The 144,179-nt window shown below is 36.7% G+C and overlaps 9 protein-coding genes, 2 long non-coding RNA genes and 3 pseudogenes across 11 annotated transcripts; 7 read left to right on the plus strand and 7 right to left on the minus strand.

The window, feature by feature from the left end:
* Nucleotides 1-4,753: 4,753 nt before the first annotated feature.
* On the minus strand, nt 4,754-7,116 carry LOC146723798 (uncharacterized). Its single transcript, XM_085481026.1, has 6 exons — nt 6,348-7,116; nt 6,212-6,274; nt 5,985-6,123; nt 5,731-5,905; nt 4,992-5,170; nt 4,754-4,861 (listed from the first exon to the last, which is right to left on the minus strand). The coding sequence occupies exons 1-6, from the start codon at nt 7,040-7,042 to the stop codon at nt 4,754-4,756; spliced, it is 1,359 nt and encodes a 452-aa protein (XP_085337152.1). The 5' UTR covers nt 7,043-7,116.
* A 27,278-nt stretch (nt 7,117-34,394) lies between these two features.
* On the plus strand, nt 34,395-34,916 carry LOC146723799 (uncharacterized). The gene has a single exon (XM_085481027.1). It carries the CDS (start codon nt 34,395-34,397, stop codon nt 34,914-34,916), a length of 522 nt encoding a protein of 173 aa, XP_085337153.1.
* Nucleotides 34,917-40,267: 5,351 nt separating this feature from the next.
* LOC114930298 (uncharacterized) lies at nt 40,268-45,803 on the plus strand. The gene is made up of 4 exons (XM_029302050.1): nt 40,268-40,436; nt 44,679-44,817; nt 44,944-45,274; nt 45,342-45,803. The coding sequence occupies exons 1-4, from the start codon at nt 40,268-40,270 to the stop codon at nt 45,801-45,803; spliced, it is 1,101 nt and encodes a 366-aa protein (XP_029157883.1).
* Nucleotides 45,804-54,932: 9,129 nt separating this feature from the next.
* Nucleotides 54,933-55,454, minus strand: LOC146723800 (protein CFDP2-like). Its single transcript, XM_085481029.1, has one exon. It carries the CDS (start codon nt 55,452-55,454, stop codon nt 54,933-54,935), a length of 522 nt encoding a protein of 173 aa, XP_085337155.1.
* A 425-nt stretch (nt 55,455-55,879) lies between these two features.
* Nucleotides 55,880-56,529, minus strand: LOC146723801 (uncharacterized). The gene is made up of 2 exons (XM_085481030.1): nt 55,999-56,529; nt 55,880-55,894 (listed from the first exon to the last, which is right to left on the minus strand). Exons 1-2 carry the CDS (start codon nt 56,527-56,529, stop codon nt 55,880-55,882), a joined length of 546 nt encoding a protein of 181 aa, XP_085337156.1.
* A 3,455-nt stretch (nt 56,530-59,984) lies between these two features.
* LOC146723802 (uncharacterized) lies at nt 59,985-60,652 on the minus strand. The gene is made up of 2 exons (XR_014924347.1): nt 60,323-60,652; nt 59,985-60,177 (listed from the first exon to the last, which is right to left on the minus strand). It is a non-coding gene; the product is annotated as an uncharacterized LOC146723802 (long non-coding RNA).
* An 8,192-nt stretch (nt 60,653-68,844) lies between these two features.
* Nucleotides 68,845-69,838, plus strand: LOC146723803 (uncharacterized). The gene is made up of 2 exons (XR_014924348.1): nt 68,845-69,121; nt 69,316-69,838. It is a non-coding gene; the product is annotated as an uncharacterized LOC146723803 (long non-coding RNA).
* Nucleotides 69,839-70,052: 214 nt separating this feature from the next.
* Nucleotides 70,053-70,526, plus strand: LOC146723804 (uncharacterized). Its single transcript, XM_085481031.1, has one exon. The coding sequence runs from the start codon at nt 70,053-70,055 to the stop codon at nt 70,524-70,526; it is 474 nt and encodes a 157-aa protein (XP_085337157.1).
* A 635-nt stretch (nt 70,527-71,161) lies between these two features.
* LOC146723805 (uncharacterized) lies at nt 71,162-72,511 on the plus strand (annotated as a pseudogene).
* Nucleotides 72,512-80,983: 8,472 nt separating this feature from the next.
* On the minus strand, nt 80,984-81,433 carry LOC146723806 (uncharacterized protein F54H12.2-like). The gene has a single exon (XM_085481032.1). It carries the CDS (start codon nt 81,431-81,433, stop codon nt 80,984-80,986), a length of 450 nt encoding a protein of 149 aa, XP_085337158.1.
* A 6,310-nt stretch (nt 81,434-87,743) lies between these two features.
* LOC146723807 (uncharacterized) lies at nt 87,744-88,448 on the minus strand. The gene has a single exon (XM_085481033.1). The coding sequence runs from the start codon at nt 88,446-88,448 to the stop codon at nt 87,744-87,746; it is 705 nt and encodes a 234-aa protein (XP_085337159.1).
* A 1,294-nt stretch (nt 88,449-89,742) lies between these two features.
* LOC114939119 (uncharacterized) lies at nt 89,743-96,460 on the plus strand (annotated as a pseudogene).
* A 41,042-nt stretch (nt 96,461-137,502) lies between these two features.
* Nucleotides 137,503-138,050, minus strand: LOC146723808 (uncharacterized). Its single transcript, XM_085481034.1, has 2 exons — nt 137,630-138,050; nt 137,503-137,555 (listed from the first exon to the last, which is right to left on the minus strand). Exons 1-2 carry the CDS (start codon nt 138,048-138,050, stop codon nt 137,503-137,505), a joined length of 474 nt encoding a protein of 157 aa, XP_085337160.1.
* Nucleotides 138,051-138,407: 357 nt separating this feature from the next.
* LOC146723809 (uncharacterized) lies at nt 138,408-139,490 on the plus strand (annotated as a pseudogene).
* The last annotated feature ends 4,689 nt before the right edge of the window (nt 139,491-144,179 follow it).

Below are 144,179 nucleotides of genomic sequence, written 5' to 3' on the forward strand. Positions count from 1 at the left end.
TTATTATAAAAAAACCATAAAAATAACAAAACGCTCGTGTATAATTTAAAATTAATAAACCTGAAAAATAGGCCAGATAACGAGCAAAAAATTTTTTTAGATGTAGAAATAATTGAACTTCATCATACTTTTATAATACAAATAAATAAGTTTCAATTATTTCTACATTTAAAAAAATTTTTTGCTCGTTATCTGGCCTATTTTTCAGGTTTATTAATTTTTCCTATTATTATTTTGTTTTTGGGGAAAAGGCCTCATCCCCGCCTTTTCCTGTGAGGCACAACCAAAAAATTTGCCCCTCCATATCTTAAGCCTTGTGTCCACGATCCGAGAATTTGGTCCGAGTTCTCGGACCGAGAAGTTTGTAACCAATCAATTTACAGCTTTTACAGAAAAGCGGCTATTTTATTGGCTACAAACTTCTCGGACCGAATTCTCGGATCGTGGACACAAGGCTTTACCTGAAACAGAAAACAAATAAATTAGAGGTGAGAACGGCCCCTCCCCGCCGATCCCTGTGAAGCACGTCCCAAATTTGATACTGCTTCTCCAAAGTACTTAAAAAAATATTATGTTGACCATACATTACTTTCTGTTAAGTACTTCAGTACTTCCATATCGTCTACGCGTTCTGTGTCCTCTTGGATCTTATCGTCGTCCACGTAATTTTCCATTTCAGCATCTTCATGGATTTCTTCAGCGATGTTATCCTCATCCCTGGTGAAAAATAAAAATTGTCAGAATTCTCATAAAGATTGCGTAAAATCAGAATATCTGAAAATATCGGAAATATTTTCACAATAAGCAACGTTCTGCTCTGTCTTTGAATGTATTTCATTTATTATTTATAGCGATACAAAAAAATCCAAAAGCGTCATTTTATCTTTAATTTCCATTGAATAATAATGTATATTAACGTAAATCGCATTATTTGATTCTATTTTTTTATCTATATAGCAAAAAATAAAGATATAATATAATATTAACATTAATTTATATCTCTATATAAATATTATGAAATGCATTCAAAGATAGGACAAAATATAACCCCCATAGCAAAAACACCAGTAATATCATAGTGATATGTTCTAGATGTCATTAACGATATGCGAATGTCCGCTTTATCACAATAAGTGTAATGTCACAATGATATCATTGTGACACAAGCGGACATTCGCATATCGTTAATGACATCTAGAACATATCACTATGATATCACTGGTGTTTTTGCTATGGGGGTTATATTTTGTCCTATCTTTGAATGCATTTCATAATATTTATATAGAGATATAAATTAATGTTAATATTATATTATATCTTTATTTTTTGCTATATAGATATAAAAATAGAATGAAATAATGCGATTTACGTTAATACATCATTATTCAATGGAAATTAAAGATAAAATGACGCTTTTGGATTTTTTTGTATCGCTATAAATAATAAATGAAATACATTCAAAGACAGAGCAGAACGTTGCTTATTGTGAAAATATTTCCGATATTTTCAGATATCATTGTGACATTACACTTGTAACACAAGCGGACATTCGCATATCGTTAATGACATCCAGAATATATCACTATGATATCACTGGTGTTTTTGCTATGGGGGAAATATTACAAAATGTAATAAAAAAATAGGGTAAAATGTAAAAACATCATACATTTCAGAAATATTCATTAATCTATATATATATATATATATCTATATATATATATATAGATTAATGAATATTTCTGAAATGTATGATGTTTTTACATTTTACCCTATTTTTTAATTACATTTTGTAATATTTCCCCCATAGCAAAAACACCAGTGATATCATTATTAATTAATAATAAATTCTGAAAAATTATTACAAAAAATTTAGATTTTTAAAACATTTTTGAGGAAATTATAAAAAAAAATTTAAGGAATATTTAACATTTATATGTATACATGTAAAAAATTTTTATAAAATTTATAATATGCAAAATAATTCAATACTATTGTCAGAATATTTATGGATAATTTTAAAGTGTTCTATTTAATATATATATATATATATATATATAAATATTAAATTAATATTATATATATATATATATATTAAATAGAACACTTTAAAATTATCCATAAATATTCTGACAATAGTATTGAATTATTTTGCATATTATAAATTTTATAAAAATTTTTTACATGTATACATATAAATGTTAAATATTCCTTAAATTTTTTTTTTATAATTTCCTCAAAAACGTTTTAAAAATCTAAATTTTTCTCCCGACTGCTGCCAACCGTAGGTTGGCGAAAAGAGAGGGAGTATGCGTTTCATCGAGCCCGGATCGGTCGTGACCTTAATTCTCGATAACTACTGCATAGTTTTATATCAACTTTGAAACATAAGTTTCTTATTAATCAAGGAAGGTTTAAAGCGTATTATTATCGTTATTTATTCTATTAATAAAAAGTGAAAAATGAGTATTATTTCGTCAATACGGTCTCTCATTGGCTGCTGTGTGAACCTAAGAGGAAAAATGATTCACCAATGAGATTCGTTGTAGTATCCGGATAGGGAATGTTGGTGATATTGGTATATACATCTCGAAGTAATAATGACGGGACTGATAGGATAGGTTAGCTGTCACCTGTTGCGTGTTATTGTCAACAACAATATTAAGTGAAGTGTATTATTATGGATATATCTCAAGAAGATATAAATAAAGGAGTAAGTTTCTTCTTTTATATTTATTGTTTTTTTCTTTATTTAGGATATTGTTTGTAATAATTTTTCAGAATTTATTATTAATTAATTACTAGCTTTTCGGACCGCGCTTCGCGCGGTTCTCATATAGTCTATATTAAATCCGTTTTAACACAAAAAATTAATTCTTTTTTTGTATTACCGCGAACTACTTCCACATTTGTTGTTCGACTTTCACGGAAATTTATACCAAAATAAATGTTTAAATTTTTTTGTGGATGACTACTATGTTATCTATTTCTTTCTCCCAGATATTTTATTTTCTTTTTTTAAGACACGCTTTCTCTTTCTCTCACTCTAAAACACACGCGCTCCCTCTCTCTCTCTTTAAGACACATGCTCTCTCTCTCCTTATCTCTCTCCCTCCCTCTTTCTTTAAGACACACGCTCTCTCTCTCTCTCTCTCTCTCTCTCTCTCTCTCTCTCTCTCTCTCTCTCTCTCTCTCTCTCTCTCTCTCTCTCTCTCTCTCTCTCTCTCTCTCTCTCTCTGTATATGTGTGTGGGGTTTTTTAAGTTTACGCTTCCACCCACGCATCCATCCACACAATCGCATATTTATGAACGGATTTTTTTTAAAAATTGGTACCAAAATGTTGCAAATTTTTGGCGACGATGTGGTTTTTTCAAGTGTTACACCTCCACCCACGCATCCACCCACACGCATGCGCATTTATGGACCAATTTTCACGAAATTAGTACCAAAATGTTGCAAATTTTTCTGAGAAAGCTGCTGTGTGGTTTTTTTAAGTTTTATCCCACCCACGTATGCACCCACGCATTCACACATTTATTCACATACTTTTTTGAAATTTGTAGTTAAATTTTGTTGGAGATGGCTACTATGATTTTAACAAATTTTTATCATCCTATTCATCTACCCACGCACCCATGCACCCATTTGCATACGCATTTATTGACTTGGTCACACCAAGAAGTAATTTTTAAAAAATTTGTGTACGTATTTGTGATTATGTGTGCAATTCGTGTAAATAAACCTTTAATTTGTATGCAATTTTTACGAAATTAGTACCAAAATGTTGCAAATTTTTGCAATCACAAACATGTACACAAATTTTTTTAAAATTACTTATTGGTGTGACCAAGTCAATAAATGCGTATGCACATGGGTGCATGGGTGCGTGGGTGGATAAATAGGATAATAAAAATTTATTAAAATCATAGTAGCCATCCCCAACAAAATTTGAGTACAAATTTCGAAAAAGTCTGTGAATAAATGTGTGAATGCGTGGGTGAATGCATGGGTGGGATAAAACTTTAAAAAACCACACAGCAGCTTTCTCAAAAAAATTTGCAACATTTTTGTACCAATTTCGTAAAAATTGGTCCATAAATGTGCACGCGCGTGGGTGAATGCGTGGGTGGAGGTGTAACAATTGAAAAAACCACATCGTCGTCATCTTCAAAAAATTTGCAACATTTTGGTACCAATTTAAAAAAAATCGGTTCATAAATATACGATTGCGTGGGTGGGTGCGTGGGTGGAGGCGTAAACTTAAAAAAATAAAACACCAGTTTTCTCAGAAAAATTTGCAACATTTTGGTACTAATTTCGTGAAAATTGGTCCATAAATGCGCATGCGCGTGGGTGGATGCGTGGGTGGAGGTGTTACACTTGAAAAAACCGTATCGTCGCTATCTCCAAAAATTTTGCAACATTTTGATACCATGTGTTCAGAAATATTGCAAAAAAAGATTTTTTTCGCAAAAACATACCCTCCTCTGAGGAAAAAAAATAAAAATAAAAAAATTAAAAAAAAAACCCCACAGCAGCCACCCCCGAAAAATTTGCAACATTTTGGTACCAATTTCGAGAAAATCGGTCCACAAATGCGGAAGTAGTTCGCGTACAGACAGACAGACAGACAGACGGTGCTTATATATATAGATGAATTGTAAAATTCTTAAATTAATGAAATTTTGAAAATATAAATATTTTTACCAGAGAGCGTCCTCCGTATCTTCAATCTCCTCAGTTTCCTCCGTGTGTTAAGTCTCTGTTAGTTCATCGTTGCCACCAAGTGAATCGTTCTCTAAGTTTTCGTCATCATCGATCTCCTGCTCAGTCTCCACGATATCTTCAAATTCTGTAGTTTTCTGTAATCATAAAGTTTATTCTTTTTAGAACTAGTTGCACTGGTTCAAAGTTTATCTTTTTTTCTTTACATTGGAAGAATTATCAACTAAAAAAAATAAAAAAGTAAAAGTAAAAATAAGAAACACAGACCTCATCTTCGTTGTCTATTCGGCGGCGTCGATTTGGTGGGACGTCCTCCTCATTTTCTTGGCGTCGTTTCTTATTGTAACGCCATTTTCTGGTTTTAAGACTTTTTAAAGCCTTTTCCAGGGCGTCATAAAATTCGACGTTGTTGGGATTAATAAAATATTTGTTTGAGTTCATGGCATCTGAAAAAATATAGACAAAAAACACTTTAGTTTTGTATTCAATGACCCCCTCCCCCGCGTATTAATAAAAATTAACTTGATAAATACTTCAATTTTTTGGAGCAAATTCTTAAAGTTATACATATGATTATTACAATCATATATCTTTCAGAATTTGCTTTAAAAAATTGAAGTATAAGGTCATGATCATTTTTATTTTTACGACCCATAATAATTACATTTACGTCATCTTTAATCAAATTTAATAACATCCTAGTTGTTTTAATGCGTCATCTACAATAGGATTTTAAGATTTAAAATTTAAGAAATTAACCAATTGCAATTGACTTTAGAGAAGAATAATGAATATTAGTCAATTTTTTAAATCTTAAATTTCTTTCTTAAAGTCCCATTGTAGACGACATATAAGGTTGGTCAATGACAGCTGTTTTATTTTTTAGAAGAATGACTGTGATTAGCCTACTTCAAAACGGAAGTTACTAAATTCAATTAAGTTTGACGTGTAAACGTAATTAATGTAGGACACATGCACATCATACACTGACAGTATTTTTACAAACCTTGACATGCCTGAGCGAAGCGACTGTCCCGCAATTTACAGCCCCCTCGTTGTCCACTTTTTCCATTTAGAGTGAGGTGTGATGAAACCTCCTCGTCTTCTGGAAATACGCTGCGAAAATATTCCGCGGCGCAATCTATTGGATTGGCTCGTCCAAGATAAATGAAGTATCCCACCTAATACAAAATTTTTGATAAAGTGAAAAATTACTATTTATATTTGTGTTAGAAAATATATTTCAAAATATATCCTTACCAAATCATTATAAATTTCTTCGTCAACTTCTTCGAAGGCCAAGAAATCATCCACAGTTTTAAATGAGACCTCCTGTGGCTTTGTTGGTCTCTTTATTGTAGATTCTTTTAATAATCTTTTTATAGTTTTTGCATTTTCACTGTAAAAAAATAAAATTATGTAATTAATGTATTTATAAGTATTCAGTTTTGCTTGCTATTCTTTAATAAAATCATTAATATACTTACTCGGTTTTATTTTCTATAGAAATTTGTCGTTCTTCCATTCGACGTAGTTGATCCATAATGATTCTAAAATGAAATTTAATGCCTTTATTCGTGCACATAAATGACTATTTTTATTGTAATTATTTTTAAAACTTACTTTAGAAACTGCATTATTTCCTTTTCTTTTATCAATTCTTCTCTATGTGTGGACAGGCGATGGCTGCGTACATCATGAACAAATGATCCTGATTGTGTTTGTTTCCTGTTTATTTGTTGTGATAGTGGTTTGAATGATGATTGGATGTTTTGCGTGAATGATTGTATAGATGCTGATGAAGACGAGCGTGACAATGTTTGTTTACTGTTTGTTTGTTGTGATAGTGGTTTGAATGATGGCTCGACTTTTTGCGTGAATGATTGTATAGATGCTGATGAAGACGAGCGTGATAATGTTTGTTTGCGTTGTACTGGTGTAATGTCTTGTGCGGATAATTGAGTGGTTACTGAAGGTGAATGTGATACAATGGATCTATGTTGTAATGGTGCTGATGGAGGAGGCATGTGTTTATTTGAGTGTTGTGATGAGAATGATGGTGATGGAACATGCAAGGATGATGATACTGGAGATTGTGAATGATACTTGGATGATGCTGAGGCTGCTTGTTTTTGTGTATTTTTGTGAAGTGTAGTTATGTTAGGTTTGTGTATGTGTTTTGTGCGGTATTTTTCGATGTCCTTGTTTAATAATTGCAATGCAGACGCTGTCTTCCCTTCGGTGTTCATACCTTTTCCTCTTCCTCGTCCTCGCTCTTGACTCATCTTTAAAAAAACTCTCCGCACATGTTCTTCCATAATTAATGCATTACGTTACATTCATTGATCGTAAATTTAAACCCGCATATAAACTTGAATCGACAAGAAAAATCGTAAAACTATGTTCTGTTTTTGTTTGTACGTTGTAGTAAGAGTTTTTTTTGGTTTAAAAAGGCCTGAAAAACCCCCTCTGAATTAAATATATTTCTAATTTCCAATGATTTTCCAACCTAGTATGTAGAAAAGCAATACCCAACTAGAATAGGACTTAAGCCGGAAAACTTTTTTGATTCATTCAAATCTATTATAATAAAAATTTGATAAAAAAATCGAAAGACCATGATATGACAATGACAAAAAAAAATCATAAAAACTTCAAAAATTCAAAACCTTTTTTAAACCCTAAATAAAATTAGCGAAAAAGCTCTAACAAGCAAATCTTTAATTTTTTTAAAATTATTTTATTTCCCCATCCTTTACTGATAGACGAAATTTTCCTGGGGTTTTTTAAATCTGAAAAAAGGGGACTATTTTTAAAGGGGGGAAAATTAAAAAAGGGGGGCCCCCCCCAAGGGCTACCCGGAAAAAAATGACTTTTTTTTTGATCATTCACAATTTTTTTTGGATTTTTAAATTTTTATTTCGCCCCCCTTTTCAACTTTTCAAAAGTTGGGGTTTTTTTCGGCCCGCTTTTCGGAAAAAAATAAAAATTTTTTTTGATGGAAAAAAAAAAATTTTTTTAAAGAACCAAAAAAACTAACGTTTTTTTTACGGGTTTTTTAAAAAGGCCCCAAAAAAGTAAATTTTTTAAAAAATTTTTGGGCCATAAAAAACTTTTGCTCTATTTACAAAAAATTTTTAAAAATGGTTTAAACAAAAAAAAAAACGGTCCCCTTTTTAAAGGGAAAAAAAAACCCCAAAAAAAGGAAATTTTGGGGGAAAAATTAAAAAAAAAAAAAGTTTGTATTTTTGTAGGATTTTTAAGGCCGGAATAAATAACGGGGGGGGAAATTTTGAAAAGGGGAAAGAATTTTTTCCCGGGCCCCCTTAAAAACCCCCCATATTTTTTTTTAATTTTTTTTTTTGTGAAAATTTCCCCTTTGGGGGTGGAAATTTGCAAAATTTTTTTTAACGTCGGCCCCCAAAATTTTAAGTTTTCTGCAAAAGTTTTAAAGTTGGGGTTTTTTTTTCCCCGCGAAAAACTAATTTTAAAAAATTTGGGGGGAAAAAACCCCCCCCCCAAAAACCCCCCCTGTTTTAACCCCCCCCCAAACCCCTTTTTAAAATTCCCCTTCCCCCCCCCCCCAAAAAAAAGCAAAAAAAGGGCCCCTTTTGGAACCCCCCCAAAAAATTTGTTTAAAAAAAAGTTCTCCCCAATGTTATTTCGGGGGTTTTTGTCCGGGGGGGGGCCCCCCGTGAATTTTTACGATAACTACCAAAATTTTTGACGAATTTAATTTCCCCCCCCTCCAAAATTTTAACACGGAAAAAGACACCGTGACCTTTAGGGGCCAAAAAAAAAACTTTGCGCAGGGAATTTTTGGGGGTGAAAAAACTTAATTTAAATTTTTTAGTTGATTCGGAAAACAATTTCCCCTACATTTTTTAAAACCCTTTTTTAAATTCTTTTTCCCAAAAAATTTTTAAATTTTAAATTTTTTTCCCCTATTTTTGGGGTTTTTTTTTACCCGCCAAAAACCTACCAAATTTTTAAGGGTTTTTTTTTTTGGGGAAAATTTTTTTAAATTTAAATTTTTTTCCCCCCAATTTTTAATTTTTTCCCCCCCCCTCTTTTAAGTCGCACCAAAAGTACAAAAACTACATTAAAGGTCAATAGAAACAGAAAAAGGAGAAGTTTTCTCAAAAATGGGAAAAAAATTTCCCGCCCCAAAAACCCCCCAAAGAAAGAAAAATTTACCTCCTTCCCAAAGTTTAAAAAAAGATTTTTTGATCCTGGGGGTTTTTTTTAAAAAAATTCTACCCAAACTTTTTTGGGAATGTGGGGGGAAAAAGGGGATTTTTTCGAACTACCTGTAAAACCCCCATTTCTTTTTCCCTGAACCCAAAATTTCAAGTAAAAAAAACTTCAGCAAAACTTCTTTAAAAAAATTTTCCCCCATATTTTTAGGCTAAAAATAAACTAATGATTTTTACTATCGAAGTAAAATTTTGGGGGGGATCTGAAGAAATTTTTTCCTAAAAAAAAAAAAATCATCAAGATGCTTTGAAAAAAAGGCCCCAAAAATTTCCCCCTTTCCCGGGGGGGGGCTAGGGGCCCCAAAAATTTGGGGGTTTCAAAAAAAATTGAATCACTTAGACTGGCAAGCTTTTAAAAATTTTCCGTAGAAAAATTTTTTTTTTCGCCCTCCTTTCTAATTTTTCTAAACGACGACGATTTTTTAAGATAATAAAAAGAAAAAACTTCGACTGCGCCTTTTTGTAAACAAACCATTTAAATAAAATATAAAAAAAAAAAAAAAAAAAGGGGAAAAAAAAGAAAAAAAAAAATGAAAAAAAAAGAAAAAAAAAATTTAAAAAAGAAAAAAAAAAAAAATTTTTTAAAACTTAAAAAATTTAAAAAAAAAATGTAACCCCTTTTTAAAAAAAAAATAATTTTAAAATAAAAAAATTACCCCCCCTCGGGCCCTTATTTAAATTGGGGGGTAATATCTCAGCCAGCCCCCTAAAAACCTTTAATTTAAAAAAAAAAAAAAATAGTGTAGGATTGTATAAAATGATTGGGAAAAAAAACAATTTAAGAAAAAAAAAAACCCAAATTTTTGGGTTGGGGGTAAAAGTTTTTTTTGGGGGCCCCCGGCTTGGGTAGGGGAAAAATTTAAAAAATTTTTCCCCAAAAATTAAAAAAAATATTAAAATAATAGAGAGGGTTTTAAAAGGGCCCCCCCGGGAAAGGGGGAAAAAAGGTTGTTAATCGTGGGGAAGGGGAAAAAAGGGGAAAAAAGAAGTGAAAGATGGGGGGGAAAAAGGGGAAAAAAAGAGGGAAAAAAAAAGGGGGGGGGTTTTTTTTGGGGAAAAAGGGGGGAAAGAAGGATAAATGGAGGAGGGGGAAGGGGGAAAAAGTTATCAGGGAAAAAAATTTAAATTTAAGGGGTTTTTGGAACAAGGGTGAGGATCCCGGGAGGGGAAAAAAAAGAAAAACCCGTTTTGGGGGGGGAAAAATTAGGAGGAGGGGGGGATTTTGGGAAAAAAAAAGGAAAAAAGGGAAGGAAAAAAAAAAGGGAAGGAAAAAAGCTTTCCCAAATTTTTTTTGGAGGGGGGATAAGGGAACGAACGAAGATAGATAAAACGTTTTTCCGCGACGGATTAACAAGGGCAAAAATAGGCTTTCCTGGGCGGAAATTGGGGGGGGCGGCAAATTTCGAAGCAGAAAATTTTGAAAAAATAAAAAAAAAAAAAGAAAGAAAAAAAAGGGGGTTTAAAAAAAACCACTAAAAACCCCCCTGGTCACTTGGGGCCCCGGGAAAAAATTTTAAAAATATTTGTTTTACCAGCTAAGCGGGGAAGAAAATTTTTGTATTTGTACAAAATTTTTTTTTTTTTTTTTGGGGGGGCAAAAGACGCTGCCTGGGGCGGCAAAATTTTTAATTGTCGCAGGTATTAAAAAGTTTTGTTTTTTGCAATGTTTGGCTCGGGCCGGGGGAACGCTAAACCCCGACATTTTGGGGGATTTAAAAAGTCCCCTGCGGAAATAGTGGGTGAGTGGGGGGGAACGGGGGAATGGGGAAAAGGATGCGAGATAAGGGAGTGGAAAAAGTAACGAAGAAAGTGTAAAAAACAAAAGGTAGGTGATAGAGGCGGGGAATAAAAAGGGGGAAGGGGGGGGAAAAAGGAAAAAAAGGGACGGAAAAAAAACCCGGGGAAGGAAAAAAGAAAGGAAAGGGGGGGAAAAAAAAGGGTTTTCAAAAAAGGGGGGCCTAAAAGAAAAAAAGAAAAAGAAAAAAAAAAAAAATAATTTTAAAAAAAGGGGGGGAGTAGGACGGGGGTGGGGGAGGTGCGGGGTGAAGGAAAAAAAGTTTGATGGGGAAAGGGAGAAAAAAGGGGGGAAAGGGTAGTTTGGGGGGAAAAAAAGCGATAGTGGACTGGGCTAAAGAGAAGAAAAAAAGGGAAAAGGAGAAAAGAAGGGGAGAAAAATTCGGAAGGGGGAAAAGGAAAAGAGGGAAAGGGAAGGGGAGGAACGGGAGGGCAAGGAAAAAGAGAAAGGGGAAAAAAAATTTTAAGGCAGTTCTTTGGTAAATTTTTGAAAAAAAAAAAATTTTTTTTTTATATTTTTTTAAAAAAATTTTTATTTTTTTTTATGTTTTCTTTTTTTTTTAAAAAAATTAAAAATATTTTTTTTGAAATTTTTTGTTAATAGAAAATAAAAATTTCCCAAGTCTTAGGGAAAGGGGGGAAAAATCCGGAAAACTGGACCCCCAAAAAACCGTTAAGAAAAAAAATTCTTTTTTTTAAAAAAAATTTAAATTATATATTTTTTTTTTATAAAAAAGGGGGAAAGTAAAAAATGGGGTACCTTTTGGTGTTTGCGGTCTTTCGTTTTTGGGGATCCGCAACATTGATTTCTTCGCTTTTGCAATTCCTCTTCAGATAGGGTTTAAAGCCTTGTAATACTAAAAATTATATATAACAATTAATACTTTTTTATCAAGAAATATATTTTATTTATTGTAATATTAATGGTGTAATATTAATATAATATTACTTTTTCGCATTGCCAGCAATCCCAGCCATTCAGTTTTGCTCTATCAGCTTTGGCAACGGATATTAATCCGCTTTGGAATCTTTTCTTTTCTCTTTTGCAATCTGTAAATAATATTTTCATTAAATACATATATATATATATATATATATATATATATATTGTAACGTCCGTGTTATACTACGATCCCTGAATTTGTCTTCGAACATCGAGTCATCGAGTCTTCTATGAGAATCTACGAACGTCGCCTTGTCAAGGCGTCGTCAAGGGTTGTTGATCAACAGCTGTCGTCTTCTGAGTTCGAATTCCGCAACTGTCACGAGCGGATTCGGCTTTCGTTCGATAATTTCCCATTTTCCCTTTATTGTATTTCTTCTATTTAATATCTTTTAATAAAAGTCTTTCGTTCCTCTAAATACGAGTACGATTTCTTTCACGGTTCGCAAGTGAACGACGTTGCGTGTCGCGGCTGATATCAATATATCGCGAAATCGGATCCGCGGACATAACAATAAATATATATTATATATATATATATATATATATACAGGGTGATTCATTTTAATCTATCACCCCAAATATTTCCGTTTTTATGCATTTTACGAAGAAATGTTTTAGACAAAAGTTATATGGTTTTGAGGGGGACATAAGAAGGTACCATTGGTTTAACTTTGGATAGTCATTTGAAGATCACGTGAAGGTAACCTTCAATTTCTTAAATGGAACCTATTATTTTTTATTACATATTCTTGTAGTTTACCTCGAGAGCTTTCCAAAACACTACAATAAATATTTTTTCATTAAGTATTTTTCGAGTTATTAAGGCTGCAAATTTGCAGTATTTTGACATAAAATACAAAATATCTTGGGAAATATTCATTTTTCGATTATCATACCTTAATACTTTTATGCACAGAATAATGAGACGAATCAATTGGTGTAAAGAAAACACAGTTGTTTTAAAGAAAAATTATGTAACTGCTTATTGCAATTTTCATATTTTTTTTAAAAGTAACTATGTGTTTTCTTTACACCAACTGATTTGTCTCATTATTCTGTGCATAAAAGTATTAAGGTATGATAATCGAAAAATGAATATTTCCCAAGATATTTATAATACAAAATTGACATTTTATGTCAAAATACTGCAAATTGCAGCCTTAATAACTCGAAAAATACTTAATGAAAAAATATTTTGTTGTAGTGTTTTGGAAAGCTCTCGAGGTAAGCTACAAGAATATGTAATGAAAAATAGTAGGTTCTATTTAAGAAATTGAAGGTTACCTTCACGTGATCTTCATATGATTATCCAAAGTTAAATCAATGGTACCATCTTATGTCCCCCTCGAAACCATACAACTTTTGTCTGAAACATTTCTTCATAAAATTTCATAGAAACGGAAATATTTTGGGTGATAGATTAAAATGAATCACCCTGTATTATATATATATATATAATATAGGGGCATTCATCACCAACCTTTTTTTACACTCTCCCCTTTTTTTTAACCCCCTTCACTTTTCACTGGGCCTTTTTCCCTTTTTAAAATTTTTTTACTTTTTTAAAACTTTAAATTTTATTTTAAAAAAAAATTTTTTTTAAAAAAAAAAATTTTTCCCCTAAAAAACACATTCTTTTATTTTTGTTTCCAAAATAATTTTTTTTGTTTTTTCGCTTTAATTTTTAATGAATAAAAATTATTTTTTTAAAATCGGGGGAAATTTTTTTTAAAAGCTACTTTTTTTTGGGGCCCCCGGGGGGGATATTAAAGCCCGACGCATTTTAAAGGGGGGGGTGGGGAAAAGTGCCAAATGTCGCGTATTTGAAATTTGCAAAAAATTTTTCATGTTGGAAAATTGTTTTAAAATTGATTTTTAAAAGATTCTTCCCCGGATCTTTAAAAAATAGAGGCGGGGTTGCCCCCTTAGGGAAAAACCCAAATATTTTTTTGGGTTCCCGGGAAAAAAAGGGGGAAAAAGCCCAAACGATAGATCACCAGTTGCCCCCGGGATAAAAATTGATTCGTTTTTGGGAGCGGATCAAATCGGGTTGGGGTCAGAAAAAATTTTTTTATTTTTCCTTCCAAATGGAATGGTGGTGCCCATGTTACAATTTACTCAAAATTTTCTTTTTTTAAAAATAAACCCATTTTGGCATAAAAAACCCCAAAATTTTGGTTTTTTCTTCTTTGAAAATGAGTTCGGTTTTTTTCGAAATTATTTTAAAATATTTTTGTCATTCTCATCGGGGGAAAAACCCCTTTGAAAAAAATATCTAAGTATTGAAAAGCCCCCTGAAAAAAAAAGATAAATATAATTTTTTTAAAAAAATATTTTAAAAAATCGCTTTTGGTTTCCAAAGGGAAAAAAAATTTAGGGGAAAAAATTAGGGGAAATTTAATTAATGAAAAAAGCCTTTGGAATTACCCTTGGGAAAAATTTGTTTTTTCGGAGGATTTTTTGCAATGTTTTTTTTCAAAAGTTTTTGGGTTCAACCTAACAAAAATTTAAAAAAGCTTTAAACCGTAGTGGGGAGTTCCTCTTTTAAACTTGGGGAATTAGGGCCCATAAAATTGCTGATCGGGACGGGGGTTTTTCAAGTCGGGGGAAAAATTTTCCCAAAAATAAAATAAAAAATTTTCGGGGTTTTTGCGGTTTGTAAAAGAATCGAAACTTTTGGGTTTTCCCCTCTCGAGATCGTTAAAAAACCCCCGGCTAAGAGAATAAATTTAGAAACTTTTTGCGAAAAAAAAAAAACCAAAAAAAAAAATTAAAGATACTCAATTTTTTTTTTCCCAAAAAGTTTTTGGGGATAAGGAAAAGATGTTTTTCCCTTGTTCAGTCCAAAACATTTTTGGCTTCACAGGGAAAAAAAAAAACCCGCTTTAAAACCCGAGGGTTTACGAGGGGGTTTTTTCTAACAATGCCTCTTTTTTTTTGAAAAATTTAAAAATTTAAATTTTTTTTTTGTCAAACGGGCGCTGAATATGGGGTTTTTACCTAAAAAAGGTTTTTTTTGAAGCCGTGGATACAAATTTTTAAAAAAATTTTCCCCCCAAATGGCCCCAAAAAAATATTTTCGGTTCAAAAATTTTTAAATTTTTTAACCCCCCGGGTTTTTTAAAGGGGAGAATTCCCAAAAAAAATTTTGTTCGGGTATTCAAGGGGCCAAATTTTGGGGCCGATTTTTTTTGTCATTTTTAAATTTCCCAATGACTTTAAAAAAAAAAAAATTGTTTTATAAGTTCCGGTCTTATGAATTTCGGAAAAAAATTCCCAAAAAATTTCGCTTTTTTTCAATTTTTTTCCCCCAATTTCCCGTTCGGGGACCCAAATTTTTAACCGAAATTTCCCCCGGACTCCCCCCTTTTTCCCCCCTTTTTTCCCCTTCCCCGGGAAAAAAAACCCTGGTGTTAAAAAATCAATCGTTTTCGGGAAGGGGGTTTTCCCCAAATTTTTTGATCCCCCGAAGACTTACTCCCCAAAACTTAAATGTGGGCCCAAGGGAAAAATTTAAAATCTTTTTGGGGGCAAAGGGAAATTTTAAAACCCTTTAAAACAGCTCCGGGGACCCCCCCTAATATGGTTAAAAAACCAAAAAGGAAAAAAAAAAAAAAAGGGAGCTGTTTGGTGATTTTCTTTCCCCCAAAATTTAGTGACTACCCCCCGGGTTTTTTTCCCCTTTTCCTTTTCAAGATTTTTTTTTTTTCTTTTTGGAAAATATCTTTTTAAATCGACTTTTTTAACGTATATCAAGCCCCGTCGCTAAAGAAGATATTCACAAAAAAGCGTCCCACTCCCTTTTGGGGTTTTTAAATTTTGTCGAATCCCTTTGGGGTTCAAAAACGCAGCCCAAATTTTTCAACGGCCCGGGGGAAATTTTATTTAATGTTTGAGTTTTGTTTTTGTTCTTGATAAAATTTTTATTGCTTCAAAAGATGAAAGAACATATTGCCATTACGCATTTTTTTTGATCTCTTCAACAAGGGGAATGCAATCAAGTCGTAAATGCTTTTCGGTAAAAGCGAGATTTTTTTTCTGGTTTACTTAGTTTTAACCAAAGGGGTTAACCTACATCCAAAAAAGTAAATCAATATTGATTTCCTAAAACCAAAACCTTTATGAATTAAAGCAGTTCTTTGGAATTATCAATTTTTTTGTCGCTTTCAAGGACTGCAAAACATCAAGTCTGTTAAAGAATTTTTAAAGGCCCCTGCAAAGGGATAGAAGAATTATTTCTGGACTAAAAAAGCGGGGAAATTTGCTTTCGAGTATGAAAGAAAACTTTTACAAGTACTACCCTTCTATCCGCCCTCATGCTCCCTTTTTTTAATTGTGGCTTTGACTTTTTGGTGTTTGGTGATCACTTAACGTCTATTGACGACGAATAAACCATACTTTTTTCAAAGAAACTAGACAAAACAAAGAAATTTTGACTTTTGTAGAGAAATTCTTAGCATTTTTTTGGCTATTAAAATTTTAGGGATTTGTTGAAGGAAGACAATGATTATAGAAAATGATCATAAACCCTTTATTTTTGCTTTCCGTCAGAAATTGGGTAAAGCTTCCCCAAAACAGATCAACAATTGGACTTTTTTGCTAATTTTTAAAAATTTCCTAATTTCTGGAAAATGAATTCATTGGATGCTCTGTCAAGAAATTGAACTATTTCAAAGCCTATTTTATTTCTTTAGAAAACTTTCTAATTATCAGAAAAAAGTAAAAAAACTTAAAATTTTTCTTTTTTCAAAATTTTTCCCTTTGTGGAAAAACTTATTTTTTCAGGGTCAACCTACCCATTATTGTATTGTCTTCGGAAATTAAATTTGTCCCTAGTTCCCCAAACTCTTACGCAAGGAATTTTTTTATGTTTTTCATGGACCCTCCCCCCGGGAGATTGACACAAACAATACTACTGAAAAATTTATTTGGGCCTTTTTGAAAAAGTGTGAAGGAAGGACTCGAACTTTTTCTTCCATTCAAAGTGCGAAGATTTCAAACACCCAAAAAATTTTCCAATTAAAATTGCAATTCCGATAAAGCTTTCAGATGGCTTTGACATGTGGGGCCACTTCCTATTTTTCAAAAATTACCGTTTTTGTCTTACTATGATTGATCGTTTTCCAGAGGGTGAAGCTGTTCCCATTTCGAGATTTTGCTGAAAATTTTCTACAACATTTTTTTTCACTTGGGTAGCACGTTTGGTTCTCCATCAGCTTACAAAGATCAAGGTCCTCGTTTGAAGCAGCTTTATTCAAAACTTTAAAAATAATTGGTGCCAAAGGGTTGAAAATTCTGCTTTCATCCTGCTTTAAATGGAATTTGGGGAAAAAGGCATAGGACTTGAAAAAGCGATTTTTCCACAACAACAACTGGGTAGAATCTTTACTTATTCTTTGGGTTACGTTTTGTTTTAAGAAGATTTAAAAATTCAAATGCAAACTTTTTTAGGATCCACTCTTCGTATCGGAGAAATTTTTTTGAAGAAGATTTTCCTGGACGAAATCTTTCTTGAAAAACAGGATTCATATGAGGGAAAATCGATCATTCACAAGTCATATTGCAAAAGTCACCTTTGTTACAAAAAATCTTTTTTTATTTTACTAGTTTTGGGTTCGAGAAGGAAAAAATGTTGGGTCACTACAAACCCCTTTTCGGCCCTTTTTCCCATTGGAAATATCCCCCTGATATTTTTTTGGTTAAAGTTTTTGGAAGGTTGTCAAAAATTTCGACCCCGAACGCTCAAGCCAGCCTTCATTCCCAGAATTTAGATTTTATGAAATTTTTTACCAGATCTTCAGCTCCCGTTCCTCTATTTCAAATCTGTTTTTTGTATTTCAACTCCCTTTCCGCCTATTTTAAACCCCGTTCCGCTACTTCGCTCCTGTTTCTACTTCAGCTCCGTTTCTTACTCAATCCTTTTCTTCTTTACTTTTTGGGAAAAACTTTTCGCACCCCCACCAAAAAAGAAAAAATCCATTTTCCAACGAATATCGATGGGGGGGGGAGTACTGTGCATTCATCATCCACACCTTTCATTTTAATTACATTTTTTTTTCACCTTACCTTTTCACTGCCTTTTCACTTTTTACATTTTTTAAATTTGTAATAACTTCAATTCATTTAAATCATAAGTTTTTTAAGAAAAATCAATATTTTATAAAAACAATTTTCTTTATTTGTTCAATTAATTCTTTTTGTTCTTTCGCTTTATACTTTCAAAGAAATAAACATTTTCTTTTTTAAAGATCTGGGGGAAATTTATTTTTAAGTCGCTACATAATTTTAAAAATTATAATATATAATACGGGGATTCATTTATTTTTTTACCCAAATATTCCATTGTAAAAATTTTTTTTAAAAAATTTTAAATATAAATAAAATTTACAAAAGGAAATTAAATAAAATATTAAAACGTACTTAGCCGTGTGCTATTTTCCCCGGTGGTTTTTTTCTCACATCAACCAAATCAATTTTTTTTTAGCTAGCAGGCAAGCAAAAGTTTCAAAAAACATTTTTTTCATTTTATCTTTTTTTTCAGAGTATTTGTTTTTAATTTCTAAGCAATGATTTTCATCTTCCATTTTAAAAATTAAAATGAATTAAAATATTATAATTTTTAATATTTTACTTAAATACGTAATTATTTTTAATTTTAATTTATTTATATTTTAAATAGAAATACGAAATCCCCCAAAAATGCCAAAATTTAAAATGCTTTTTAACCCCTTAATCCGTATTGGTGGGCGATAGCGGTTTTTTAATTTCTAAAAGTTTTATATTCATCCATATTTGCAAGAACAATATTTTTAAGTAAAATTATTTTCAATTTATTTTTTCTGTTTTTTGAAAGACAAAAAAGGTGTATGAATTTAAAAAAATTTTTTAAACACTTTCACTAATTAATAAGATGATCAAAAAAAATTTGACCCACCGTACGGTGTTATAGGTGCCAAAAATAAAATACGGAGTAAGGGTTAATAAAATTTTTTCATGAATATTTTTTAAAAAAAAATAAATTTTTGTCGGGAAAATTTTTATTTGGAATATATATATTATATATATATGTTTAATATTGTGGTCATTATAAAAAAAGATTTTAAAAAAAAACAAAAAAAAATTTTAAGAAAAAAAACAATTTTGAAAATGAAGTTTTTCTGGAAATTTTTTAAAAGAAGTTTTTAAGAAATAGAAAAAAAACCCTTTTTAAAAATTTTAAAATTTTTAAAAAAGGGGGGTCAAAAAAACGTAAGGTTTTAAAAAAAAAAACCCTTTTTTCAAATTTTTTTTTTTAAAATCCATAAAGGATAGATAAAAAAAAGTTTTTCATTAAAAATTTTTTTAAATTTTTAAAAAAAAATTTTTTTTTTGTTTTTAAAAATTTTTTTTTTATTAAAAAAGGTCGTAAATAGGGTCTGCTTTTTTTTATCGGTTTTTTTGCACCTGGGATCCCTTTAAAAATCATTTTAAATTTAAAAAACCCCAAATTTTTTTTTAAATTAAAAAAAGTAGGTTTTTTGGTTTTGGTACAGGGTTTTTTTAAAATTAAAAATTTTTTTTTTTTAAAATTTTTTTTACGATAAAAAAAAGGTTTTTTTTTTTTTAAAAAAAATTTTAAAAATTTTTTTTAAAAAAGCCCCCATTTTTGAAAAATGAAAAACTTTTAAAAATTTTTTACCTTTTTTCTGAAAAAAAAATTTTTATATTTTTTAAAAAAATTTTTTAAATTTTTTTAAAAATTTTTAAACTTTTAAGGGCCCCCCCGTGCAAGGGATAGAAAAAGAGCTCTTAAAAAAAATTTTTTTTTAAAAAAAAAAAGTATTTAAAATAAAAAAAAAAATTTTTTTAAAGTTTAAAAAAAATAAATTTAATTCAAAAAAAATTTATTTTAATACCCCCCTTTTTGGGGCATCCCCAAAAAAATTTGCAAAAAAAAGCTACTTTTTTTTGCCATCACGCGTTTATCCCCCTTAAAAACTACGGACCCCCGGAAAAAAAAGTAATTTTTTAAACAGGATTTCAAGAAATAAAAAAAAAAATAAAAAAATTTTTTTAGGACTTTTTTTAAGTACACGAAAAAAAAATTTTGGGTTTAAATTTTGGGGTTTATTTTTTGCAAAAAAATTTTTAAAATTTAATTTTTTTAAAATTTTTAAAAAATAACAAAGAATTAAAAAAACCCTTTTAAAATTTTTTGGAAAGGTTAATAAAAAAAAAAAAATTAAGTCGATCCAAGGGTACATACCGAAAATTTTCGACACTAGTGAAAAAAATTAGTTTTTTTTAAAATTTTTAAAAAAGATTTAAAAAATTTTTTTCCCTTTTTTTTTTTCATGCTTTTTAAACCCCCCGTATTAAAAAAAATACCAAAATTTTCAAGTTTTGTTTTTTTTTTTTTTGTAACCCCATGTTTTTTAAAATTTTTTATTTTTTCAAATCATTAAAAATTAATCCCTTTTTAAAAAAGTTTTTGAAAAAAATTTTTTTCTATTTTTAGAAATTTTTACCGTTAAAATAAGAAACGTACACTCAAAAATAGTTTTGATAAGACGATGGGGAAAAAAAAAAATTTAAAAAAAATTTCCAAAAATAAAAAAAAATTTTTTTTAAAAAAAGGGCATTTTTTTAATTTTATAGACCCCAAAAAAAATAAAAAAAAAATTTATTTTAAAAATTTTAAGGGTTTACAAAACGAATTTAAAACTTTACTTTTAAAAATTTTTTAAAATATAAAAGGGAAAATGTTTATTTTTTTTTTTTTAAAAAAATTGAGGATTTTTTAAAAAATGAAAGGGGGTTTTTAAAATTTTGGCTCCATTTTTTTTTTTTCAACAAGTTGGCGGCCTTTCTGTGCAGACCTTTAATTTTTTTGCGCCGACCCCCCCCTTCAAATTTTAAAAAAATTTGGGCCAAATGCAACAATTTTCCATTCTTTTATATTTTTTAAAATCACTCAATTTTTTTCTTATGCCAAAAAAAAAAAGCGCCCAAAAAATTTCACAAGAAATTAAAAAAAAAAGATTAATAAAAAGTATAAAAAATTTAAAAAAAAAATGGACTCTTTTTTGAAGATTTTTTTAAACCCTCATTAAAAAAAAAAAAAATTTTTAAAATTTTAAATTTTAAACGATTAAATTCCTCAGTATTTTATTTTTAAAAAAATAAAGTAAAAAAAAATTTGAATTTAGCAACGAGTTTTGGGGGGCCTTTTTTGGGGGAGGCTTTAGTTTGCGCCGAGTTTGTTGCTAAGTTCAAAAAACGGGGGTAAAAGGAAAAATTCCCTCTCTATATTTTTTAAAAATACTCAATTTTTGTCAAAAACCCAAAAAACCGACAAAAATATTGCGACAAAAAAAAATATAAAATTTAAAAAATATATAGGAAAAATTTAAAATAAAAAAAAACCCCGGGTCTTTTCTTCGAATAATTTTTTTAAAAATTAAAAAAAAAAGAAATTTTCAATTTTTAAATTTTTCACGTGATATTTCACTGCAGTATTTTTAAAAAAAAAAATATTAAAACGGATTGAATTTTAAAACGGGTTTTGGGGGGCCTTTTTGGCAGGCCTTTAGAGTCGGCCGCGTCCGTTGCTAAGTTACGAAAATCGAGCCAAATGCCAACAATTCCATCTTCTATATTATTAACAAATTATTTAATTATTGTATAATACAAAAGAACGCGACAATATATTGCGATAAGAAATATAACATATAATATTAATAAAATATATAGAAACTTGAAAATAAAATACCGCGAATCTCTTTCTCTCGAATGATTTCTAATCATCATAAAATAAAAAGAAATTATCAATTTAATTGTTACATGCTGTTAGGTACCTCACTGCGGAATATTTGATACAATCAAAATAATGAATGTAGGAAAGTATGGAATTCCTCGAGATAACTTCGCAAATATCGAGGCACAAATACCACGTCCGTATGGGCTCACGTTACGCAGAGAAAGAGCGAAAAAAACAAATCGCCGCGCTAGGAGGATCTCGTTAAGTCCTGCACAATCATGGGGCGACTTAAGGGCGCCAGCGTTTGTTAAACAACAGAAGATCCCAGTCCAAAAAATAGCCAATTGGCAATGTGGATTGGTAGCATATATTGTCCAACCGTGGTTGCGTTGGTTGCGCGCGGTAAAAATGGAGCTTTGATACAATTCAGACACTCCTATAATATTATATTTAAAAAAAAAAATTATATTTCTAAATAATATTCAAATAGGGAAATAATTTTTAAGCTGTCAAAATAATATAAAAAAAATTTAAAAAATAAAATTAATTAATGAAAGGCTCGTATAAATTAAAAAAAATTTAAAAAAGGAAAATTTGTAGGCCAACTAAACGGCAATTAAATAAGATCTAAAAAATTTATTAATAATTAATAATTAAATTTATTCCGTTAGAGAAACAAAACAGCATAAACGTTTCCGACTGTACTACAGTCTTTTTCAATACATAAAAATCAAATATTATAATACAAAGTTATAAATATTTAAAAAAAAAAGTTAGTTAAATATTAAAATACAAAGTTAGTTAAATATTAAAATACAAAGTTTTAAAAGATTTCCCCTGTGACCAATTTAGACTTCGCAACACACACTGAAATGTCGAGAAGAAGAAACTTGTTAAAACGATAATGTAAGTTGAAAGATTTTTTTCCATTTTCTCTGATATAATTTAATTCGAGTAAGATATCCACAGCATGATTAAAGTCGCAAAACTTGAACTCTCAGACCAATCGTTTTACTCATCCATTGGTCATCAGCGAAGAATCGTTTAACATTGCTATTTTAATATTTAACTAACTTTGTATTTTAATATTTAACTTTTTGTATTTCTCATATTTGATTTTTATGTATTGAAAAAGACTGTAGTCAGTCGAAACGTTTACGCTGTATATGTTTTCTCTAACGGAATGAGAATTTAATTATTTAATTATTAATAAATCTTTAGATTTATTTAATTGCTTGTTTAGTTGGCCTACAATATTTACCTTTTTTTAAATTTTATAAAAATACTATTTGTATACGCCATATTGGTAAGGTACGGTTCGTACGAACTGTATGTGCGATATGTACCGATAATACGCACTAATACGTAGTACAGGTACAATGATGATACGCTGTACTACAATATCACGTATTGGTTTTGTACTGTTACCATACGGTTACTCGTATGCTGCCATCTCGTGGCAGTACAGTAATAGTACAGTAGCGGTATTTTGTGCAGGAATCGCACGCTTGGTTATCTGGGAACCCAGATAACCAAGCGTGCGATTCCTGCACAAAATACCGTACTGTACTATTACTGTACTGCCACGATGATGGCAGCATACGGAGTAACCGTATGGTAACAGTACAAAACCAATACGTGATATTGTAGTACAGCGTATCATCATTGTACCTGTACTACGTATTAGTGCGTATTATCGGTACATATCGCACAATACAGTTCGTACGAACCGTACCTTACCAATACGGCGTATACAAAATATCAAGTGTATTTCATCGCTCTCGATCCTTTCAAAGTTTTATATTATTTTATATATATTATAAAAGTATATTTTGATATAGGAAATGATTAATGCTGCGTTTAAAAAATGGACGACTTTTTGGCAGTTATAATATATATAATGCTATCATAGCGTGAATTAATGCGATGGAACGATTATGTATCACCGGTCTTTAGGTTAGTTATTTATTTCGTAAAAATATTAATTTTTCTATATACATATATATTTTATTGTATAATTATTAAAATTATAAGGCTAGAGAGTTTATTGCTGTGAGAGCTAATATAGCAAATTTGCCAAGATGAGGAATTATCTCAAATCGAGATTTATAAGTTCCTCTTTCTTCCTAACAAACCCCCTAAATTTTCCTAAAATTAATATAGACGAGAAAAATATATCGGTCCGAAAAAGTCGGCTGAATCGGGAATCGAACCCGAGATCTTCCGCTCGGAAGCTTTTATATAATTAAAACGTGCAATTGTTTTTACTCATCGCTGTAAGCTCACAAACTTCTGGCGTTCTCGAATGACCACCTCGCGACCGTGTCACAGAACGAAATCCCATTGTGCTTTCGTTTGCGATTTTCAATATCTTGCAATTTTTTTTCGTCATTATTGAAAAATGTTGTGACGTATGTGTGTGCAGTGATCCGATTTTACGAATCTATAGTTTTAACGAAATTGTAGTTTCGATAAAATCACGAGATTCGTAGAAATTCGCGGAGATAGTGTGCTTTGTCGGCGTTTTCTGTTTGCGGCCGGCGATTTGTTTTCGATTCTTTCAGGTATTTTTTGTGGATCAAAATGGATAACAATAATGTGAAGAAAATGACGATATTCGACAGATGTGCATACAAAGACTGTAATAATATTAAATCAGATAACTGTAAATTGTTTCGTTTTCCACGGAAGACTGATGAAAGATTTGACATTTGAATAAACTGTGGTAAGTAAAAATACAAACTTTTTCTCTTCTTCTTTTACGTTTTATTGGCCTTTGCTGACCTGAAATTAAAAGTCTTATCTTGTCGATTATTGATCTTCAATTAATAAAATTCTTGAAAATATATAAAATATTTGACGACAACGAAAAAAAACTTAATTTTGTGAAATATAAAGAAACAATTGTCTTAAAAATTTCAAGTAACTTTATTTAATAAAATTTAATTACAATTTTTTAAAATATATTATCAAGTAGAGGTCGTGGTTGATTCTTCACCGATCTCTTTTTTGTGATAAATTTGTATTAAAATTAAGTTGATCTGTGTTCGAGATTTTCTCTCTCTCGTCTAATGCGTAGTATGTAATATTTTTTTACTCTTGTAATTTAGAGAAATTTTTATATTTGTTATAAAACTTAAAGAAAGATGCATGTTTGATCAATGCTACTAGCGCAGCGGGATAGCACAAAAATAATAATTAAGAGATCCCTTAGATTCAAAATTTGAGCTGTTATATTTTTTTTGTTTTTTAATTTCAAGCTTGCCACTGCACTATGCAACCAAAATTTTGTAGAACATACATTTGGAAAAATTAGAGGACGCGGAGGATTCAACTGTAATCCAACTGCCAGAACGGTACGGTTAACGTTGCGGCACATTTTATCTAGTGGATATATTTATGGAAGCGACAGAGGAAATGTAACTTGTCAAGAAACGTTTTCATTAACGAAAGGTACATCGGAAGTTCGCGATGAAATAGAAAAGAACAGTATTTCATTACAAGAAGAATTTACTTATTTAACTGAAATGGATGACGACTATGATAATCTTATTGCAACAGCCTTTGAAGAAATTACAAAATAATCAGAACAAAATTATTCTGACAATTTAAAAATAACAACAAAGACCAACAAGGAAGATGTAAATTTAGAAACAAAGGCATATTAAGTAAATGTAATTTCATATTTTGCAGGATATATTGCTCGCTACGGTTACAAGAATACAAAGTGCGACAGCTGCTGTGAAAAAAATTTGAAAACACCGATGGAAAAATCAAACGATAATGAAATCTATATTCAGCTACACGAATATGAATATCAAGATAAAGATGATCCTGAAGTACAATGGCTATCAAGGCCAACGGATTCATTTTTGAATATTATTACTCTACAACTTGAAGCAATAAATTTATATTACAAGACGTATTAGCACTTAAAAAACGTGAAAAAAAGCTCCTTGAGATTTGTATAAAACACGTCCAGCATGCTAATGAAGATTGGTTTAACGAGAACAACAAGTGTTCTCAACAAACAAGTGTTATCCACATAGAATTGAAATGTTAGACTTTATGTTAAGAGTCAAGATATATGCAATTACAAAAAAAATAACAATGGAGGAAGAAAAGAAATAAATATAGCATCTAAAAGATCAAAAGAAATAAAGACAAAATGTCAAAAACGAAAGAACATAAAACATAAAATTGCCATATTACATGTATAAAACGATCGCGGCTCTTCGAGTGGTACGATCTGATTTATTTTACATTTACTCGCGGCATTTAATGCGGAACGAGTAAAAAATATGTAAAAATCCGCGGCCTTATGGCGGATCGAATAAGGGAGACAATTAACTCGGAATTTTTTTTAATTTAAACAAATTTTTTACTTTTTTATATATTTTATATATGAGCAAATATTATGTTTATATTTTAAAGAATTCCAAATTATGTGTCAATTGGCCTCTACGTAACGTCTCCTGGAAATGCTCTATGAGTAGCTAACTATTGACACACACGCACACACGTACGCACACACACATTATTATATTTTAGTTATTATTCTTTTTATTTTATTGTACTTATTATTATTCTATTTTAATAGATATTGTAAAATGTTAGTTTTACAAATATATAAAAATGTGATTTTAGAAAATAAGTGATTTGTTTTATATTTATGGGTGACATGACAGATTTGGTCTAGCGGTCGCATCGTGCGGACGTTTTCCGAGACCGGAGCTTCTTTGCATTACGAATGCACTATTTGTTATATTTCATTGGTTTCGTGTATTGGATCCTCATATTAAAGTTCATTTCCCTATTACGCGAGTGTCTTTATTTCGCGCGCGAGTGAGAGTGACTGTGTGTGAGTGACTGACAATGAGCGAGAGGCGTCCCGAGGACGTAACAATATTATAGAATTTATAAAAACATTTTTGTTAATTATAGCATTTTAGAGATTTAAGGCACAATTTACACACAGTTATTGATTCTCTCAATGTATATCTTTCCTTTTTCTATTATATATTGATAAAATTATTTATTAATAAAATAATTTATACATATTCTATATATCTATGTAGGATTAAATAAAAGAGTTCATACAGGAAAAGGAAAAACATCGGTTTGAATGTCAGCGCGCTACTCGAAAGTTATTAGAAATTCAGCAAGCTATACAATGCGCAACAGGGGAATTCGAAATACAAGAAAGAGCAACAAAGAAAGCAATTTCCAATGCTACTGCAACATGTTCAAGAATATATACAACAAGGTTGGAATTATAAAATAACAATGTAATATTTAAAAAATTTAAATTATTTGTTTTATTTATGCAATTTTTCTATGTATTTATACTGATATACATTGTTCCGATTTTACCTTTTATAAATCGATAAATCAAATTAAAGCTACACAAAATGATTTGCGAGACAAAATTCGCGAAGCAGAGCATCAATATGGCTTTATGGATGATTTGCGACAACAATTAGAAGAAAAGGAGCAAAAGTATGGGCAAAACATCGAATCTGTGTCTCGTTTGAAACATAGTTGGGAAGTGAGTAAATAATCTTTTTAATTCTTATCGATTATCCAATCATTATTATATCAAAGATAATTTTATAATAATATATTTATATATTGTGTAGAAACACATACAACAAGTGGAAGCTCGACAAAGCGACTTTATAAAGTTGAGGAATTTGTACAGTTCTCTGGTGCAAAATTCTTTTACTGATATGCTCTCTCTAAGACAATATAAGGTAGCTATAGAAAGATGTTTCTTAACTACATTGTATTAATTGTTAGTACCTTTCTTATTTTATATTTTAAAACTTTTTATACCTTTTCTAAATTTTTTATATTTTAATATATTAGATATATTATAGAATTAATAAAAACATTTTTGTTAATTTTTAAAGATTTATTTATTTATTAATACTATAAAAATTATTATTATTTATAAAAAAATTAAAAATTATAATTAAATATTATTGTTTGGTATAAATTTAAAGTGTCAAACAGGCAATAAGAACCAAATCGCGGATGACAGTGCGTTATCCCAACGCGCGCGCGCGCGCGCGCGAAACTAAATTTTTTCGTTAGAATTAAAAACCTGTGCACAAGGCACCAAATTTTACTTGGTCACGGCCAAGATTTGGAAGAGCAGTCGCCCGGCAAGCGAAAGGTCTCGGGTTCGATTCCCAATTCAGCGACTTTCGGATCTATATTTTTCTTTTGCATTTATTTCCTTAGGGGGAACAGGGGATGTATGGAATTAAATCTCTAGTAGAGATTATTTCAATTTTAAATCTTGGCCGTGACCAAGTAAAATTTGGTGCCTTGTGCACAGGTTTTTAATTCTAACGAAAAAATTTAGTTTCGCGCGCGCGCGCGTGCGTTGGGGTAACGCACTGTCATCCGCAATTTGGCTCTTATTGCTTGTTTGACACTTTAAATTTATATTTATATTTATATTACAGAGCCTTGTTAAACTCTTAATTTATACACGCTGGCTTAAAGGCGTTTGTTTATCAACATTATTATATATAATAAGAATACTTTTTAAGTCAGCTCTTTTAATTTTAAAACCACAATCTCCACTTGATTCCTCTCGACCAATAGAGCCAAACGCGATGTTATTGCGACAATTATGAAAGAAAGAAAATTTGGAAACTAAGGAATTTGAATCTTATGGTTGGGATCTCAAAAATTCCCCATGTTCCTTCTCTTAACATCCCCTGTAAAGAAATAGGCGAGAAAAATATTGGTCTGAAATTGGGTGAGTGGGGGGGTATAAACATTGAGAGAAATATTTATTCGTAAGTGTCCCTGAATAGCTCAGTTGGAAGAGCAGTCGCCCGGCAAGCAGAAGGTCTCGGGTTCGATTCCCGACTCAGCCGACTTTCGGACCAATATTTTTCTCGTCTATTTCTTTACAGGGGATGTTAAGAGAAGGAACAAGGGGAATTTTTGAGATCCCAACCATAGAATTCAAATTCCTTAGTTTCCAAATTTTCTTTCTTTCATAATTGTCGCAATAACATCGCGTTTGGCTCTATTGGTCGAGAGGAATCAAGTGGAGATTGTGATTTTATTATTATATATATAGCAGAGAAAAGTATAGAATCGAAAGGATCTGAATAGCTCAGTTGGAAGAGCAGTTGCCCGGCAAGCGAAAGGCCTCGGGTTCGATTCCCGATTCAGCGACTTCGGATCTATATTTTTCTCTCGCATTTATTTCTTTAGGGAGGAACAGGGGATGTATGGAATTATAAATGTGCAATATTCGGTGCTACGCGGAGTGATTATAGTTAGTGCGCGGACGCGAGTGTCAAGTTTAGGACGGCACAGAAAAAAAAAGAAAATAAAGAAAGTTCACGGCACACAATATATTCTTTACAAATAATTATACAGTACAAAAGAAATGCTCTAATGCAAGCGAACGGCAATTAGAAGCGTGCAATGATTGCCGGAAGTGCAATCCAACGACAAAATTGATCTCCCGCGAGAAGTGCGACGAAAAATCGAGAAGAGAGGAAAGTAACGCTGTCTGTACGCGCGAACGACTGTACGACGATAGATCCGTTCGACAAGAGAGAGCGTGAACCAACGTGATTGTTTTCCACCGACCTTCGAGAGAGTTCCGAGGTAAGGAACACCGTGTTTGTGTTCCTTCCACATAATGATAGAATCCTCTCGAATGTCGGAGGGCAAAATCACTTGTTGTCGTCGGTTTTATGTTTGTTACGATACGGTTACCTGTCACCGTTCAAACGACAGGTATTGCGAGCGATTTAGTGCGAATCGTCGCGCCAAATTCGAGCGGCTATTTTCAGCGCAGTTAGCTGCGCTTGTTGCAAGGCGCAGAATGCACTCCGAGATGCATTCACACACACACACACACACACACCCACACACACACACACACACACTCTCTCTCTCTCTCTCTCTCTCTCTCTGTCTCTTCAATCCGCAACAATAAATCTCTAGTAGAGATTATTCCAATTTTAAATCTTGGCCGTGACCAAGTAAAATTTGGTGCCTTGTGCACAGGTTTTTAATTCTAACAAAAAAATTTAATTTTGTTGGGATAACGCACTGTCATCCGCGATTTGACTCTTATTGCCTGTTTGACACTTTAAATTTATATTTAATTTTTTATTTTTTTATGATTAATTTGTGACGACCCGATTAGCCGTCACTAGTCGCCCGCGCTCGTGTAAACGGCCCCTTTCGGGGCCACCACACGAATACGTTGGGAATCCGCCTTTTCGCCCCCACCCGTCACTCGACCCCCTCCAAGCTAGTCTTAGAGTGGGGTGGCCGACGGGTATAAAGAGCGGCGCAGCCGAGACTTCGACACCAGTCCCGTCCTGGTCCCTCGAGCGTACTCAGGGATCACTCCTCAACTCCCACACTCCAAATCACCCCGGCCGACGAGCGTTCTCGTCGTGCAGGCCGAGCGTTCTCGGTCACCGGGTCCTGTCCGTAACTCACCCCGGCCGACGAGCGTTCTCGTCGTGCAGGCCGAGCGTCCTCGGTCACCGGGTCCTGTCCGTAAATCACCCCGGCCGACGAGCGTTCTCGTTGTGCAGGCCGAGCGTTCTCGGTCACCGGGTCCTGTCCGTAACTCACCCCGGCCGACGAGCGTTCTCGTCGTGCAGGCCGAGCGTTCTCGGTCACCGGGTCCTGTCCGTAACTCACCCCGGCCGACGAGCGTTCTCGTCGTGCAGGCCGAGCGTCCTCGGTCACCGGGTCCTGTCCGTAGATCACCCCGGCCGACGAGCGTTCTCGTCGTGCAGGCCGAGCGTTCTCGGTCACCGGGTCCTGTCCGTAAATCACCCCGGCCGACGAGCGTTCTCGTCGTGCAGGCCGAGCGTCCTCGGTCACCGGGTCCTGTCCGTAAATCACCCCGGCCGACGAGCGTTCTCGTCGTGCAGGCCGAGCGTCCTCGGTCACCGGGTCCTGTCCGTAAATCACCCCGGCCGACGAGCGTTCTCGTCGTGCAGGCCGAGCGTCCTCGGTCACCGGGTCCTACCTGAAAGTCACCGGCGCCCGACGGAGCTCGCCCTTCTCAGGGCGCCCGTACGCGTGTCCGCGTTGGAAACTCTAGCAATAAGTCGTGTCCGCGTCCGTATAATCTGGTCGCGTCTCGTCCGTAATATTTCTATCTGTCAATCCTAGCAATAAGTCGTGTACGCGTCTGTATCATCTGGTCGCGTTTCGTCCGATTATACTGTGCTGTGTATAATGGTTTGAATCACGGGAGAACCACAGGAAGGTGGCCCCGAATAAACTCTACTTTTACCAGAGCAACCGTGTGTCATTGTAAATCTGAGTCTCCCCTCTTCCCGAATCCTGGCACCGACGAGCCGATCCGTGGCGTCGGGAAAGGTGCTTCGTTACATGGCGCCCGAACAGGGACCTGACTCGACCGTCTGAGACTCCGGTTTGCAATCCACATGCTTGGGTGGATCTACCGCCTAGATAAAGAGGAAGCCGTCCGATACCTCGCCACCCGCGATCTAGACCCAGAAGGGAGATTAATCGACCTCCGCCGCCGCATAAGAGACCACGTAATGGCCAATCAGCCAAACACCGGAGCGGCCGAAACGCTCCACGCACCGCTTAGCCGCGAAGAACGTTACCGGAGTGCACGCGGAACCCCCGAACCACCAGAAGCCGACCCGGCTAAGGCCCTCAACCAGATACGCAAATGGGGATGCCATTTTGATGGTAAGGACCCCCTTGCTTTCCTCGAGCATCTGGAGGAACTCAGTGTGGCCTATGGTCTGGAAGACCACAATCTTCTCACCGGTCTGTCCGAGCTGTTAAAGGGCGACGCCCTTCTGTGGTGGCGAAACACCAGAGAACAGTGGTCCACATGGGCCGGGTTCCGAAAGGATTTCTTGGCCCAGTATCTATCACCCGGGTACAAACGACAATTACGACGGGAAATACAAGGCCGGCGACAGAAGCCAGGAGAGGCGTTTACGCGATACGCTACCGCCGTACAGACAATGATGCGTCGGGCTGGCGGCTACACTAGCCAGGAACGGCTCGAGCAATTATACGAAAACGCCGACCCGGAACTCCAGCTATACGTTCGATTGGACGAACTGCACACCGTTTCCGCGCTATGCAGTCGTGCCGCCGAGTGGGAGGAAATCCACCGGCGTCGCCAAGAACAACGCCGCGAAACATTACGGTCCACCGAGGCGAATCTTGCCGCCACTACCTATGACCGTGCGAGTTGCTGTTGGCGATGCAAACAGCGAGGGCACACACGACTCGACTGTCGCCGCCCAGCACGGAAGTTCTGCTCGCAGTGCGGGAAGGATGGCGTCCTAACGCGAGACTGCCACCCTCCGACGGAAAACGACCGGCGGGTCGGAAACGAGGCGGCCATCGTCCGACCCGCGTCCAGATAGAGTACACACCGCGGCCGCATTTACCAGTCCAGATTCACCGATTCAACACCTGGGCACTTCTCGATTCCGGATCCGAAGTGTCGTTTGTGAACGCCGCCATGGCCAAACGCTTGTCTGATCGCGGCCTCCAGATCCAGCCGTCCGAAGAACCGGTCAACTTAGCCGACGGCTCCAAGGCACCCACCTCCGGTTCGATCCGCTTCGCCATCCGAGTCGGTCCTCGCTCTGTCCGCCACCGCTTCCAGGTCCTGGATAACCTCAGCAGCGAGGTACTAATCGGAGTCGACCTATGGGCTCGGTTACGCATTACGCTGCCGCCTCCTCCATCCAACCGACCAGGGAGGACGGCTCCGGCCCAGGTGGCGTCTGTCTACGGCAAACTGTCCGCCGGAATCTCCCCACGCTCACCAGAGGAAGACCAGCGTTTCCGGCAGTTCTTGGATACCGAACTCCGGTTATTTGAGTCCGTGCAGGGGCCCACCGATCGCACCAAACACCAGATCAGATTGCGGCCTGGAGCCCCAATAAAGCAGAGATACCGACCCCGTAATCCGGCCATGCAGGCCGTCATTGATAGCGAGGTGAATAAAATGTTGGAAGCCGGAGTGATCGAACCGTCCAACAGCGCCTGGAGTTCCCCCGTAGTCCTCGTCAAGAAGAAGGATGGAGGACACCGATTTTGTATCGATTTCCGCAAGTTGAATCAAGCCTCCGACAAAGATGCCTACCCACTGCCGCACATCCTCGCTACCCTCGATAAGCTCCGAGGGGCCCAGTACCTTTCAACACTAGACTTAAAGGACGGATATTGGCAGGTGCCACTAGATCCGGTCAGCCGTCCAGCCACCGCCTTTACAATTCCTGGGCGAGGACTCTACCAATTTAAAGTCATGCCTTTTGGGTTACATTCGGCACCGGCCACGTTCCAGCGGTTGCTGGATAGTGTCCTCGGCCCGGAACTCGAGCCACACGTATTGGTCTACCTCGACGACATCATCGTAGTCAGCTCGTCACTGGAGACCCATATGGAACATTTGGCCGAGGTCTTCAGACGGTTGAGACAAGCGCGCCTCCGCCTTAACCCACAGAAGTGCCACTTCTGTTGCAGCCGTCTCAAATATTTGGGGCATATAGTGGACAAAGACGGCATTCGAACTGACCCAGACAAGGTCAGCGCGGTAGCCGCGTGGACGACCCCGACAACCGTACGTCAAGTGCGCCAATTCCTCGGCGTCGCCTTCTGGTACCGCCGTTTTGTACCAGACTTCTCCACCACCGCCGCACCGTTGACACGCTTGACCCAAAAAAGAGCACGTTTTGCGTGGGGACCAGAAGAAGAAAAGGCTTTCGACGAGCTGAAGCGGGCGCTCACCACCGCACCAGTTCTTGCTTGTCCCGATTTCAGCCGACCATTCACCCTCCAGACCGACGCCAGCACGTGTGGGCTAGGTGCCGTGCTCACCCAAGAACTATCCGAAGGCGAACGCGTCATTGCCTACGCCAGCCGTACACTAAATAGCGCAGAAAGGAACTACAGCGCTACAGAGCTAGAATGTCTGGCGGTAGTGTGGGGAATCCGTCGAATGCGCGACTATCTGGAGGGTTATCACTTCACGGTTGTCACCGATCACCAGTCGCTTCGATGGCTGCAGAGACTGGAAGCTCCCACCGGTCGCCTAGGGAGATGGGTATTCGAGCTTCAGCAGTACGACTATGACATCCGGTATCGTAAAGGAAAACTGAACATCGTGGCCGACGCTCTCTCTCGTCAACCCGAGGCCTGTGTCATACAAGCCGCTCCAGACTGTCAATGGTACCGCCGCCTTTATCACCAGGTACAACAACACCCGGCCGAACATGCGGACTACCGCATCCAGAACCGACAGTTGCATCGACACATCCTGCATGATCTCAACTTCCACGACTCGCCAAGCGAGGAGCAATGGAAACAGTGCGTCCCGAAACCCCAGCGCGCGGAAATACTGCACCGACTGCATGACGACCCGACCGCCGGACACTTTGGCATTGCGAAGACCATCGCACGAGTAGCGCGCTTATATTATTGGCCAGGAATGTTCCGCGACGTCACTCGATACGTCCGTGACTGCCGAAACTGCGCCACCCACAAGGCCGCACAAACCTTGCCGGCCGGGAAACTTCGAGCCACCAACGTCACGCACCCGTGGCAACAGGTCTCCATTGATCTGGTCGGACCATTGCCACGATCGACCAGTGGCCATACCTGGCTGCTGACCATGCAGGATCGATTCTCCAAATGGATAGAGATGACGCCGCTCCGCCAAGCCACCGCCGCCAACGTCACACGAGAAGTAGCTGGACGTATTATATATCGTCACGGCTGCCCGGACACCATCGTCTGATAACGGGACTCAGTTGAGATCGCACCAGCTCGAGGGATTACTACGATCCTTCGGGATCAAGCATAGAACCGCCCCCGCCTACGCACCGCAGTGCAACCCGGTCGAGCGAGCCAACCGCACCATAAAGACCATGGTGGCGCAATATGTGGAAGGCCGACATCGCCGTTGGGATGAACACATTCCCCAGCTCCAGTTCGCTTTCAATACCGCACGACAAGAATCCACGGGATACACCCCGGCCTTTCTGATGTACGGCCGGGAGTTACAATCACCGCATCCCGACGACCGCCGCCCGGCAACGACCAGCAACGCTCCTGAAACAGTTCGACGTCGACTCGAAGACGCCTACGAAATTGTCAGAATCAACCTGGCCCGCGCCTTCCAACATCAACAGCGAAACTACGATTTACGTCGACGCGACTGGCGTCCACAAGTTGGAGACCGAGTATGGAAAAAGGAGCACCCGTTATCGAACAAAGAGCGCGGCTTTAATGCCAAACTAGCACCAAGATTTGGTGGCCCGTTGACGATCAGACGCATCATCTCCCCCGTCATCGTGGACCTGAAGGACGACCGAGGTCGATGGCATCGGCACGTCCACGTGAGGGACTTGAAATCCGCCTCCGAACCGCGTCCTGCGACCGAACCCTAGTCCGATACCCGAGCAACGCGCGCCGATTAACGCCGCCGGTCAACCGTTAGGCATGTTCGCGGTTTCGAATCAAAATACGTGGAGCGGCACTCTTCATGGTCCGCGTCTTGTCGAAAATCTTTGGCCGAATACCGGGAACGACATTCTTCATGGTCCGCGCTTTGCCACCCGGTCCCGAACCGAGAGCGGCACTCTTCATGGTCCGCGCTTTGCCACCCGGTCCCGCACCGGGAGCGGCACTCTTCATGATCCGCGTCCAGATCACCGAGGGGTATAAAGAACGGGCACCCTTGGGTCGGAACTCATCCCGTCACGATGGAAACACCAAACGAAGAAGCAAACCAGCGCTCAAAAAAAAAAAAAAAAAAATCCGTCCGTTTCCGGACGAAATCTGCCCGTTTCCGGGCGAACCACCCGGCCAGTACCGGGAATAGGGACCCGCATCCAGCGGTCCGACGCCGAGCAGCGACGTCGGAACTTGGTGCTCTTGGAGGCACCTCCGCCTCCCCCGGGCAGACGCCGACCTATCCCGGTGAACACCCGGCATCGACGACCACCGGTCCTCTCCGACTCCCCGGCCTCCACCGTCGCCGGCGTCACCAGGCCCACGACGACACCGGCCAGCGCACGCCAGCCCGCTCGACCATCCGCGAACCGATCGGTTCCCTCAACCGGCACCCGCCGACACACGCCATCCGCTGTTGCACCGCCAGCCACCACGCGCCAGTCAGCGACGCCTGACGAAGCGGACCAGCCAGCGCATCGCGCCAACACAGGCCAACAGGTGCGATCCCTTGTCGCGCCACCAGCCAGGGAGCCACCCCAACCGGCACCACGCCGACCTCCAACCGGCCAGGCCCCACCAGTGCCAGCACCACGCCCGGGACCGCCACGACCCATCCAGGTCACTCTGGGGGATGGCCAAACCGTCGACATACCGTACCACGCCGCCACCATCTCACGGCGGTATAAGGTACGCACCCCGACGGGCCGGTGGATCATCAGATTCGACCGACGAGGAAGACCGCGAACGATCCGTCGAATAGCCACCCCCCCCTAGAAAAGGAGGGTGATGTGACGACCCGATTAGCCGTCACTAGTCGCCCGCGCTCGTGTAAACGGCCCCTTTCGGGGCCACCACACGAATACGTTGGGAATCCGCCTTTTCGCCCCCACCCGTCACTCGACCCCCTCCAAGCTAGTCTTAGAGTGGGGTGGCCGACGGGTATAAAGAGCGGCGCAGCCGAGACTTCGACACCAGTCCCGTCCTGGTCCCTCGAGCGTACTCAGGGATCACTCCTCAACTCCCACACTCCAAATCACCCCGGCCGACGAGCGTTCTCGTCGTGCAGGCCGAGCGTTCTCGGTCACCGGGTCCTGTCCGTAACTCACCCCGGCCGACGAGCGTTCTCGTCGTGCAGGCCGAGCGTCCTCGGTCACCGGGTCCTGTCCGTAAATCACCCCGGCCGACGAGCGTTCTCGTTGTGCAGGCCGAGCGTTCTCGGTCACCGGGTCCTGTCCGTAACTCACCCCGGCCGACGAGCGTTCTCGTCGTGCAGGCCGAGCGTTCTCGGTCACCGGGTCCTGTCCGTAACTCACCCCGGCCGACGAGCGTTCTCGTCGTGCAGGCCGAGCGTCCTCGGTCACCGGGTCCTGTCCGTAGATCACCCCGGCCGACGAGCGTTCTCGTCGTGCAGGCCGAGCGTTCTCGGTCACCGGGTCCTGTCCGTAAATCACCCCGGCCGACGAGCGTTCTCGTCGTGCAGGCCGAGCGTCCTCGGTCACCGGGTCCTGTCCGTAAATCACCCCGGCCGACGAGCGTTCTCGTCGTGCAGGCCGAGCGTCCTCGGTCACCGGGTCCTGTCCGTAAATCACCCCGGCCGACGAGCGTTCTCGTCGTGCAGGCCGAGCGTCCTCGGTCACCGGGTCCTACCTGAAAGTCACCGGCGCCCGACGGAGCTCGCCCTTCTCAGGGCGCCCGTACGCGTGTCCGCGTTGGAAACTCTAGCAATAAGTCGTGTCCGCGTCCGTATAATCTGGTCGCGTCTCGTCCGTAATATTTCTATCTGTCAATCCTAGCAATAAGTCGTGTACGCGTCTGTATCATCTGGTCGCGTTTCGTCCGATTATACTGTGCTGTGTATAATGGTTTGAATCACGGGAGAACCACAGGAAGGTGGCCCCGAATAAACTCTACTTTTACCAGAGCAACCGTGTGTCATTGTAAATCTGAGTCTCCCCTCTTCCCGAATCCTGGCACCGACGAGCCGATCCGTGGCGTCGGGAAAGGTGCTTCGTTACAAATTTAATTTATTCTAATTATTTTTGTACGAGAAAAATACTATCATGGGTATACGTTTTATAATGAATTAATATATTTGTGTTCAAAAATTATATTTGACTTTTAATTTTAATTTTTATTTTATTAAAATTAATAATTAACATATATACTTAATTGCGAATTATATGAATGAAAAATACCCTCTTATGGGAATATTTTTCATTCATATGATTCGCAATTAAGTATATATGTTAATTATTTATTTTAATTATGTGTGTAAGAAATTTTGGAACTCTTTGCTAAAATAATTAAAATTAAAAGTCAAATATAATTTTTGAATACTTATATTATTAAGAATATATAATTCGACTCCCGAAATATATTAATTCATTATAAAACGTATACGTAATAGTATTTTTCTTATATAAAAATGATTAGAATAAATTAAATTAATTATTAAAAAACTAAAAATTAATTAAACGACTTAGACTTAGATGATAATAATAATGAAACATTTATTAAAAAAAGATTTAATAACTATAATAGGTCAGGTTAATTTTTTATTTATTTATTTATTTATAACATCATAAAATTCTGTCCTTTCCGAAATACGCGAACGCTACAAAAAGATAAAATCTTGTACATGCCGTCGGACGAGTTCATGAGCATGAGACGCTCTTATCTTGGGAACGTATTAATAGTTATTGCATTGACCACTACTACGATATGGCGCTGAAATCAGTGAGAAATGCCGGTCTCTTCTTCATCCAGACCTTTGGCGATCTGTCTATTAATCTGTGTTATTACATCCTGATGAAAAGTGTCAATGGGCACAAGGCCAAAAAATGGACAGTTTTTGAGTTATAAAGTGTCAAAGATTGAAAAAATGGGTTATCTGCTCATGGTAGTCTTAATGTGTACGGTCATGATAGTGTCATGGTAGTGTGTTTTGGTGTGTGTATGTGTGTGTGCGTGCGTGCGTGCGTGCGTGCGTGCGTGCGGATAGGGAATGTGAGATTGTGGGGGAAGGGGTGTGAGAGTGTGGGGGAGGGGGTGAGTGGATAAATATGCAAAATCTCTTGTTTTAAGCAATTGAATTCTGAGTATTTAAATCTTTCATAATGAAATGTATGTAAGCAATTAATTAACCATAATTAAACAATTACCGTCGGCATCATCGTGCGTGCGTGCGTGTGGAGCGAGGAGTATGTGTATGTGTGATTTTACTAAGGATGATTTTATATGCACCTAAGAATTGATATCTTCAAAATATAAAAATAATTATTTTGGTATCATAATATGTGAGACATAAATGGTCGGATTAGTTTGATATATAATATGCGAGTTTGTTAACGTTAATTCAAAACGCTTAAAGATCTCAGATCTGTACGATTCTTGAAAGAGTTTTGAGACATATTCGATTAATCTAATATTTGTGTTGAAGATTTTCTATAAGATCATCTAAAGTTCACATAATTATTTATGTTCTATATGTTTGTAAATATTAATATCGATTTAATTTTTATTTTTAAATTAAATATTGAAGAAATTCATTATAATAACGTTATCAATATTGATAATCTAACTTAAATTCATTTTAAATAATATGGCATTTAGAAACGTTTTACGTTGTTATGTTTGCGATAAACAATTTATTCTTCGGCTAATGACTTGAATAGATGGAGATGGGAACCGACAAATGTGAAATAGCTATTCGGAGACGAGAGGAATTTGATAGACCGCCTCTCGATGTAACGCATCTCACAAGAATATGCACTAATTGTAATCAATCAATTCGTAATAAAATAGCTGCAATCGAAGAAGATTCTACTTGCTTAAGACTAAATGTATTGATGCAAACTAGAAATAGTACTTGTCTGATCTGTAATGCCACTAATGATATACGCAGGATATCAGTCGAATGTAAAGCTAATGTTTTCATTTTACGAAATATTTTCATTTCCGAAAACGTTAAATCATGTAGACGTCATTTAGATGATCAAGGCTTCATTTTCCAACCTTTGTTACTTGGTTTACGTTTTGTTAATAGGCTATACGTAATTAAGGGAGAACAACTTGAAATATTCTTACAAGGACTTCGTAATGTGGCAAGAAATCTGACGAGAATTGACGATGAAAATAGTTTGAGTGATGATGAATTTGAATGTTTTTGCTCTATGACAAAACAACAGTTTTGAGAACTATTTACTTATTGTGATAGAGTACCTTGTTAAGATGGTTACAGATATGTGAGTAAAAAGGATCTGTTAATGTTCTTGTACAAAATGCGTCAGGAACTTTCTGATAATTTTCTTAAAGTTATGTTCCAATATTCAAGTAGACAAGCAATAAGTCTGGCTATTGCTACTGTCAGACAATCTTTAAAGCAACGTTTTGTTCCTAACAATATTGGATTCAATGCGATTACAAGAGAAAATTATATCAAAAGACACGTGACGGAGTTTGCTAATGAATTATATAATCCAGAGTCACATATTCCTCGAGTAATCGCATACATTGACGGTACTTACAGCTATATACCAAAAAGTAGTAATTTTCGAGCACTCCGGCAATCATATTGCGTTTACAAGGAATGACATCTAGTTAAACCTGTTTTGATAGTCGCACCTGACGGCTAAATACTCGAAATTCAAGGGCCGTACTTCTCTGATGACCGGAATAATGACGCTGCTATTCTGCAAAATAAATTTGTAAGAGATGCTGAAAGAATGATTAGATGGTTCCAGGAAAATGATATTATTATAGTGGACAGAGGATACCGGGATTCCACTGAGCTACTAACCCGTTTAGGTATTTCATGGCATATGCCGGCACTTCTTGAAGTAAACAAACGTCAACTCTCCACAGAGGATGCGAATGATTCGCGTCTCGTTATAAAGACAAGATGGATAGTAGAAACTAGAAACAGGCATATTAAATCTATTTTCAAATTTTTTTAGCAAATGATACAAATTCAGCATCTTCCAAATCTGGGAGATTTTTATCGGATAGCTGGAGCTATTATAAATAAGTACCATCCCCCATTTTTATGGAAGGAGTTAACGCTGAGATGGCTCAACAATTACTTGAAAAGGCGAAGGAACCAAACGTCATCCAAGCACTAGTTGAGATTGAAAATCTCAGAACCAAGAATGCTCAACAGTGGGTACGTTTAGATGCTGAACAATTGTTCGATTTTCCAATCTTGACACTGGACTTTATAAAAAACCTTACAGTTGGTATATATCAAATTAAATTAGCTTCATCTTATATACAAGACAATTTGCAAAGAGACGAGGGAAATTTCTGATATCCCAACCATAGGATTCAAATTCTTTAGTTTCCAAATTTTCTTTCTTTCATAATTGTCGCAATAACATCGCGTGTGGCCCTATTGGCTGAGAGGAATGGAGTGTAGATTATGTTTTTTTAGTTCACGTCTTGAATATATTTAGATATAATTAATCATCTCTTAATTATCCAGTCGTATTTAATGAAAATTAATGAACTATCCCAGTAAACACGGTATATAAATGTTATAGTATTCAAGCATGTTACATGTAACGTATATGTTAGTTGTAATTTCCCACTCATAGATGTAACATTTTTAATATAACATATATTACATTGTAGTTATATTGTCATTATATCCCAAGATAGCACTAATTTATCAATACATCAATGTGCTATTTGATATATAATTACAATATAACTACAATATAATATATGTTATATTAAAAATGTTACATCTATGAGTGAGAAATTACAACTAACATGGATGTTACATGTAACGTACACGTTATATTACCTGTTACATTCCGTATTATTATAGCAATGTAACAGTTATATATCGGTGTTTGCTGGGATATATTGAACGTTGATCATAAGATCCAAGATTATTGATTTATCTATCGTTATATCTTTTTTCTAATTAAAATTATGATATACGAACTTTCTTTTCTTTAATTTAGTTGATTTTATGTAATATGTTTAACCATGTTTATTAATTTTATGTCTTATTACAATTTTGTCAGAACATTGAGAGGTATGTCTCAATGATTTATAAATTTGTAAATATTTAAAATAATTAATTCACAATAATTCTTGCCCTTCTCGCTTTCCTTTTGTTTAATATATATGTATAAATTCTTCAAATCAGTTTCACTGAATTTATTTCTACCGTGTCTTTACTTTATCAGTATGTTTAAAATAAGATTATTTCATTGCTTCCGTCATATTCTTGCGAAGTCAGCCATTAACCAATTCCAACATGATCGCCAGTTTGCACGTCTCTTACTTGACAGTTTCTATGGAAGATTACACGTTCGCGCGACTCTAGCGATATAAATGATAAATGCAAAATATTAATCAATGTGTGTGAACCTATTAATCAATGTGTGCAAACCTATTAACCAATGTGTAAACCCTATAATCAACGTGTTTGAAATTGAATAATATTATATTATTTATGGAATAGTTAATATGATGAATCGTCGGAATAAATATTTTAATCACACAATGGTGAATGAATTATAAAAATTGATAAATTCTAATGACCGACTATTTGTCACAGAATATTTTATAAAACCTTTATTCTTTCATTTGTAAGCAAACATAAACGATGCGCCTCACTTATAATTATATTTATGGAACCTTATTATCTTAATCACTACCATCAATAATAAAAATTATCTAGATTATTACAATACTTAATATCAGATACTGTTCTCCTTTTTCAATATATTCATATAAATAAAGATTCCATGAATATAACGACATCTCACCATAATTAAGGATGTATTATGTTGTGAAATCATCACTATATAATTTAGCAATCATAATTTTATTTTGAATCATTATATTAAACAACAAATTCAATAACAAACTAAATATAGCAGAAAATTATATAGGAAAAAAACTTATATAAAAAATTATACAGAGAACGATTTCAGAAACGTACAGAAGCTAACAAGCGAACAATAGAAATCACAGCGTGTGGCTACTGTTTGAACTTTCTTTGTCGCGCGAACCGCCCCCGATTTTGCGATAAGCGATCTCGTGCCGTACGCATCTACGACGTTGAATGCTGACACCTGCACGTCGTAAAACTCGATGACCAATGAATCGCGAATACCCCGTAGACTTTTACGACTTATTTGAGCTTATATTTTCTCATTTTATGACCATATTTGGTCAAAAGTCGAGCGCACTCATCGACTTCTCAGAACTGTCAAAACAACCCCCTTCGCTTGTGAGATCAATTTATTATAATATCTTCCTGGAAAGCGTTTTCGTGGGAATCCTCCTACCCAAAAATTGGCTTTCCAGGAAGATATTATAATAAATACACGACACCAAGATTTTTTGTCTTCAAGGGATATATAAACCCTAGAAAATCTAGCCCAACGACGGCATTTTATCATAAAAGTTCGCTACGGTACTTTCATCTAAAATTGTCACTGATGTCGAAGAGCGTGACTACAATTTCATCCTAAAAAGTCGCTACAGCACATCATCATAGAAAATCATAACGAGATTAAGTCTTAACGTGAATCTCGGAATATATGATTTTGTCAACGACACTTAGTTGCCGTAATTTGGCGTTTTGTTTAAGTCACGGGTTAATCATCGATCTCGTTGACTTTTTAATTTTATAATCGCGCTCAATTTGTAACCGGGTTAAAAAGACGAATAAAGAACTTTCGCGCATCGTACAACCTAGTGTTTGATTTTGCCATAAGCACTCCACGACCGAGGTCCTTGCGAGGGAGCGAAGCCGGCTAAGTACATCACAGGTCAACGATGAGTTCGTCGTCTTAAAGGTGAATCTGTTAATCTTACAGATCACCTAACACTCCCGCGTTGCATAAAAATTCGAACAAGGTTTGAAGATTGTGCCCATTTCTTTCAATTATTATCCAATCATCTTTCAATTATTATTCTTTAATAATGTAATTAATCAAACTTTGTTAACCTGAATACGTCACCAACAACGTCTTATTATTAACTCTATCCTATCAATAAGAAATACATCAATATCAGATGATAGATCTTAATGTAAAGTCAGAACTCCTGTTATTATTTGAATAATTCTCTTCACCTGCATCTTCATATTTTCATCGCCCCCGAGCACCGAAAAGTGCCCCGATAGCAAATTCTCCTATCAACACCCTGATTATTTCCTATTAAAAGTCCCCTACTCTTTAACCTTCCTTTTGGTTTTGAAATTAAGAGCATGTAAAGGACACGATTTATATTGATGTAATTTCTCTCAGTACATCCCTCTTATTAATATCTTCCTAGTAATATCTCCTTATTAAAATAGATATTTCACTACTATGACGTATTTCACTACTATGACGTATTATAAATGAAAACCCGAGAACAGAAAATCGCACGTCGGAGGAAACGTAATCATAAAGCAGGTAAGAAAACTCATGCTAGCCGTGTCGCGTCGACCTTGCTCTGGCTCAGACGACAGTCATTGAATAATAAACTTCGCATTAAATTGTGCATCAGATAGTTGTCTTTTCTCCGGAGACTATAGAAAAGTTAAAAACTTCATCTACTCAACCAGATTTTAACAATAAACTCGTCGCAGACAAGAAAACTTCTCCTGATACGAAAATTGAATCCCCCCCTGACACGAAGATTGAACCCTCGATCGACGAACCACCTAATTCTTTTGATTTCAGAACTGATTTTTTCGAGTTATTACTAATCGCAGACAACTCCTCCTGATACGAAAATCGAATCCTCGATCAACGAATCTTCTAGTTTATTTGAATCCTCGATCAACAAACCTACTATTCATTTGAATCCTCTATCAACGAACCTTCTAATTCATTTAATTTAGGACTTGATTTCATCGAGCAATTACTAATTGCAGAATTAACTAAGGAATTTGTATCCTATGGTTGGGATCTCAGAAATTTCCCTTGTTCCTCTCTTAACTTTCCCTGTAAAGAAATAGGCGAGAAAAATATTGGTCCGAAAGTCGGCTGAATCGGGAATTCCCGACGTGATCTGATTGCGCGACTGACATGATTGCACAATTACGAGTATTAATTAACGTGCATCTTTGCATTTTTCGCGAGTGATCAGCGTTTCTGAGTGTTGGCGAGTCACGTGGTTCCCACGTGCCGTCACGTGATCGCATACCTGCGCGACCGCTGAGTGAGCTGACAGTCACGTGATACGATCGTGTTGTGCCGCGGAAAGCAATTTTCATGAGAGGACATCGATATAAACAGACATCCGTTGTAATTTGAATAGAATTACAGTTTTTTTGTGCGTGCCGCAGAACTTTTCGCGAACATTTTGTGACACAAGTTTATACCGGGTTATCTGAGTGTCACGACAGACAATTTTATATACGATGTCACTCCAACGTACGCCGCCGCGTGAGACCGCGTCCGTGAATAACAAGTCAGTAACGGATGCGCCAAGTGCAAGTACAACACGTGTGCCTTTTTTTCAAGACACCGAGGAAGCTAACGTTAATGTGACGAAGCTGATTAAGCTGCCGCCTTTCTGGCGTGAGAACCCGATGTTATGGTTTGCCCAGGTCGAGGCTGGATTTGCATTGTCACAAATAACGAGTGATGAGTCAAAATTCCGGTACGTTATCCTCCACCTTGATCTTAACTTCTTGCCATTTATTGCAGACATTGTCGCATCACCGCCTGCACGAAATAAATACGATGCAGTGAAGGCCCGAATTATTTCGTCTTTTGATGAATCTAGTGAGTCGAAACTCCGACGATTGCTGCAGGGATTAGACCTTGGTGAAGAGAGGCCGTCTTATTGTCTACAACGTCTTCGAAATTTAGCAGCAGGACAATGTTCCCATTCAGTTTTACGCACTCTATTTTTAGAGCGATTGCCTGATCCTGTCCGAGGAATCCTCGCCGCCAACGATACGGCTGATTTAGTCCAGCTCGCACTTCAAGCTGATGAAATCATGGATTACACAAGAGGTGCCCCGCGAATCAACGCCGTGAATTCTTTGTCAATACCGGATCATTCAACTGAAATTGCCGAATTGCATCGCCGTATTGAGGAGTTGACACGTCAAGTCCGAGAAAATCATATCCTGATCGCCGGACAAGACGCCGTTCATGCTCGCGTCCACGTTTTTGCAGCCGGAGCACACCTTGACAACAAAAGACAGCCGTATGCTACTACCATTCAAAATTTGGAAACAATGCGAAGAAATGTCGACAACCATGTGCCTGGCCTGGCACACCACCGCCGTCGGGAAACTGAATCAGCCAAACCGCATCGAGGCAAGCGGAGAGACTAACCAAGCTGAACGATGCCTCATCATTACAGACGCCACATCCGGAATGCGTTATTTGGTGGATTTGAGGGCCGATGTCTCCGTGTTGCCACGCAAAGCAGCCAGAGAGAACTCGATATCAAAAACATATCAACTTTTTGCGGCAAACGGATCAACTATCGCTACATACGGCGAAAAGCTAATTGCAGTCGATCTTGGCAGACGCCGTAAATATGAGTGGATCTTCATCGTTGCGAACGTGACGCAGGCAATTTTAGGTGCCGATTTCTTCACACATCATAATCTGATGATCGACCTTCGGTGACGACAACTTGTGGACGGAGGGACGAGGATGGGTTTCGTCGGACAGCTAGTTCGAGTCCCGTCTTCCGCTGTATCCACGATAAATCGCACAATTCCATACGCAGACTTACTTAAGGAATTCAATGAGGTTACCAGATCAGCCCATCGCATCGAGGTTAAACACGAGGTACGTCACTTCATTCAGACACGAGGACCGCCGGTTGCCGAACGGGCGAGACGTTTGCCGTCCGAAAAGTTAAAAGCTGCTCGTAAAGAATTCGCGCGTATGATGGCTGAAGGCATCTGCCGCCCGTCGAGCAGTCCTTGGGCCAGTCCGCTTCATCTAGTCAAGAAAAAGACAGGGGATTGGCGTCCCTGTGGAGACTACCGCCGTTTGAATGCTGTCACCATCCCAGACCACTACCCATTACCGCATCTCCACGATTTCTCGCATCGTCTTCAAAGATGTCGCATTTTCACGACACTAAATTTGTCGAGGGCGTATTATCAAATACCCATTGCACCGGTTGTTCGAAGACTGCTGTCATCATACCTTTCGGTCTGTATGAATTTAACGTTCATTACGGTTGGCCTGCGTAACGCCGCACAAAATTTTCAACGTCTGATGGACGCAGTACTGTGTGGACTCGATTTCGCACACTGCTATATAGATGACATTCTCATCGCATCGCCTGATCCAGAGCAGCACCATCAACATCTACGATTGGTGCTCGAGAGATTATGAGAGCACGGCTTATTGATCAATATATCAAAATGCTGTTTTGGAGCAGACCAAGTGGAGTAACTTGGATACCTGGTAGACGTACAGAGCACCAAGCCGCTACCTTCTCGAGTTCAAGCAATTCGTGATTTTTCAAAACCGAATAATATCATCGAACTACGACGTTTTCTGGGTATGCTTAATTTTTACAGACGTTTTATCAAGGGTGCCGCCGCAGTTCAGAGCCTACTCCACGCCTTACTCACAGGGGCAAAGAGACGAGACAAGCGCCCGATATCATGGACAGCCGCAACAGAAAAGGTTTTCGAAGCATGCAAAACACAGTTGACCGACGCAACATTGCTTGCGCATCCACTGGACAACGCACCGTTATTATTACGCACCGATGCATCTGCCACAGCAGTCGGCGCCGTTCTTGAACAGCGTTGCAATAACTCTTAGCAACCGCTTGAATTTTTCTCCAAAAAGATAAGCCTAGCAGAGATGAATTACAGTACATATGATTGTGAGTTTTTGGCTATTTACCGAGCTATCAAGCTTTTCCAACACTTCATGGAGGGTCGAGAATTGACAATAATGACGAATCATAGCCGCTCATTTATGTTTTTAATAAAAAATCGGATAAAACAACATTACGTCAAATGAGACATCTCGACTGGATTGGCCAATTCTCTACCAATATTGTGCACATTGCTGGAGATAGCAACGTTATCGCTGACACATTATCGAGAATTAATACCATAGACATGCCGACTATAGTTACGATGAACTGGCAACACACCAACTGAGCGACGACGAATTGAAGCGACTTCTACAGGATGGATCTTCGCAAGCTACATATCCCGAATACAGACTTCTACTTATACTGTGATGTATCTGGAGAGGACGTCAGACCTTACGTTCCGCAATAATTGCGTTGGACGATTTTTAACACAGTCCACGGATTTCTCATCCCAGCGGACGAGCAACGCGAAGAACCATCCAACGCGGTTGTGTATGGCTTACAAGGGACATGTCACAACTGTCCGGAACCGATTTGATTCTCCTTGAAATATGTTGTTAAATACACAAATCTAAAAGACACGTATTTTTTTATACGTGCGCAATTTGAGTTTTAAGGGGTGAAACACCCCTTTAAAGAATAACGGTATTTTTCTTTAGGATCAAATATCTGCTAAACTATAAGAGATATAAAGAAAAAACGTACAACAAATTTTAATGGCTTGAAGAGTACTTTAAAGTTATATGAACAAAAATTTTTTTTTTTTTTTTTTTTTTTTAAAAAACCCTCACCACCTAATTTTTTTTTTCAAAATTAAAAATTTTGTTTTACCTAATTTAAAGCTTATTTTTTTCCAAATTCAACCATGTGTAATAAAGTTATGTTACGAAATATCATTTTCGAAAATTAATTATAAACGCTCCCGTATATACGCTCATCTGTGCTATGTGCGTAAGTAATTACCGTCGAACAATAAAATATATAAAAAATGTTTTTGTATAATTCTTATTTATGTTTTCTATGTATTTATAACTGTGTATTGTGTATATTTAGATTTTTTTAAAAATGTATTTGCATTTTATATTATTCACTCATTATACACATTACAATAATGATATTCGACAAAAAAATGTTTCAAACATAATGACTTCTTGCACCAAGAACATCTTACTACAGCTATATTATTGCAACCTTCGATATCACATTTTGTTAAAGTTTCGTCTAAACTAAAGTGTACTGGATTTTCGAATTCGTCTGGTCTTTCATTCGTATAACCACTTTTAAACCACGAATATTTAAATAAGTTTTGATATCGTGGGGATGACAATTGATTATGTATCAAAGATTGCAATTTTATTATATTATTTCGTTCATGTAAGTTTATATTACTTTCCAACAGTAAAACCGCATCTGAAAATCTTTTAGCAAAATTTTTCCAAATTCTGAATCCATAAACATCTAATGGTTGTATTTTCCCTGTAGTTCCTTTCGGTATTATCATAGTAGTAATATGTGTTCCAGGAGGTGTTAAATCCGAAATCATATTGGGGCAATGTCCAGTCCATGAATCGATAAGAAGAACGCTATTAGGACCAATGTTTGCGAAATAAGCTTCTTCTAACCACATTTTAAAATGATCTGTACAAAATATAAATGTTAATTTAATAGTTTTTTTATGACTCTTATTAAATTGTTAAATAAAATAAGGTTGTTAAAAAAAGTAATTATAAAAGGAAAATACCTGATGTCATTTTACCAGATTTCGATGCTTTTACAATAACATTTTCTGCTTTAAATAAATTTTCTTGTACTCTTGGTCCAAATTTACCATTAGCTTCTTTTAATACAATAAATAAAGGGGACAACAAATTGCCATTACAGGATATTATTGGTTGTATCGTATATGAATGGGTTGTTGATGATATGGATTGCACGACACGTTCTACTTTCTTTTCTCCCTGGTTAGACAATGATCTTCCAGAGTGAAGTTCCAATTGGAAACCACTTTGATCTGAATTGTAAATATTTTCAGATCCAAACTGTTCAATAAGAGGTTTTACTGTTTCCAGAAAATCATCAGCTGATTTTTGCAAATCAGCAGAATCTTCTAATGTTCTTCTAGTGACAAACTTCGTAACTTTTCTTGAAACAATTCGGTGAGACTTCTTAAATCTTGCTATCCAACTGTGAGATGCTTTAAATATAGGATTTAAATTTCTTATTTCTTCTTGAGCTTGTAAAGCCCATCTTTTTAAATCAATATCATGAACCATGAATCCTGATTCGACAGCTGCAGTAAATTTATCATGTGTAAATTTGGAGATGTAAGATAATTTTTCTGTACGACTTCCACCTGATTGTATTTGTTCTTCCCATCGCCTTAACTGACGTTCAGATGAAACTCTTCTAAATTTATTTTGTACTACTCTTAGAGGACGATTCCTTTTTCTGTCATTACTGTTTTCATCAGTGTCCCGAAATCGCCAATACTCAACAGCTCGTCTTTTATAAGAACTATCAAAATTTGTATCATCATTTGAACAATGAGGATGAGAATTTAAACTATCTTCATGCCATGCTTCTTCGTCATCTTCAATTATTTCAAAACTATGTAATTTATAAGGTTCTTCATAATCGAGATATATTTCTTCCGTTACTTCCACCCCATTATAATGAAAAACGCTATCCAGTAATATTTTTTTAATGTTTTCCTTTAATTCCACTTCTGCTTCAGTTACTGGCGTTTCTGTTAAATATATTGAATTTATTGACACCAATAAAAGTCTAACAACGTTAAGCGGATTGATAATCATATTCAAAGATGTTATATTTTGCTTTCTATTGCAATAAAAGAACAGTTTACACAGATATTATTACAACGAAAAGACTACACCGACTGTGAGAATTATGCTGCTACATGAACAATTTATATTAACTTATCAGAAATACGTCATCACATAATCTTATTTTATTATTTATTTTAACGTATTAAAGATTTTATTGTAAAAATTATAACTTATCTGGAACACGTACACATAATCTTATCTTATGATTCATTTAACGTAAGATATAAAATTTGTTTATGCCAAATATTGCGACATTGGTATTCGCAAGATTCAATTAAAAAATAATTTTATTATAAAATATAATTGTTTTTAATTTTTATAGAAGAAATTAAATATTAAAGAAATAATAAGAAAGCAGGGGGTATATTTAAAAAATTCTTATTAATTATATTTAAAAATTTTTTTTTAAATCTAAATATACACAATACGCAGTTATAAATACATAGAAAACATAAATAAGAATTATACAAAAACATTTTTTATATATTTTATTGTTCGACGGTAATTACTTACGCACATAGCACGGATGAGCGTATATACGGGAGCGTTTATAATTAATTTTCGAAAATGATATTTCGTAACATAACTTTATTACACATGGTTGAATTTGGAAAAAAATAAGCTTTAAATTAGGTAAAACAAAATTTTTAATTTTGAAAAAAAAAATTAGGTGGTGAGGGTTTTTTAAAAAAAAAAAAAAAAAAAAAAATTTTTGTTCATATAACTTTAAAGTACTCTTCAAGCCATTAAAATTTGTTGTACGTTTTTTCTTTATATCTCTTATAGTTTAGCAGATATTTGATCCTAAAGAAAAATACCGTTATTCTTTAAAGGGGTGTTTCACCCCTTAAAACTCAAATTGCGCACGTATAAAAAAATACGTGTCTTTTAGATTTGTGTATTTAACAACATATTTCAAGGAGAATCAAATCGGTTCCGGACAGTTGTGACATGTCCCTTGTTAGCATGAACAACGATATTGCCACATGGACGAGAGAATGTCTTTCTTGCCAGCGCAGTAAAATTCGTCGCCACGTAAGAAACATTCCAAAACACATAGCGATGCCTAACGCACGTTTTCACCACGTACATTTGGATGTCATCGGACCACTGCCGTTTTCGAGAGGACAACGCTACTGTCTGACGATGATCGACCGATTTACGAGGTGGCCAGAAGCGACATTAATTGCTGACATCACAGCGGAAACTGTCAGCACGACTTTCTACTCCACCTGGGTGTCATGTTTTGGCGCAACAGTCACGATCATCACTGACCGGGGCACGCAGTTTGAATCTGTTTTGTTTCAGGCACTAGCAAATCTCATTGGCAGCAAGCGGACACGAACCACAGCCTACCATCCGGCTTCGAATGGCATGATTGAGAGATAGCATCGCTCTTTAAAAGCGGCCATCACGTGCCATGGTCAGCGAGAATGGGTCGACATGCTATCTACAGTCTTATACAATAAAACAGGCTAATATGAGCCAGCCAACGCAGAAATTAAAGCGTGGTAACAAAATAAAAAATTAACATAATCCTTGATTTACGATTGTTTAATCCAAACGTTTTGATCCTTTCTTTGGATCATCTTTAGTGAACTGTTACAGAAATAAACACAAAAATATATAACCTAATCCAAAGTGACACAAAATAAAATTTTTTTAAAATCATTAAAATACATACAATCATATGACAATTAAAGTTGTGCTACCATTCTCAGAAATCTCGGCGCAAGTCGACAAGCAAGCCTCCTATCGGTTACAGTTTTTGGGAGATAAAATAGAGACATGATTTTGTCAATGTTTTAAACTGTCAATCAATAAAAAAGAAAAAATATATAAAAAAATTGATATTGGCATGGATCTCTAATTAAAATTAAAAAATATATGTATGATATGGAGACTCACCACCGATCAACCGCGCAAAAACCCCGAAAAAAACACACAACTGTTATATTGAGCGATCGAAATCAAACTAACACATCATACATATATAAACCGCCCTGAGGGAAACGCATGTAAACATCGACACATTAGAAGTATACATCAATAAAGACATGTATTATATGGTTGTCATATTTTCTAAAATTGACAAATAGGCAGAATTAAAACCTTCGGTGTCCTCTTGTCTGTTCAAAATATTCTTTTGTCTTTTAATAAATAGCATCTCCGAAACTAATCTTTTTCGTAAAAAGGGTTCCTCATCCAAGATATCCACGCTATCAAAATCAAACTCATGGTCTTGTAAGCGATGTTTGGTAATTACTGATGCTTGCGTTGTGTTTCTAGTAATTTGATTATTATGTTCTTTGATTCTAGTAGACAATAATCTTTTTGTTTGTCCAACGTAAGACGCATTGCAATTTAAACACGAAATTTTATAAACTACATTGTTATGAGATAATTGCGGTATTGTATCTTTATGTACTCTAATAATATTTTTTAATTTGTTTACTCCAGTAAAAGATAATTTCAAATTAGTATTACGAGTTACATTTTTGAATCTATCCGAAAATTTGTGAATATAAGGCACGTTAAAAAACAAAATTTTATTTTCCGACGTCTGATCATGATCATTATTTGCTAAATTCTCGTTATTAACTTTATTTGTGTCCTTATTAAATAAAAATTTTTTTAATCTCTCGTGTATTGTTTTAAAAATAAAATGCAACGGATAACCATTATTAATAAGAATTAATTAATTAATAACTGGCGTTTGGAACTCGAAAGTTCATTGCCGCAAATACCAAATCTTGCCAATGTTCCCGTCCCTGAGCAAGATCCTTCCATTCGCGCCCCTCGTACCCCATTTCGTTAAGATCCGTTCTAATATTATCTTCCCACCTACGTCTTGGTCTACCCAATGGTCTTTTCCCATTAGGTTTACCAATTAGTATTTTATATGCGGTTCGATCCTCACTCATACGCACCACGTGGCCTGCCCATCTTAATCGGCGTGATTTTATGACGTTAATTATATCTGCACTATTGTATAATCGATGTAATTCTACGTTATGCAGTTTTCTCCATTCGCCCGTCTCCTCATCGCGCTTCGCACCCATGATTTTTCGAAGTATTTTATTTTCGAATACTCTAAATTTTTTCTCGTCTTTTAACGTAAGTGACCATGTTTCGCTGCCATAAAGGACTACCGGTAAAATAATCGTTCTGTAAATTCTAATTTTTAAACGCTTAGACAACACTCGCGATCCGAGTAATTTATTAACCGAATAGAAGCAAGCATTCCCCAAATTAATTTTTTTCTTAAGCTCTTCTCTTATTTCATTAGTTTGGTTTAAAATCGAACCCAAATACTTAAAATTGCTGACCCGCCCAAACATTTTATCTCGAATGACCAAGTTTCCGCAATTATGAATACTCTGGATTCTATCAGTGACCATATATTTAGTTTTTTCAACGCTTACTTGCAACCCAAGTTCTTTAGTTTTATCTAATAAAGTTTTAGTGTTATCAAATAATGTTACTTTATTATCCCCAAGCAAAGCAATATCGTCTGCATATGTTAATAGCTGTATTCTACCGTTTAACCGCAGACCATTTTCACTTTTCTGCATTTCTTTAATAGCATATTTTAATACTAAATTAAACAAAAGAGGTGACAATGCATCCCCCTGCTTTAATCCGCTATGAATGTTAAAAGTTTCCGATATTTGATTACCTATTTTTACTCTACCTCTAGAATCTTTTAAACAGATTTGAACCATGCTAACCAATTTTTTAGGAATCCCCAGCCGAATTAAAATTTCAAACATTTTCTCCCGTTTAATCGAATCATACGCTTTTTTGAAATCAATAAAAAGTTGATGTACCGGTTGACCAAATTCCCATTTTTTCTCCAAGATTTGCCGAATAGTAAAGATTTGATCTGTAGTCGATCTATTTCTTCTAAAACCGCATTGATGATCCCCACTTATTTCCTCTACATATGGTACAAGCCTCGTCAATAAAATATTCGACAAAATTTTATAACAAGTAGGTAACAGTGAGATGCCCCGATAATTATTACAACTCATTTTGTCACCCTTTTTGAAAATCGGAATTATAATTGAATCTTTCCATTGTTCCGGCAATGCTTCTTTATTCCAAATTAAGATAATTAATTTCTGAATTTTCTCTATTAACCTACTTCCTCCCCATTTCATTAATTCCGCCGGAATCAGGTCAATGCCCGGTGCTTTATGATTTTTTAATTTTTTAATCGCGCTTTTTACTTATGAAATTGTCGGTTTGTTAATCAAAGATTCCGTCGTGTGAAACTCAAAATTCTTTATTTCCCGGTCGCTTTCAAATTCAACAGTCAATAACTGATCAAAATAATTTTTTCAAGTATTTAGTACTCCCGTTGAATTCGTAATTAAATTATCGTTCTCATCTTTTACCATTTTCGTCCTAGCTTGGAATCCCTTTCTAAAATTATTTATTCTCATGTACATACCGCGGACGTTACTGCTTTGACAATTTTCATCTATTTCTTCAATTTTACGTTTTAAGTATTGACGCTTTTTATTTTTAAACATATTATGAGCCGCTTGCCTAATATTAAGAAACTGATTCCGAGTTTCAGCCGTATTTTGAGTCAACCACGCGATACGCGCTTTGTTTCGTACTTTAACAGTTTTTACGCATTCTTCGTCAAACCACGATTTGTTTTTGTGTCTTTTACAAAAACCAACCGTGGCTTCCGCCGATTTTACTATCGCGTCGCGTACGTTTTCCCATTGTTTGTCAACCGCATTATCCTTCGATTCATTAATTTCCTTTAAGGCCGCGAATTTATTCGTTACTTCGACCGCGTATTTTGTCCCGTTCTCTCCCTCGGTAAGACTTTGCACATTTAGACGTTTGAAACCAATTAATTGCCCGTTAGTTTTGTTTAACGAAAGACGTTCTCTGATTTTGGCAATTATCAAAATGTGATCCGAGTCGCAATCCGCCCCCCTATAAGACCTAACATCGAGTACGTTTGTGTGGCGCCGTTTATCTGCAAGAACATGATCAATTTGGTTACGCGTATTTCCATCCGGAGAAATCCAAGTTTGTTTATGGATATTTTTGTCTAAAATATGTGCTTTTGACGATAAGATTTTTGCCGGTCGCAAAGTTAATCACCCTTACTCCGTTATCGTTACTTTCCTTGTGCAAGCTTTTAAGCCCGATTGTTGGTCTAAAAAAGTCCTTTTTACCGATCTTCGCGTTAAAATCCCCCAAGACTATTTTTATGTAATCATTTGGCAATTGGTCCACGAGGCGTTCAAGTTCCTCGTAGAATCCGTCTTTAATTTCGTCATCTTTATCTTCCGTCGGCGCGTGCACATTGATTATCGCGATCTTGTACCATCGGCCTTGCACAACGAGCAATCCTAGTCTTTCGTTTATAAATTTAACGTTTTTTACCGCCGACAAAATTTTCTTATTAATCATGAAACCGACGCCAAAACTATGGGTCTTTGATCCTCCATAGTGAAACGTATATGGACCCGCGATAAGTGAACCCTCCCCGGTCCATTTTGTTTCTTGCAACGCGACGACTTCTATCCCGTACTTTTCGATCTCTCCGACCATCGATTGGAACGCCCCAGGTCTGTAAAGACTTCGGACGTTCCACGTTCCCACATTGATATCCCTCCCGTTTTTTGACTTTATGCGGCATGAGTTCCCCGAGGCAGTCCCCACCCGGAGATCCGAACGGGGGACTAGTTTACCTCCGGAATATTTTACTCCAGAAGAATCCATGACGAGCTTTGGTTGTTACAAGATAAAGTCGTTTTACGGTGTGAGCTTATCAAACCTACGCCCAACCCCAAACAGGAGGGCCTTATCCAATCGGCTATCCGCGACTGCTTATTTAATTTATTCGCAGCTAGCCTCTATTCCTAACCAGGACAGAGAGGCCGTTCCTCTATCCGCAACCTGAGGACGCGCTGTGTCGTGGTAATTGGGACCCACCTCCCCGGGGACCACTACAACTAGTTTTTTTTCCCCCGAGACTAGCGGCTGTTATGCTAACACAGTTATTAATAAGAATATCTATCATTAATTTGAGATTCTTTTGGTGGAATCTTGGATGGGAGAGATGGAAAGCTTTATCAAATAAACATATAATTACATATCTTTTTTGAATAAGTGGGTGACATGACGCATAATTCAAAAATCTTCCAAAAAAAGTAGGTTTGTGATACCAGTCAAATTCTAAATGGCTATTCTTTAAAATAATCGTTACATCTAAAAAATTAAGTTTGTTTTCTTTTCTTTCCTCTAACGTAAACTGTAACCTATGATGATAAGAATTAAAAATATCTAGGACAGTTTTTTTCATAAAGGAGGGAACAGCCATTGCAACATTGTCCACATAATATATATAAAATGGTAAATAAAAAGGAAGATTTTTAATAGCTCTATTTTCTAAATCACGCATAGTCAGATCAGCTATTATTGGAGACAGCGGAGAACCCATTGGCACACCGAAAGTTTGTTGATAAATTCTATCATCAAAAGTAAAAAAAGTTGAACTAAGCACAAACCGAACCGCTAATAAAAATTCGTTCTGAGATAAGGGACAGTTAGTTTCTATCTCGTTCCATCTGCAGACAACACTATCGATAGCCAATTCAATTGGAATGTTAGTAAATAAAGACATAACGTCAAGTGAGATTAATTCATAATGATTGTCAATGTATCTTACTTTAAAGTTATCTACCAATTGGAAGCTATCCTTGACACTGCTATCCGCCAGAAACAGATTTACATATAATTTTGTGTAAAAAGAATGCCAACGAATATAGAGGCGTATTAATCGATAATACAATGACTCTCAGCAGGCAGTTTGGCTTGTGGACTTTTGGAAGCCCATACGCTCTCGGTAAAACCCCATCGGTACAATTAAGCAGATTATAAACCATATTAGAAATATAACCATTCTTCTTCCATCTCGCAACAAAATCATGGAGGTTGCTAATCAATTTTTTAATCGGGTTCTTTAGTAATATGCTATAAGTTTCAATGCCGTTCAATAGAGATATCATGCTTTCCTTATAAGAATCTTTATTTAAGGCAACTGTTACGTTGCCTTTGTCCGCTCTAGTAAAAATTACGTTCGAGTTGTCATGTGTAAAACTTTTAACTATTGCGAACAACTTAATAAGTTCTTTCTCAAGAGGAGCTTTAAAAAATTGATCCTTAGCAAGATCTTTTATGATAGACAACGATATATTTCTGACCTTATGCCGAAGTTCTGTCGGTATCTTCAATAAACTGTGTTCTGTGCTTTTTATAAATTCAGTAATGATCTTTTCTTTGTTTGTAGTAAGCATGCAAAAATTATCTCCTAATTGTAATAAGCCTTGTACTACTAGAGGAATATAAGTAGAAGACAGATTTTTAAACCGATTTTCTCTGATTTTGAGAGGAGAAGGAGACGGATTTGTGAAGGGAGGAAGGATTAAGATCTATGGTATATAACATATTATTAGACGAGTAAGGAACTGGATTGAAAGAGAAAATAGGAGTTATAGGTGTGGTAGGGGTATTATTATTTAATCTTGACGATCTTCTTGGTAAAGAATCTTTTTCATTTTGTGTAGAGCAGTGATATTTAATTGGGTGTATTTTATTGATATTAATGAAGTTTTATTTTTTTAATAACCAATTAAACTTTTTGTCAACTCTTACCCGTTCGCTAACATAATGAAAAAACAATGATCTATTCTGCCTCATAAAAAATTCAATATATAACCTAGTTGGTAAAAATTGTGTAATATGCTGTGAAATTTTGCACTCTTAATTTTGCAAAAAACGAATCTTTTTATACACATCGCAGATTTCAATATTAATAATATCACCAATAAAACGGTAGATAACATAAGAATATTTTTTTACTGATCTAATGTGAAACAATTCAAAATTATAATTATTAATGTGTTTAAGTCGTGGAGGTACAATCTCTCGTTTCGAAATAAATTCGTTGATGTTAATCCATTTCTTTAACGAAATCGCAGAGTCATTACCAAAATTGAATTTAATATATTGAAACAAATGCATTATTGCAGCCGTGCATAAATAAAAACAAAAAATAATAATAAAAATTAAAGGCTCGATTATAAAATAAAACGACTTTTAATAATTTTTAAAAAAATTTTTATTTTGTGTTACTTTGGATTAGGTTATATATTTTTGTGTTTATTTCTGTAACAGTTCACTAAAGATGATGATCCAAAAAAAAAGAATCGAAACGTTTGGATTAAACAATCGTATTAAATCAAGGATTGGCTGGCTTGTATTAGTCTGTTTCATTGTACATGTTTTATTTTATAACCGAGCCTTTAATTTTTATTATTTTTTGTTTCTACCTACAGTCCTTCTAGGCCTGCATACCTGCATAAAAGAGGATCTCAGGGCGACTACAGCCGAGCTAGTTTATGGTACCACGTTGAGGCTTTCTGGTGAATTCTTCTTGTACGAGGAACCCCAGACCGAGCCGCAAGTTTTCTTGGAGCCATTACGTGAGCATATGCGATTGCTCCGACCAGCTCCAGCCGCACGCCATTCTAAACGTAAGCCATTTGCGCATAAAACTTTGTATACTTGTACGCATGTTTTTGTTAGAGTGGATCGTTCGAGAAGACCGCTTGAACCTCCATACGACGGACCATACGAGGTGCAGAGCCGTCCGAGCGATGACGTTTTCGAAGTCATTGTGGACGGCCAATCGACGAGAATTTCTACCGAGAGGCTTAAATCTACCTTTATTGAGACGACAGCGACCGCAAAGCCTGTGCCGAGTACATCTGCCGAGCCTGTACCGAGTGCATCAGCGGAATCAGCACTAAGATCGCTAACTCCAAAAATATATTCTCCAACCCCTCGTAAACGCGTTACTTTCGCGCCTCACGTACCATCCGTGAGTCACTCGGGGGGAGGGGAGGGGGAGTAATGATCCATACGCCAGTTATCTAAGTATTTACATTATCCCACTAATGTTATCAGAATGTACAATTGACGAAAACCAGAAACTAATCAACGAAGAAATTTATACGGTAATAAGACTAATTATCGCTTTATTAACAGTCTTGGAAGGAAATATCGATTTAGATTAATTTCTCGTCTGTCTAGATAATATTGTATTCCAGATCCGACAAACGTGATAACTGCAAAATTTTCGGGAAATCTATAATTGTAAAATCCAATTTATTATTCTATAAAGCCTAGATGGGAAATCCTCAAGACGAGATTAGAAAGTTATATAATATTTTCCTTACCTTTTTGGGTAATTAATAATTACTTAAATGGGAAAATTACAATCGATCAAATGAAAGATTCATTGGATAGTCTTGAAAAAATTATTCGTAGAAACCCCGCGTTCACTAGCAACTAAAGCCCCCTTTCTTACGTCCTAATTCCCCATTTTTCCCTAATTTCTTAGTATAGTTTGAGCTTTCGGCGTCCCTGAGGTATAGCCAGTGTAGGTTGCCTCATAAAAAAATAGACAGCGCCGTGTTCTTTCTAGTGTAGCGATCCTCGCCACTAGATTGTAAGTTCCTAGCGTGCGGATCAATCACAATCGATTCCTTGTACTTGCGCGCGACTCTACTCTCGCGATATCCCGCGTGTGGACTTTCATTCTTTTCCGTTTTTCTCCTTGAGACTGTCTCTCGACGCCCTTGCGTGTGGAAACGTCGAGTAGGTAGAAATGTGTGAGTGCGGTCCAGCTATATAACGTTTTTGTATAATTTGTCGTATTGATCGCTAATATCGTAAGGTGCTTATGTCGTTAGTAATAATTGTTCATGTCGTAAAGAATTTTGTAACGCGAAGAATCTGTGATATTCACTTATTGATGAATAAACATTTCGTTATCGTTAAAATCGTGTAATGTGATTTAATCGTGTTGGTCGTGTGAGAACAAACCTTAGAGCATATATACCTGGAGGGGGAATTGCTTTGTCTGTCGTGCTAAAAATCTGGGTGCATTCGTTTATGCAGCGATTAGCGCATCCACTGCGTCTATTATCTGCGCGTCACGTGACATCATTTATCGAACGATCACCTGCGTGAATTGACTGCTCAGATTGTAATTGGAGTGCGTAAGTAAAGAAATTTTAAATAAATATGAATTATTATTTGAATAAATATAATAAAATTTTTAAATAGGTTGAAGGTTCTGACATATGACGTGTGCACATAATATTTTCAGACAGTGATGACGGTAGGATTGAAATGTTGCTGAATGTAGACTTCTCAGATTTTTCCAAACTAACTGGGGACGAAGTAGCTTGATAGCTAGGAATGACTGTAACAGAATTGCATCTTTATACAAAGCACATTTTTTTTAAACAGATTACTTTAAATTTATATTCTTGATAAAAGTGCATTTTTAAGTTAATTGGATCGTAAATATAAATTAACAGACTTCATAATTTTATTGTATTACTTACCTTGCATTACTTTTAGTTTTGTAGGATCTATTTGGAGGAGTTATTCTCCACCTTCTTTGTTCTGAACTTTCATAACATAACTCATAATTGAAATAATTTTCAGGCAACGTTTCCAAGTTCAATTGGCTTAACAATGGAGAAGACTACATTCGTTTACGCAGTAGTCCGCAGTACTGCGAGCAAAGCATCCTGAGCAGGACCTCCGAGATGGCTGCGCAGATAGGCAGCAGCTCTGCTTAAACAAACAACAAACTGCGCTGCAGTCGGTTGCGCAGGTGGAGTAAACGAACGACATCTGCGGCATTCTGCGGCAGTCACTGCATAAACGAATGCACCCTCTATGTCCAAGTTTGGTACAAGAGAGAAAGATAGCTTTTAACCTTTATCCGCAATGCGCAAACGTAGATGACGTCACGGTGACGTCACGCTCACCGCGCCGTTTGAAACTGGAAATGTAATTGGTGCTTTCGCTAATTCGCGTTTGCGCATTGCGAACGGAGGTAACAATCTACCCTTCTCTTTCCTTAAAAACGTGGTTCTCTCTCGCACCCAACTTGGACACAGTTTTGCGCTCCTATTCCCCTTCCATATCTATATGTTCTAAGGAACAAACCCTTTCGGTGTTGACATCCCTATCCTTCCACGATGATCACCACACTAGCCCAGGAATAGAGAGAGTAGGAAGGTCAGCCGGACGTGACATGCGCCAACTCCGAACAGTTTTTGATTGGCTCTTGGGGCGGTATTCATAGTCCGTTTTTATATTTAATGCGGGGTCTACAATGGCAGCAGGAGTACAGAGTATAAGAGTAAGCAGTAAGCAGTACGAAATGGAATTCGCTCATTTCGTCGAGAACATAGATATATAGCATGGACTGCGCCATCCGTGGAAAAAGAGCATACTAAATGTGGTCGTGAAAAATGAGAAAGACAGAGCGTAAAGACGGCCAATCTTTATCTCTTTCTAGTGTTGTAATTGATTCTTTCTTGATCGTGCAGATACGTATTAAGAGACTCAATAGCCTCGTGCCTTGTTAACGGACATCTCGACTAGCGTCGTGTTGATTGAGAGATTATTAGATTTAAGATAATATAACCAATTTTATTATTAGAAGAAACAGAAAAATATATTTTTCTTTATAATTTGAATTTTCTATTATTTATTTTTTCCAATTCTCCATTCGCGAATTTTTAATGCTCGGGGCCCGGTAGGCAAGTATTACAATACTGAGTAAAAAAGGATAGAGATGGCGGTCTTTGCGTTCTATCTCTCTCATTCTGGACAATCATTTTTTGAGAGCGGATGGCGCAGTCTATTCTATATGTCTATGGTCGGGACCCTACGAAATGAGCCAAATCCACTTTGTACTGCTTACTACTTACTCTTGTACAGTCGGACCTCTTATCCTACGACATTTCCGGTTTGAGAAACCTCTGATCCTACGACAAAAAGAGGGATCCCTACTCTGCAGTCCATTCGGAAAGATTCGAGTTCCGAACATTTCCGAATCGTGCGAAGTGCGTATGAAGTCCTGAATTCTGCTCAAGGTTCAGAAATCCAATGAGCCGGCACTGTCATGTAAATTTGAGAAGTGGGGATACGGTTTTCCTTCTGCGGTCGTAGCATGAGAGGCTTTTTTGTCGCAGGATAAAAGATTTTGTAGCATAAAAGGGTTGTAGGATAAGAAGTCCGACTGTACTCTGTATTCCTGCTGCCATTGTAGACCCCATTTAAGATTGTCTTAAGCTGGGTCTACATTGGTCGTAGAATCGTAGATCGTAAGAAAATTGATCCAATCACAGTCGATTTTCTCCTCACATTCAACTGTGATTGGATCAATTTTTTTGCGAGCTACGATTCTATGACCAATGTAGACCCAGCTTAAGACAATCTTGGTCATAGAATCGTAGATCGCAAGAAAATTGATCCAATCACAGTCGATTTTCTCCTCACATTCAACTGTGATTGGATCAATTTTCTTGCGATCTACGATTCTACAACCAATGTAGACCCGGCTTTAAAGCGGGGGCTAGAATGGCAGCAAGAGTACAGAGTACAAGAGTAAGCAGTAAGCAGTACAAAATGAGATTCGCTCATTTCGTTACTTTCGACGAAATGAACGAATTCCATTTTGTACTGCTTACTGCTTACTGCTTACTCTTGTGGCGATAAATGCCACAAGCATAAAATATTACAAAGTAAAATATATATAAAATAAAAGTACGAAATAAAAATATATAACAAGTAACGAATGTTAAGGATATCGCGACCGGTGATACAAAAGAATAAATAAACAAGTAAGCGTCTGACATGACTAAAGGAAATTTTGATTGCTGTAAATAGAAAAAAGCGAAAGTACCGGAGAATAATAGAGAGACTAATAACCGAAAAATAAAAATAAGGTCGTGGAAAAATCGTGAGAACGAAGACAATGCGCGGCCTCGAAAGGCAGAGAGATTTAGACTCGCGTCCGCGATAGATGTTTTATCTCGGTGGAGAGAACTAATTGTAATCTCGGTGTCTCAAATAAATCCTAGTAAAGACCATATACAGTTTAACACCTGATAATAATTCCGTCTGAATTATCCTCTCCCCATTCGCGCTATTGAAAGGACAGTAATAATTACCGAATTCACGCATTCGCGCACGCACGCACGCATTTAAAATCAAACGACGAACCCAAACTCTTGTACTTTGTACTCCTGCTGCCATTGTAGATCCCTCTTAAAGTGGGGAGCACACATTTTTGCATAGGTGCATAAGCGTAAACATAATATTGATTCTTGGTCTATGAACGTATGCATAAGAAATTCAATCGAATTTCTTATGCATATGCTTATGCGCTTATATAAGAGTGTGTGCTCTCCGCTTAAAGCGGGGAGCACACACTTTTGCATAGGTGCATAAGCGTAAACATGAGAATCTTGATTGGTCTATAAACGTATGCATAACAAATTCAACCAATCGAATTTCTTATGCATATGTTTGTGCGCTTATGCAAGAGTGTGTGCTCCCCGCTTAAGAGTCGGCAGGAGGTCCGGCCAGACTCCGAATTGAATTGGAGGCCTCACGCGGTGACAACGCGAAACTTCGGTTTCAGTGTTGCCAACGCTGAGAAACCAATTCTCGGGTTTTATGTAGTGGTGCATGTCTGTACACGTATGTACACCGACCGGCAGGAATGGTGTCAAGAGCCGGCGTCAGATTTTAGATGTGTGTATACGTGTATGACAGTCGAAAATCATATGCACACATACGTAGCGCGACATTGTATGTGTCGCTTGAAGCGCAGCGGAGATCAAGGAGCGAAGGAGAAAGTAGTAGGGGGTACTCCGATATTGCATATCTCTCAAACATCGTATAAGATCTCAAACATCGAGAGAAAAAGCAATACATGCGTGGTGTCATTTAGTGGTATCCAATAGCTGTCTCACTCACTCGACTATGAATTGAAGGAGTGCGAGTGAGACAGCTATACGGACATACAGACACCGCAGGTCGCGCTTGTCTATCGGTGTCTCGTTCCCTCCGTCGCACATTTCTAACGTCGGACATCATTCCTGTCGGTCAGTGTACATACATCGGTTCCATGAACTTGGCCCCCCGAATTTGACTTGTAAAATTTTTCTTTTTAATCGTTTGTAAGTCATTTGTAGGTGATTGTTAGATTAATAAAAATGTTTGTTAGATCAGTCCTTCTTAAAAAAAATAAATAAAAGTAGCTGTAAAGTTAGCCCCTACAAAATTAATTTTTGTTGAATTTACTTTATTAAGGGTTCATTTGATGCGAAATGGTTTGTTGGTAACGAATATGCTAATTAGAATGTTTGTTAGATCGTTGTTTCTTTAATCAACAAACGCTAAAAATCACATTTAATGATTTTTTAGAGAAATGACCGCGAACATAGCCCCGCGCAATTTTCGTGACGCAGATGCATTACCGAGGATGAATAAAATTAACGTTATATATAAATTAGAATGTAATGAGTGTAGTGCTTTGTACATAGGACAAACAAAAAGACATTTGACTACCAAAATAAAAGAACATCCGAATAATATAAAAAAACATGAAACAAGCCATTCGGTGGTCAGCAAGCATAGAATTGAATACAATCATGACTTCCGATGGCTTGAACCATATGTATTTTACATACAGAAAAAAATTAACGAAAAAGAGAGATCGCCAAAATATTCTACATAAAAAAACAAATAAATAAAATTAATTTACAAATAGACACGGATAACCTTAGTCCTATTTACGACAACATTATTCAAATGAATGAAATGAGATAAGAAATATATTTTAATCGGCTCTCAATATTAATAATAATAATATAAATATAATATTTAAAAACGGCACAAGCGCGAAAAATTAATTCTTCGCCGTTATTATTGACCGTGTTTAAATATATTTAGATTATTATTATTAATATTGAGAGCCGATTAAAATATATTTCTTATCTAATTTTATTTACGCTTTGGCTAATTACGGCGTTATTTACTAACATCTATTAAAAGGCAAATGAAAAATATAGGATCGAAAAGGTCTGAATAGCTTAACAGTCGCCCGGAAAAGAAAAAACGCGGGTTCGGTTCTCATTTCAGCGACTTTTCGGATCTATATTTTTCTCGCCTATTTCTCCATATGTAAGTTCGAGATTAATTTATATATGAAACTTAGTAATCTCAAACCAAGAGATACAGTTCCGAAGAATTCATTTTTCGCGCTTGTGCTCTATTGGCCGTTTTTAAATATCATATTTATATTATTATTATTATTCAAATGATTTAAAAATATAATACTTTGTCATCAGCAGCTAACAGAGTTGTTAACATGACAGGTGAATTTTTACGTTTCCATTTTTGATTGATGTAATTGCGGAATAAAAATAAGTATGTACGATATATCGATTTTTTGTTAATGTAAAAATAATTTCGCTTGCCAACTTATGTATTTTTGTATTTTAGCACTTGATAAGGACCACAATGTTGGTCGAAACGTAGTGTTCATTTATTTTTAATGAAAGAATTAGTTAGTTTTTGGTCGAAATAATTTATCTCATTATTGTTTTTATATATTAACTAACCTGAAGAAATTGCTTTTCCCTTATCTAGTAATTAATCTTCCAAAGAAATAAATGTAATACTTATATTTGTACTTGTCGATGCTTTATCCTTATGCATTGTATCATTAAGTACACTTGTAATATTTATAATATTATTAATTAATTATTTATTTTTATTCATATACGACCAAACTGGCTATGGTTACATAAAAGTAGATCACGACGTTTCAACCATTGATTTCAATCCTTTTTGAGTAAGCTACAAGTATACACAAAAGATTTTTTGTTAAAAAAATACAATTATAAAAGTATATTTACTAATAAAATTATAATACCTTATAGTAAATTAAATAAATCACAAGCGCCTGAGAATTCCACAACAAAATTCCTTTCACACATATTAAAGATTGTCAAATATTAAAATAGATGTTTCACATTTAAATTGACTTTGTAGAGTGACAAGTCATGTATGATAAACCAGCCGAGAAACAAAATGAAGCAATCTATGTTTATTTAAAAGTTTTTTCAAGTTATTGTTATTATTTTGTCATATATAAGATTTAAATTTTCCTTGTCTTTATGTAAATTAATTGTATTGTCATATTTTTTTAATATAAAATATTTCTGCTATTTCTGTTTTTCTCGTGTGTGCTTCACAATGCAAAACCGCTGGATTTGACCACAAAAAAATCATGTTTATGTTCAGTCCTATGTTTGCTGACCACACTATGGTTACTATCATGCAATTTTATGTTATGCGCTTTCGGCCGATACACATTATCCCTATGAGTGTGGGGGTTTCGTGTAATCTGATTATTTATCCCACTACTTGCCGATTTACTACCACTGGACACCGGGCAAATCAACACATTCCGTTTATTGTTAATAAGTTTCAACGTCTTTTCCTGTGCCGAAACGCCAAGTTCGGACAGGGGAGCGTTCAATTTAAAGATTCTCCAAGTTTAACTAATAAAACGGTAAAAATCGGTATCAGAAGAGTTAATTATTCGCACTTAGGGGCGTTCATTAACTCACGGTAAAGTTGGGCGCTAGGCGCATGTGAACGCGCCACGATACTACTGTGAACGGTACTTAACGGTACTTCTCCAAAGTTCATACAGAGTCGCGGGTCTATAGGAGTAACGGGTCTATGGTTGAGAGAGAGGTATAGAGAGACATACACGTGGTGTTAGAATTTGACAGATATATATATTTGACACTTAGGATTTACAATTTGACATCGGATACATACAATTGGATAATATAATTATGTAACAAACAGTAATATATAACTAACGGTAGTAAAACAAAAAATATAATATAAAGATCTGCGAATAACGGTATTTTCGGAATTGACTTACAAAATTAGTATTAATTATACAAGGTGAAACATTTTATATAATTTCGCGACAATAATATACAAACGGAATAACAAATACAAAATCGGTAAACGTTATGATGGTCTAACTTATTTTCGCGGGCACGCGGTATAGACAGAGGTCACAATACGATACTCCGAGACACGGCACGGTATGCACAAAAAAAGATAACAATTAGATGACGGAAATTTCGTGACTCTCTTGCACGACTCTCTCGCCGAGTCGAGAACAATGAAATAGTTAACAAACTCGCGGAGACGGCTACACGCAAATTCCGAAAATCTAATAATTGAGCCTATAAAAAACGTGACTCTGAATATTTCGGTAACCCGAATTTATAATAATTATTTTCGAAACGATAGACTGTCGGCGGCACTTTTCGGAGAGGGCTCGGCTCGCGAAACGCAAAATCGGCTGGCCCCGCGATACGATACTCCAAAAAACGAAAAGAGAGAGTCCGCTCTCTCACACACAAAACGATACGAAAAATGAGAGAGTGCGGTACTCACGGTAATTACGATACACGATCAATATCTACGGTACCAACCAACACGGATTTACGACTACTCGAGAGGCGGCTTACAGTTTCTGGCGGTGAAGTCGAGTCCTCGGGTCGCACTTTTGGAGTCCTGGAGTCACCTTCTCTGGTCTAAGGCACACCGAACAGTGGAGAGCCGGGCCTCGCGCGTCTTGGTACCTTCTTTTTCGCATTCCCTCGATGATAGGGTCGATGGCGGGGGCCCTAAGGTCTCCCCCCGCCTCCCCCTTTAGCTGAGGTAATTCTCACGCCGGTAGCGTATCGCTGTTTGAGAGGATTTTCCTCCGGGTTTCTTCCCGCGGCATCTCTCCTTCGGGAACAAACGGGAGGCTGGCCGGGCCCTCCGTAGTCCCCCTTCAGGATCGGCCCTGTGGTTTACTTGGCTCCCGGAGTCCTCTCGGTATCTATAATGTTTCAACGCCTAGATTCTGCGCGAGATATATCAAAATAAATTACGGAGACTTGATACTTAACTGCGCGAGGTCCCGCGCTCTCTCTCTTCTACGCTCGCTCCATCCTTCTTTTGCGCTGCGGTATGCCGGCATCCTCCTTCTCTCTCTTGCTGCGGCACTCCGGCATCCTCCCTCTCTCTCTCTTGCTTCACATGTCTCTCTCCGGCCGCTCTCTCGAGCCGTCCTTGTCGCTCTACCTACAAATCGTGTCGCACGCGCATCGACAGGCCAATGCTGCGTGCAACGGCGATTCTCGCAAAAAAATACGGTAAAACGGAATACGAAAAACGACGGATCACACCCTCCCCGAAGTAAGGGGCGCTCCAGATCTCCGCGGCCTACCCGATCGGGCTTTTCGCCCTTGTGACGGCGCTCCAAAAGCGTCACGTCACAAAGTAAAAATATATTTTATAACAATAGTATACAACTAACAATGGTATCAGTCTTTGGTATAATACTGTGTCTGCTCTAAACAACGGTACGTGAGGAAGTGAGTAGTACATTTAGGGATATAGAGATGAAGTGTATAATGGCGCTGGTACGTTTGTAAACTGTCCGTCCACGTTTGTCCAGATGGAAAGGCGCCACATGAGAGAAGCTATTAAGAATCCGCCTTAACTCTTCTTTTCTCACCCCTCTGTTAGCGCATGCGTGGGTCACCTGCTGCGCAGCGGGAGCTGCGTCTCTTGTCATAGCGTTGAGTTTTTCTGCCATATTAACACGCAATTTGTTTTCCGACAAATTAATTACAATTAATTACAAATTGAGTTTTCCATAAATTATAAAGTCGTGCGCGTTTTGTTCTACAAGGAAGAATGTCGGGTTCGGAAGAATCACAGGCTTGCTTAAGCCAGCGTGACAGGGAAATAAGCGATAGTGATTCAGACGATAGGCGAAGCAGTGAAAAGAGTCCAAACGAGCAGGTCAGACGTCAGGAACTAAAAAAAGGATATTTTAATCTGGTAGATTACGAGGACGACTCTGACAAGGAGAACTCAAGTTCTCCATGAAAGAGACTTCACAATTACTAAACCAACCCATTTTTAGAATCTCTGTAGAACCAGGTTAACTTCTTAACATCTTTATTATGGCAAAAACCGGCCGCTATGCCAGTAAGTACACCTGTGGGAACCAATCAAGCCTTTTTGGAAAAACCGAAAACAAGTCTCGACACAAAAAAATTTGGACTTTGGGTCTCTCAAGACCGACGTGGACAAGAAGAGACGTCTCCGTCTAACGAATAAAGATTGACTGGAGATACATAACGGATTACAGCGATTTGGGTCTGCAGACTGGAAGGATGTTAGATGTTCAAAAGCTCTTAGATCCTTTCCAACATCTCTGGGATGTGATGATCTTCAGGGTAAATGAAGAATTATGTCACTTAGATAGGAAAAAAGATTTATTATTACCAGTAGACCAGTTTTAGCAGGCCTTTGCAATGCAGTCCTAAAACAGATAGAATTATTATAAAGCGAGCTCCAGAGTATCGAGACTGGGCTTTTACGAACCCAACGAGCTTATCCCCTGAGGCATTATTTGACAGATTGTCTTCAGTTTTCAGACCAGGTTCTCAGATATCTAAAACGTCAGATCAGATTCTACAGATTATTTGTGGAAAGAGAGCCGAAGCTATTGAAGGAAGAAGAGAATGACTTTTGGGAGAGCTTCTAATTAAGATCACTCAGTCAGCACTGCGGAAGATTCTCCAAGCACGGAATATCTTTTTGAGAAAGAAAATATTTAAGCATTAATTCAATCATTGGAAGATTCACAGATATGGCTGAACTTTCCCACATACTTATCGAACAAGAAGCCTTCGACCAGAAAGGACACCATACAACCGAGATCCAACCATTCCTTTCGCACGAGCAGAACATTCCAAAACTCGAAGGAGGTATTCAACACGTAGCGGATTCCCTTCAGGGTCAAGAGTGGAATTAAAAGAGAGTCCAGAGTTAGATCTGAGGATTTGCCCCGGAAGAAGACAGGTAAATGACTATGTAACAGTTTGAAACTTTTCAGGGGGTCAACTGCTAACCTTCCAAGAAAGATGGAAGAAATTAAGAGTACCTCCGCATGTTTTAAGATTAATTACAGAAACCAGAATCTCATTAGTCTCAAAGCTTTGCATGATCAGAGATTGGAGACTCTCTCGGTTTATCACAAGTCCATCACCGCAGATGTCAGAACAAATAGCTCTTTTAAAACAGCAGGGAATATTGATACGCCCCGAGAGAGAAGGTCCAAGTTTTATATCAAGAATGTTTCTAATAAAGAAGAGCAGCGGGAGCATGAGGCCCATTTTCAATCTGACAAGAAGTCTTAATGCTCACGTTAGGATAAGAAAATTTCAGTTAATCTTACATTACAAGATTCCAGAATTTTTGCAAGACAACAATTATATGACCAGGATCGACATAGCACAGGCATACTTCCGTGTACCGATCGTCAAGAATCATCAACAGCTCCTCCGTCTCGTATACGATAAGAAGCTTCTTCAGATGACGAGCTTGCCCTTTGGCTTCTCATCTGCCCCTCATACCTTTGCGGTTATAACAAACTGGGTTGCAGAGACCCTTCGCTCGCAAGATATGAGGGTAATCATTTACCTAGACGACTTTCTCCTGGCCATTCAAAACAGAGACAGGTTGGACTCCCAGACGAGGGAAGCAGTAAGCCTTTTGGAATCTCTAGGCTGGCATGTCAATCACACCAAATGTGTGATGACTCCAGGTCAGGAGATAGAATTTTCGGGAGTGATCTGAAATACTTGCAAAAACCTTATCCGTCTCCCGGACAAAAAAACGCAAAAGATCACGCTTGTCACGGACATTCACTCCTGGAGCAGGGTTACATTAAAACAGGTACAATGCTTTTTGGGTCTTCTTAACTTCGCCAATTTTGTCATTCACAGAGATCGGCTTCACTACCGCCATCTCCAAAAATTCTGCATGACCTTCAGACAGAGGAGAGGAAGGGAAAGTCGGTTGATTCCCAGAGCAGAACTGCAGTGGTAGGGCAAAGCTACGACCTCTACCTCCACAAGAGAGAGATCACGCATTTTCTAACCACAGATGCGGCAGACACAGAATTGGGAGTCCAATTAAATGGCACCCTTCTCTCAGGAAGATAGTCAACAGAACAGAAGTGGTGGCACTCAAATTGCAAGGAAATGTATGCGGTCTATGCGTCAATAAAACAAGAGGCGCAGACTCTCCGAGAAGCCCACATCCTCTTACAAACGGACAATTGCTAGTGGCCTATATCCAGAAGGAAGGAAGCACGAGGTCTCTAGATCTTCTCAATCTCCACCTTCCAATTACTAAGATTAGTGGACAGCCTCCAGATAGAGCTATCTGCGACCTACCTCCCGGGGAGATATAACAGCATTGCATCGTCTTTTTAGGAGGAAGGCTCTGCCGGAGTGGCATCTCCTTCCAGAAGCTACAAACCAGATCTTCGAAAAGTGGGGCATGCCAGACATCGACTTCTTTGCATCAGCAGAATCAGCAGTAGTCGAGCGCTATGTATCCAGAGATTCGAGAGATTAGTGCGCTTACTTCATAGACGCATTCAGTCGTCCATGGAAATGCAAGCTGGAATGGGTGTTTCCATCACTCAGCCTGATACCTAGAGTCTTAGCCCACTTAAACAAATGCAAGGGACAGGTATTGATCGTGGCATCTAGGTGGTAGAAGACATTCTGGACGTCAGATTTAGAAAGAAGGAGCAATGAACCTCTGGTGACCATCGAGAGGCTAGAGGAGGTCTTAATAGATGTGACAACACAACAGTCTCCCCCGGAGGTGGATCGTCTTGGTCTCCAAGTGTAGAAGATTGGATGTGGGGATACCTAGTTCAGGATTGGTCCTCTGAAAAGATGCTGGTTACCAAAAGCTGGTGCCTATCTACGCTGGAGACATATAAAGCTCCCATCCCGAGATGGATTGACTGGTGCAAAGACAACAACATTGATCCCGAAAATCCACAAGGTAGGGGACTTGAGAAGATTTTTGGCAAATCTTTTCATCGCAAAGAAATTTGCTCACAGGACCATTCTAGTTTATATGTCAGCAGTTACCACTTTCTGCACTGGGAGATTGACTTTACCCCTTTCATCAGACTTTTTAGTAGGCCAGGTCTTGAAAACAATTTCCCTAGAGAAACCCAAGGAGAGGAGAGATCTGAGACGTTCAATGACTACTGGACTGGTTGAGCTTAGGAACGCAGAACCTATCTTTCTATCCTTTTTTGAGGTCTCGAGAAGAACAGCGGTTTTACCTTTGCTGGTCTCAGGATGTCGCATCCTGTGATGATCTTATTCTATTAAAGATATCAAAGAACTTCTTAACAAATCTCGGAGATACGATAATTCTATGGCCGGCTTTCGGCTCAATGACCGATCGAGGGCATTTCAGACCGTCAGGATGAAAGCTATCAAGACTTTCTAACATTTGGCTGTGTCCAATCACTTGGATCAGAGCTCTGCTTAAGAAATCAGAGGAGAGACGAGCAAATACAGGACTAGATAAACTTTTCATCACCATAGGCCTAGTCAAAGTAGCTTCTAGGACAACGATTGCTGGATTCTGTTTTGTTCGCATTAGGAAGTAGGAATAGACTCTGCTCTAGGAAGTGTTCGAGCGGCAGTAGCTTTCCGTGACTGGCTGGACGACCTGCCAGTTTAGGACATATTAGACAGAGGAAACTGGAGATGCGTAGAGACCCTTAGAAAACATTGCAGAGAGATATTAAGTACGAACCAAAGCAGTGCAAGTTTTAGTCCAATATTTAATAGCTTTTCACTAATATAAAAAAAGAAGCATTTATTTTTCTTTCAAAGTACTATTTTTGTTAGGTCTAGGAGTTTGCAATAAACAATAATTACTTTTTTCTCAATGTATAGACTTATCTACTCCTTTCCTAACTCTTTTTTTAGCATCACATAGCGTTGAGGTGGTCACCAGCAGATACCAAACACGTCTCTCATAGATGCTGTGTATTGGCCGAAAGCGCATAATACAAGTGTTTTGAATTCCAACAAAACACGTATTATGTGCGGAAGCCGATACACGGCATCCCAGCAAGCATCTTACTGGAGAAGAGACGCTATGACAAGACCCACAGCTCCCGCTGCGCAGCAGGTGACCCGCGCATGCGCTAGCAGAGGGATTATGAGTGAGAAGGAAAGAGTTAAGATGGATTCTCAATAGCTTCTCTTATAGGGATGCCGTGTATCGGTTTCCGCACATAATACGTGTTTTGTTGAATTTCAAAACACTTGTATTATTTTGATGTTCTTTTACGCGAGTATTTAGATGGCGTTTTGTCTATCCAATATAAGAAGCGTCACAATTTGCACAGTCAATTTTATATACAACGTTCGTTTTGTTCACATTAATTAGTTTGTTTTTTCCTGATTTTATTAGACAATTAAGTTTTTTCGGAATCGTGTACAACACCGATAATCCACATTTATTAAGTGTGTGATTAATATCTTCATTTAAATTTTTAATATACGGTAAAGTCATGTTCAATCACGATCAATTTTTTAGATACTACTGTTATTAAATGTGAGGGAAAGCTATATGGACAAATTGGTATCGCAAATCTACATTTTCTGGTCGTTTCTTATATTATTTCTCAAATCACCCGTTGAAATATAAAATCAACACCATCACAGGCTTAGTTGATCGAGCGATTTTATTAGCTAATCAACGATTTCACTCTGACAACATAAAAAAATGTAAAAAACATTTTGTTGAATAATGGCTATCCTCCACTTCTAATCAATCGACACGTTAACTAAAAATGTTAAAAAATATTGGTGATACTGAAATTAAACAAAAGCGGACTAATTTCGACCTTACACGCCACATGACTTTACCGTATATTAAAAATATAAATGAAGATATTAATCACACACTTAATAAATGTGGATTATCGGCGTTGTACACGATTCCGAAAAAACTTAATTGTCCAATAAAATCAAGAAAAGACAAACTAATTAATGCGAACAAAGTGAACGTTGTATATAAAATTGACTGTGCAAATTGTGACGCTTCTTATATTGGATAGACAAAACGCCCTCTAAGTACTCGCGTAAAAGAACATCACAATAACAAAATTGCATAATAATAACCATAGTGTGGTCAGCAAAACCTAGGACTGAACATGAATATGATTTTTTGTGGTCAAATTCAGCGGTTTTGCATTGTGAGGCACACACGAGAAAAAGAGAAATATTTTATATTAAAAAATATGACAATACAATTAATTTACATAAGGACACGGAAAATTTAAATCCTATATATGACAAAATAATAACTTGAAAAAAACTCTTTTAAATAAACATAGGTGCCTCATTTTGTTTCTCGGCTGGTTTATCATATATGACTTGTCACTCTACAAAGTTAATTTAAATGTAAAACATCTATTTTAATATTTGACTATCTTTAATGTGTGTGAAAGGAATTTTGTTGTGGAATTCTCAGGCGAGCGTGATTTATTTAATTTACTATAAGGTATTATAATTTTGTTAGTAGATATATTTTTATAATTGTACTTTTTTAACAAAAAATCTTTTGTGTATACTTGTAGCTCACTTGAAAAGGACCGAAATCAATGGTTGAAACGTCGTGATCTACTTTTATGTAACCATAGTCAGTTTGGTCGTATATGAATAAAAATAAATAATTTTTATCATCACTGGCGATAAAAAACTTTTTTATTTGATAAAATATAAATAAATATATATATAAATATATATATATATATATATATATATATATATATATGTATATATATGTATATATATCTATTTGTACACAAAATGCGTACAATATATGCATCCGTTCGGAAACATTCTACACTCGAGAACACACTGTATCCTCTCTATTTGTCCACTGAAATCACGAAACCACACCAAGTGTGTAGTTTCCGAACGCAGCCTAAATTGTCATATAAGCAATTATTTTATTTAATAATTATAATATTATAAATTTTAAGAATATTATAAATTAATTAATAATATTATAAATATTACAGGTGTACTTAATGATACAATGCATATGGATGAACCATCGACAAGTATAAATACAAGTATTATATATAATTATTTCTTTGGAAGAATTACTAGATAAGGGAATTTCTTCAGGTTAGTTAATGTATAAAAACAATATTTTAAAAAAATAAATTTTGCTACTTAGAAAATGTTATAACTAAAAAATACATAAAATTATATCAATATTTTCTAGAAGAAAGAGATATAAACGTGATACAAACACCGTTGACATTTTCAACAACGTCATTCAGAAAATGTCGACTTTGAAAGAAATTAAGACAGACTAAAAAAAAAAAATAAAAAATTAGAAGTCATATTGAAGAAAAAAATGCGGAAATAAATATGGATTTATTAGATACCTAGCAAACACAAAGATGTAATATATATATATCTCAGAGTTATAACATTATATATCACAAGTAACATAGTAAGTTACATAATAAGTAAAGTACATGTATGTTACATGTACTACTAAATGTCAGCAACAAAAGTACTTCTCTGATATATCAGAGATATATATCACTGTACTTTAAATGTTATATATATGTTACATAATGTTGCCACTATACTACATAACAAATATATATTCAGATATAGATTACATATACATTTCAAATACATAACTATATAAATTTGTAACATATATTTTATTCATATGTAACAATAATATATTAAATTATTTTTCTAATATTTAATAATTATTCCTAATATTTTTTTTATTGTTCGTCTTACATATAAGCAAAATATATATTCAACGCATTTACACTTTGTTATATATGCATTTGAAATATATGTTATGCTAATGTATATTCACATTGTATGCTTATTAAAAATTCATAGGTATAACATTTGGAGGTTTATTCTTATGCTGTTATTTTATTTTTTAAAAATATTTTATATTTATTTTTTCAGATATTACACATATAACAGAAATTAGGAATACATATAAACATTTATTAAAATCTTGTATTAATGTTACAGTAATTAGTATAAATTTATTTTTTATAAATATTTAACATATACTTGAAAAAAGAAGAATAAAATAAAATTTCAAAGATAAATGATAATTACACAATGTCATGTTGATATCAATATACACGTACAATATAAAATATAATATGGAGTGAAACTTATTAACTTTATCATTTGTACGCACTGCACTTTTTAATATTATACATTTTTAACAGCTTTATTGTTACTAAATACTATAATATGATTATATTAAGAAAAGTATTTAAAAATCAATTTTCATATTATATTAAATTTTCTTTGTCATCACCCGCGTCTTATTAAAAGTTTTAATTTTACTGAGATGGAACCATTATTCACTCTATATTTTCTTTGTCATCACCTGCGTCTGCTTTATGTCTATTCTTTCTCTTGAAAGCCTTAATTTACTGAGACTGAACCATTCACTCGCCATTTTTTGAAAATATATTTCTTGAAATTTGTAATGCATTGACAATATTTTATCTGAAAATATTTGTACAAGCGAAAAAATAACATTTACATAAATAAAATATATTTGAAATCGATTAAATAAGCAAATGTAAGTATTATTAACAATACTATTTGTCAATCTATTTTGTAAATATTGTGAAGTTAACCTCTTCTTTTGTGAGGTTAATAATACGTTTATGCTGCTGGCAAGCTGATAAATCGCAAAAATCTTTTCTTTTCAACTTTTCTACGAACTTTAAGACTATTTTATTATTAATGTGGTACATAAGTTATATAAAAAACTAACTCGTTTAGATTAGGAAACGAGTTAGTTTTTTGACTTTGTTCCTTGAGATGCTTCAACGATCCTTGGAATACCATGTATGAATCGGATAGATTTTCCATGATTATTTGCGTCTTTCTGTTGTTTCAAATCTTCAAAGCTGAAGATTCTTGAGATATTTTCTTTGTTTAGGTGTTTGATCCTGATAAATTTTTACAGGACCAATATATTTCGCTTTATTTCGTAATACTGCTATTACATCAAGTTTATATTTTAAAGTAACTCGAATAGGCCTTACAGTATGTTGCTGTTTTTTACCCAGTCTTAAGGTCGTGATATTCGCTGTGGTATTTGGAGTGACAGATTTCAAAATATCACAAACCATATTGTTATCATTATGCGCAATTTCTTGATTAGAAACCGGTTCATCCAACTTATAAAAAATGAGATTACAAGACCTCCTCTCTCTGTCAGCAAGTTCTTCGATAATACTCTCTTCCAATGTTGTTGAGGAAGAAGATGGAAACTCAGCCGTTATGTTTTGAATTTGGTCGAGCCTGTCAGACAGCTGTTGAATATCAGCTCTAATTTTCTCCAAGTCAGATCGGTACGTTTCTTTAATCTTCTTCCGAAATTTAGAGAACTCAGTCTGAATAATATCTTGAAGACGCGAGAGCATATTATCATTATTAGAAGAAGTAGTAAGTGGGCCACTATAGGCCGTCAAAACAAACCCCCACTCCTCGGCCGGCCCCCTGCTGTGCCAGACGGTTTTTTATGGTGACCTCTGCTGTGCCAGACGGTTTTTTATGGTGACCTCTGCTGTGCCAGACGGTTTTTTATGGTGACCTCTGCTGTGCTAGACGGTTTTTTATGGTGTGACAAACAATGGCACCTGCTGTGAGGGTCGGTGACCCAGTTACAGGTGTCAAAACTCAGTCCGAACACGTGGTCCTGACGTTTGAGGGAGTGTGGCTAAACAGAATTTTTTGATCGGAGATTGGTTTATTTTTAATCGGGGGCATTAGTCTTCGGCGTCTGATAGGCTCTACCTATACTTGCCGGCACTCTGATTAGGTGATTTTTATTTTGGAAGGGTAGAGGAAGAGTAGGCGGGTTTTGGAAAAAGCCGACAAAATGGCGAGTCGTGGTATACCGAGGCCACGTGGAGGGCGATTATGCAGCTCGCTCTTCGAACTCTCTTACGCGAGGAAGAGAAGAAGGGTCGTCGGAGTGACAGCGATGAAAAAGATTAGCAAAAAAAAAATATAGACTCGCACTGATAGCTTACTAGGCGTAACAAAGGAAACAAAGAAAACAAAGAAAACAAGATATACAAAAATTACAAACGCATCTTCTAACGTCTGACCGCGATTTTGCTTGCTGTATACGCGATATCGATTGCTGAAATAATAAAATAAAATTATTTCTGATATACAGGGACAGGATAGAGAAAAAAATATAGTGAACAATTTGAAGTAAAAGAGATCGAATTTTTATTTCGCTATGAGGTAAAGGATAGAGAACGTAGGAAAAATATAAAATATTAAAATATAAAGTATTAAGTAAAAAGTTTCGCACAAAGTTTATTATTATTACTAATTCAGGATGTTACATAAAAGTTAAAAGCGTTACATAGAAATATGTTATTAAAAAATTATCGAATTGAATATAATATTAGAACTAGAAATTACGTTTTTATTTTAACGGAAAAAAATTTTTTTGAAATTCTGATATACAGGGACAAGATAGAGAAAAAAATATATTGAACAATTTGAAGTAAAAGAGATCGAATTTTTATTTTGCTATAAGGTAAAGGATAGAGAATGTAGGAAAAATATAAAATATTAAGTAAAAAGTTTCACACAAAGTTTATTATTACTAATTCTTCATATAAATGGATGTTACATAAAAGTTAAAAGCGTTACATAGAAATATGTTATTAAAAAATTATTGAATTGAATATAATATTAGAATTAAAAATTACGTTTTTATTTTAGCGGAAAAAAAATTTTTTGAAATAAATGTACGATTAATCTGTCGTTGCGTGTACAATTTTCGGTAAAAAGAGTAAGAAATTGATTAAGATCGTATCCGATAGACATAAAGTAAAGAAATACACAGCTATAATGTCCGCAAGTTTGTGAAAAAAGTCCTTGTAGTTGACGGTTATTCCATCGATGGATGACGGAGTTTCGTCGAAGTCGAAGGAGAAATCCTGGTTCCAGAGGAGGTAGTCCGTAGCTATCAAAGTAGGTGCCTGTTCCATGTTCGTCGAGGAAGAAGGCAACCCAATGTTCACCTGGTCTATTATGAGCGTCTGTATTAGCGACGATAGCCGTCGACCTCGTCCACACCCTTGGAACTCTGTCGGAATAAACTTCCGCATGCTTGACATCGATATGACGCAATGCCCGTAGAATTTTGCAAGTGTTCATTTTTTTGACGCAAAGATGAACGCACGGATCCTGGTATTATTTGAATAACTTCAGTTTTTACTTCTCCCGCTGTAACGTTTATGCACGACGACGATTTGCCCCCTGTAAATCTTTCTTCTTCTTCTTCTTCTTCTTTTTCTTCTTTCTCAATTGACTGCTCGACGCTTGACAAATCTTTCGTTTCTGTTATACTATCCGCTCAAGTTTTTATATTATGAGTTAGAACAGGGTTAACATTTACGCTGCTAACAAAGTAATTTTTACCGTAGCAGGTTTTCTCGCTTACGTGTCCGCTGTTGTCGTTGTCGTCGTCACTGCTCAATTAAAAATTTTCGAGAGAACTACAACTAGTGGGTTAGCTAACACTGAGAATATCACTACTGGCGTTATTATTTTGCTCCACTAGCCAGCGCTTTAATTTGTAAGCGTTATGTAATGCGCAATGAAAAATTTTTCTAAATCCGTGATGCGTGCAATATTGTCCGTACTCTCCCTCCGCCGTTAGATTTTTGATTGCTGGAGAGATATCTTCTAAATTATATATCTCTCTGGAAAGTAGATTCCGTAAGTAATATGCTTTTTCGCTGCCTCTGACGTATATGTGCCTCGAGTATCTTATAATTTCTCGTAAACGCAACGTAAAATATTTTAAATTAGCTTCGCCGTCGAACCATTCGATGCCGTGGTGATTTCGCGTTAGCCATGTGTTTTGCCGTCTTACTTTTTTAGATAATGCTCCAAACGGATACGGAGCCGTTATAATCCAATGGTCGACGATCGCTGCGTCAATCGCGACAACCGTGATGTCCTTAGGTAGAAACTTCTCGTCCGCATCGCGGAAGCCTTATATGTCGATGACTATATCCATGTTGTGATGAAAAATTTCTACACTTTTTGTAGGCGAGGTTTAAGCTTTTCACGAACCGTCAACGTACTTGTCTCGAAGGAAACTGCCTATTTCTTTTCGTAACATTGTAAGATTTTCTTCTCGTAAAACTCGTCGACGAATGAAAGTGGAAGAGAAGGGAGGGGGTAAAAAAAAATACAGAAAAGTTTGAATAGGCTACACGTTGTGACGTGAGAGTTGTAAATGCGGCGAAAAAAATTTTAACCGGAAAAATCGACGATGACTTGACGCGACGAGTCGATTTCAATTACATAATCAAATTCGTCGTAAACAATGCAGTTAATTGTTTCGGTAAGTGGCTTTTCGAATCGTACTTCTAATCGTAAACTGCCATGTCTCACGAGATTCCAATGCCCAGCGCAATTGGCAGACAAATCGGGTGTGAGATCAAAAGCGAAAAGCGTGTATCCCTTGGAATAATCGTCTCTACTTATAGAATTTCCCTTATTCAAGAAATGGATACCCGTTCCCGCGAAAAGTGTTTGATAAGCATTGACGTAAAGCGGTTCTTCCGACGAGAAAATTGGTTGTAATGGCCTACTGGGAATTTACATGCCGTCGACGTACAGAGAGAAGAAATTTATACTGTAATTTTTAAAATTAAACGGATTTAATTTTCTATCTCTATTAAATGCTTTATTATTAACGAATCCTACTATTATTCGTTTCGGTAATTGGCTTAGTATTACATTATCTAATAATTCACCCGCAACGCCGCTGTGAATCGTGAATGTTTTAACCTCGACTCTCGTAAGCGGATACTTGGCCGTAACTTTACTCAGTATTCTAGCATGCGCAAGTAACACGCCAGGACTTATTTTCGCTCTTCTCACTAGTAAGCTAGCATCGAGAGTATGTATTTTCGACGCACCGTTACTTTCCATGAGGCAAAATGAATCTTTCGAGCGGACGAGTCTCAGACGTACTTTCACACCGTTAATTAAGAATTTGTCTTGATTGAAGACGTCGCAATAGAGATGTCCTATAAGATCTATCGCTCGCCCGCCTCGAATGTAGTGGGCGCGTCTCGCGAGAGCGGTATTGTTTTTCGACTCTAACAAATCGTCCATATGACCTGGTGTATCCGCGTCTTATAGACATGACGTTAGATGGGAAGTTTTTGCGGGTGAAGAATAATTTAACAATGCCTCGATGTACGCGCGGTACGCGTAAGCGTTGTTTGGAGGTGACACGAGCTTTTGATTGAAGTACACGTCGACCTGATTGAAGATGGAATGAAGTAGATGATTTACGGGGCCTGCGACGCTCTCCGTGTCAGCGCTGCCACTCGTTCCTGGAGCTCGAGCCGTTGAAGCGTCGCCTGATTTCACGCGCACGCAAAGACTCAGCAGGGTATGCGTGAGATCTAGATATTCTTCTCCGTGTCCCGGGACGACGAATTCTATCGGTGAATCGTCCGAGAGAGAGGTCACGGGTTTGTAATGAATCCATTGCGAATTCTCGATACTGGTTTGCGTAGGCGGTAAAAAAAAGAGATCGAGCTCACTCTTTAAGCTTGAATGTGTATGAAGAAAAGACATACTTATTCTCCGGCGATTGTTTCGTCGTCGTCGTCCTCGTCGTGGTTAAATGTGAGCGAATTAAAATATCGTTATTTAAAAAAATATGTCAGATACGGTACGTTTCTTGCCAATTTTACGTCGTTTCGCCGATGTCTTGAGTCTTTTTACACCCGCGCGGGTTTTCCTCGTCCTCTTATTCTTCGTAGATTTTGTACTCTTCTTCTTTCTCGTCTTGATTTTCGATGAACTTCTCTTACTTGCGCGACGACGTTTAACGATGCGCTTGTCGTGCCCGGCAAAAGAAAAATGCGCTACGTGCATTTTTGCATCAGCTTTATATCCCGAGCCTTTCATGAGACTAGTTATTTTTTCTTTAGCTTGTCTTTTGAGTTCGTTACGCGATTCTTCAAAACGATGTCTAGTCGCTACCTTAAGCAGCGTATTATTTTCTACATCCTCTATTATATTAACATCTGCGCGTAAAGCTTCTTTACCAACAGCCCGCGCGGCAACGCCTAGATAAGACAGCATGCGTCTGAATAATCCCCTGAGAAAACTCCCGATACCGTGCCCGCGTTGATAGGGCGATCCGACGAAAACTCTCGGAATTCTACCACCGCGAGCTCCTCCCTTCTGTAATTTGTCGTAATATGCCGAATAATAATCCATCGACAGAGAACAAACGAACAAATTTTTTTTTCTTTTCTTTTCCCTTTCTCATTTTCTCTGTCATAGACAGCGAATGTTTTTACGATATCTATTAGATATGTCTAAAGTGCAATGTCACCGTCAGCGTCCCGAATTCGAATGGTATACTTTGTCCCAGATGATCTCTTATATCTATTTCTATTGTACGGAAACACGTTTGTCGCAGCGTGATGTATTGAGCGGGCGAGAAATGTTTTATCCGAGTCGATGCGAACGCGTAATCATTTTGCGAGTCGAGCGCAACTATTCGAAGAAGAGGAGACTGTACGTCGCCAGTGATATAAGGTTCGCAAATGTCGCAATAAACAAAAAGTTTGTCGGGAATACCGCGCAATAAACTACCCGGTTCGTCGGCTATTAACATTCGTGTGGAATTGAGTTCGTAAAATAGCAGAAAATGCATTTCTTCATCGTAGACCCACAACGGTAAAATGTTGGGTATGACGGCGTTACTTTCGATTTTAACGAGCTTTTCGTCGTCGTTATTATATTGTATCTTCATATCGATTTCGTGATAAAACCACGCAGGCAATGAGGTAGGTACAGCGGGCTCGCTATCGAGTTGAACAAAATCGTTACGCTTAACGCGTATATCGAAACCGAGTATGCGACGCAGTTTGTCGGAAAAATTTATATAATGTATTATATTACAACCATTTTCTTTACAGTTAAGTTTCATGTAAACTTTACCATCCACAAAAACGCCGTAATAAAAAACGATATGCGAATCGACAGATTTAGCTGCGAAATTTACACCAGCGACAATATTTCGCATACTCGAGTAAATACCCACGGGTACTTGAGTTCTCATAGCTTTAACTGATTTATTGTTTTTGTCGATATCTATAAATCTGATTATTCCTTCATTATCGCGTAATGTAAAAAACTACACGGAAACTGAATCTCCGTGAGCGCTACTTCCCAACGCCCGTGCAATTCTATACGTTGGGATAATTCGGTGGTGAAGCACGTGGTTGTATTTTCTGGGAAGTAACGCATGCTACTGTTGCTCGGGAGAATCATATAAAATTCGTCTTCCCTCTTTTTTTTTTTTTTTTTTTTTTTTTTTTTTTAATTCAAAGATCTTGAACTCGAAGCGGGTATCCAAGAGTCGAATTTTGAGGGATATCCTTGCCAACTAACTAGCAATTGTTTATTGTTGCCGCGACCCCTGCTTTTTATTACCCACCCGACGATAAATTCTTCCCCTTGCAAATCTTTATTGACCGGAGTTAATTCTTGTTTGTAAAATATGCCGTCTATATTCTTACCCGCTAAATCGCTTAATTCGTATACGCAAGGTTTTCTCCATTTGAGAACGCGGTGAATTCGAAATATTTCCTCGCTCCACTTTGCCTCGTATCCTTTCTCAAAGATTACTTTTGCCCTACTGACACGCACGAGATCTCTCTGATTGTATTTAGCCTTTTGTTTATCGCTGTGCTTCTTTTTGTTGTCGTTGTCGTCGTCGTCATTGACTTTCCAGCGCCGATTCATATTTTCACGCGCGATACAGGCATTTTCCCGCGTGACGGCAGCGGGTTGCATTTTAATAGAGGTATGTCGGGTATGATTGTAAGCGTGAACAATATCCTGTAAAACATTGATGTAACGTCGCGTATTTTTATGAGTAAAATAACGCCACATCCGTTTCTTGAGTGTTTTATTAACAATAAAACGTCATTATAACTCTTGAGATTACGAATATCGATTAAATCTGCTTCCCATAAATCGTCGATATTTGACACGTTATAATGTAAACGCGGAAATTTTTGACGCACCGGACGATGTAGCGTATACGCATCCTGAGATTTAAGCCATTCGACGACATCGTTACGCGTAAAATTCGGTTTAGCAGCTCGAGATAAATTCTCCGTTGCGGAATAACCAGCGTAATGCGAGGGAACGTAATATAATTTTTCGAGTTCTATTATTATAATTTGCGCCAATAAAATAAACCCTTCTTTTTTACAGGCGAAGAATTCCCCCCGTCACTATCATCAGTGATGGATAAATACACCATTGTGAGTCTCCTTTGGTCTCGTCTAACTTTCGTCTCAACGATCTTAAATGCGCGAGCGGAGTTTTCGGAGTGGAGCTTCCGCGCAGTAGTGACTTTTTAATACGCGAAGATCTACGCGAGTGCATAGTCATCAAATCACGATTTCCTATAAGACCGGATGGCGCACCTATGTCATTCAGCAATTGAGCAAACTGAATTCTTCCGACTGCTTTCACCGTTTTTCTCTCGCGTATCGCGTCGTTTATAAGATCGCCAATTTTCGACCCTTCTACAACGACACCGTCTGTAGTCACGAGTCCGCGTTTATCCCAGCTAATCCTCGATGGCGGAATTTTTAGCAAATATTTCAATAGAGCGTTTGTTTTAGAACGATACGTTCGCGGTACGCTGCTGAGTATTTCTTTGATTTTTTCCGCGGATTGTGCACGTTTCTTCCCGAAACTACTCTCGCTAACAGCTCCGCTACTGCCGATCGAAGTATTATCATGAGTTTGTATTTCCATAAAGTCGTCATCTGTGCGCGACTCGATATCTTTATCCTGATCGTCGTCGTCGTCGACATTAGTAACGTCATCGGAGTTATTGCGCGTATCGTCACGTAAGCGCTTTTTCGCTTCTGGGACAAAATAAAGATAGCGCTGAAGTACTTTATACAATTTCCATCTTTTGCCTTCATCGCGGGAAGTCGTGAGGTTAAGAATACGCCACATTTCCGCGTCAAGTCGCGATAAGAGGGTTCCAGGAGTTCGTATGCTGAAATTATTATTATTATCATTTTCCTCATTCGTTATCGTTGTATATCTTTTCTTTGGCAAATTATTCAATAATGTTTCCGTTATTTTCGGCTGTATTTGACGTTGTTGCATTTGCCGCATTCTTTCGAGATTTTCCGTAGAAATCAGTACTATTTTTTTCGCTCTCTCCATTTTTCCGTATGACAAACAAACGTGTTAAATATTTTTATAACTTTTTTCTAACCCAGAGAGAAATCGATATTTATAGCGCTATATATTTTTTATTCACCGATAACCCTGGTTAATATAGCGCTTAACAACGGAGCATCCCGCGTTGTACCAACAAATTTTTTGTAGTTTTCCAATTGCCCCGTTTTACTGCGATGCGTCGAAGGATAGATTTATGCTTGGCTAAACGTGACTTCATGATTTTCGAGCGGTATGTTTCCCTCGAGCATATTATAAACACACTCTTGAATACACTTTATGAGATTATTGTCGGCAGTACGTAAAAATGACGTCCTTTGATTTTTTTTTTCATATAATAAAGAGTTTTCAAAAGGCAGGCGTTTCTCTCACCGATAGAACGCCTGGCGACCTTTATTGCGACCGAATTTTTTCGACGACGTCGACGTCTCTTTTTGTTGTCCTTTTCTTCGTGTGTTACCATTACGATAAAATTGCGTAACTGACAAGTCTCACGTGTAAATGCAACCCTTTTATACGTTTTCCGTTACTGTTCTATTTATCGATCTACGAGGAATATAGACGTAATGTGTCGTATCGTTGGGAAAAATACATGTGCGAAATCGATATTCGTCTGGAGTCGATTGTTTCAGATCAAGCAATAAATATCCATGAGGTCGTGAGGTAGCATCGTAGTAAGCTTCTTCCAGAAATTTTGAATCGTCGGGATATACTTGACGCGCGAGATGGCAAATTTGAGCGCAATCGCGCGGATTTTTGAAAATTACTATACTCGTATAATTAGCGTTGAGAGATATATCCCGCTGGCCTCGGCTTTGATGAAAGAGATTTTGCGAAATGATATAACACTGAGATTCTTATGGTGACTTCCTTTAGTAAATAGATCTACGATAGTGTCGCACGATGACGATTCTCTCATAAGGTCGTCGATTATAACTAATTTTGGAGATAGCGGATCGCTCGAATAATCTTCCGGTCGTGGTAACCCCTCGCGAAATTTGATTATATTTTTCTTCGATTTTAACAGAGTATTACCGTATCCGTTCCTATGTACATCATTTGTAACTTCTTCTTCTTTATTTTTACTCGTGTCGCATTGAAGACGTTGACACGCATCCTGCCATTCGGCGTAATAAAATAAAATTCTCTCGAATCGAACATTGGACATGTCGGATAAGTGGCGAAGAAAAGTTTTCACGAAAATCGTTTTTCCGCATTTCGTAGGTCCGCAGACGATCGACGTCCACGGATGTTTCCAGCGCGCGTCCATTTCGCGAAATGATTAATTTAGGTTATATTTACGAGTTCATAAATAAAAAAATTGCTGCGTGAAATTTAGTAATTATTACGCACGCGTGCGAGTGCGTGTGTGAGAGTGTAAATGCATGAGCAAATGCGCGCGCGCGTGTGTGTGTGTGTGTGTGAGTGTGAGTGTAAATGTGTTTAAATATGTACGCAAGTGTCGCGTGATTTTTTTAAAAATATTAAAGAGAAGGTTTGGCGAGGGGGGAGGATATAAGCTTATCTTTACACTCCGGGGCTCCATCCGCGGCGGCTGCGTGCTCGCGCCAGCGTTTTCTTACGCGCGTACGAGCGAATACCGTGGTGAATTTTAGCCAATACGTTGCCGCGGGGTGACGCGAGTAAGCGTTTCTGCGGGGGTGAGCTTGCACCAGCGTTTTTCCGACCACCGCTGCTAATGAGCTTATGTACGCGGTGCTTTTCCCTATGCTATTCGCTTGTGACGGAAATAATAAGCTTGTTTTTTAACGCTCGAGGATCAAACTACAGTGCAATGTTCTACTCTCGCAGTAAAACTCAAGGAAACAATATTATAGGAGGAAGAGGAGGAGAATAAAAGAAAATGTTCAGATTTAAGATAGAAACAGTTTCATTTATTAGTGATATTTTTTTAATAAAAAATTAAAATTTGCGTTTTAGCAAAATAATACGGAAAATTTCATTAAATCGAAGCGTAAGTAATTCTACAAATACAATGTTAAAGTAAACATCTAAAAATGTTAAGTTATTTATTTGCGTTTGTACATTACGTTCAATTTCCTGATAATTGCCTTTGATAATAAATTTTATAATTTCACGATCGATGTAAGACGAGGGAAGTTTTAATTCTATTTCGTTAATTAAATATCTCGCAGTTGCATCAACAGTATTGTTATAGCCCGAAAGGCTATAATTACAAGTTAACGGATATAAAATCCGCATGGAGACCGCTGATGCAGCAGCGGGCCGGAAACCGCGAAGACGCAAGCTAAGAGCTTCATCTTTCGAACAGCTTTTAGCTCAAAATCTAGCCGCGTATGCAAAAGCTATGCACCAATCGGGTGCCTGTCGCCAGGCACTCCTTCCAAATGAAATAACGAAAAACCGAGTTCACGTAAGAACTCGGGAGTGAACAGAGAGCGAGTTGAATTAGACCAACCTACCAAGACACATCGAGGATAACTCCCGACTCGTAATCAGACGAGTCGTTAGCTAAAGTCAGGATAAATCTAGAGTCACGTTAAACGAACGAAAAAGAGAAACGAAGTTACCAGAGGTTTATAAATAACCATACGCCGAGTCTTGTTAAGATTATATACCAATATACATATATATATATATATATATATATATTGAATAAAGAAGTAATTCTACATTAAACAAGACTAAAATCTACGGAGAAACCCCGACGATTCAGAAGTCCACTTCTTAATCCGGCAACATCCCTTCTGTGTCTCACCCGAGGCACAACAGTATCGACTATGGAAACTAGCTGCGTCAAATGTGCATCCACGCATTTTCTAATATGTTCCAAGCCGAGAAAAGTAGTTTTCTGCATCACTATTGCAACTGCGAAAGTCTTTCGTTTCTTCAACGGCGGTTGAGATTCTTCTTCTTCTTCTTTTTCTTCTTTCGTTTTACCTTTCGTTGCATGATCCTTGTTTTCCTTGTATGCCACCAGTACAGCCCTCGCTTCGTAAGCAGTAGTGAAGATGATCGAAATATTCTCGATAATAATAGGATCTGGTTTAATCTTTAGATTCTCATTCAAGTATAGATTCATATGTTCCATATTGATTTGAAACTGACGCCACGTGTTGACGTCGAAACAAATTCCTTCGGCGTAATTGCCTGTTAATTTAACAATCGGTATAAAGCCGTCATCGTTCTTCGACTGCAATCCAACATGTATCTTCTTAGTGTGAGAAGAAATAAGTCCGTACGTCGTCGATAACAATAAGTAACGTTGTTCGTGACTTCTAGCGTTATCGATGTCGATGCCGCCGTTGTTAGCTATCTTGCGAATATCGCGATTGCGATCGGATTTTGCAAAGCCGGCCACTTCCTTGCGCGTAACCATTGTTTTTACTTGTAAAATTTCACGAATAGTCAGGACAACCCGGTAAAATGGCAAAACTGCGAGGAATTCTTTCTTCGTACCTTGAACTTGTATTTCTGCACACTCGAACTCGAATAAATGCGAAAGAACGGCTTGTCGACTCGCTTATATTACCGTTCTCCCTCTTCCGCAAAAATTTAAAAAATAAAAGTGGAAAGGCGTATTTTACGTGAAAAATTATGATTTTTTATGTTCAGTCCTGTACGCGTTAAATAAAAAATTTCTAGAAATATTTAGAAATTTCTAGAAACGAGATCATGTAACGCGAGAGGACGAAAGAAAAATCTGTGTATATAAGTGAATAAACGAAAAATCAATTTTTCATGTCAAATCGAATTCTTATGTTTAAACAAACATGTATTAAACAAAAAGAAAACGCTCGGGAATTTAATTTGAAAATATTTTTTATCCTTAAAAAATATAGCAAGGGATTTACGAGTTCGAGAACGCGTGACTAGGATAAAGATTGGAGTATCGTTAAATTTCGTCAAAAAAAAAAAGGTCTGAGATTTAATACATGCACCAATATATGACGGGATCAAAAATATATTCTTTTGATTTTTTGAAGTTTATTGTATCTCGTAAAATAAAAAAAATATATTTTACGATTTCCCGAATTACACTGAGAAACTAGTTGTAAAACTTAATAACACCATCTGAAATATTTGCCACAAAGGAAATGGACGCTCGCCAATGAAATAACTAAAAATTTTTCTGTCACGCCTATTTGTGAAGAAAAAGCACATTCCGAAGGTAGGTGACAAATTAAGAAACATTTTAGTTTTAAGAAACACCCAGAATTTAAAAAAAGCATTATCCGATAGGTGAGTAAACTAGATTAAGAATACTCTTCGCCTCCTCCTTCGTGAAAAACGGAGAAATCGCTAGCGAGAAAATTGAAATGTTTGTGATATTGTCACGTGTTGTGAATTAAGTGCGAGTGAAAATGTCGGCTCAGAAAATGCTGATATCTACGTGTATAAATTTGGCAGCAAATTTATCGCGGGAGATAAAGCCGGAGACGTATCTGCCCCACCTGACAGAAGATCGGGAAAATAATTATAATATTTTCAAGAAATTAGCGTATTCGATTTCAAACTCCTTACTCGGAGTTCTGTACAGATTGGGGCATTTCGGGGGTGATGTGGAATTATTAAATATCGCCGCCGAAGTTATTGCGTTTCGCAAAGATTTGCGACACGAAGAAAAAGATGTTGGCGGATATGCCGCCTATCTGCTGGCGAACTAACGAAGAATGGAGATAAGAGGTAATTATTTTATATACTTTTAACGTGCCGGTGATTGAATTATAAACTTAAATTGTTATTAAGAATCCGTAGCGAACTCTCCAGTAAATCTCGCGATAATTCGTCCCTCTCAAAAGAGATGAGCGGCAGAAGAGCTCGAGGCAGGACCCTCACGTAAGTTTATACGCGAGTAAAATATATAATTATTTGTAAATATATATATATATATATAACGGTTACTGTTAAAAATTAAATATTTTAGAGAGAGCCCGAATACTGCCGGCGGAAAATCTGGTTCCAATTGTCATCAATATAACGGGTAAGTTAACATCTTAGAGAAATAATAAAATATTTTAAAAAGAAATATAAAAAATATAGTAAGAAACTCAATGTATAAATATATTATTTCAGACGACGACGACGACAATGATGCTAACAGCGTTATGCACAAAGCTAACGACGATGTCGACGACAACGACGATTCTATCATTGTCGTAAGCTCAGCGGATAGCGCGATATTTACACCAGGTAAGGTGATATTTAAAAATATAGGTTTACAAAAAACGACCGACTTTGAATATACAAAACTTGTAAAATATATATGTATTATTTTTATAACAAAATTTCTAATGTTATAATAATATCAATAGAGCGGGAAGAGGAACCGGAGGAGGAAGAAGAGGAAGCGCTTGAGGAGCAGGAAGAAGAGGAGGCGTTTGAGGAGCAGGAAAACGAGGAGGAGGAAGAAGTAGAAGAAGAAGAAGAAGAAGAAGAAGAAGAAATTCTCGTGGAAGAAACAGATCACGAGAGCGAAGAAGATGATCCTGTAGTGACAGGGTAACCAAATTATTTTACTTTTTCGAAAATTTTTATGTTCGAATGTAATAAATAAATTTAAATTCTTAGTAATTCGACGCTTACCGATTGATTATTCTCCGGAGTATTAGCTTCGAGAGCATGGAAGCGTTACTCGAGACCGAATATCGCCAAAAGGTGGGTTATCTCGTCAAATAATAATGTCAATAGTTGTGTAAAAGATTAAATTTGAGCATAAAAATATAAAAGCAATATAACAATACTTTATATGTATAATTTATATAATTTATATTCAATTTTATAATTTTCTTTTTTTCTTTTGTACAAAAAGGCGGAGGCGGTGGAGCGAACAACACTGCAGAAAATCGCGGCGATATTTCCCGGGAGACGGAGGAGGGTGAAGAAAAGGGGGAAGAGGAGGTGGAGGAGGAAGAGCAACGACACCAGCAACAACAGCAACAACAGCAACACTGGCAAGTCGAAGATAGATTTAATTATATTAATTTAATTAGAGAAAACGCACGGCGATTTAGAAGATTCGGGATAGTCGGGAGAGAAGCGAGTTTCGCGATACGAGAGTTACCTGAAGGCGGCGATATTAATCGGTCATTGGAAAATGCGTTTTGCGAAATTCACGCGTATGCGATAAATTTAAGCGAACCGGGAGATTACGTAGGTTTATCATTCGCCGAATTTATTGCACGGCCCCGCGGGATTATCCTTTCGTCCGGTGCGCGATTTGACTCGCGAGGATATTTGGGGTCTCGTGACCGCGGTAGCACAGAGCGCGGGAGGACTCGATATCGCGGAGCAATTTAACATACACGTTTTCAACATTGTTGTTCCTTCAGGTCGCGGCCGCGTTGCATTAACGCATGAAAATATCGCGAAACGCTCAATAGTCGAAATAAATAATATCGACAACTTGTGTTTTCCGCGCTCCTTCGTAGTAGCGCAAACTTATTGCAAACACGGTAATATACGTTGTAACCGTTGATTTTATATTAGTCCGTCGGATCGATAAGGATCCGGGAAATCGGGCCGATGTAAATTGCCGACGGCACACCTTCGGCGCGGAAAGCGGGAAATTCGCGTAAACACGAAAAATATGTTTAATTGGGCGCCAGGCGCGAGATTCGCGCCACTCTGAAAATTTACAAATCGACAGATGACCTTTATAATCCGTAAATTATCCCAAAAATTTCCGCGACGGCGATAATCGACTCGCTCAAATTGTCAGAGGGTAGAGGGGGGAGTTCGGACGGGAGAGAGAACGGAATTCGAGAGAGGCTATGTAATCTCGCTCAAATGTAACAAGCATTAAATATATTTGAACAATGATGAACGAAGATAGACAGAAAAATTAATTGTATAAAAGCTTGAGTGACCTGTTAGGTCCAGAAAGAAAAACCAATATTCTTTCGGTATACTACGGAGGGATCTCCGTTTTAGTGACGCCGAAATACAAATAAGCGAGGCCGTGATTTGATTCGAACAATATAATGCAGCGTATTTACGGCCGAGACGCGGCGCGTTGTTATTGTTCCGCGCCTTTGAGACGACCCGACGCGGTGATATCGGACGACACGCGGGACCCGGAAGTAAATTCGCACGCCTACGTGTCGAATAATTATTAACGCACGAGACTTAATAAGGTCCGCGCGGCGTAATTAATTCTGAGGGTTGTAGGCAATACAAAATCTCCGTAAACTGTAGTAGGTCTCGCGCGACTTCCTTTGCGACCGATCACGCCGGTCGTCCTTCGCAATATTTTACAAAGGATCAGAAGACTGCGCGGATAATGATATGCGCGAGAAAGAATACGCTATTTCGGGTGCGTGACTCTAGACAATTTTTTATTCTCAGATATAGAAACTCTAACAGACGAGAACGACACAATAATCACGAAACGATACTTTTGTTCTACATTAATGTAACGAAATCGCGATGACTGTCGGCGTATCCGCGGGAGAAAGAGCCTCTCTTAATATACGTGCGGGAGAGAGCACGTGGTCGGTTGGGCGCCGGGATAAATTCCACGCGGAACGAAACTCTAAATCAAACCTCTCGAAATATCGCGAAATTACACCGGTGAATCTAATAACCGGCCGCGGCCGTAACACGCTTCTTTCCCGAATTCGGTACTCACAAAAAAAAAGAATTTAGCGGCTTTACAAGAATATAGGGCCGTTCGTCTCACCGGTATCGATAGGTCCTCTGATGCTTCGGCATCCACGCGCAGGAACCTCTGCTCTCGACAACGCTCCGCCAGACAGTGACGAGCAAGAGGCCTGCCGGGATCACGCCGATCATGAATTGGGCATTTTCCACCCGTGGCGCTCCTTATCCTGGCAGGGCCGCCGGGTGCCCCGCGGGGCCCTGCGAATTTGCTTGATGCAAATTTTCTCTCGCCGTTCCTCTTTTCTTCTGCATTGAGTTCCGCTGTTCCTCTATATTGGTCGTCGGGAAGACTCCTACGAGCGCGCCTCTTTGCGGTTTCTCCCAAAAATCCGCCAGATCGATTGTTTGATCGATGGTAAAATTTTGTGTATCCGGATCTGCGGAGGCTCGAGGCAGGGTATCTCCCGCGCCTTTTGTTTCCGGGGCTCTCGCCTTTCGCGAGAAAGTGGCCATCCCCGTCTCTGGCCGGAACCTCTGCGAAAGAAGGAACATTTTACGGCGGTATCCAGGTTCTTAACGGGAGGAGCAATCCAGAAAATCTATGTGAAAATAATATTTACCGGGCGTGATCCGGACTTGGTGGCCTCTGCTCGGTCCTAAATCGCCCTCTTCGTCCTCTCCGTCCTCTCACTCTTTCTCTCTTTCTGTTTCTCCGGTTGAGACACGTACCCTATGCAAAATTGCTCGCCGAAAACGCAAAAGTCGCTTAAACAAAAATTATAAATAAAGTAATTCGCGAAACGGATGCGCGGAGCGCATTCTCCGACGCGGTAGAAAACGCAAAAATGATTTTTCGGGTGCTCTCTTTTTCTCAAAGATTGGCGAGAGAGCAAAGGTTCCCGAATTTCCCGCCTTCCCGGCCGAGCCTTCGGCCCTTGTGACGGACAGTAAAAAAAATGTCACGTCACAACGTACGGGGGAATTGCACGAGAAATGGAACAAAGTAAGACGCCCGCAATCGAAGTTACAACGCGAATGGGCGTTGAAATTAACTAGAAAAGTCGGAGTAATAATTCCTGAAGAGGGTTGCGGGATTCGTGAAATTGAGCGTTTTCAGTGATATCTTGCCGCGGTCAATGTCACTATCGTTATATATAATTTTAGTACTTTCGGTCACGGCGCGAAACCGTACTATGACGGTACAGCGATACTCGCTTCTCTTGGGCGTGAATCCTCTCATCGACTAAATATTATGTATTATGAGAATTCACGCCATTTTAATCCTATATTAAATTTAAAAGCCGCTGCGGGTTCTCGTAATTTTTGCTTAACGTGTAATGAAGGCTTCCGAAACGATAGAGGTGGCGGTCACCGGTGCTCGAATAAATGTCCGCGATGTTTTACCGCGCCGCCGTGCAAACACTCCGACGACGCGCGAATAGTAAAATGTGACGCGTGCAATCGGACGTTTTTCGGTGCTTCGTGTTTCGAGCGTCATCGTAGGGAAAAATCTTATGACGGTAAATTGCTCGCGACTGTTTGTAGCGTCATACGATTTTGCAATAAATGCGAATGTATAATTAAAGTGAAATCGAAGCACGAATGCGGCGTTTCTTACTGCAGATTATGCCATTCGGAGCAACCTCATTTGTGTTATATGAGACCTCTGCGCAACGATGTTAATTCTTCTACCGAGCCGTCGTCGTCGACACATCCTCCGGAGGTAGAAGCGACGACAGTGACGGTAGATGTATCCGTCGAGGAGAAAGAAAACATAAATGATAACGAAGAAGCGAGCAAATCGGCATTGACAGTTAGAAAGGGACGCGTAGCATTTGTGTTTTATGATTTTGAAACACGGCAGGACGAGACGCTCAAAGATACGACGTCCATAAAATGACACATCCCGACAATTTGCGTAGCGCATCAAATTTGCGAAGCGTGCGCGCAAAACAACGATATCTTCGTGCGTTGTCGCTGGTGCGGAGTGCGAGAATTCGTATTTCGTAATGATCCGGTGAAATATTTTGTCGATTTTGCTACGCAAAGGACGAAATATTTTAAACAGATAATTTGCATAGCCCACAATGCGAAAGCGTTCGACGCTCAATTTATTTTGAAATATATCGTAGAAAATCGTGTCAATCTCGCGCCAAAAGTGATTTTGAACAAGACAAAAATCGTCGTATTAACAGTTGGACATACAAAGTCTATCGATAGTGTGAATTATATGCCAATGCGATTATTCGATTTGCCGAAGGCTTTTGGGCTGAAGGATACATCGGGTAAAGGTATTTTCCGCATTTATTCAATACTATCAAAAATCAAATGTATGTCGGACCATTACCCGACGCGCATTATTACTCTCCCGAAACCATGAAATCGAAAGAACGCGAATGCTTTCTCGCGTGGCATACGGACATGCGGTTAAAAAACACAGTGTTTGATTTTCAACGCAAGATAGTACAATATTGCCGTACCGATGTTGATATACTTCGACGAGCGTGCATGGCGTTTAGAAAAATTTTTATAGATCGCGGAAATGTATGTCCGTTCGAGGAATGTACAACTATTGCTTTAACGTGTATAACAGTTTTTCGGAAAAACTTCTTACAGCCGAATACGATAGGCGTCATTCCTGCGGGCGGATACAGAAAAGCGAACATACATTCGCGCAAAGCTCTACAGTGGTTAGTATGGAAGGAGCGCGAGCTAGGTGATCCTATAAACCACGCAGGGCGTGCGTGCGAATACCGTACGATCGACGGCACACTCGTCGATGGTTATTATGAAGAAACATTGGAAACGGGAGTAACGTTGCGTCACGTGTTGCAATTCCACGGTTGCTTTTGGCACGGATGTACGTCGTGCTTTCCTATAAATCGCAATAGACCGCTTTCGTCGGCTGAGGAACAAAGAGATACGATTGACTCGCGATACGAGCAAACTCTCGCAATCTCGTGGCGACTTCGCCAACAGGGGTACACGCTGACGGAAAAGTGGGAGTGTAGCTTTGATCGAAAAATGCGGGATAATCGTGAGATGCGCGAATTTCTCGAGAGTCATCCGATGGTGAAAACAGCACCGCTCGATTCTCGCGACGCATTTTTCGGTGGACGCACGGGAAATATCGCGATTCTTTACAAAATCACAGGTGCGGAGAAAATACGCTACGTAGACGTATGTTCGTTATACCCGTATGTATTGAAGACGGGTGCTTTCCTTATCGGTCATCCCGACATTTATATCGGCGATGAATGCTCGACTTTAATCGGTACGGCTCCGAATTATAATTTTGACACCGTTGAAGGTCTCGTACGCTGTACGATACTTTCTCCGCGCGATTTATTTCATCCGGTACTCCCGTATCGCGCGCACGGAAAATTATTATTCGCACTGTGTCGTAGTTGTTGTGAAACATTTTCGCAAACGAAGTGTACGCACGAGCCTAACGAACGCGAATTCGAGGGTACGTGGGTGAACTGCAAATTACGCAAGGCCGTCGAAAAAGGTTATCTCGTGACTAAAGTAAATGAAATTTGGCAATATAAAATTAGTCGATATAATCGCAAAACACGGCAGGGTGAATTGTTCGCCGAATATATAAACTCATTTTTACAACTTAAACAGGAAGCAAGCGGATGGTCGAGTGAATGCGCGGACGATGATGCTAAAGAGCAATACCTGCGCGAGTACGAGAAAACCGAAGGTATTGTTTTCGAAAAGTGTAACATCTCGCAAAATCCCGGTTTACGTTTGGTTGCTAAACTCTGCTTAAATTCGTTTTGAGGAACATTCGGCCAACGATCCAATTTGCCAAATACCAAAATTGTTAAGTCACATCGGCGTTTTATGAGCTGGTTGAAGTTTGGAACGTTCCAGGAGCGATTTTCTAAAAACGGGTTTGTTGCCATTACCCTTTTGCATAGAGCAAGTTCTGAGGGCCAAAAACAAAGTACAGAAACGATTAATGCAATACACGCGTTGGAAGACACCCTTATACTCGAAAAACCACCCCTAAAATCAAATAAAATATTCTTGCACCTCAACAAATGAGTTGTCGCTCTTGTGCTGTTGCATAAAGGAGCTCCTAAAATCCTTACACAACACACAAGAAAGTACGATTTGATACATACGTCGGAAGACACCCTTACTCTTGAAAAACAACCCTTAAAATCACTTAAAAGATCCTACATTTCAACGAATGATTTGTCGCTCTTGTGCTGTTGCATAGAGGAGCTCCTAACATTCTTACACAACGTACAAAACAGTACGATTCGATACATGCGTCGGAAGACACCCTTATACTCGAAAAACAATCCTTAAAATCACTTAAAAGATCCTACATCTCAACGAATGATTTGTCGCCCTTGTCCTTTTGCATAGAGGAGCTCCTAACATTCTTACACAACGTACAAAACAGTACGATTCGATACATACGTCGGAAGACACCCTTATACTCGAAAAACAACCATTAAAATCACTTAAAAGATCCTACATCTCAACGAATGATTTGTCGCCCTTGTGTTTTTGCATAGAGGAGCTCCTAACATTCTTACACAACGTACAAAACAGTACGATTTGATACATACGTCGGAAGACACCCTTACTTTCGAAAAACAACCCTTAAAATCACTTAAAAGATCCTACATTTCAACGAATAATTTGTCGCTCTTGTGCTGTTGCATAGAGGAGCTTCTAACATTCTTACACAACGTACAAAACAGTACGATTCGATACATGCATTGGAAGACACCCTTATACTCGAAAAACAACCCTTAAAATCACTTAAAAGATCCTACATCTCAACGAATGATTTGTCGCCCTTGTTCTTTTGCATAGAGGAGCTCCTAACATTCTTACACAACGTACAAAACAGTACAATTTGATACATACGTCGGAAGACACCCTTACTCTCAAAAAACAACCCTTAAAATCACTTAAAAGATCCTACATTTCAACGAATGATTTGTCGCTCTTGTGCTGTTGCATAGAGGAGCTCCTAACATTCTTACACAACGTACAAAACAGTACGATTCGATACATGCATCGGAAGACACCCTTATACTCGAAAAACAACCCTTAAAATCACTTAAAAGATCCTACATCTCAACGAATGATTTGTCGCCCTTGTCCTTTTGCATAGAGGAGCTCCTAACATTCTTACACAACGTACAAAACAGTACGATTTGATACATACGTCGGAAGACACCCTTATACTCGAAAAACAACCCTTAAAATCATTTAAAAGATCCTACATCTCAACGAATAATTTGTCGCCCTTGTCCTTTTGCATAGAGGAGCTCCTAACATTCTTACACAACGTACAAAACAGTACGATTTGATACATGCGTCGGAAGACACTCTTACTCTCGAAAAACAACCCTTAAAATCACTTAAAAGATCCTACATCTCAACGAATGATTTGTCGCCCTTGTGTTTTTGCATAGAGGAGCTCCTAACATTCTTACACAACATACCAAACAGTACGATTATATACTCGTATTTTTCAAGTTATTTTATTATCATAATCTGATATTTTAATATAAAAATATAACATATTTCCTTAAATATTTATTTTTTGATAATTTTATCCTAATACTTTCATGCACAGAATAATGAGACGAATCGATTGGTGTAAAGAAAACGCAGTTGTCTTTAACACAAAATGTGTAATTTACAATGTACTTTTTGTTAAAAGCAACCGTGCCTTTTTTTACATTAATCGACTTGTCTTATTATTCTGTGCATAAATGTATTAAGATAAGATTATCGAAAAATTAATATTTTGCGAGATATTATGTATTTGGTATCAAAATATCAGATTATGATAATAAAATGACTTGAAAAATACTCCATAAACAATATTTTATTATAGTGTTTTGGAAAGCTCTCGAACTAAGCTACAAGAATATGTAATAAAAAATAGGGGATGCAATTTTAAGACTCCTGGCTACGCTCCTGGCTCTCTACTCGCTACGCGTTGGAAACAAAAGACGATTCTGTCTTACTCACGATAATTCCAGCGATATTGTTTTGTTTCCAACGTTTGGCTTCTACGGTGTTGTGTAGCACAAATGTTTGATTCTCTGTAAAAATTTTATTTTTTCGAAATATAATAGAAGGGGGGTTTATTATATATCAAAAGTGTTATGTTGTTGCGTATGCATTTATACGTACTTTGTGATTAATATTGCTATCTAAACAGTAAAATGGATAATTTACAAAAAATTAACTCTATTGAAATAAGGAAATTTGCAGAAATGTTATGTAATTTGGTGAATTCCATAAAAGATATTAACTTTGATTTTTGTGGGAAAGGATCTGTTTGCGAATTAGTAAGTATCTTCTTTTAAATATTATATATATATATATATATATATATAAACTGAAAAGAATTTACAGAAGAAAGAGATAAGAATGTTATCTTTTTAATTAATAATAATTTTTTATAGAAAAATTTTAATTACATACTTAAAGTTATAATTTCTTTTACTACCAAGAAGAGGCCGCGTGATGTTGCTCTCGGATTTAGATCAACTTTTTACCATTTGTAAGAAAGGGGGAGGTGTCCTGAGTACACTTAAAATATTAGGTGTGATGGCCAGTCATTCGTTAGTAATTAACAAAGAAACATTTTATGCCAGGTAAATTTCTATATTCTAGCTCAATTTGCAAAGTGTTATTAAACATTACGAACTTTTTAATAATTTTTTCGTATTCAGGAGGTCAAAATCTACAAAAAAACACTATTCCTTCTACTTATACCTTTGAGGGCAAAAATCGATCACTTTTTTTACATTCTAGTTTAGCTGAGAGAAGATAATAAAAAATGATCGATTTTTGCCTCCAAAGGTCTAAGTAGAAGGAATAGTGTTGTTTGTAGATTTTGATTTCCTGAATACGAAAAAATTATTAAAAAGTTTGTAGTGTTTGGGGAATACCTTGTAAATTGAGTTAGAATATAAAAATTTACCGGACATAAAATGTTTCTTTGTTAATTACTAACGAATGGCTGGCCATCTACACCTAATATTTTAGGTATGCACGCAGGGCACTCCCCCTACAAATAGTAAAAAGTTGATCTAAATCCGAGAGCAACATCACGCGGCCTCTTCTAGTAAGTTTATTATAAAAATTTTTCTATTTTACATTTATGTATTATATTTGTTTAATTTCATATCTAATTTTACATTTATGCATTTTTGTTTTTCCAGCTATTTCAAAAACGGAAAAAAAAATTTGATCGAAAGAAATTCTTGAATTATAAAAGGATATGGAATAACAATCAGGGAAATATACGAAGTATTGTACTAAATGTATTACAATCTCGATCCAAAGATACAAAATCTACGAATATTATGACAAAATCTGTACATGAAGAGACTACTTCAAAACGTTATAATGAAACGTTACACAAAATAAATTATGAACCGTTACACAATAGTTTAGCTACACCACAGCGATGTACTGTAAGATCGACGCGTAAATTACTTTTTAATGAAAATGACATGGAAAAGTTGACTGATATTGATATGCAATGCGAAAGTACCATAGATTGCGTGAATAATAGTGATAATACATTTAGCAGTAAAGGTGACAATAGTGACAGTTCTATACAATTTCATAAAAAAAATGACAAGAAAAAGTTGACTGATGTTGATATGCAATGCGAAAATAACATAGATTGCGTAAGTAATAGCGATAATACATTTAATAGTAAAAGCGACAATAGTGATAGTTCCATACAATTTCATCAAAAGAACGTAAACTTACAAGTACAAAAGAAATTTTCCATTTTGCAAGGACGATTTCATATTCAACGAAATATCATTTTTAACGAATATGAAATCATTAACAGAGATAAAATACGAGAAATAATACAATACAATATGGTACATTTGCTACATTTTCTATGTCCGTTAAAGTTTTATGGCGGAATACGACGTAACAGTGATTGTTTAGTAGCATACGCAAAGTGCAGATACATCAGTCATGTACAACAATTTAAGTTTGATATAGGGAATTTAAATAATGCTATTGTTGATGTAGTCAGTCAGTTGATGTAGTAGATGTCAAGTACAAAATGTACTAAAATATTGCACAAAGGACCACCTATTTTTTTAAATTTAAAAGGTGAATCGCGAGATCAGGCAAAGTTAAAAATGAATTATATATCTCCTCGAATGTTGCAATTAAAAACATTGGAAAATGTGGATCATGAACTTGCTAATGATGGATATTTTGAAGAATTGCGTAGACTTAGTACTTATCAAAAAACAAAATCTGAGGAAAATAAAAAAAATGACTCATATCTTTCTTCATACGATTTATCTGATTTATTTCAGAAATATATTATAGATCAAGAATCTAATGATCCATATATACGAAATGTAAGTTTGCCATTCCATGTATACAATATGTATACAGAGGAACAAATTAATGTATTGGATAAAAATGACATTATAATTCATTTTGATGCTACTGGCTCTATTATCCGTAAACCAAAAGGTATAAAGTGCAAACGCATTCTATATTATGCAATCGTTGTTAATAAGAATGGTACTATACTTCCAGTAGCTAAAATGATAACCGCAGTACACGATATTAATGCAATTAGCATATTTTTAAAAACATTCCGACATTTTTTGCGAACTAAACGTTTTAGCTGGCCATTATTCTCAGTTATCGTTGTCGACTGGAGTTGGGCATTAATTAATGCAATTATGAACGAGTGGAATACACTAACAGTATCACAATATTTAGAAGAAGTTTACATAACGCTTAATAAGAAAGAAATAATACGTTCAAACTTAATTGTTGTACATAGCTGTTGTGCACACTTTCAAAAGCGCATTTCGTCTACTATTTCTAACAAATTTTCGAAAAGTATTAAAAATAAAAGTCTCATATTAGAGTGCATGGGTATATTGATACATTGTAACACTTTAGACGATTTAGATTATTGTTATGAAAAATTTATGATCATATTATTGACATCATCTAACAAAGAGGCTCATAATATTATAGTATTATCAATATGAAAAAATTTCATGCTTCAAAATATAAATTTGAGAATGAAATACACGATGTAAACTCAGATTTTGAAAGTGACGCAGACTTTGTAGACAATAATGAGCCAGAAGGTCGAATTTTCATCGATTCGCCATTTTTTAAAAGATACATATCGAAATTGTGCGATTTAAAAAATACTGTTGAAAAAAATAGTGTAAAAGATAATAAATACTATGCTCCAGAAATTGCAGATTACATTACAAGTCATTACATGCCTTTTGTTCCAATGTGGTCTGCTATTAAAACTGTGGTTACTATTAAAACTGGTTACACCTGATAAAATTCAATTAAGCAATGCGAATGTTGAAAGTTTTTTTAATATTGTAAAAAAAAAATGTTTTAAATGATGAAGTAAACTTAAAAGTTGGACGTTTTGTTAAAAAAATGAAAGATTATACAACACAAGTATGCGCTGAATTGAAATTGAATATATCTATAAAACGCAGAAAACGTAATATTAAATATTGAAATACACAAGACACAAATAACGAATTAATAGAAGAAACGTGGCAAAAAAAGCAAAAACCTTTGTACAGTCATTTTGAAGCTCGCTCCTTAGGACGCATAGCTAAAAAGTATAACTTTCGTACAAGTACGCCTATATCAAATAAAAATACAATAGATTTATCAGAATTGAACTTAAACGAAAGTTCTACTCATGCAAATGCCCTTGAAAATGGATTATTTTTGGATGTCGAATATTATATGAAATCACCAGACCCTACATTTACAATTGGACAATACGGATCAATAACAAATGCATCAGTAACAGGATTTGATATTTATAATCTTATTGCAGAAGAATTTTGTACTTTAAAAAATGAAAATTGGATTGAAGGCAAGATTATTGATTGTTTCGCAATTACTTTACTAAACAGCATCTCTGCTAACTTTATATACCTGTATGTTCCTACAAATCATTCAAACTATATGATAGGAAATTCCTATAAAACATCTAAGAGTGCACATTGGCGCATGTACAATATAAAAAATCCTATTAGCGGTGTAATGTTAATACCTTATTTATATTTATCTCATTGGCATCTTTTAATTTTTGATTGTTACAAGAATACAATTTTACACTTAGATCCAAAATATACCGAAAGTCCTGACAAGAAACGAGCGATTACAGCATTTAAAAATTATTTAAAGGAAACCTCTTTGATAGATGAGTCTGGTGAAAACATATGTGATAGATCGTGGCGCGAAATAACATGTAATAATAGGCCTTTTCAAAAGGATACATTTAATTGTGGAACATATGTTATATATTATCTAGACTGTATAATACGCGACAAATCATTTGATGAAAATTTTAATCCTGCACAATATCGAATTACAATTGCCGAATCCTTATTAACGTCATCTAGATGTATGAAAGACGTTTGTCAATATTGTTTCAGCGATCGTCAAATATCTTTAGTAATGTGCAATACTTGTCGACGTTGGGCACATCAATTGTGTCTCAAAAGGAAATTCAATGATACAACAAACTGGACAGATCCAAATGCAAAGTATAGATGCTTATTGTGTGCCAAAGGTTTTCGACCATGGATGAAATATGTTCAATAAAGTTTAATCAATCGTATAAAAATTTATTTTTTCTACCCCTCTTTACAACTAACAAAATAGTTTTCAAGTATCGTCATCTTAATGCATACAGTTTCGATATATATCGTAGTTTCGATATATATATATTATCGTTGAGATGTAGGATCTTTTAAGTGATTTTAAGGGTTGTTTTTCGAGAGTAAGGGTGTCTTCCGATGCATGTATCGAATCGTACTGTTTTGTACGTTGTGTAAGAATGTTAGGAGCTCCTCTTTGCAAAAGGACAAGGGCGACAAATCATTCGTTGAGATGTAGGATCTTTTAAGTGATTTTAAGGGTTGTTTTTCGAGTATAAGGGTGTCTTCCGATGCATGTATCGAATCGTACTGTTTTGTACGTTGTGTAAGAATGTTAAGAGCTCCTCTATGCAAAAGGACAAGGGCGACAAATCATTCGTTGAGATGTAGGATCTTTTAAGTGATTTTAAGGGTTGTTTTTCGAGTATAAGGGTGTCTTCCGATGCATGTATCGAATCGTACTGTTTTGTACGTTGTGTAAGAATGTTAGGAGCTCCTCTGTGCAAAAGGACAAGGGCGACAAATCATTCGTTGAGATGTAGGATCTTTTAAATGATTTTAAGGGTTGTTTTTCGAGTATAAGGGTGTCTTCCAATGCATGTATCGAATCGTACTGTTTTGTACGTTGTGTAAGAATGTTAGGAGCTCCTCTATGCAACAGCATAAGAGCGACAAATCATTCGTTGAGATGTAGGATCTTTTAAGTGATTTTAAGGGTTGTTTTTCGAGAGTAAGGGTGTCTTTCGACGTATGTATCAAATCGTACTTTCTTGTGTGTTGTGTAAGGATTTTAGGAGCTCCTTTATGCAACAGCACAAGAGCGACAACTCATTTGTTGAGGTGCAAGAATATTTTATTTGATTTTAGGGGTGGTTTTTCGAGTATAAGGGTGTCTTCCAACGCGTGTATTGCATTAATCGTTTCTGTACTTTGTTTTTGGCCCTCAGAACTTGCTCTATGCAAAAGGGTAATGGCAACAAACCCGTTTTTAGAAAATCGCTCCTGGAACGTTCCAAACTTCAATCAGCTGTTTTATGTTATTATTAACAAGTCCCGAGCACGAGATAACCGATATATTGCCAATAAACGACGAGGCACTGTATGTTTCGTGGCGATTGAGACACGAGGCCGTTGTACCCTCACCGATAACTAATGTCATGATAGCCGCATACACGACTGCACAAGCGCGACTAAAATTATATGATTATCTAGAGCGCTTAGACCGTCGTGTATTATATTACAATACCGATTCTTGCATTTATGTGAGCACCGAATGAATATAAATCCCGTACCGGTAATTTTCTAGGCGACATGACCGATGAACTCGAGAGCTACGGCCGCGGTAGTTACATCAAGGAATTCGTGTCTGGCGGTCCGAAATTTTACGCCTACATTGTGCGAACACCCGACGGAGTTATACACAAAACTTGCAAAGTTAAAGGTATAACTCTCAATTACGAGAACTCGCGGCGTGTTAATTTTAATAGCATCAAAAAATTGATATTAGCGAGAGAAAAAACACGAGAAAACGAGGATAACGAAGAAGAAGATGAGACAACGATAAATCTGCGTTTCAACGCCATTCGTTGTACTACGTTTCATGAAATTGTAACGCGTGACGAAACAAAAATATGCGCACCGGTATTAGTGAAACGTAGATTTATCAATAACAGATATTCATACCCGTATGGATATTTATTATAAAAATATAATATTCTTTTTCTCCTGTATTTTCTCCCGCATTTTGTACAAATATTTTATATGCATATTAGGAAATATTTTTTGTGTAAAATTTTGTAATATAGTAGTGTTAATAATAGTAATAACATAAGTCTGTAATATGTAATAAAAAAAATAAATTTTATGTACATTTTTTATATTTTTTCCGCTAAAATAAAAACGTAATTTCTAATTTTAATATTATATTTAATTCAATAATTTTTTAATAACATATTTCTATGTAACGCTTTTAACTTTTATGTAACATCCAGAATTAGTAATAATAAACTTTGTGTGAAACTTTTTACTTAATATTTTATATTTTAATATTTTATATTTTTCCTACATTCTCTATCCTTTACCTTATAGCAAAATAAAAATTCGATCTCTTTTACTTCAAATTGTTCAATATATTCTTTTCTCTATCTCTGCTGTCCCTGTATATCAGAAATAATTTTAAATATATATATTTTATAAATTAAACTTCGGCTCGTATACAATTAAAATATGTGATATAATAAAAGGCCAACTTAACGAGCTTATATGATATTAATTAAAAATTTTTTTTATTAATTTACGTCATAATATACAAAAGATAAGATAAACGTTTCGACTGTACGACAGTCTTTTTCAATATCATGCTAATATGTCAAAAAATTAATTTAGTCATATCGACCTTATTATAAATACAACATTTATGAGATTATCATATGACGAACGCAGTACAAAATTCATGTTTGTTGGCTTGAGTTAGAGCGTCAGATTTATGTATGTCATGCTGTTATATTATGTAACGACACTGTGAACAAATTAATATATCCGCTCAAATATTACATTTTAGATTTTTAATAAATAGTATTAACTTACTTTTTTGTCACGAACATAACACTTTTTTTAAAAAATTATTTCTTTTTACATAACATAATCACAATGTGTACTTTTTAAAAAACAAATCGATATCTGTATCTCACAATGTCGGCGCGCTGTATATATACCCAATTTTTAAGATGACGTAGACAATTTTTTTAGAATATCAAAATAAGAACCGTTAAGACGCTCGGTGTCCTTTTTTAGGTTGATACTGTTGTTTTCTTCTTTAATATATATCATTTCTGATATCAACCTTTTATAATAATTCTTTTCATAATCTAGGATTTTTGTGTCGTTCCAATTGAAATTGTGTGTAAATTTTACAATATGATCAGAAACCACCGAGTGCCTTGCAGAATCTAATCTAATATTATTTTTATGTTCATTTACTCTTGTACCTAATTGTCTTTTCGTCTGTCCTACATATGTAGCATCACAATTATTACACGATATCTTATATATGACCCCCGAATTATTTTGGAGCTTATCCCTGTCTTTTTGCGTTTTTATGACTCTGTTTAATTTCTTTAGACATCTGTATCCTACTGTTATATTTGATTTCTTTAATTCTGATGCTACTAGTTCCGAGATTCTTTCAATATATGGTATCGCTATAAATTTTTTATTTCTGTCGTTATTTATGATTTCGTTATTTATATCTTGAGTCATTTCTTTGTTTAATCTATTAATAATAAGGAACTTCAGTCTATTATTGATTTCTGAGAAAATGAGATCAAGAGGATAACTATTGCTCAATAAAATCTCTATGATTAATGTTAAATTTTTACTATGAAAACGGGGATGTGATAATAATATTGACCGGTCTACTAAATTATATATTACACTTTTTTTGTGGCATATAGGATGATTTGAATGATATGAGAGTGTTCTACCCGAAAATGTTTTTTTCTGAAACCAATCTATATATATTATGTTATTTATAATTTTGAGTGAGATATCTAAAAAACTTATGCTACGGTTATCCTCTCTTTCTATTGTGAATTTTAATCTATCGTGACAATCATTAAATTTTTCTACTAGATATGTGACTTGATCTTCCGGCAAGCAAACCAAGATATCATCGACGTAGCGATAGTAATAAAAACTTTATATTTACATTTATAGTTTCAAGAATCCTAGTTTCTACATCTTGCATGACAATATCCGCAATAATTGGAGATAAAGGCGATCCCATAGGAGTTCCATGTATTTGTTTATAGATCGTTTCGTTGAATGTGAAGTACGTTGAAGTCAAAATGAATTTAATTACATTAACAAACTCATTTTTGTCTATTGATGTGTGGTTTTCAAGTCGTAGCCTGTCAGATTAAGACTAACCTGTCAGATTAAGTCAAAAAACTAACTCGTTTCCTTTTAGTATACTATCAGAACGTTCATGGATTGAACACTAAATTAACTGATTTGCGATGTGCGATAGCTACAGTGAATAATGATTCTGATGTTATTATTTTGGTCGAGACTTGGCTAAACGTAGGCATTGCGGATTCTGAGTTGGGATTGAGAGGGTTTAATATTTATCGCTCTGATAGAGATCTGAGTAATAGCTGCTGTTTGCGTGGCGGATGTGTATTGATTGCCGTTCGTGATTGTTTTTTAAGTCGTCCCATAAGGGTATCGGTGGAATGTGTTGAACAAATTTTTGTTGATGTACGATTCGGGCATTTTTATGTCATCGTGGGTGCTGTCTACATTCCGCCGAACTCGGATATGTTCGTGTATGAATCTCATTGTTTTTCAGTCGAGGAGGTGATGATCGCATTGCCTGGTGTTGATTTGTTTATTGCTGGAGATTATAACTTGCCAAATATAAAATGGATCGAGCGGGATGGTCTCCTCTCATGTCATGCGTTGCCGGGTGGTTATTTGGTGGAGCAAACTAAGATAATTTTGCAGTATTTTAATGAATTTAATTTTGACCAACATAACAATATTTTAAATAATGATGGAAATACATTGGATTTAATTTTCTCTAATTTAATAAATATTGATATTTGCTCCACTGATAAAAATCTGATAAAACCGGATCTCTATCACTCTTCTCTTGTTTTATTGCTGCCATGGGAGATGCATGTCTCCTCAAGAGTGGTCATGGAACAATTTAAAGATTTTAAACGTGCTGATTTCGTTGGAATTAATGGCTATTTGAATAGCGTTAACTGGGATGAGGAATTCAGTAGATTGAATGTTAATGATGCTGTAAAATTTTTGTACTCTCATTTGAATTATGCCATCGATTCTTTTGTGCCTACCACTACTAAGCGGCAATCTCTTTTTCCTGCCTAGTTCTCAAGAGATTTGATTTGTCAAACAAAGGCTAAGCGTGCTGCGCATTTTCGTTACAAAAATACTAATTCCTACGGTGACTACTTGCACTTTGCTCAGTTAAGAGCGAGGTGTAAGGCTGCCTCTGTAAAGTGTTTTAAACAATATACAGCTAAAATGGAAAATGCAATTAATGATAACGTGAATGTTTTCTGAAGATTTGTAAATTCAACGAGGGGTGGAAATGTATTACAGAACTGCATATCTTACAATGATATGCTTGTGGATGACCCTGTTATTATAGCTGATTGTTTTGCAAACTATTTTAAGTCTGTTTATACTAGCGATGTAATGCAGTTTCCTAGCATAATGTGCAGGCACGATTTAAATATTTTGGATATTGATATATCTCTTGGAGAGGTTTTTAATTCGTTAGATACTTTTAAGTTGAATTCTGGCTCGGGTGCTGATGGTATCCCTCCGAGATTTTTTCAGTCGTGCAAGTATGTTATGGCGAAAATATTATGGGCAATTTTTAATAAATCCTTGCACTGCGGAATATTTCCAGATGACTGGAAGCTATGTATAGTTATACCTATTTTCAAAAATGGCGACAGATCACTAGTGACGAATTATCGGCCTATTAGTAAACAAAGCATTATGCCGAAAATCTTTAAAAACATTGTCACGTGCAAATTGTCATCGCTAGTCAAAAACATTATAATAAATGAGCAACATGGTTTTGTAGCGGGCCGCTCTCGACTAATTTATTAATTTATCACGATTATATTAGTAGCGTCATTGAAGAAGGTCATCAAGTTGATGCAATCTATACTGATTTTAGCAAGGCATTTGATTGTGTTAATCATGCTCTCTTAATTAAAAAGTTGCCGGCAATGGGTATAGACGGTACTTTGTTGCAATAGTTATCCAGTTTTATTTCCGACAGATATCAGGTAATCAAGTATAAGTGGGCTACCTCGAAAAAGATTAGTGTCTTATCGGGTGTTCCGCAAGGCTCTCACTTGGGACCGTTGCTTTTTAATTTGTTTATCAACGATATTAGGGAGGTTTTATCTGCGTCGATATTTCTTTTATACGCGGACGATTTGAAGATTTATTATCGTATTGAAAACCGCAGTGATGCTCAATGCTTGCAACAAGATCTTTATAATCTCTAATATTAGTCTAGATCAAGCTATCTAAATTTTAACTTATCTAAATGCCACGTTATTACTTTTTCTAAAAATAGACATACAGCGTTTTATAGTTATACACTTAATGATTCCATTCTCTCGAGAGTGGATTTTATTCGCGACCTTGGAGTTGTATTTTGCTCTAACTTGGCCTTTGATAAACATATACAACAAATTATTAATAAGGCATATAAAATACTTGGTTTTGTATTTCGTTCGTGTAAATATTTTAAAGATCTAAATACCCTAAAACTACTGTATTGTTCTCTTGTTAGATCTTAGCTGGAATGTGCGTCAATGGTATGGTCTCCTTATCGATCATATCATGATTTGCGGATCGAGCAATTGCAACACCGCTTTCTTCGCAAAATCAGTTTTTATCTCGGTGCTCCTATGGATCCCGTGAATCACAATTATGATTATTTATTGAATAGCCTCAAAATCCAAACACTTAACAAAAAAGGACACAGATTGACATGATTTTTCTTTTCAAACTTGTAAACGATTTATTAAACTGTTCTGAATTACTTGAGAGAATAGGTTTTCATATTACAGCTAGATCTTTGAGAAATTGTGCAATTCCATAAGAAGGCTCATTGAACGTCGTATGGCAAATTCAGACCGATTAACTGGCTTTCAATATGTGGCAATCAACTAGTTAATCATGTTGATTTCTTTAGTTCTGGTTTAAATGCTTTTAAACGTAATTTGAGAAAATCATTAAATTTATTATAACCGAATTGTATTCATTGATGTCTGTCATTGTATGTCTGTATTATTCTTAATTGTACCAAAGGGACTATAGCCTCCTTTATTCTTTCAAAATAAATAAATATATAAATAAAACTAAATATAAACCTAAAGTGTATAAAGAGGCAATAAAAGCCAAATCGCGGATGACAGTGCGTTATCCCAACAAAACTAATTTTTTTTTGTATTACACGTGCAGGCAATGTGGCACTTTCGGTGCATGTTTTCTGTGCCGAAAGCGGCCAATTTCCCCCGCCGTCATCTAGCGGCGACACGGTGAGTGAATAAGTCGGTTTCAAAGCCATTATCTACGGCTGAGCCGCGTTAAAAGTCATTGTATACGGCTCAAGCCGTAGGAAATGTATTGAAACCGGCTATTCCCCCACCGTGCCACGGCAAGATGGCGGCGTGCGATCGGCCGCCTCGCGCACAGAAAACGCGCCGAAACAGCCACTTTGCCTGCACTTGCAATACAAAATAGTATGTGTATCAAGTGCGGATTGACAATTGTTCACTCGTGTGGAGTGGTCGCACTCGTGACCAATTGTCAACTTTCCGCACTTGATACACAATATATTCGTTAGAATTAAATAATAAAGGGCTATAAGAGCTATATTAAACAAATTGCAGTTGTCAGATAATCTTAATAAAAATCATTTAAAACGAGAAAATAAATACATAAGAAATAAACATTTATGTGTAGATGATATTAATAAAATATATTTAAAATGAGAAAATAAATATATAAGAAATAAACAATTATGCGAACGTTTCGGCTGACATTTCAAGCCTTCTTCAGCGCAATACAAATATTTTAATTATAAATTAAAACGTGATATTAAACATTAAAGACGGTAGTTAACAAAGTCAAGATAATAAATATATGAAGTCAGTTATTGTCTCAATATATATGTTGTTGAACAAGTCATGGTGTATGACAACCACCGTTTCCGATACATACTTTGTTCGAGCGAACGCACCATGCAATCACCCATGAGAATAGACTTCCTGATTTATTGGTCAAGGGAGATATCTTGATTGAATCCTCCCGATGAAATGTTGTTAAACATTAAATCAAGATCTAAATAAACAAGATCCGATTATTCGTTATAGTCTGATAAGTAAAATGCACTGTACACTCACTCAAACAAATCGCTGATAATTTTACAAAAGTTTCACGTATCAGATCCGACATCCCTTTAAACAAGGTTTTTTGCAGAGGACAAAACAGAACGTTAATCCATCACAACTCTCAGATCGCAAATGTGAAAATACCTCAATGTTTTACCCTTCTTATATCAAGGTTTGTTTATAAACCCTGATAATTTTGGCAAAGACCCTATAATGTTGTTATATACGAGGTGTGTTCAAAAAGTATCGCGAATTTTGTGTTTTTTCAAAAATTATTTATTTATTCATGAATATCTATTTTGTCCCCTTCAAAGTAATCCCCACCAGATATTATACACTTGTGCCAACGTTTTTTCCAATCCTCGAAGCACTTCAAAAAATCATTTTTTGTGATCTTGTTCAGCTCCTCCTTCGATGCCGTCTTTATCTCCTCAATCGTAGCGTAGCGTCGTCATAACCATAAACCCATGATTCGTCACCAGTTATGACCCTCTGGAGCAAATTTGGGTAGTCGCGGACAGAGTCCAACATCTCCTGAGCAATGTTAATGCGATGTTGTTTTTGGTCGAAATTGAGCAATTTTGGTACGAATTTCGCGGCGACCCGTGTCATGCCCAAATCATTGGTAAAAATCGAATGGCACGAGCCAATCGATATGTTTAGGTCCTCAGCAACTTCTCTAACGGTGATTCGATGATTGACCAATACTATTTTCTTCACTTCATCAATGTTTTCGTCTGTTGTTGACGTGCTCGGGCGTCCGGCACGCTCTTCGTCGTTCACATCTTCTCGGCCCTCGGAAAACATTTTGTACCACCGATAAACGTTGCTTCGGTCCAAGGTAGCTTCACCATATGCCACAGTCAACATTCGGAATGCGTCCGCGCACTTAATTTTGTTTTTCACACAAAATTTGATACAGATTCTTTGATCCATTTTTTGGAATAGGCAAAAATCGAAGACGAGCCAAAACACGTGCAAGCAAAGCAACTGTCAAAAATTAACTGAACATTCAAAATGGCCGTACTTGTCGGCATAAATGAGAAACATGAGTACCAACATAACGCCACAAAAAAATCGAAAATCGAATATACGTAACCCGCGAAAATTCAAAATTCGCGATACTTTTTGAACACACCTTGTATGTCAGGCAAAAATTCGGTATCAGTTTGTAGATTCAATCCATTAGCTTGTCTTTTTATAAATAACATTTCCGATATAGTCTTTTATTATAATAAGGTTCTTTATCTAAAATTTTAACTTTACTCCAATTCAAATCATGGGAGAACTCCAGTCTATGATCCGTAACCACCGATTTATTAGAACACTTTCTGTTGATGTGTTTTTTATGTTTCGTTATCCTAGTATTCAATTTTCTGCCAGTCTGACCCACATATGAAGCATCACAATTTTTACAGTTAATTTTATATACTACATTAGATTTATATTTAATATTACAGAGCCTTGTTAAACTCTTAAGTAAAACTAGCTTTTCGCGCAAAGCGCGGTCCTCATTATAGCCTTTGTAAAACTTAATTTAATATAAAAGATTAGTTCTTTTGTTTTAAATATTTTATTTTGCAAAAATAAGCACTGTCTGTCTGTACGTCTGTCTGACCGCGAACTACTTACACATTTATTGACTTATTTTCGTAAAACAGGTACTAAATTTTTTTTAATCTTTTATTATTCCTTTTTTTTAATTTTTTTATTTTGACCTATTTTTGTGAAACAGGTAGCAAAAATTTTTTTTTATCTTTTATTATTAATTTTTTTTATTTTTTGCTTATGTTCCCACCGCTGACCCGCTATTAATATCTCTCATACATTTTTATAATTTTTTCAATTTATAAAACCTCTCTGTACACAACATTTTTCGTTTTCTTTGATTATTTGTCTGCTTGATTGCTTAATTCATTAATTTTTATTCTGACATTATCTCTTTTTGTTGCTCTAGAGAATGCTACCTATAATTGACCATGAGCAAATACGGGTTGTGACAAATAAATTCCAACTCTTTGTAAAGTTTGTCCTTGAGATTTATTTATCGTCATAGTAAATGACACTCGAATAGGGAATTGTCTTCGTTTAAGCTTGAATGGAATTTCTATATCATTTGTTAAAAAATCTATCCTTGGGATGAAAACAATCTGACCTCTTGAGGGACCAGTTAGGACCTCCGCATAAATTACATTATGTTTCAAATCCGTTACAATCAATCTTGTGCCATTGCAAAGTCCTTTCTTTGTATTTAAATTTCTTAATAAAATAATTGTTGCATTGACTTTTATTTAAGTTTATGAACTGGTATCCTAGACGGTGTCACAGAGTTTAAAAACTTAGTTGGAAAAATCAATTGCTCTTGTGGATCATTACTCACAATAGAATCAATTGATAAATATTCTTTTTCTTCTCTTTCCATTAAACGAAGAATTTCGTCATTTATTTTGAATGTATCCTCATTCTTTGGACAAAGAATCGCTCGATCTGGATTTTTTCTTATCTGTTTCTTGATAATTCTATCACCAAAAATCTCATTAATAATTGATTCTTTTGATATAAAATCTTCAGGTATTTCAATTGTATTGAGATGTAGTCCATCCTTATTGCACAATTTACCATTTCCAAGTTACATTAACCAATTTGCAAATTTCCTTTTATCTGCATTTCTCATATTTTGCTTTAGTTTAGCCTGAGTTACATTCCTCCATATATGATTATATTTTACAGTGGACTCAATTATGACTGCTTTCTGTGCATGTGGCACTACGGAAAGATTTTGTCTAAAATCTCCTCCAAATAAAATTACTTTTCCTCCAAATGGTCGAGTATTCTTCATTAAATCTTTGAAAAGATTATCAACTGCTGTTAAGGCATGTCCAATATTTATGCTTACTTTATCCCATATGATTAATTTGGCATTGGTCAATTCTTGTGCAGTTTGAGAATTTCCTCTGATATTTGATCTAACTCCATCATCAATTGGGATTAAAAGCTTAAATAGGGAGTGATAAGTTCTTCTTCCTTTCAAAAGTGTAGCTGCAATTCCAGTTGAAGCACATGGCAAAATTATCTCGTTTCTTCCTCTAATAACGCTCATAAATGTATTAAATAGGTATGTTTTACCACTTCCTGCAAACCCATCAATAAAAAATAACCGCTGAAGTTCATTTTTATTTTTAATTGCTCGCATGACCATATCATACACGTGTTTTTGCTCAGCATTTAGTGTCGATAATAAATAATCACCTTGTATTTTTTCTTCATCCACATTATATTCTCTTAGGTAAATATTCACTGGAGTTGGATTTGGCAATTGAAAGTTTTCACAATTACTTCCATTATATATCAGAACTTCTTGTATATGGTTTAAAGCCATATTTTCAGGATTTACAACATTGTTATGTACAAAGTCTTCAATCATGAAATCTTTATATTTATTCCAAATAGTTGGTACATTTGTTGGAGTTCCAAAGATGCAAATATAAGCAAATAATTCTCGAATTTGTGCTGGCATATTCGATTCTGTTGCTTTTTCTATCGTTTTTCCCCAAAGATCATCATTTTCTACTAAATTTTTTGCAATTGCTGCATCCTTAAACGTCTCATAAACAACTCCATTTACAGTTCTCAAATCTTCAAAACATTTAGCTCCAGTCACATGAAGTAAAAGTAGACGGAGATAAAATCTCTTAATATCTTTTATGCTTACTGTATAGAGTCTTGAAATTATTTTCTCAACACCTTTTTTTCTTGGCTTCCACTTAGTTTCTATCATATACATAATGATTAGGAATATCTGTATAAATTCACTGCAGTTTCATTAGATTGATTCAATTTAAACCATGCAGTTAGCGTAGTATCTCTATTGAGCTCTTTTTGAGCAGCTTGCTCTTTATTTCCATCTCTAAAATAAACCATTTGACGATTTGGTAAATGAACTGCCAATCTTATTACTGTATGAGACTTCATGAACAAATCGTATCCGTTCAGTCTCCACATTGCTTCTAGAGCACTAATATATCTTGCATCCAGGAATGAGTTAACTTCATCTATTTTAATTATCTTTGTACCATCTTGTGCTTGCACTTTAATTGCAGCACAATCAAATCTTTTATGAATATACTTATATAGATATTTTACGCTCTTCACTGATGAACATATTTTTAAATTTATGTGTCGATTATATTTCATAATTAAATATGGTGAATATGATACCACCCATCGATTATCAACTTCTTTTCCTCTGACGATATTTTTTTCCAAAATTTCTTTGTTGATACATGGGATATCCAATCACATTAGCATTAGTTTCTTCACGAAAATCTTTTGGAAAAGCTTTTGAACATTTTCCATCATCCCCAATGCAAGGATATCTCATTGATGGATCTTCACATGGACTGTGAATCATGTGTTTCAAAACTTTTAAATTAAGTTTTTTATATAATTTGTAAAAGCTCTTTAATAAATGAATCAAACAATTAAAAGGCAATAAGAGCTAATTAAATCAATCAGTAATTTATTAGTAAAAAGATGTATAACATATTAAATAACAGACAAGAATAAATTCGAACGTTTCGATCAATTTTATGACCTTCAACGACAGCAAAATAATCTTAAATTAATAAACTAATATCTTATATTATATTAATAAGTACACACAAATTCATTGTTATGATCATCGCTCATCAACATATATCAATTCATCGCTTGATATTATTTGGTAAAAACAAAGGAATCTTAACGTCAAAACGTATAAATTTATAAATAATATCTATCCTTACAAAAATGTCAATTTAGTTCTATAGCGTGTATAATTAAAAATAGAGGTTATTAAAATTTACCATAAATTAATTATAAAAGTCATTATACTAAAAATATACAGAGTCAAGATATTTAATTTAAAGCAAAAGCAACGCATTTGTGAAGCATGAGCATTATTTGTATAATCTATTCCTCAAACCGTCATTATATGTGATTGTCGCGAAACGGATCTCTCCCTAATTGTTCCGTTAGGAAGTTGGTTGCAAATCTCGATAACTGCCATTGTTAATATGTCTATAAAATCAATACGAAACTTAACAATGCAGATAAATAAAAATAAAAAATAGATTTACAGTTAAATCAAGTGAGAAGAAATCTTTGACGTAAAGGTTTTCAGATGTTGATTGCTCATGCTTGCTATAACGAATGGTTCTAAACTCTTAGAAAGACGACCGCAAAGTGAGAAAAATAGTTCGCTGTTTATGTTATTTAACTTTCATATCTTAGGTAGTCTATGTATAATATCGTCATAAATTATTGGTAAACCATCGATGTCTGTTTTTAAATTGAGACTGTTATTTTGTTTTTTTATAAATATCATTTCTGAAATTAATCTTTTGTTATAAAGTGATTCTTTATCAAGTACTTTTACATTGTCCCAACAAAATTCATGATTATATTTTAATCTATGGTCAGTGATTACAGATTTTTTTACATTCTTGTGTATGTTAGATCAATGTTCAGATATTTTAGTAGATAATTTCCTACTAGTCTGACCAACATACGACGCATTACAATCTTTACAATCTATTTTATATATCACATTGGTGTTTGAACATTTTGGAATGGAATCTTTGTGTACTTTTATGTATTTATTCAATTTGTTAAGACTGTAAAAAGAGAGTTTAACATTCATGTCTTTTTTGATGTTTTTGTATTGTTCACTAAGCGTCGGTAAGAATGGGATGCAAAAATACGAGACTTTTTCAATGTGGTCATTATTTTTTGTAAGAATATTACGTTGTTCAATTAAATATTTTAGTCTATGGTTCGTTGTGTCAAAGATTAATTTCAGTGGATAATTATTTTCAAGCATTAAATTAATTACTAGCTCTAAATTTTTCTTATGAAATTCAGGATCTGACAATAAGAAGGCTTGATCAACAAGTCCCATTATTGTACCTCTTTTTTGACTCATAGGGTGTTGAAAAAGAAAATTCAGATATCTACCGGAAAACGTTTTTTTGTGATACCAATCGTATATAATATAATTATTTTTTAAAATCAATGTTAAGTCGAGAAAATTAATTTTATTATTATCTTGAATCTCAAGAATAAACTGGATTCTATCATAAAAGGAATTAAATACATTCAAAGTGTGAACAATGGAATCCGACGGGGCAGCCATTATTATATCATCAACGTATCGAAAATATATAGGTGGATTAAACTTTAGTAGTTGTAGAGCTTTATTTTCTAAATCCTGTAGTACTATGTCCGCTATGATAGGAGATAAAGGAGAACCCATCGGAGTGCCGAAGGACTGTCGATAAAAAACATTGTTGAATGTGAAGAACGTAGAATTCAATACGAGGCTTACTCCAATCAAAAATTCAGACTTTGGAAGATTGCATTTGTTCTCAATATATTGCCATCTGCTGGAAACACTTTTGAGAGCCAAATCGATAGGTATGTTAGTAAAAAGTGAGATAACGTCAAGGGATAAAAATTTGTAGTCATCCTGGATGTAAACATTAAAAATTTTTTTAACCATATCGAAACTATTTTCTATGTGGCTATTGCAGACCGGAAAACAATTATTCATAATTTGGTGTAAATGTAATGCTAATTGATATAAAGGAGTATTTATAGAGAATACAATTAGTCTAAACGGACAATTTTCTTTGTGGATTTTTTAAGTTCTTTATATTTTTCTTTGTCAGGAATTTCAGCCCATACCATCATGTCAATTACTTCTTGAATTCGGGGCTTATCTTCATCACTCAGCATTGCAAGTAAATGCAAATGTGGAAGTCCTCTTTTTTGAAACTCAATCACGCCTGCATAAGCTACAATATTTCCAAAAATTTTGTTTTTGATGAGATCCTTTAAAACCTCTTTTACATCCAAGTTAAACGTTTTAGCGACTAAATCTGGTCGAAACTTTATTGAACATCCATCAAGGTTATCCTTAATTTCTGGACATTGAGGATTGCAGGTAAGAAAAATGTCTGGTTTTCCAAATTTTCTGACTAAAGACATGGCATCTTGGTATTTTTCTTGCATATTCCTTGGACTACCCATAAATGAAGATGGTAATATTACAGGTACACCAACTTTAATTCCTTCAATAATGAAAATACTTATTTAGTCAGCTCTTTTAATTTTTAAAGCCACAATCTCCACTTGATTCCTCTCGACCAATAGAGCCAAACGCGATGTTATTGCGACAATTATGAAAGAAAGAACATTTGAAAAGGAATTTGAATCCTGTGGTTGGGATCTCAAAAATTCCCCCTGTTCCTTCTCTTAACATCCCCTGTAAAGAAATAGGCGAGAAAAATATTGGTCCAAAAGTCGGCTGAATCGGGACTCGAACCCGAGACCTTCCGCTTGCCGGGCGACTGCTCTTCCAACTGAGCTATTCAGACACTTACGAATAAATACTTTTCTCAATGTTTATACCCCCCCCCCACCCACCTAAAGCGTCGTAATTAGGTCCAGACGCGACGAACAATAATGAAAATACTTATTTAGTCAGCTCTTTTAATTTTTAAAGCCACAATCTCCACTTGATTCCTCTCGACCAATAGAGCCAAATGCGATGTTATTGCGACAATTATGAAAGAAAGAACATTCCGTCGGAGACAGTCGTCGTGGAGAGAGAGCCGGCTTTGGTTGCAAGTCAGACTAAATAATTCGCGTTACGGTGTAATAAGTGCGTGAATGTACTATCGCGACAAATACGAACAGATTTGCGCGGTATTTTGTGACATATCAAGAGTGAAAAGTTAACGGATAATCGGATCTCGTTCGCGACGCAACATACACGTTCTCGCGACGAATTCGCCATTGTCTCGTGCACGCTACGTGCACGTGATCGAACATTACGAGTATTCGGATCCTGCTGGAGAATTTATTGCGATATTCGCGTACAGGTGAATGTATGTCGTGCATTCTCTCTCTCTCTCTCTCTCTCTCTCTCCCGCGCTCTCTCTCATAATTGTCGTAGCACGCCGTCGCGACGAATTCGCCGTTGTATTGTGCACGCTGCGTACACGTGATCGACTCCTGCGAATATTCGAATCCTTCTGGAGGATTCTGTGTGATAGTTACTTGCAGATGAATGCATGTCGTGCATTCTCTCTCTCTCTCTCCCTTTCTCCCTTTCTCAAGAGTGTCGTCACAGTGTTTTCGATTTCCAAATTCTTTCACGCGGTGTGCACGTGCAAGCGGCTAGCGACTCAACGATTTGGCCAGGATCGCTTGCATTATTGTCGTCGAGCGATTGTAATCCTGCGTTAATCTTGTGAGTTAATTTTCGTTGTGAGAAGTGATCGTGAACAAGATAATTTAAGACAATTATTGAATCGCGTTAAATCATATGTGCGCGTTTTCGATAAATTATAACGGTCGTCTACAAGAGGACAAATTTGTTATTGTACGATTCGCGATCGTGACTTTCAAATAGAACATTGTTTTTTTTTGCGACAAAAAGACATTGGTGTCGATATCGAACAAACAGTGTTCTTTTTTGTGATCGCGAGCTTAGAAACGAATAATTGTTTTGTACGACGCTTGATACACAATCAGGCGTTCGATAAGTGATCAATTGTCAAATGTAAATTTGCTGCGCGTACAGCAAACGCTTTCGATTCTCATATCGAGTTTTTCTTTGGTTTGTTTGTGTCAAGTCCAGGTGACTTTCAGACGTGTGATATAATAAATTGATCTGTTTTGTTCATCAAACTCAAGACTCCTTTTCAATTCTGTCTCCTGAGTAAATCATCAATCTCAGCGCACACATGGGTGCGCGATCACCCTATTAAGATACAGTCCACTCAACAATTATCCTATTGTCCATCCATTACATCTCTCATGAGATTCCTATGATTTCTTTCCAATAAAAAAAAAAAGGGGTGAAGGATCTGAGAGGCGGCGCGCGAGACGCGGCCCTAAAAAGGCCGAGCATGCTCGTTCGTCGCAGCTTCGTGTCGGACCACGTGAGATCCCAACCACAGGATTCAAATTCCTTTTCAAATGTTCTTTCTTTCATAATTGTCGCAATAACATCGCGTTTGGCTCTATTGGTCGAGAGGAATTAAGTGGAGATTGTGGCTTTAAAAATTAAAAGAGCTAACTAAATAAGTATTTTCATTATTGTTCGTCGCGTCTGGACCTAATTACGACGCTTTAGGTGGGTGGGGGGGGGGGGGGTATAAACATTGAGAAAAGTATTTATTCGTAAGTGTCTGAATAGCTCAGTTGGAAGAGCAGTCGCCCGGCAAGCGGAAGGTCTCGGGTTCGAGTCCCGATTCAGCCGACTTTCGGACCAATATTTTTCTCGCCTATTTCTTTACAGGGGATGTTAAGAGAAGGAACAGGGGGAATTTTTGAGATCCCAACCACAGGATTCAAATTCCTTTTCAAATGTTCTTTCTTTCATAATTGTCGCAATAACATCGCGTTTGGCTCTATTGGTCGAGAGGAATCAAGTGGAGATTGTGGCTTTAATTCCTTCATTTTGTACTCGATTATCAAGATGATCCTGAATAAAGTTCAGCTCTTAATTGAGGTTAATTCAATTTAATATAATTAAGCCTATTGGCTTCAGTTTTTATATATACATCAAGTATAAATTGACATCTTAATTTTCCTGCCATTTTAAATTGGTTAAATTCGGCTCTTGGTGCCAGCAGTGAGCATAATAATCCATTTGAGTTATTTTGAATCCTGAATATTTAGGATTATAAGATTTCAGTTCAGAATGCCATCCATCATTATCATATAGATATAACAAAGGATAACACATTGGGTCACATCTTTTGTCCAGAATTGATATTTGTTGAACATTGTTCGAATTTTTATTATAAATCCGAATGTCTCTTTTAAATGAAGGCTCACCATCTACATTCGGAAAAACTACAGCTATTTCATTAGCTCGTGAAGCATTATATCTTCTTTGATCATGTTGAGAATTGTTTCGAAATGACAACATTAAATTTATAGTTTCATTGCCTTTCGGATTAAGATCTTGTTCAACTTTACGCATCATCTTGAAAGTTTTTGCAAATTTATTGCATTGAACCATAAAGCCATAAATGACATTGAACCATAAATGACAAATCTTTCATTATTTCTAGATCACACTCTTAATTAGCTTTGTTATTTATTCTATAATTTACAGCTTCTTCTGTATCTAAAACTTAAAGCTGCGCAAAGCGCGGAGCTTGTTCATCCGCTGGGCGCATTGCTGTTGAGATCAAATGATGATATTGCCCATGAATCTTTAAGCAATAAGGAGCATTGTTCACAACATCCAATGGATTTTTATTTCCCAGGGCACCCATGGAAGCCATAGCTAAAGCACTGTTATATGAACAAATATTATTAAGGAAATTTTTTGATGCAAAATCATTTCCCATGTATAATTTTTTAAGAAAATCAGGACAATTTATTGGCTTTAATTGAAGCTTACCTTTTTGACAACAATATGTGAATTTTCCATCTTTAGGTTTTTCACATTCAAAATTTAACGATTTGCAAAATTGACATTCTACATTCATTTGGCCAAGTGTATGAACTTGCACATTAATTTCATGGTTCTTAGCAATTAGCGCAACATGATAATTTAATTGTCTAGCTTGGTGCCTTTCCTGAACATGTATCTGGGCATCAACTTCGAGACGTTGAGTTTTTGCGACATAATTTTCATCAGCCCTCTGCTGAGCATGTTTCTGGGCATCAACTTCGAGACGTTGAGTTCTTGCGACGTCATTCTCATCAGCCCTCTGCTGAGCATGTCTCTGAGCATCAACTTCGAGACGTTTAGTTCTTGCGACATCATTTTCATCAGCCCTCTGCTGAGCATGTCTCTGGGCATCAACTTCGAGACGTTCTGTTCTTGCGACGTCATTTTCATCAGCTCTCTGCTGAGCATGTCTCTTCATCACTTTCAAGACGTTGAGATCTTTTCTCCGAACTTTCAATTTTTCGTTTTTTTCGTGAGCGTCTGCTTTCGCGACTCACTATTCAAATTTCCGCCTTTTCTTTTTTGAGGCATAATTATCTACGTTGTACCGTATATGCTACTTTATGTTATATAAAGCTATAATATTTCTCAAAATGTCAGAATTTTTATTTTACATTTTTTTATTTTATAATTTTAGACGTTTATCTATATCTATATATATCTATCTATGTTATTTCTATCTATGTTATATCTATCTATGTAATTGATCGATTTTCTTGATAGATCTTTTCTTTCTTGTACTTATTCAGTTTTATATTTATTCTTTGTATAGGCACACATCAACCTTTTTTTACAGGCGCATAGCAGCTTTATGTAGGTGGATAACAGCCGTTTTTTTACAGGCGCACAGCAGCCTTATATAGTCAGATTTATAAAATGACTCATGTTTAGAAATAAAAATTCGTATAACCCCTAAGAATTGATTTTGTTTTTAACGACGTACAAAACGACGTGACAAAATGGATAAGAGCAGCGAAAAAGCAAGCAACTCTAATCAGCATAATGTAAGTAATTTTACTTTTACAGAAAGAGAAACAGAGAGAGGATTAACATATTGTAAGAAAAAGGATGATATTAAAAGATAAAAAGAGAAAATGATACAAAAAAAAAACATTTTTTTGTTATTTAGACTTCGCAACACACACTTGAAATTTCGAGAAGAACTTGTTAAAATGATAATCATGATTAAATGTCGCAAAACTTGGAATCTCAGACCAATCGTCTTACTCATCCATTGTTCATCAGCGAAGAATTGTTAACTTTGTATTTTAATATTTGAGTTTTATGTATTGAAGAAGACTGTAGTGCAGTCGAAACGTTTACGTTGTATATTGTTTTTCTAATGGAATGAGAATTTAATTATTAATAAATCTTTATATCTTATGTAATTTTGCTCGTTTAGTTGGCCTGCAATATTTATTTCTTTTAATTATATTATTTTTAATAAATAGATATATAGATACATATATACTTACGAGTATATATAAATAAATATTAGATATAATTTGAATATAGAGATTATTATTAAAAAAAACATTTTTATACATCAAATTTTATTTTTTTTTTATTTTTCTTGTTCTTCTTGTCATCACTAATATCTTTTCGTTTTATATATTCTTTCTTCACTTCTTCCCTTAATTCTTCTTTTTTATCCTTCTGATTTTCAAAATCAATAAATTCTTCTTTTTTAACCTCCTGATTTTCAAATTCAATTAATGCATTTAATAAAACGTCATCAAGCTCATCTTCAAGCACTGAAATTTTTTAAAATTTAATTAGATATCTATATATATAATATAGATTTATACAAATATAATTAGATATATTATGCAATCAAAATATTTATTAAAAGATTTAAAAAATTTTAAATTAATTAATTATTATTAATTTTTATTTACCGTTTCTAAATTCTTTAATTTCTCTTTGTCTTGCTGACATTTCGTCCGTGCTGCTATGCTCATCATATTGATTCATTTCATTTATTGTAACACTTTTTCTTTCACTATTATTTGCATTTATTTCATTGATATTTTTCTCAGCCATGATGACATGTACATTTGAAATTAGCAACTTATGTATACAGTGGTTTATTAAATAATACATTAGAAAATTAAAACTTATATTACTTTAATTTTGGACTTCCGTTTCCGGTGCAAACGCGTGTACACGTGGATTGTGAGTGTGAGTAATTGAAGAGGGTTAGAGAATATAGAGTACAGGTGAGAAAGGAGAGGATAGTGTGGGAAGGTAGCAGAGGAGTAGTGAAAGGGTGTGAGGATAGTTGAGGAGAAAATAGATAGAAGAAAGAGGTAAGAAAGAGAAAAATAGGTGGCTGGATGACAGCTGACAGTAGGCAGGGAGTGAAGAAAGTATAGAGAGGAAACAGAGTAAGGAGAGAAAGGAGAGTAAGCGCTAGGGAATCTCTAGGAAACTTCTAGGGAATAAAGAAAGTAAGAAACAAGGAGTAGTGAAAACACAGAGGGGCAAATAATTAGATAGAAGGAAAACAAGGGAAAAAGAGAATATAGAGAGGAAAGTGGTTAGGAAAAGAATATAAGAGTGTAGATAGCAGAATGAGCGGAAAGAAGGAAGGAATTAAGGGAAAGAAAAGAAGTGGAAGCTTAGGAAACATAGAAGAATTATTGAAGAGAAAAAAAAGAGAGTTAGAAGGAAAAAATGGAGAAGAGGGAGCGGAGATATTTAAAAGAAGTAACAAAATAACGAGATCTCCAGAGAAGGAGGGTGGAGAGGAAGGAGAGAGAGGGGAAATTAAAAAAAATGCTGCAAGAGATGTGGCAGGAGATGAGGGAGATGAGAGAAGAAATGAAGGAGCAGGGAGAGAAGATAAGAAAAGAGATGGAGGAGTTAAGAAGAGATTACAAGGAACAGATTGAAAAATGGAAAGAAGAGAAGGAAGAAATGAGAGAGAACATGGAAAGTATGAAGAGGAGGATAGAAGGATTAGAGAGGAGAATAAATGAAGGGGGGGAAGAGAGAGAGAAAAGGAAGAGTTCACGGGGGGCGAAATGCAAAAAAGAGTAGGGGAGATGGAAAGGAAATGGGAGTTACTAGAAAAGGAGGAAAAAAAGAAAAACATAGTGATAAGAAATCTGGAGGTCAAGGAGGGGAAAAGAAGGGAGGGAGCAGAGAAGTTAATGGAGGAGATTGGGGCGAAAGCGAAAATAGTGAAAATAAGAAGGATAGGAGAAGATAGAGAGAAAGACAGAGAGATGGTGGTAATAGAATTAGAGAAGGAAGAGCAGAAATGGGAGGTGATGGAGAAGAAGAAGAAACTGAGAGGCAGAAAAGAAAAGATAGGTATGGACCTAACATGGAAAGAAAGGGAGGTAAGAAGGAAGTTGGGAGAAATAGCATGGAGAGAAGAGAGAAGAGGAGAGAGGACATGGATAAACAACGGCAGGATAAAAATAGGAGAAAAATGGTGGAGATGGGATGAGGTAAAAGAGGTACTGACGGACGAGAGAGGAAACATAAGGGAAGAAGTAACGGGGGAAGAGGAGAGGAGGAAAGAAGACCTGAAGAGATAGAGAAGGAGGAAAGGAAGAAGGGGACAGATGAAGAAGGATGGAAGATAGGATTCTGGAATGTGGCGAGAGTAGGGAACAAGGATAAGGACTTTTGGAAAGGATTAGAGGAATGGGAGGTGATAGTGTTGACAGAAACATGGATGGAAGAGAAGAGCTGGAAGAAGGTCAGAAGAATGTTGCCGAAAGGATACATATGGGGAGTACAAGGAGCTAGCAGAAAGAATGAGAGGGGAAGAGCGATAGGGGGCATGATTATGGGGATGAGAAAGGAGATAGCAGAGAAAGGAGAGGAGATGGAAATGGAAAAGGAAGGCTTTGCGATAGGAAGAGTAAAGGTGGGGGGAGAAAGATGGAGGGTGATAGGAATATATGCAGGGCAAGGAATAGAGAAGGCATGTAAAGAAATGGAGCAGTGGACAGAGGAGAAAGAGAATGAGGTATACACGATAATAGGAGGGGATTTTAATGCAAGAACAGGAGAGGAAGGAGGAAGAGTGAGAGGAGAAGAAAATGTAAAAGAGGAGGGGTTAGGGGAAAGTAAAAGGAAGTCAAAGGACAGAGTAATCAACGCAGAGGGAAGAAAACTGTTAGAATTCTTGGGAGAAAGAGGATGGAGCATATTGAATGGGAACACAGAAGGAGACGAGGAGGGAGAATGGACATTTACAGGAGGGAGAGGGAACACAGTAATAGATTACGTATTGGGAGACGAGGATAGTAGAGAAAAGGTAAAAAAGTTAAGAGTAAAAGATAAAGTAGATTCAGATCATCAGCCAGTGGAGGTGGAGATAAAAGGGAAACAGAGAGAGGAGAGGAGAAAGAATCGAGGAGGGAGAAGATGAGGAACTTGGAATGAAGAAAGGTGCAGGAGGTTCAAGGAGAAGGTAGGAGAACTAGAAGGAGGAGAAGAAGAGATAGAGGGTGAGTGGAAGAAAATGGAGGAGAGGGTAAAGGAAGCAATGAAGGTAACAGAAGAGGAAGAGAGGAAGATGAAGAAGGAGAGAAGGGGATGGTGGGATGAGGAGTGTGGAGAAAGAAAAAGGAAAGTAAGAAAGGAGCTGAGGAGGTGGAGAAGGGAAGGAGAAGAGGGAGAAGAATACAGGAGGAAGAAAGGAGAATACAGGAGGTTATGTGAGAGGAAGAAAAAAGAAGAAAACGAGAAATGGGAAAGGAGAGCAGCGGGGGCAAAAAAAGAAGCGGAAGTATGGGAAATAGTTAACAAGGAGAGAGGGAGAGAGAAGGGAATTAACGAGGAAATTGAGATGAAAGAGTGGAGAGATTATTTCATGAAGTTGCTAGGAGGAGTGGAGGAGAGGAGAGTAAGAGAGGAAAGAAAGGACAGAGGAGATAGAGAGGAAGAGGAGGAGGAAGAGGAGATAAGCAGGACAGAATTGATAGAGGCGATAAAGAAGCTGAAGAAAGGAAAAGCATCGGGGATAGATGAGATTCCAAATGAGGTATGGAAATATGGAGGAGGGAATATGGAAAATTGGGCACTGGATTTTTGTAACAGAGTATGGAAAGGGGAAGGATGGCCGGAGAGATGGAAGGAGGGGGTGATAGTCCCGATAAAGAAGAAAGGAGAGGGAAAAGTGGTTGAGGATTATAGGGGAATAACGCTGATGCCGACACTGTATAAGATATATACAATGATATTAACAGAAAGATTGAGGAAAGAGGTGGAGGAGAAAAGGATTATAAAAGAAAACCAGATGGGATTTAGGAGAGGAATGGGGACGATGGACAACATCTATGTGATGAACTATTTGATTAATAGACAACTAGAAAAGAAAGGGGGAAGGATGACAGCATTATTCGTAGATTTGAAGGCAGCGTTTGACTCGGTGGACAGGGAGAAAGTAATGGAGGCGATGGAGGAGAGCGGAATAAGGAAGGGATTGAGAAAAAGGGTGGAGGAAGTGATGAGGGAAACGGTATGCAGAATAAAGATAGGAGAAGAAATAGGAGAGAAGTTTTGGATAGAGAAAGGGGTAAGACAGGGATGTCCTCTGAGTCCGCTGCTATTCAATATCTTGATAGCGGACTTAGAGGAAAAGATGGGGAAGGTGAAAAGGGGAGGAATGAGATTAGGGGAGAGAAGAATTTACACATTGGCATACGCAGACGATATGGTGTTGCTGGTAGAGGAGGAGGAGGAACTAAGGAGCATGTTAGAGAGACTGGAAGAATATTTAGATCAAAAAAGGTTGGAACTAAATGCGAAGAAATCGAAAGTGATGAGATTTAGGAGAAAAGGAGGGAGGTGGAAAAAAAGGGAGTGGAGATGGAAAGGGGAAAGAATGGAGGAAGTGAAGGAATTCACGTATTTGGGGTATAGACTACAAAGGAACGGAGGACAAGAAGGACAGGTGAGGGAAAGGTTGAGGAAAGCGGCGTCGATTATGGGACAAGTGTGGGGGATAGAGAAAAGAAGATTCGGAAAGGACTGGGGAAGAAGGATGTGGTTGTTCGATAAACTGGTGTGGACAGTGATAAGCTATGGGGTGGAAATATGGGGGTGGAAGGAGAGAGAGGGGATGGAAAAATTAGAGGAAAGGTACCTGAGATGGACACTAGGGGTGGATAGGAGGACGCCAGGATACATGGTGAGAGAGGAACTGAAAAGAGAAAAGCTGAGAACAAGAGCGGGGAAGAGAGCATGGAGCTTTGAGAAAAGAATGGAGAAAGGAAGAGGAAGTGAGCTGGCAAGAGAATGCTGGGAAGAAATGAGAGAAAGGGCGAAGGAAGGGAAGGTGGGCTCAGAATGGGAAAAGGAAAGGGAAGAATACTTTAGGAAAAGAGGGAAGAAGATAGAAGAGGTAGAAAAGAGGAGAGAGGAGGAAGAGGGATGGTTCGGAGAATTGTTGAAGAAGGATTGGGAGGAACAGAGGAAAGGAAGGGAAGAAAGAATGGAAAAGTCGGAATATAATAAATGGTATAAGGAGATTAGAGTAGTAGGAATATTTGAAAAAAGGTTGGGGGGAGAGTAGGTGGAGGAGGGTGGCGAGGTTTAGGTTGGGAAATGAGATGTTAGAAAGTAGGTACTGGGAGGAGGAGGAAAAGAGAAAATGCAGGTTATGTGGGGGAGAGGAGGAATCATGGGAGCATACATGGGAAAGATGCAGAATAAGTAGAGAAAGGGAGAGGAGCTGGCAGGAGATAGTCAAAGAAATTTTAGGAGAGGGAGGAGAGGGAGAAGGATGGATGATAGGGATTGAGGAAGAGAGAGAGAGGGAAGGAGAAAAGAATAGGGGGAATGGAATGAGAGAATAAGAAAGGGAGAAGAAATGTAAAGAGTAGAAAGCAATAGGAAACGGAAGTCCCGCGCGGCGAGATGTGTGTGTGTGTACTGGGGGGCTGAGCGGAAGCTAAGGGGAGAAGGCCATAAGGGCGATCCGAAGTAGAAGCTCAACCCCTTAGAAGCGTTTAGGTTAAGTAGGTTAAGTTAGATTAAGAGGATAATATAAGCGTTTTTTGTTTTATGTTGTGTTTGTTTTTTAAATTGTAACCCTACGAAGAATCAATAAAGTTTATCTATCTATCTATCTATCTATCTACTTTAATTTTTTTTCGTGAAAACATAGCCTCCTTTATGTTAAAAAAATTAAAAAATTAAAAAAACCACCATCTCATCACACTCCCCAAAGAATTTGCAACTTATATATATAGATATGTAGATATAAATAGATATCCAATTTTGAGAAAATTAATCAATAAATGTATGAATGCGTGGGTGGATGCGTATGTAGTATTGTAAAATTTAAGAAAAAAACACATAGTAGTGATCCCCGAAAAATATGCAAAATTTTGGTACCAATTTCGAGAAAATCGGTCTATAAATGTGTTGGTGCATGGGTGATTGCGTAAGTGTGTGAATAGGGTGGTAAAAATAAAAGAAAACACATATTATCAATCCCCGAAAAATATGCAAAATTTTGGTACTAGTTTCGAGAAAATCGGTTTATAAATTTGTTGATGCGTGGGTGGTTGCGTGGGTGAGTGAATAGGGTGTTAAAAATTTTTTAAAATCATATATTGACCATCCCCGACAAATTTACAAAATTTTAGTACAAATTTCGAAAAACTTTGTGAATAAATGTGTAAATGCGTGGGTAGATGCGTGATTGGGATAAAACTTAAAAAAACCACACAACAGCTTTCTATTAAAAATTGGCAACATTTTGGTACCAATTTCGTGAAAATCGGTCAATAAATGCGTATGCACATGGGTACATGGATGCGTGGGTGGGTGCGTGGGCGAGTGAATAGAGTGATAAAAATTTGTTAAAATCATATAGTAGCCATCCTCGACAAAATTTGAGTACAAATTTTGAAAAAGTCTGTGAATAATTGTGTGAATGCGTGGGTGGATGCGTGGGTGAGGTAAAACTTAAAAAAATTACACAGCAGCTTTCTCAGAAAAATTTGCAACATTTTTGTACCAATTTTGTGAAAATTGGTCCATAAATGCGCATGCGCGTGGGTGAATGCGTGGGTGAAGGTGTAACACTTGAAAAAACTACATCGTCGCCATCTCCAAAAAATTTGCAATATTTTGATATTAATTTAAAAAATATCGGTCTATAAATATGCGATTGCGTGGGTGGGTGCGTGGATGGAGGCGTAAAACTTACAAAAAATTACCATTGTCACACTCCCCGGAAAATTTGCAAAATTTTGGTACCAATTTGATGAAACTCGATCCACAAATGTGAAAGTAGTTCGCGGTCAGACAGACAGACAGATATATATATAGATATATATATATATAGATATATATATATATATATAGATTTATATTGTACCTCAGATATATTTAGCAATCGCTTGTGTGGATACTTGCGAATAACTTTTACTGCCATGACATTCTGATGACACTGCGACTTGCGACTGCGCAAACGCACAGTTATTCGTTTTCACGTCCAATTTAGATATCACATATATATCAGCTACAAATACGATACATATCGTTTCACAGATAATGATACATATCAGATAGTAGTATAATTATGTATCGTTTACATACTACTTGTACATATATGCCCAGCAAATACCTATGATATATAACTGTTATATTGCTATAATAAAACGGAATGTAACAGGTAATATAACGTGTACGTTACATTGTAACATTTTTAATATAACATATATTACATTGTAGTTATATTGTAATTATATACCAAATAGCACATTGATGTATTGATAAGTCAGTGCTATCTTGAGATATAATGACAATATAACTACAATGTAATATATGTTATATTAAAAATGTTACATCTATGAGTGGGAAATTACAACTAACATATACGTTACATGTAACATGCTTGATATATATAACATTTATATACCGTGTTTGCTGGGTGAAATGTATTAAGTAGAAGCACATTTATGTATCATATACATAAATTAGTTACATATCAATGATACTTTTCAGATACTTTCTGGTATTATATAACACGAAGTATCAGTTACATGTGTGTTTACTGGGTATAGCAGTAGACCAATTTTTTCCACCAGCAACGGCAGATTTTATAAAACAACAGGCACGTCTGTTTCAATCTTATAAAGCTTATAAAGATTTAGAGGCTTCAAAGTTATTTTGCTTGCCTCATCCTATAACTCTAAAAAGATTTACAAATACCGTTTATCTAACTCCGGGCATCTAAAGTGGCATTACATTTATTCAAAATTAAAACTGAAACATTGAAAGAAATTGACAAATATTGTATTTTATAAGCTTAAAAAACTTGACTACGACGTAACTAGCAATTTTATTTGATTATTTCACGACGTTTCGACCATTTGGTTGTGGTCCTTTTCAAGTGAAATTTCTACAACATAATGTTACACAATATTTTAACATACGAAAACTCATTTAAGTGTTAAATTAATAAAATAAATATAAATTTTATAAACATACCATCAATTAAACCGAGGTTGACATAACATCACACTGGTGTTATTTGAAATCAAAAGTTAAACGTTAAAAGAGGAACACGTCCCATCGTTATGATGTTAAAAGTTAAAAGTTAAGAGCGGAACACGTTCCATCATTATGATGTTTCGTCAACGACTAAATTTGAAACGCGCCACTAAACAATCTTTATTATTTTGTCGTAAATGTTTGTCAAATTCTCGGTGTCTTTCTGTAGGTTAACTGTATTGTCATGCTTCTTTATGAAGAACATTTCAGCAATCTCTCTCTTTCTTACATGTTTCTCGTTATGTAAAATTGTCGGTAATTTCCAATCAAAGTTATGCCCAAAATCACATCTGTGTTTGCTCAAAACCGAATGATTAGACTCATGTAATTTAATATTGCTGGCATGTTCCTTCACTCTAGTGCATAAATGTCTTTTTGTTTGTCCAATGTATGATGCATTACAATTTTCACAATTAATCTTGTAAACTACATTTGTTTTAATATCATTGGTTATTAAATCTTTGCCTCGTTTTATCAGCCTATTCAACTTTTTTGGCAAACTATAAACGACATTTATGTTAGCCTTATTAAGTGACCTTTTAATACTGTCGCTAACGTCTTTGACGTATGGGAGTGGAATTACATAATTCTTATCTTGAGCCGAATTCACATTAACGTTATTATCTAAATCATTACACAAACTGTCGTTATTATCCGCATTGTGACCGTTACCATTTCTGTTGTTATTCAGTACATTAATTCTTTTATTTACATACTTATTAATAATATGATCCGGAAAACAATTATTAATTAAAATGTTCTTTACAATCTCAATATTCGTATTATGAAATTGTTCGTTAGAAAGTAAAATTGCATGGTCTACTAAATTGTAGATCGTATTAATTTTGTACTTAATAGGATGACTCGAAAGAAAATTTATGTATCTGCCAGAACATGTAGGTTTCCTAAACCAATTAGTTGTCAATTTATTCCCATTGCGGATAACTGTAGAATTTAAAAAATTAATAGAAGAATTGGCCTCTATTTCATGTATGAATTTTAACCTTTCATGATAATTATTAAATGTACTTAAAATTTCATTTATTTTAGAGCTAGGTAAAATAACAAAAATGTCGTCCACATATCTATAAAAAGTCTAAACTTTAAAACTCAAAGAATTTAAACAATTTGTTTCCAAGTCATCCATTACTAAGTCCGCTAATATCGGTGATAGAGGGGATCCCATAGGGCTTCCATAAATCTGTTCATAATACTGCTCGTTAAATTGAAAACTGGTTGAAGTAAGTATTACATCAATAGCGTATAGAAACTGTTGCAAATTAAATTTAATTTTTAGACTTATGTCACTCCAACGACTTTCAATTGCAGAAAAATCTAAATCTTTTGGAATATTTGTAAACAACGAACAAACATCTAAGGAAATCATCATCATAATGATGGAACGTGTTCCGCTCTTAACTTTTAACTTTTAACATCATAACGATGGGACGTGTTCCTCTTTTAACGTTTAACTTTCGATTTCAAATAACACCAGTGTGATGTTATGTCAACCTCGGTTTAATTGATGGTATGTTTATAAAATTTATATTTATTTTATTAATTTAACACTTAAATGAGTTTTCGTATGTTAAAATATTGTGTAACATTATGTTGTAGAAATTTCACTTGAAAAGGACCACAACCAAATGGTCGAAACGTCGTGAAATAATCAAATAAAATTGCTAGTTACGTCGTAGTCAAGTTTTTTAAGCTTATTTTCACCACTAGCGACAAATATTAATTTTGATTAATATTAATTTTAATTGATTGTATTTTATGTTTAGATAAAATGTCTTTAAAAGCACATTTATGCTATAATTCTACTAGAGATAATGTTATAGGTTTTGAAAACATGGGGTTAAGTAACATGTATACTGAACAATTATTGCTTGCTTGTACTGTAGATGTAATACTAGTCAGAGACACATATGCCAATTTTTGAAACAACCATTGGTTTATGTTTTTACAAATTCTGCTCTTAATAGTTCTTAATTATTAAATATTTTGCATAAAGTTATAATAGGTTTAAGAAATATTGGTTTAAAAGTGTTATGTGTTATCTCAAATATGGGTTCTAATTTTGTAAAACTGTCGGAATTATTACACATCAGTAGTAAAAAACCGTACTTTGAAAATAATAATGAAAAAATATTTTATATATTTGATGTACCACATTTAATAAAAGCTACGAGAAACAATTTATTACGACACAGTTATATAAATGGAGACGAAGTTACATCATGGCAATACATAAATATTTTATATAACAATAACAAAAGTAAGCAATGTTATATTGCACCTAAATTAACAGATGCACATATTAATTCAAACAATTTTCAAAGAATGAAAGTAAAATGTGCTACTCAAATTCTAAGCAAATTACTGTTGCAACTGCACTTAATACGTACATAAGTTTAGGTATATTATTTGCTAAAGCTGTATTGACAGCAGAAATTATAGAACGTTTCAATAAATTATTTGATATTCTGAATGCTTCTATATGCTTTATAATAGTAACCCTAACAAAAAAGCATTTACAAATTCAAACGGACAAAATCTTTTTTTAAATGAAACATTATCTTTTCTTCAACGTGTAAAAGTAATAGATAGATATGTTTATTGTTGCTCCAATTAGAGATTACAAGGCGCTTTTTTTCTTGTTTAAAGGAGCGGTCCCAAACCTTTATACCTCCATTTACATTCCACCTTAACCTATAACTTAATCCTATAACTTAAATCTAATTAACTTAAACTATACAATCATATATACATATATATATAGTCATATATATAGTCATAACAAAAAAAAGAAAAAAGAAAAAATCGCCACGCCGCTCACTTCGCCGTCTACCGTGCCTTTTCTCGCCTTTCCACCTTACCTACTTCCTGCCTGCTCTTACACACATCCGACCCTTTTATCCTAGTCTTTCTTATCCTACGTTTTCTTATATACTATTTTCGCCATCTTATATACTCCTTAACCTAAGTGGGACCTCCGCTTCCGATTACTGTTACCCTTCACTTCTTTCACTCTTCCCTCTCTCTCCCTCTCTCTCTCTCTCTCTCCCTCTCTCTCTCTCCCTCTCTCTTCCTTCTCTCACACACATCCTCTCCCTCTCTCTCTTCCCTCATCTCTTACCCTCTCTCATCCCCCTCTCCTCCTTTCCCATCCTTCCCATCCTCCCCTTCCCCCTCCCCTCTTGCTTTCTCTAACATTTTTAGCCACGTTTCCCCTTCTCCCTCCTCTCCTAACACCTCCTTCACCATTTCCTGCCAACTCTCTTCCCTTCCCCATTCCATGCATTTCTCCCACACATGCTCCCACGTTTCCAACCCTCTCCCACACATTCTGCACTTCCTCTCCTCCTCTTTTTCCCAGTATCTATTTCCCCTCATCCCATTTCCCAATCTATACCTTGCTATTCTCCTCCACCTGTCTTCCGTCCACCCTTTCTTTAGATAGCCCGGTATTCCCTCCCCTTTGACCTGCTTGTACCATCTATTGTATTCGGACTTTTCTATTTTTTCTATCCTCTCTTCCCTCTGCTCCTTCCTTTTTCAGTCCTCAACTTCTGCCCATCTGAACTCCCCTTTTTCTCTTCTTTCCTCTATCTCCCTTATTTTCATCCCCTTACCCTCAAAGAAATCCCTCTTTTCCCTCTCCCAATCTGACAATACCCCTTCTTTTTTTGCTCTTTCTTTGATCTCCCCCAAACATACTTTCGCCAGCCACCCTCCCTTACCCTCCTCTAATCTCTTCTCATATCCCCACGCCCTTCTTCCCATCCTTGTCCTTATCTTTTCCCTCTGCAGCTCCTCCCTTACCATATAACCAGGCGTTCCCCAATCTACTCCTAACATCCATCTCAAATACCTTTCTTGTAACCTTTCCATCCCCTCTCTCTCTTCCCATCCCCATATCTCCACCTTATATCCTAAAACCGTCCATACTAATGCATCAAATAGCCATATCCTCCTCCCCCAATTACTACCAAATCTCCTCTTACCTATCCCCCATACTTGTCCCATAACTACTGCCCCTCTCTTTATCCTATCCTTTACCTGTCCTTCTTGCCTCCCATTCCTTTGTATTATACAGGGTGTCCGGTAATGGTCGCCTCAACCGTCGTGTGCAGGTAGAGTAAGTTAAACCGAATAGGAAAGTCCTCTACCGTTTTGCGATTTTCGCAATAATTATTGTGTTATTAAATAAAAAAGATCGGCCAATCTAAGCGCGCGACGAGATGAGACGGCCCCCTGTCACACGATACACGGCGCGCGGCAAAGCGGAGGGAGGAGCGAACGCGATGGCTACGAACGGCGCGTAACGCTAAAGCTCCGCGACAATTATTTTCTCTCTTTCCCTTTTCATCTCACTTTCTTTACTAAAAACGAATCTTTTTATTTTCAAAATGGCATCTTGATTAATTATTGTAAAGTACAGTTTTGAAAAATTAATAATCGCATTGACATCATTTTCGACGATGTATCTCATTAAAATTTAACATGCATACAAAGCAAAATAAGAGTCTGATGCAAATCACACCATACACGGAGAGAATTTTCTCTTATTAGAATTTATCCTGAAAATCATGGTAATCGTGGGATAATATGGTGTAGGAAAAATTTTATAAGAGTTTCTCTGATTAATATTTACTACATTAAAAATTATTAATATGAACATAGTAAAATTAATCGAGTACATTTTTTATTTTATTGTGGTAGATATTAATATTTTTATTGTGGTAAATATTAATCAGAAAAATTCTTATAAAATTCTTCCAGTACCTTACTGTCCCACGATTACCATGATTTTCAGGGTAAATTTTAAGAGAAAATTTTTTATGTGGAGTATTCGGATCCGTTTTATCAAAATTTACGTTTTTAAAATAATCAATAAATGATAATAACGAGAGAGAGAGAGAGAGAGAAAGAGAGAGTGAGGAACGTTATTATCATAAATGATAACGTTCCTCACTCACTCACTCACTCTCTCTTTCTCTCTCTCTCCCTCTCTCATTATTATCATTTATTGATTATTTTAAAAAACGTAAAATTTTGATAGGATGTATTCGAATACTATACAGAGAAAATTTTTTCTTAAAATTTACTCTAAAAATGATGGTAATCGTGGGACAATGGTATTGAAAGAATTTTATAAGAATTTTTCTGATTAATATTTACTATAATAAAAATATTAATATCTATCACAATAAAATAAAAAATATACTCGATAAATTTTACTATGTTTATATTATAATAATTTTTATTTTTATCATAAATGATAATAACGTTTCTCTCTCTTTAGTTCTCTCTCTCTCTCTCTCTCTCTCTCGGCATAGAAAATATTTGTTATCCTTTCCGCACCACCTTGCGGTAGATAACACGGCGCATTTTTTTTAAAGTGGTATCCCCAGTAGGTCTAATCCACTCTCATATTTTAATTTAATAATTGTTCGAAGTGCCTTCCTCGTTCTTGCGAACAGAGTTCAGCCCTTCGAACAATATTACGCGTTGCGCGATACGCCATTTCTGGAGTAATGGTAGCAAAAGCTGCGAGAATTGCTTCCCGTACTTCAGCTTCTGTACCATCACGCCTATGCTCGACTAAATCTTTAATGTGACCCCACACGAAATAATCGAGCACATTAAGATCTGGCGATCGCGCCGGCCAGATGATCGGGCCGCCTCGACCTATCCATCTCTCTGGATAATGCGCGTTTAAAAAATCGCGCACTTGTCGAGAAAAGTGCGCAGGAGCCCCGTCTTGTTGAAAAATGAGTTCCGCTCTATCGCGAAGAGGAACATCTTCGAGAAGAGCAGGTAACTCATTTTGGAGGAAATTAAGATAGATCGCTCCATTTAAACGGGGTGGAAGAAAATATGGCCCGATCTAAAAAAATAAAATATTAAAAAAAAATGATTTGTTAAACTCGCGAAAGAAAATTTTTTTGCTTACTAACAAGTAAATTTACTACTTACTATTTGGTTCGCTTTTATTCCTGCCCATACATTTATCGCCCAGCGATATTGATAAGCGCGTTCTCGAACGGCATGCGGGTTTTCTTCTGCCCATTGCAGAAAATTGTGTGAATTAAACACACCGTTCGGTGTGAACGTGGCTTCGTCAGTCTATAAAATTCGATCGGGGAAAAAATTATTTCGTCGATACTGCGCAAGAAATTCTGTGTGTTTTACCGACTATTAATATTTATTAAAAATAACGCAAAAAAATATGAAATAAAGATAATAAAAATACCTTCACAAAAATAGACGCGCTGTTCGTCATCTCTCGGTAAAAGTTGCTGTACTCGCTGATGATGATACGGATGCCATCCATTTTGACGTAGAACATGATGCACCACGTATCGCGAGAGACCGAGCATCCGAGATACACGGCGCACACTGGTCCTGGGGTTTTCTTCGAACGCTCGCAGGATTCTCTCTTCTTCTCGTACGTGATAACGTACTGGTGCCCCCACGTTTCGTCGATTTGGCATCACAACTCCTAGTGTTTCTCTGGCGCGTTGAACACAATTCAAAATTGTTTTATAATATGGATGACGCTCACGTTCGGGAAATCGCTCCGCGTAAAGACGAGCCGCAGCACGAGCATTTTCTCCGGCTGCTCCGTATACGATAATCATGTCCGTATACTCTGCTGAAGTATAATCTGCCATTATTTAATAACTTTTTACACGCACCTTACGAGACGTACAACTCGAAAGTTGGGCAGCTACTGTGGAACAACAAATTACGAGGAAAAGAGAATCGATGATAATTTAAAGAAAATTATTTCAAACGTTTGCCGCAGTATCATCTGATATCCTTGCGCGCCGCGGCTTTATCGCTCCGCGTAAAGGCGTAAAGAAAAGCCGCGGCGCGCAAGGATATCAGATGATACTGCGGCAAACGTTTGAAATAATTTTCTTTAAATTATCATCGATTCTCTTTTCCTCGTAATTTGTTGCTCCACAGTAGCTGCCCAACTTTCGAGTTGTACGTCTCGTAAGGTGCGTGTAAAAAGTTATTAAATAATGGCAGATTATACTTCAGCAGAGTATACGGACATGATTATCGTATACGGAGCAGTCGGAGAAAATGCTCGTGCTGCGGCTCGTCTTTACGCGGAGCGATTTCCCGAACGTGAGCGTCATCCATATTATAAAACAATTTTGAATTGTGTTCAACGCGCCAGAGAAACACTAGGAGTTGTGATGCCAAATCGACGAAACGTGGGGGCACCAGTACGTTATCACGTACGAGAAGAAGAGAGAATCCTGCGAGCGTTCGAAGAAAACCCCAGGACCAGTGTGCGCCGTGTATCTCGGATGCTCGGTCTCTCGCGATACTTGGTGCATCATGTTCTACGTCAAAATGGATTGCATCCGTATCATCATCAGCGAGTACAGCAACTTTTACCGAGAGATGACGAACAGCGCGTCTATTTTTGTGAAGGTATTTTTATTATCTTTATTTCATATTTTTTCGCGTTATTTTTAATAAATATTAATAGTCGGTAAAACACACAGAATTTCTTGCGCAGTATCGACGAAATAATTTTTTCCCCGATCGAATTTTATGGACTGACGAAGCCACGTTCACACCGAACGGTGTGTTTAATTCACACAATTTTCTGCAATGGGCAGAAGAAAACCCGCATGCCGTTCGAGAACGCGCTTATCAATATCGCTGGGCGATAAATGTATGGGCAGGAATAAAAGCGAACCAAATAGTAAGTAGTAAATTTACTTGTTAGTAAGCAAAAAAATTTTCTTTCGCGAGTTTAACAAATCATTTTTTTTTAATATTTTATTTTTTTAGATCGGGCCATATTTTCTTCCACCCCGTTTAAATGGAGCGATCTATCTTAATTTCCTCCAAAATGAGTTACCTGCTCTTCTCGAAGATGTTCCTCTTCGCGATAGAGCGGAACTCATTTTTCAACAAGACGGGGCTCCTGCGCACTTTTCTCGACAAGTGCGCGATTTTTTAAACGCGCATTATCCAGAGAGATGGATAGGTCGAGGCGGCCCGATCATCTGGCCGGCGCGATCGCCAGATCTTAATGTGCTCGATTATTTCGTGTGGGGTCACATTAAAGATTTAGTCGAGCATAGGCGTGATGGTACAGAAGCTGAAGTACGGGAAGCAATTCTCGCAGCTTTTGCTACCATTACTCCAGAAATGGCGTATCGCGCAACGCGTAATATTGTTCGAAGGGCTGAACTCTGTTCGCAAGAACGAGGAAGGCACTTCGAACAATTATTAAATTAAAATATGAGAGTGGATTAGACCTACTGGGGATACCACTTTAAAAAAAATGCGCCGTGTTATCTACCGCAAGGTGGTGCGGAAAGGATAACAAATATTTTTTATGCCGAGAGAGAGAGAGAGAGAGAGAGAACTAAAGAGAGAGAAACGTTATTATCATTTATGATAAAAATAAAAATTATTATAATATAAACATAGTAAAATTTATCGAGTATATTTTTTATTTTATTGTGATAGATATTAATATTTTTATTATAGTAAATATTAATCAGAAAAATTCTTATAAAATTCTTTCAATACCATTGTCCCACGATTACCATCATTTTTAGAGTAAATTTTAAGAAAAAATTTTCTCTGTATAGTATTCGAATACATCCTATCAAAATTTTACGTTTTTTAAAATAATCAATAAATGATAATAATGAGAGAGGGAGAGAGAGAGAAAGAGAGAGTGAGTGAGTGAGTGAGGAACGTTATCATTTATGATAATAACGTTCCTCACTCTCTCTTTCTCTCTCTCTCTCTCTCGTTATTATCATTTATTGATTATTTTAAAAACGTAAATTTTGATAAAACGTATCCGAATACTACACATAAAAAATTTTCTCTTAAAATTTACCCTGAAAATCATGGTAATCGTGGGACAGTAAGGTACTGGAAGAATTTTATAAGAATTTTTCTGATTAATATTTACCACAATAAAAATATTAATATCTACCACAATAAAATAAAAAATGTACTCGATTAATTTTACTATGTTCATATTAATAATTTTTAATGTAGTAAATATTAATCAGAGAAACTCTTATAAAATTTTTCCTACACCATATTATCCCACGATTACCATGATTTTCAGGATAAATTCTAATAAGAGAAAATTCTCTCCGTGTATGGTGTGATTTGTATCAGACTCTTATTTTGCTTTGTATGCATGTTAAATTTTAATGAGATACATCGTCGAAAATGATGTCAATGCGATTATTAATTTTTCAAAACTGTACTTTACAATAATTAATCAAGATGCCATTTTGAAAATAAAAAGATTCGTTTTTAGTAAAGAAAGTGAGATGAAAAGGGAAAGAGAGAAAATAGTTGTCGCGGAGCTTTAGCGTTACGCGCCGTTCGTAGCCATCGCGTTCGCTCCTCCCTCCGCTTTGCCGCGCGCCGTGTATCGTGTGACAGGGGGCCGTCTCATCTCGTCGCGCGGTTAGATTGGCCGATCTTTTTTATTTAATAACACAATAATTATTGCGAAAATCGCAAAACGGTAGAGGACTTTCCTATTCGGTTTAACTTACTCTACCTGCACACGACGGTTGAGGCGACCATTACCGGACACCCTGTATATCCTAAATACTTATACTCCTTAACCTCCTCTAATTTTTTACCTTTCCAGACCCAGCTAGCTTTTTTTAACCTCCCTCTACCTTTCCTGCACCTCATCACCTTTGACTTTCTCTCATTCAATTCCAGTCCCTTTTCCTCCAGATATCTCCCTAATCTTTTCATCATGCACCTCATCCCCCCCTCATCCTCTGCCATCAATACCACGTCATTCGCGTACGCTAACGTGTAGACCTTGCCCTCCCCTAGCCTCACTCCTCTCCATCTCCCTTTCCTCATCTCCTCCTCCATGTCCGCCATCAACATATTAAAGAGAAGAGGACTCAGAGAGCATCCTTGTCTCACCCCCCTCCCCGTCCAAAACTTCTCCCCCGCCTTTTCCCTTATTCTCACCCTAAATTCTATTTCTCCTAACACTTCCTCACATCTCCTCACCGTCTCTTCCTTCACCCCCCTCCCTCTTAACGCTGTCATCAACTTCACCCTGTCCACCAAATCAAACGCTGCTCTCAGGTCCACAAAGAATAGCACCATGTCTTCCTTTCCTGCTTATTTGCCTATTTATCAAATAATTCAGAACATAGATATTATCTACCGTTCCCATCCCTTTCCTGAACCCAGTTTGATTTGGTGGTAACATCCCTCCTTCCTCCACCTCCCCCATCAATCTCTCCGCTAACACCGACGCATACACTTTGTATAATGACGGTGTCAACGTTACCCCCCTATACTCTGAAACCTCCCTTCCCCCTCCCCTCTTCAAAATTGGCACCACCAGCCCCTCACTCCATTCCCCAATCCATCCTTTCCCCTTCCATATCCTATTGCATATCTCCCATACCCACTTCTCAATTCCCTCCCCTCCATATTTCCACACTTCTCCCGGTATCCCATCCACCCCCACCGCCTTTCTTTCCTTTAACCTGCCTATCGCCCTCCTAATTTCTCCATTTTCTATCTGGTCTTCTTCCCTCCCCTTCTCCATCCTATTTCCTCTCATTACTACTCTCGATTCTACCCCCCCTAATAACTCCCTAAAATATCTGTTCCACTCTTCTATCTCAATCCCTCCTCCCATTCCTCCTTTGCCTTTCCCCCTTTCCCTCCTAACCACCTCCCATACCTGTCCCTCCGTCCTCGCTTCCATTGCCTTCCTCGTCCACTTCACATTATCCTCCTCTTTCTTCTTCTTACATAATCTCTTGTACTCTTTTTTTCTTTTTCTGTATTCTTCCCCTTTCCCCCCTATCCTCTTCCACCTTTTCAATTCCTTTGCCACCTCCCCCTTCTCTCTTCTACACTCCCCGTCAAACCACCCTCTCTTTTTCTCTTTCCTCTCCTTTCCTTCCCCCTCTTTCCCCTTATCTAGCACTTCCTGTATCTTCCTTTTCTTCTCTTCCCACTCCCCCTCCACCCCTTCCTCTTCTTGTTCGTCCCTCTGCTTCTCCCATATTTCCCCTATCCTCTCCCTAAATTTCTCCTTCCCCTCCTCGTCCAGCTCCATCTCCTTTTCCTCTTTATCCCTTTTTCTTCCCCTCCTCCTCCTTTCCCTCTGATCCATATTACCACCGGCATGTGGTCCGAGTCCACCCTGTCTCCTATTTCTAACTTCGTAATTTCCTCTCTAACTTTCTCATTCCCTATCACGTAATCAATTACCGATCTCCCCTTCGGCCCCATATACGTCCACTCCCCTTCCTCATCTCCTGTTACTCCTCCATTCATTATCGCCCATCCCCTCTCCTCCAACTTTTCCACCAATCTTCTCCCTTCGTCATTTTTACCTTTGTATCTTTTGATTTTCTCCCCTTTCCCTCTTCTCCCTCATCCTCCCCCATCACTATTCCTCCCCCTAAATTTCCCGTTCTTGCATTAAAATCCCCCCCTATTATTGTTCTGACCCTGTCTCCCTCCTCCTCCATCCACTCGTTCATCTCCTCTAGTTTCTCCTCCAAATCTCAGTTAATTGTACACTCCCACCAACTTCCATCTCTCCCCCTCTCTTTCTATCATCACCTCCAGCATTCCCCCTTTATCCGTTCTACCCTTTCCTTCTATTCTTATCCCTTTTCTCACCCCCGTTATAATTCCACCCATTGCCCTTCCTTTCCTACTCTTTCTCTTCGCGTATTGCACCTCCCACTTAAATCCCCCCGGCATCCTCCCTTTTAATTTTTCCCATCCTTTTTCATCCACCCAGGTCTCTAGGAAAAACATTACATCCCATTCCCCTATTGTTTCCCAGAAATCCGCGTCCTTATTTTTTAGACCCGCTACATTTTCCAATATGCCACCTTCCATCCTTCCCCCCCTCCTCCTTCCTCTTTTCCTTCTTTCCCGCCTCTTTCTATCTCTTTACCTCTCCCTTCTCTCCTCTCTCCCTTTCTCTTTTTCACCCTTCCTTTCCCATTCTTTCCTTCCCCCCCTTTCCCGTCTCCTGTGTTGTCTCCATTTCCTTTCCTTTTATTTTTCCCCCCCTGGTCTCTTGGTGTAAAAGTAATAACTAAAACTAAAAGAGATGTCACACGTTCAATAACATCAATAAAATGTTGGATTGTTACTATAACATTATTGCTTCAATTGTGGAAAGAATTAGAATAATCTCAGAGTCTCATAAAGTTTTTATTTACACGACGATTTAATCAGGATGCATTAAAAAATTTCTTTGGCGCTGTGCGTACTCGACATGGTAACGCATTTAATCGTACTTTAATTCAATTTTATCACTCAGTTAAAAAGTTATTTTGTATAAATTATTGTCAAATAAACACAGGAAACTGTAAATTGATAAAAATAAAATATTACTACAAAGTACAAACTTTCAAGAAATGGATGTGTTAACAATTCAGACAGCTATTGACAATAACAATAATACGTCTATTAATATGGAAATAGATAATTATGAATATCGCAATGTGCCTATAATTAAGGAAAATACATTTATGTAAATCTATGGATAATTATTAAAATGTTTTGCAAAGCATATGTGTGAAGCATGTGAACGTATACTTTCAGACAAAAATAGTGATTTAAATACTTTAAACTTATATACCTTTTTAAACTTATATACCTACTTCAGAGCATATGATAATATAGAAAATACATTTGGCAGTTTGCATATTTCAAGTTCTTTATTTCTGCAGTATATTATAGAAATCCATGTAAAATTTTTTGAAAATTTTTTTATTATT

The sequence above is a fragment of the Nylanderia fulva genome, unplaced genomic scaffold, assembly GCF_048542155.1.
Source record: "Nylanderia fulva isolate GAGA-0341 unplaced genomic scaffold, ASM4854215v1 Scaffold167, whole genome shotgun sequence".
Classification (NCBI taxonomy): Eukaryota; Metazoa; Arthropoda; class Insecta; order Hymenoptera; family Formicidae; genus Nylanderia; species Nylanderia fulva.

Excerpts from the sequence above, each read along its gene's own strand:
- LOC146723806 (XM_085481032.1), bottom strand. The coding sequence starts at position 81,433 with ATGTCTTTTCTTCATACACATTCAAGCTTAAAGAGTGAGCTCGATCTC.
- LOC114930298 (XM_029302050.1), top strand. The coding sequence starts at position 40,268 with ATGGCTCAACAATTACTTGAAAAGGCGAAGGAACCAAACGTCATCCAA. Across the intron at positions 40,437-44,678 it reads TATAAAAAACCTTACAGTTG|ACACCGAGGAAGCTAACGTT; the intron begins GTATATATCAAA and ends CTTTTTTTCAAG. Across the intron at positions 44,818-44,943 it reads AGTGATGAGTCAAAATTCCG|TGAGTCGAAACTCCGACGAT; the intron begins GTACGTTATCCT and ends TGATGAATCTAG.
- LOC146723808 (XM_085481034.1), bottom strand. The coding sequence starts at position 138,050 with ATGGCAGATTATACTTCAGCAGAGTATACGGACATGATTATCGTATAC. Across the intron at positions 137,556-137,629 it reads GCGCGTCTATTTTTGTGAAG|AATTTCTTGCGCAGTATCGA; the intron begins GTATTTTTATTA and ends TAAAACACACAG.
- LOC146723801 (XM_085481030.1), bottom strand. The coding sequence starts at position 56,529 with ATGTCTTTATTTACTAACATTCCAATTGAATTGGCTATCGATAGTGTT.
- LOC146723798 (XM_085481026.1), bottom strand. The coding sequence starts at position 7,042 with ATGGAAGAACATGTGCGGAGAGTTTTTTTAAAGATGAGTCAAGAGCGA. Across the intron at positions 6,275-6,347 it reads GAAATAATGCAGTTTCTAAA|AATCATTATGGATCAACTAC; the intron begins GTAAGTTTTAAA and ends ATTTCATTTTAG. Across the intron at positions 6,124-6,211 it reads TCTATAGAAAATAAAACCGA|TGAAAATGCAAAAACTATAA; the intron begins GTAAGTATATTA and ends ATTTTTTTACAG.
- LOC146723804 (XM_085481031.1), top strand. The coding sequence starts at position 70,053 with ATGAGGCCCATTTTCAATCTGACAAGAAGTCTTAATGCTCACGTTAGG.
- LOC146723800 (XM_085481029.1), bottom strand. The coding sequence starts at position 55,454 with ATGGTCGGAGAGATCGAAAAGTACGGGATAGAAGTCGTCGCGTTGCAA.
- LOC146723799 (XM_085481027.1), top strand. The coding sequence starts at position 34,395 with ATGGTGGCGCAATATGTGGAAGGCCGACATCGCCGTTGGGATGAACAC.
- LOC146723807 (XM_085481033.1), bottom strand. The coding sequence starts at position 88,448 with ATGGTTACGCGCAAGGAAGTGGCCGGCTTTGCAAAATCCGATCGCAAT.